At 46.4% G+C, this 132685-nt stretch overlaps 2 protein-coding genes across 9 annotated transcripts; both read right to left on the bottom strand.

Annotated features, from left to right (window-relative positions):
- Positions 1-32632: 32632 nt before the first annotated feature.
- RGS10 (regulator of G protein signaling 10) lies at positions 32633-74591 on the bottom strand. 3 transcript variants are annotated; one of them, XM_030334116.1, is made up of 5 exons: positions 74483-74591; positions 61753-61871; positions 60179-60265; positions 48168-48311; positions 32633-33102 (listed from the first exon to the last, which is right to left on the bottom strand). In XM_030334116.1, exons 1-5 carry the CDS (start codon positions 74529-74531, stop codon positions 32956-32958), a joined length of 546 nt encoding a protein of 181 aa, XP_030189976.1. In that variant the 5' UTR covers positions 74532-74591; the 3' UTR covers positions 32633-32955. The 3 variants fall into 3 exon arrangements, with proteins under 3 accessions (XP_030189976.1, XP_030189977.1, XP_032451032.1); XM_030334117.2 differs by lacking the exon at positions 74483-74591 and adding an exon at positions 68391-68481; XM_032595141.1 differs by lacking the exons at positions 32633-33102; positions 74483-74591 and adding exons at positions 37417-38595; positions 68391-68582.
- A 19090-nt stretch (positions 74592-93681) lies between these two features.
- TIAL1 (TIA1 cytotoxic granule associated RNA binding protein like 1) lies at positions 93682-115304 on the bottom strand. Of its 6 annotated transcripts, XM_030334140.1 has the most exons (13): positions 114867-115296; positions 112063-112124; positions 107867-107963; positions 102776-102925; positions 102491-102545; positions 102250-102337; positions 100279-100354; positions 99009-99117; positions 98600-98695; positions 98415-98499; positions 98057-98180; positions 97575-97714; positions 93682-96746 (listed from the first exon to the last, which is right to left on the bottom strand). In XM_030334140.1, the coding sequence occupies exons 3-13, from the start codon at positions 107876-107878 to the stop codon at positions 96620-96622; spliced, it is 1062 nt and encodes a 353-aa protein (XP_030190000.1). In that variant the 5' UTR covers positions 107879-107963; positions 112063-112124; positions 114867-115296; the 3' UTR covers positions 93682-96619. The 6 variants fall into 6 exon arrangements, 5 of the variants coding, with proteins under 5 accessions (XP_030190000.1, XP_030189998.1, XP_030189999.1 ...); XM_030334138.1 differs by lacking the exon at positions 112063-112124 and having other exon boundaries at positions 114867-115298; XM_030334139.1 differs by lacking the exon at positions 112063-112124 and having other exon boundaries at positions 102776-102874.
- Between the last annotated feature and the right edge of the window lie 17381 nt (positions 115305-132685).

Raw genomic sequence — 132685 nt, 5'->3', positions numbered from 1 at the left:
AAGGTCTGATTAAGCTAAGTATGCACTTCGAGGGCGTGCACTGAAGTTAGTTTCCACACATGTATTATTCCACTGTTTGTACCAAAGTATTTCAAAGTAAACTACACACAAGATAACCCTGGGGGGAGGCAACGCCTCAGACCCCCAATATTACGGAGCTCATCTGAGCGTGGAAGAAACTGAACTTGACTTTTGCCCAAATGTGGAAGTAGAGGTTTTCAAAGCAAATAAATGTTCAGCTACTGGGAGAAAATACACTCAGCAAGGCTAGGGAAAACATTTTGCATTTGAAGTTGGTTTCTTGTGGGCCACCTAGAGTTGGGTCTTGCTTTTTTTTATCCAATCAGACAACCTCTCTCTTTTAACTGGTATGTTCGGACTAATCACATTTAAAATAATTATACAGCAATTGCACCACTAGGTAGTTACCCAACGAATACAAAAATACTAATTCAAAGGAATACATGCATCCTGATGTTTGTAGCAGCATTATCTACAATAGGCAAATTATGGAAGCAGCCCAAGTATCCATTGAATGATGAATGGATAAAGAGGATGTGATACACACACACACACACACACACACACACACTAGAATATTACTCAGCCATCAAAAAAGAACAGAACCTTGCCATTTACAATGGCATGGATGGAGCTGGAGTACATTACGTTAAGCAAAATAAGTCAGAGAAAGACAATTACAATGTGATTTTACTCATATGTGGAATTTAAGAAACAAAACAAATGAGCAAAGGGGAAAAAAGAGAGAGAGCGAGAGAGGCAAACCAAGAAACAGACTCTCACCTGTAGAGAACAGATGGTTACGATGGGGGTGGGGGGTGGGGGGATGGGTTAAATAGGTGATGGGGACTAAGGAACACACTTGTTGTGATGAGCATTGGGTGATGTACAGAAGTTGCATCACTATATTGTACCTGAAACTAATATTACACTGTATGGTAAGTAACTGGAATTTAAGAACATAAAAAATAATTATAAATATGGGTGGATTAAAATCTACCATCTTGTTTGCTATTTTTTTAAAGTTTATTTATTTATTTTTGAGAGAGAGAGAATGAGTGGAGGAGGGAAGAGAGAGAGGGGGACAGAGGATCTGAAGGAGGTTCCATGCTGGCGTCAGAGAGCCTGATGTGGGGCTCGAATTCACGAACTGCGAGATCATGACCTGAGCCGAAGTTGGATGCTTAACCAACTGAGCCACCCAGGTGCCCCACTATTTGTTCTGTTTGTTCTATTTGTTCTATTTGTTCTTTGTTTCTCTTTTCCTCCTTTTCTGCCTTCTCTGGGTGTAAGTGAGCATTTTTTGTGATTTCATTTAACTTCTCTATTGGATTATTTATGCCTCTTGTTAAAGATGGGTAGAGACAGGGTGTGTCTGACCGAGGGGGAGAGGAGCCCCCTCCACTAATGATGGGCCAGGAGGATGGGGAGAGATCTTCCTCTCCTCAAACCTGCCTCCTTCTAATTCATTCTCAAAAAGGCAGCCAAGATAGGGGCACCTGAGTGGCTCGGTCGGCTAAGGTCATGGTCAGCCAAGACATGATCTCATGGTTCGTGGGTTTGAGCCCCTCATCGGGCTCCTCACTGTGTGGAGCCTGCTTGGGATTCTTTCTCTCTCCCTCTCCCTCTCTCTCTCAAAAGAAGTAAATAAACTTAACAACAAAAGACAGCCAAGATAGAAAACTTGCTCCTCTGATGGGTTTTCCCCCTTGTAATGTGACATGAAGAATAAGCCTTCCCCCCACCACCACCTCAAGGGTTTGTCCCCAAGTGGAGGGTGGCCTCCAACAGAGAGAGAGAAGGGGGCAGGGAGCGGGGACACTGCAGACAAATTAGCTAGCAATTTAATTAACAAATTAATGAAGTAGAGGAAAGCTTCCAAGTTTCTGCCCGTCTGCGTAAGGAGTGGGGCCGCTGTGGGGCCCGCTTTGTCAATGCGCCCGTTTCCCCCCATGGCTCTGCACACAGCATGGGAGCCAGGGGAAGGAGCAGCCCAGCATCAACATGTGAACACCCAGTCAAGAGCAAGGAGTCGGGGCAGATGATTCTGATTTTGCATTTGCAAAAGGTCCCCTTCCCAGATAGAGACCCGGGTCCCCCGGGCTCTGAGTGAGGATCGCTCCCCGGGGCCTGCAGGTGGGCACCAATCCGTTACTAGTTACACACCTGAAGCCCGGGAGATCTGGAGGCTTTCATGGAGGGGGTTTGGTGAAAAACCACTGGAGTGCTTGTACTGAAGCCCCCCAGGGGGAGAATGTTCTGAGAAACTCAGGGCCTTGTCTGGATACTAGGTTCTTGAACTGCCCGAGTGGGCAAAAGTGGCCAGATTGGAAAACAAGGCCAATGTTCTGTCGTGACTGTTTGAAAAGTGGGTGGGAAGGGTAGGTCGGCTCTGGGCCCGCTCCCAGCAAAGGGTCCACCTTGACACAGGGCTTGGACCTAGGGTGTGTCCTTGAAGAAGCCCCCGGGAAGGACTGACTCTGCATCTTTGGGTCATGGGAGCATATTCTGGGTCCAGTTTCAAGCTGTGCCTTCCCACCCTGTGGTGTAATTTCTTCTGGGTCCCACCTTCAGAGGGTCTGTTATAGATGCAGGGCCTCCTGGGAGAGGAGGGGAGACTGAGGGACTTGGGACCTTCCACACAAGTCCCCTCTGCAGCATTCAGGTGGTTTTAGAGAACAGGCAGGAGCCCACAGCCCAGAGAGAACCGTGGAGCCCACGGTTTTAGAGAACAGGCAGGGGCACGGGCCCAGACAAGGACAAGTGAGCACAGAAGGGGTCTGAAGTGTGAAACAGATACTTTGTGGATGACACCCCCCAAGCGTTTTTCTTAGTATACTGAAAGAAGGTGAGCTTCAAAGAGGGGCAGAGGGCTATAGACAGAATGCTCATTCCAGAGCACAGGCTAATCATGTCTCCTGCTGCATAAAACACTCTATAGCTCCCCATTACCACCTCTCACCTCTCACTTCCAGGCCTTGCACATGCTGTACCACTGTCAGCTCCTCTTCTCAGCTGACTCCTTTTTTTTTTTTTTAATGTTTATTTATTTTTGAGAGAGAGAGAGACAGAGAGCTGGGGAAGGGGCAGAGAGAGGGAGACACAGAATCCGAAGCAGGCTCCAGGCTCCGAAGTGTCAGCACAGAGCCCGATGCGGGGCTTGAACACACGACCATGAGATCATGACCCGAGCAGAAGTCGGACCCTCAACCGACTGAGCCACCAGGCGCCCCTTGGTTGACTCCTGTTTGTCACTCAGGTCCTCAGTTGGCCACCCCCCTCTGGGTAGTGATACCTTGCCTGTCTGGGCTGGCTGCCCTCCCTACGTGCTCTTACCTATGCAGGGTTGGACTTGGTTGGTAAGCTTCTCTCCTCTATTAGAACATGAGCTCCTTGAGGGACTGTGGTAGGCAGAACAGTGGTCCCTGGAACCTCTGTATGTTATGCTGTATGGACAGGTGGAATTCAAGCTGGGATAGAATTAAGGTTCCCAATCAGCTAACCTTAAAGTAGGGAGGTTGTTCTGCATTACTGGGCGGGGGGGGGGGGGGGTCAATGTCATCACAAGGGCCCTTAAGAGTGGAGGAGGAGGCAGAAGAGTCAGTGTCAGGGTGATATGAGGAGGGCTTGACTGACCATTGCTGGCCTCCAAGATGGAGGAAGGGGCCCCAAGCCATGAAACGTAGATGGCCTTTAGAAGCCACAACAGGCCAGAAAACACATTCTCCTCCAGGGCCCCCAGAAAGGACATAACTGCTGACACCTTGATTTTAGCCCCGTGAGACCCATGCCAGCTTGATCTCCAGAACCAAATGTATATTGTTTCAAGCCACTGAGTTTGTGTAAGAAGCCGTAGGAAACCAACACAGCGACTTGTTCATAGTGTCCCCAGAGTGTAGAGCTGGGACCTAAGAATGAATGCAGGAGGATGGCAGAGGCGCTGTCCCATACGCCATCTTTAACCTCTGTGGCACCAGCAACACCCAACTGCCCCTGGGGGAGCTGTCCTAGGGGACAGTTGCATGGGGCATATGGGACATCAGCATGTCCGGATCACCAGACTCTGTGGTCAAGTCAGGCACGCTCCAGGCTCCAGCCCACATGGTCCCCTGACCAGCTGTCATGGCCCCACCGCAACAATCTCAAGATTGTCCTGGGGGTGCCTGGCCAAAGTGACTCCTCGGGTCCATGAGGGATCCCTGGGTTGGGCCTTCTGGTCTCAAGGCTCCTGAGGGCTGCCAGTGGCATGCAAAAATAGCCCTGCAGATTCTATCTGAAAATCTCTGTCTTTGCACAACTCCCTATGGCTTGGGCCAGAGGAGTTTCTGGTGTCTTGGGCTAACATTGGATCAGTTCCTTTTTCTGAACGCCTGGGGATTTGGGCTCATTCCCAGAGCCCTGGAAGTCCATCATGTGGTGAAGTAGGAGGGAAGAGGAGGAGAAGAGAAGGAGAACTGACCACAGGGCCGATGGGAGACATCTATGGTGCTACTGAGCCCTACCCAAAACTTTGACAAAGACCAAGAGAGCACAGCAGGCGCTTCAAGGTCAGGCTGTTTAACCAGCCCTCCTGAGAATTATTTTCGTTGGCTTGATTATCATGTGATTACATGCAATGAAATTCAACAATTTTAAGTGTACAATTCAATGAGTTTTAACAAGTGTATATAGTCAGAAATCCCTCAGTTAAGATATAGGACATTTCCATCACCCTGAAAAGTTCCCCCGTGTCCCTTTGCAGTCAAGTGCCTCCCATCCCCCCTCCAAATTCCTACCTGCTATCTGGGAGCCAGGAGGATAGATGTGTAGTAGCCCAGATAAAGGAACACAGTCCAGGGGCACCTGGGTGGCTCAGTCGGTTGAGCGTCCGACTTTAGCTCAGGTCACGATCTCGCGGTCCGTGAGTTCGAGCCCCGCATCAGGCTCTGGGCTGATGGCTCAGAGCCTGGAGCCTGCTTCCCATTCTGTGTCTCCCTCTCTCTCTGTCCCTCCCCCATCATATTCTGTTTCTCTCTGTCTCAAAAATAAATAAACGTTAAAAAAAATTTTTTTTAAAGGAACACAGTCCAGTGGGGTCTCCTAATATGAAGCTTATTTTCGTTTACGGTTTTCATTATTATTATTATTAATTTAAAAAATATTTGGGGTCACCTGAATGGCTCAGTCGGTTGAGCATCTGACTGCTGGTTTTGGCTCAGGTCACAATCTCACGGGTGTGTGGGATCGAGCCCCACGTCAGGCTCTGCGCTGACAGCACTGAGCCTGCTTGGGATTCTCTCTGCGCCCTCTGTGCCCCTTCCCCATGCTCACTCTCTCTCTGAAAAGAAATAAATATATATATTTTTTTAGCGATGTACTCTAGGTCAGTAGAGGTCACAGAGCACCGCAAGTGTAGGCAGGTTTCCAAGGGACATTTCCCCACCTGCCAGTCCCACCCAATAGCCTTGCCACCTGTTTTGGACTTCTGGCCTCCAGAATGAGAGATAATAAACGGTGATGTTTTAAGCTACTAAGTTTATGGTAATTTGTTACAGCAGAAGTAGGAAACAAATGCAGTAATTGATATGAATATATTCATTATATTAATAGTGTCTCACACACATATTGTGCTCCACTAATTATCAAGCATTTTACATCCTTGTCTCCCCACTTAGATGATAAATGCCTTAAGGGTGTGAGTCACCTTCTACCCTTGTCTTGCACCCCAACAGCGCCTAACACTGCTCTAGGAACTTAGGAAGTGAGGAGGAAAGGAAGGAAAAGAGTAGTGTTTATCCAGTATACGTTATGTCCCAGACACTATCCTAAGCATTTCATACGCTTTATCTCATTAAATCTTCACGCTCCTTAAAAAAAAAAAGAAAGAAAAAAAAGAAAAAAGAATCTATTTCACAAATTCAACATTTTATAAGTCCTCATGTTTCCCTTGTTTATTTCCCTTTGGCTTTGCGGGTTGTCAGTAAAGTTCCATTTTGAAAACCCCTGCCGGTGTCCTTTAAGCCAAGGAAAACACAGAAACGGGAACCACTTTGCCCATGCTTGGCCAGAGAGAAGAAGGAGCCGGGGGCCGGCATGGGGCTGAGCCTGGGGCTTTGAGCAAAGAGAGCTGGTGCAAGACCGGGCTCTGCAACCTACTGGCTCCAGGACGTTGGGCAGGTCACCTACAGTCCCTACATCTAAATCTCTTCCTCTGTCAAACCCATGCAACAGTCCCTCAATAGTGTTTATTGAACTATTGCATGCCAGGCACTGTCTCTGGCCCTAGAGACACAGCAATGAACCAAAGAAGCCAAAGTCGCAGCATTAAGGGGCTGGCCCTCCAGAGAGGGTATGGGAAATAAATAAGACACATGAATAAACACAAAGTCTGTTTGTCAAAAATGCTAAGGAGAGAACAATAAAGCAGGGAAACAAATGCCTTTTGATAAGTGAACAGATAAATACACTGTGGTACATCCGATATCGTGGAATACTACTCAGCAAGAAAAAGTATCTATACTCACAACCTGGATGGATCTCAAGGGGATTATGCGTCATTCGCAAATTCTAGAGATGGGAGACAGGTTAGAGGTTTCCAGAGCTTAAGGGGGCGTGGTTGTAAAGGGTGGCATGAGAGAGATGTCTGTGATGATGGAATAGTTCTGTACCTTGGTTGTAGTGGTGAATACACAGATCTACACATGGATAACAACGGCGCAAAACTACACACACACATCAGACCAACGTCAATTTCCTGGCTCTGGTATTGTATTATCATGACGTGAGATGCAGCCATTGGGGGAAACTGGGCAGAGGGTACCAGAGACCCCTCTGTACTGTCTTGCCACTCGCTGTGAATCTATAAGCATTTCAAAATTAAAAGTTTTTATTTAATATGTAAGAAAAAGTAAACTAAAGTAGGGAGGAAGTATAGGCACTGTCTCTGTGGGCAGCCAGTGTTGAAATTTTGGCTAGGGCATAACATTATATGACCACTACAGAGGGCAGGTTGGTGGTTTAAGTGAGATATGATGTGAATCCAGAATGCTGCAAATACTGAATGCTAGTGTATTATTATTCTTGTTAGAGAATATAGTGTTGTGTTTGAAAACCTCCATTCATATTGCTGTGGTCACGTTTCTTTTAAAAGTCCCTAACTTTTGGAGATGCATACAGAAACGCTTACAAATGACATGACACACGGTCTGGGATTTCAAAATGAAAAAGAAGACAGAGAAGTGGACGGAGAATGGGTGCACACAGGGTTGGCGATGGCTTGGGGCTGGGCTGGGCTGGGTTGTGAAGATAGTGGTGACCTTCCTTGAATTCTGTCGCAAGGACACAGCAGCCTCCCTTCCCAATCCCAATCCGAGCCCAGCAGAGGTCGTGTCTTCTGCACGCACGTGAGGTCATATGGTTGGCTCCCGGTGTTACTCACATGGACTCCCAGTGGACCCACATCTTTGTGGGGGGTCTGTAGGGGTAGATCTAAAAGGGCCCCTCTTTCTCCTTTTCCAGCTCAGGCCGTTTCTTTGGTTTGTTGTTTGGAACTGTTGTCAGTTCATCGCTGTTTTCTTTCTCAATGATCTGTTCACTAGAAAGCCAGAGCTTGAGAGGAGGCAGGGCAGCGGAACGGTGTTCCAGCAAACTTGTTCTAGCAAACAGAACCTTCCCCACCCCGCAACAAATCCTCATGAGTCATCGAAATGCCAGAAGGAGACAGCCTTTCAATATTTTTGTTGTGTGATCTTGGGGAAAGTGCTTCTTCTGGGTTTTGGTGTCTTTTGCAAAGCACTTTATAGTTTGGCCCCAACTGCAAAGAACTGCTCAGCTCCAGATGGCAGGCAGTCTGGGAGGGCACGCCTGTCTTGGAGCTGGGAAACTGGGCACAGAGGGTGCTGTTGTTTGCTCTGAACTGCATGGTGGGTGATGGTGAAACCACATATGTCTTCCACCATGCCCCACGGAGGGCAGACGGGCAGCCTCGCCCCTGCAACCCCAGGCGCCAAGTCCAGTGATGCGGGCAGGCATCTGCCAGTGTGCCCTCGAGGCAGTCAGAGCCCGACAGCCCCCACATGGAGAGAACCACCTAGTGTCAGACTTGTCTGCCCCCTGACCACCCAGGGGATACTCACAGCACCCCAGCCAGGTATCTTAAGGAAAAGGGGGTTTCCGCTTCCTGCAGCCCTCTAAGGAACAGTGGCCTAGGTGAGAAGTCTTTATTTTCTATAATTTTTTTTATGTTTATTTATTTCTGAGACAGAGAGAGGCAGAGCATGAGCGGGGGAGGGGCAGAGAGAGAGGGAGACACAGAATCGGAAACAGGCTCCAGGCTCCGAGCTGTCGGCACAGAGCCTGACGCGGGGCTCGAACTCACGGACCGCGAGATCATGACCTGAGCCGAAGTCGGACGCTTAACCGACTGAGCCACCCAGGCGCCCTGAGGGGGCTTTATTAATAACGACAATGTTAACGATACTTTGTGGGTCATGTGCTTAGTGCATTTCTTACTCAATTCTCCCAACTACCCAGACTGTTTGGACGTCATTATGATTATTACCTTTATTTCACAGATCGGGACACTGAGGTCTGTAGATGTAAAAGAATCTACCCAAAATCATCTCGCCAGCAAGGAATACAACCAGGACACAAAGCCCAGATCTGTCTGATTCCCTAGGCCTCACTTTTTTTTTTCTTTTCTTCTCTTTTCTTTTTTCTTTTCTCCCCTCTCCCCTCCCTTTTTTTAATTATCCCTTTATCAGTGGAGGACAGTTGTTATTTCTCCTGAAGCTCTCCGGAGATACTCTCTGCATACGGATTCCTATTTTACTCACAATGGGGGCTCTGTAGACACTCTCCACCCGGCTTTTCCCCTTAACAACACACCGTGAAGACAGATCCGTACCAGCACATACAGATTTGCCTCTTCAGTTCTCATCTGCATGGTGTTCTGTACGTATGGGCATACAGATTCTTTCCATCGGCCTCCTATAAATGACCACTTAGGTGGGCTCCAGAGATTTCTGACCCCAACACCACTAATGCCGACGCTCACACCCTGCCCACCTTGCGAATGCCTCTCGTCGAACAACGTGGCCGCATCTTCTCCCTGGGCTGGGTGTCTACAAGTCCTTCCAGTCCCCACTACAGCCTGTGATCCTTCCGTTGGAGAAGGGCTGAGTGCCTGTTCTCAGTCCCTCCTGCTGTGGGAGGAAGGCCCTCCAGGAGGGCGGGAGGGCAGTGAAGCATCCGCTGGTCCCTTTGCCCTCCTCCTCCAGACAGGGCCCTGTGAAGACCAACCCTTCCCCCCCAGAAGACCCGCCTGCTCCCTTGGAAGAAGAAACCCACTTGGCACTTTGTGCCCTCATCATCCTTTCTTACCCTTCCTACCTGGGCCTGAGCTTCTCACTCCCACTTTTTCCTGTTTTGTAACCTCAGGACAACTTTCCTCCCTTATGCTCCCTCTGCAGAGAGCTGATGCTGTCACAGGATGGGGTGGACGGAGACCGGTCAGGGTCAGCACCGCCTCTCCGGGGAGGTGGCCCTCGGATGGCGTGGGGACTCCGTGTTGGCAGGCAGCAGGCCCGGGGCCTGTGACAGGAGCCGCCTGGACATAAAGCCACGGCAGGACAGCAAGGCCACAGTCAGGCTGGTGAGTCACCCCAAACCCAGAAGTGCCCCCTTGTCCTGACCAAATCAAATTCATCGCTGATTGAACTGCACCAAAGCTTCCAGTAGTTTCCCTCTACTCTTACAAGACTTAAGAGAAAAGCAGGAAGGGGAAGAGAAAAGAAGCGTCTTTCTCGGGGTGGCACTAAAGAACGTGGGCCTTGGGGGCAGTGAGAACTGGCTTTGAGTCTGGAGCACAGCAGCGACATGACCTGGGAATTAGTTACCCACTCTAGGCCTCAGTTTTATCAGCTGTGAAATGGGGGCAAGAGTATCCACCTCATGGGGCACCTGGGGGGCTCAGTCCATTAAGCATCTGACTCTTGATCTCAGCTCAGGTCATGATCTCACGGTTTGTGAGTTCAAGCCCTGCATCGGACTCTGAGCTCATGGCTCAGAGCCTGCTTAGAATTCTCTCTCCCTCTCTTTGCCCCTACCCTGCTCATGCTCTGTCTCTCTCTCTCTCTCTCTCTCTCAAAAAATAAATACACTTAAAAAAAAAGTGCCAAATCACACATGAGTGAGCCCACGGTTCTGTCACTGACAGTCATTCGATAAGGTCTGCCAGGAAGGGCTGTGTTTTCCAGTAATACAAAACCAGTCTCGAATCTAAACCTACACAATTAAGTCCTTGGATTTTGTTCATTTCCTCTTAATGTATGTTCAATTCTTTGGGCCCCTTCCATTGTTCTCCAGGTGGTGTACAACATGTTTATTACAAGATCCAGCTTTGGATAAAGAGAGAGAGCAGATCATGGCGTTGCCACGTACTAGCTGTGTGACCTTGGGCAGGTTACTTAATCTCTCTGAGTCTGTTCCTTGTCTGTTAAACTGATCGAACGGCAGCTGTCCCAAATGGCCAACATGACATTTGCTGAGGTAGGAAGCATCAAGCCCCGAGTATCATGCTTGGCAGGGAGGTTTGTCCCAAGAGGAAGAAGTGTTTCTGCAGAAGGGGGACCTCCCAGCCCACTAAGGACACTTTGGGAGTAAGAGAGGCTGGTGTGATGGCCCCCAGGGGCTGGGAAGGGTGGGGCCACCCAGGCTAACTTCTCTTCCAGCTTGCTGGCCGTCAGGTATCTACTACTGCCTCTGAGATCTGAGAGCCCAGCCCCCAGCAGGCCATGATTTTAATCACTCAGCAGTCAGGTAAGTCTCTGTTTCCTCAGTGCTCACAGGGCTCCTGAACCCTGAGGGAGGCTCTTGGTACAATCCCAGACCTGGTGGGGGCTCGGCGAGCCGGGCAGAGCCTGGAGGGCCACTCACCCCCTGCTGTCCCAGTGAGAGGGACTAGGGAGGCAGCCAGACTTGTTTCCCTCTGGGAGGTGCCCAGGAGTGGGGGAGAGGTAGTGATGGGGGGGTGGGTTGTTAACGATACTTTGGGGGTCATGTGGGCTGGAGGCACCCCTGAGCCTCTAAGTGCCCTACACCCTTCCCAGTGGCCTCTTGGGATGAGGAGGGGTGGCTGTGTTCATTCTCCAAACTGCCTCCACCCCCCAGGATACATTCCAGGGTCAACGACTCCAGAGATGCCACCTGCCTCCCCGCCAGCTGCTGGGAGGACCACTGTCAGGAGGGGCAGGACCAGTCCGAGAAAAGCCTCAGTGCCTCCTTCCTTCTCCATCCCACAGTCTGTCCTGCTCTCTTTGTCTCTGTCTGGTCTGTCTCTCTCTCCCATGCTCTCCTCCGGCCCCACCTCCCCTCAGCCCTCCCCTCACTCCTGGGGTTTTCTCTCTCTGAAACGAAGCCCGTTCCCTGTGCGCCAAAACCCCAACCCTCTGAGGTTTCGGGACTCAGGCCAGGCCCCCAGAAGCCGAGCAGGGAATCAGCAGCTCCCCGAGAGCTGTGGCTTTGGCCATCCTTTCATCTGGTCTCTTTAACTCATTTCTTTCTAACACATCCCACATGGAGTGACAAACAGCCAGTGCATCCTCTCCCTCAGGGCCCCTTCCTTCCAAGGCACTTCGTCATCCAAAATTTCTTGTCTCCAGAGCAGGGAGAGATGAAGGAGGCTGACCCCCGCCAGCAGGGTCTGAGGGCAGCGAGCTGGGCTTTCTGGGTGTTTCCCACAGCCCATCCAGTCCACCTCGGTTTGGAATCAGCTGAATTTGCCACACACTGGGCTAGAATGGCATAATATGTGCGGAAGATGCCCGGGGGCCAGGAGGATGGGTTATTGGGAGACCCTCTTCATCTGCAGGAACACATCTGACACCCTGGCCGTCACTGGGACTGGGGACAGAGGGTGGTCCCCAGCAGAACGTGTTGCTGGGCCCTCGGGCCCTGGCTGATGGCACAACAGGGCTCCGATTCAGTCGGTGGGATTGAGTCATGTCCATCATTACCTCTGCACCACCCTGTGGCATCTGGTGCCACCTGGCACAGCAGACCAGTGCCTCGGGCACCTCTCAGCAGCTGGCCAAGCTCTTCCGAGTTCACCCCTTTGCAATTGCCAGGCCTCCAGCTGTCCAGCCCTATTTTGACTGGAAGCAGGTTGGCACAGAGCAAACCCAGTGCCCTCTGCCAACTTCCTCCCCACCTAGCTTTTGACTGCACAGCCATCTTTACGCCCGTCCCACAAAAGGGAGCCCAAACCGGCAACAACAAAGAGGAAAAAACAGCAATAAAATGGGATGGACTCGGTGGGTTTTTACACCAGGTGTTTTGGGGTGGGGGTGGGGTGGGGTTCAGAGAGGTCCTTCTGTGCAGCCCAGCCTGGGCCTGAGACAAGGACTGAGCCTCTGGGCCGAGTTACTGGCCTCGCTACAAAGGCCACCCTTCAGTGGCCTGGGCCTCACCGAGGATGCCAAAAACAACACGAGGGTTTGAGGTTGGAAAGTGTAGTTCAGGGATTTTGCTCATGTTTTTGTAAATGACACACAAGTATTCACCCAAGTGAATGGGAAAACCTTAGGTGATTTAAACATAATGTAGCAAGGAAGGCAGGGCAGTGGTGACGCCCTTGGGCTCTGTTCCTCTGGAGGAAGAGGGACGGGCAGGCTGTGGGCGGTGTTTTCAGAAAAGGCTTTGTCCTCTCAGCAGCTGGTCTCGAAGCTGGGTGTTGGGGCCATTTCTAGAGGGCCGGGAGGGGTCAATGACACCACACCTCTTTGCAACCTAACTGTGGAAATTCTGAAAAGCTGAAGAAGGAAATGAGTTTTAAGAATAATCTTTTTAGGGGCGCCTGGGTGGCTCAGTGGGTTAAGTGTCCGACTTCGGCTCGGGTCATGATCTTGTGGTCTCTGAGTTCAAGCCCCGCGTCGGGCTCTGCGCTGACAGCTCGGAGCCTGGAGCCTGCTTCAGATTCTGTGTCTCCCTCTCTCTTTGCCCCTCCTCCACTCGTGCTTTTTGTCTCTCTCTCTCTCAAAAATAAACATTAAGAAAAATTTTTTAAAACGATATTTTTATCTTCTAAAGAATTGATCTGAACTTCATCTCTGTCCTAAATCTGCTTAATAGGTGTTTCTCTGTTCATTTCCTCCTGTTCTTCACTGACCACTGCCCTGGTCTGAGTTCACCGCTTCCCCGTTTTGTCCTATTTGCCCGTTGCCCAACGGAGGATGTGTTTCTGTCCTACGAATGAACCCCACCCCCACCCCCGGGCCTATGAATTAGACGGGTAGGTAGATAGATGCTAGATAGGCAGCACTATCTATGAGAGAGAGCACCTGTGCCTGGGAGTGCTCAGTGATGTGCTGATACGTGTTTAGCAACAGGTTCTTCGGGGAGGGCGGTGAAAAGCCCTAACACCGGCCATCCCTGGGGTTAAGTATTCCCACCGCAGCCGACTGTACCACCGACGTGATGTCCCGGAAGGCGGCCCTCAGAAGACATGCACGTGATTGGCTCTCACGGGCTGTATTGGCTGCATCCAGACACCACATGGGACATCATTATGGGATGGATACACATGGCCTCTGGGGCCAGAAGTCCCCCTGGTTCCTTCTTCTGTCCACCATAGCCCCCCGGGGGGGGGGGTGGAAGCACTTTCCTCTCGGCTAGTTTTACCCTTTCCCCTCAATTCCTGCTCCACTCTATCCCCCAGCAAGTGCAGACCAGAAGGTCAACAATCCTTATCAGCCTGTGGACCAAAGCCAGCCAGAATAACACGGCCTTTATTTGTTTAAAAACAGAACTATAAACCAAACCAAATAAATTTATTTTTTTCCAGATATGTAAAAAGGAAATATATGCTTGTTATTGAAAGTGAAGAGTGAGGAAAAGGAAATGGGTGGTGGCCACTGAAGGAACAGACTCCCGCCAAAGTGGCCAGGCTGGCGTTGGCATGAGGGGCCCCAGCCCCAGAAGGTCATGGCCTCTCACTATGCAGTTTGTGGTTCATGGGGCCTCAGGAAAGGAGGAGGGAGGCATATCTGGGCTGAAAGAGGTCAACTCGGAGCCTTAGGAAGTGGTAGAAGGAAAGGGAATGTATGTACGTAGGGTCAGGGCTGAGGGACAGGACCCCAGGCATCATCTGAGAGCCACCAAGTACAAGATGGTCGCATCATTTTTTTATTATTATTTTTGAGAGAGAGAGAGAGAGAGAGAGAGAGAGAGCATGCACGCATGAGCAGGGGAGGGGCGGAGAGAGAGATGGAGAGAGAGAATCTCAAGCAGACTCCATCCTCAGCGCGAGCCCGATGAGGGGCTCAAATTCACGACCCCGGGATCACGACCTGAGCTGAAATCAAGAGTCAGACACTCAACCGACTGAGCCACGCAGGCGCCCCAAGGTCACATAATTTATATGACCATTTATATAGTTGAGGCAATCCCACACCCCATCCCATGCAGGGAGGCTGTCTCCCCTGAGTAAGAGCAAGGGGGACACGGGAGTCTGATCAGCTGGCCCCACTGTCCCGCTTGGCGAGGTCATCTTGCCACTGGGTGTGATTCTGCTGTTTAAAGATGTGTATTTTTCACCAGGCCAGGGCCCTCCATCGAGGCCGACCACTCCGCTGGGCACTGGTCCTCAGACCCGGGAATCTGTCCCACCCTGGAGGGAAGCAAGACATGTTGGTCTTCAACCCAGCGCCCTCCCGGGGGGTTTCCACAGGAAATTCTGACCAAGCACGATTTTTTACCTGAGGCTAAGGAGCAGGGAGAGGGGGACGATGAGGCTCCTGGAACCAAAGGAGGGCAGACTTAGGGGTCTATCGGGTCTCGGGAACTTGAGAGAATAAAGCTGCTTCCCTCTGACCCAAAGTCTCCTCAGGCTGACCTCGCCTTGTCCGTAGGAGGCTGGACAACTACTGCTACCAACAGGTCCCCTTGGTGATTCTGGGGTGAATCCCGGGCATTTCCAGGGGTGGCCACCCCCACCCCACCTCACCCTCGCTGAGGTCTTAGCCCCTCCTCACTTTATGGCCTTAAGCCTCTGGTGAAATGGGGCATAAACTTCTCCCCTGGAAAATTTGGGGACCCCCGAACTAGATGTCCAGCCACTTCCCCAACATAGGAGATGCTTGTGGGTAGCATTCAGACCCAGACTTAAATAACATAAATTAACATCCTGGAAAAATCATTTCCTTTCCACGGATTTTTAAGCTTTCCTGTTACCTTACCGGGAAAGCCTGTATGGGTCCGCTAGAACGGCCACCGAGTGCCACAGAGTGGGGGCTTAAACAGCAGAGATTTATTCCCTCACGGTTCTCCAGAGCTGTGGAGGCCAGAAGTCCAACAGGAAGTGTCATCAAGCTCGTTTTCTCCTGAGGCCTCTCTTCCCGACTTGCAGACGGCCATCTTCCCCCTCAGTCCTCACGTGGTCTTCCCTCTCTGTGCCTCTGTGTCCCCATCTCCTCTTTCCGCAGGGACACCAGTCAGACCGGATTAGGTCACTCTCAGGACCTCATTTTCACTTACTCACCTCTTTAAAGGCCCTGTCTCCAAATACGGTCCCACTCTGAGGCCCTGGGGGCTGGGACTTCTACCTATGAACTTGGGGCGGGGGAGCCATAAACATTCAGACCATAGCATTTTGAGAGCATGGTCTTACGAGTCTTGACCCCCCACCCCCACCCCGCTTCCAGGCTGCGACACGCCAGGCAGGTCTCTTAAATTCTGTGGGCTTCTGTCAGTATCTCACAGCAGGTGGTGAGGATTAAGTGAGCTAATATCCATGGAGTGCTTAGCCTGGTTCCAGGCCTGCAGTGAGTCCTTGATTAATATTAGGTATTGGTCATGACCAGAAACAGAACCACGAAACAGCTGAATCCAAGTGTGTGTGTGTTTCTTTTTTAAAGGAAAAAAATCTAGAAACCAACAACCCACACAATTCCAGCACAGGTAAGCAGTCACTCTGTGGAAGGAAGGGAACGTGTGCACAGCTCTCCATGGGCTCTTCCCGGGGCCATGTTGAAATGTAGGTCCCTGGGCCCATCCCAGAACAGGGACTCTGCAGGCAGGGGGGACTTGGGAATCTACTTTAACAAGGGCTCTGGGAAATTCTGATGTGCTCTACGTGTTAGAGTCACTGACCCACAGCCAAGCTTGTCTTCCTGTAGGGCCTGCAGGCCGGTCAGCCTTTAGACAAGCCCATCGTCCCCCCTGCTAGCTTCTGAATGAAACAACCTTTCTCAAGAACGTACATTGTCAGAAGTATTTCCCCATCTGGACTGTAATATGGAGACACAGGGAGTTTTGTTGCTGTTATGTTCTGTTTGTTTGTTTTTAATATTTTTAATGTTTTTATTTATTTTTGAGAGACAGAGAGCGAGCAGGGGAGGGGCAGAGAGAGAGGGAGGAAGACACAGAATCCAAAGCAGGCTCCAGGCTCGAAGCTGTCAGCACAGAGCCCGAGGTGGGGCTCCAACTCACAAGCCGTGAGATCATGACCTGAGCGAAAGCCAGACACCCAACCGACTGAGCCACCCAGGCACCCCCGTTCTGCTGGTTTTTTAAGTCAACTTTTTTTCTTTGGAGATCACTGCAGATTCATAGGCAGTGTTAAGAAAGAATAGAGAGAGATTCCATGTACCCCTCACCCTGTTCCCCCCAATGGTGGCATCTTACAAAACTCTAATACAACACCACAACCAGGATATTGACGCAGATCCAGCATACAGAGGACATCCATCACCACAAGGGTCCCTAATGATGTCATTTTATAACCACCCCCTTACTCATGCCCCCCCCCCGCCTCCTTAATGCCTGGCAGACGCAAAGTAAGTGGCAGAAAGGGAGGCCACTACACAGTGCACGTGCTTGAAACAGAGCTACTGGTCCAGAGGTAGGAGAATGCTGAGGGCTTGGCAGCATGAGCCAAAGGGGCTCATTGTTCTAGAAAAATACTCCAGAGACAAGTCTGTTAAACAAATCAGCACTGATTGAGGGATTGAGGGAAGCTGTAAGGGGGGTGTGCGTGAACTTGACCTCTACAAAGACTCAAAGGGGCAGCGGAAGGGATACAGGAGGGGGCATCAGGGCTGCATGCTCTCTGCCAGCTTCTGTTGGGGAGTTGGGGGCACAGCCCATGGTGGGGGGGGGGGGAGGGTCACGGGATTTCTGCCTCTCGGCGTCTGGACTGACACCAGTCAGCCCCTTCCCACTCTAGACCTCTCTGATACTTCAAGTAAGTTTCGTAGGGTAAATAGCATCTTGGAACCTGTTTTTTCTACAATACAATAAAAAATAGGCCAGTGAACTGGTTCCACCTCTGAAGAAACTGTGTGGTTTCTACAGCCCGAGCTTGAGCAACCCTGGAATATCAGGAAATTCTTTCCTTGTGGAAAGAATGTGGAAAGATGTGGCGCCTTCTCTCTCTTATTCCCTCTTCCATTTCATGCAGAAAGCAGGGCAAATGAGTTGTCTCAAAAAATACATTTTATGGGGGCGCCTGGGTGGCGCAGTCGGTTAAGCGTCCGACTTCAGCCAGGTCACGATCTCGCGGTCCGTGAGTTCGAGCCCCGCGTCGGGCTCTGGGCTGATGGCTCAGAGCCTGGAGCCTGTTTCCGATTCTGTGTCTCCCTCTCTCTCTGCCCCTCCCCCGTTCATGCTCTGTCTCTCTCTGTCCCAAAAAAATAAATAAACGTTGAAAAAAAAAAAAAAAAAAAAAAAAAAAAAAAAAAAAAAAAAAAAAAAATACATTTTATGGTCCCTTTTTCTCATTCCTGTGCACCCTTCCAGCACCCTCGCCTCCGCTGGGACCCACAGAAGGAGGGTCTCGTGGGAGGAGCGGCACACGTCCCCTCTGAAATAAGCTGCCAAGTGGTTCTTCTTTTCTTTTCCATCTAAACTCCAAGTACCTCAGACCCAGCACCTGCCGTCTTCCCTGACGGATCCTTTGAACTCGTTGCACGTTAAACCATGGAAGGTTCCATTTCTCAGTAGCCTTCCCCCACCCCACTGGTGTCGGAGAAACACCCTGTTCCTCTTTTTCTATCTCCCCCCCCCCCACCCCCAGCAACAACAAAATGGAAACACAAGCCTCCACAACGTGCTGGGCTCTCTGTAAACACCCGGGAGAAACCACAGCCCTATCTCCCTTGGTCCTCTGCCTTTCACGTCTCAGCTGAGAACACCATAAACAGTAACCGTGCTGAGGGCACACGGGCGCATCCAGACGGGACAGATGTAATTAGCAGCATCGTTCCTTTGTGTGTGCAGAATAGATAGCAGGATGCCACCACCCACATGATGCTTTGGCAAAAGTACTGTCTCTCATTTTCACAAACAATTCGACGGGCTTTTAAAAAATGCCTACCACAAGCAAAGAAAGGCCTGGAAGAAAAAAAAAAAAAAAAAACAACAACAAACAAAGAAGAACAATTCAGTCTTGCGTTCCAAAGTTATTTGGGAGTTGTCCTGGGGACAGAGAAGCCAAACCAACTTGGTGACTCTTCAGGCCAAAGTTTGGATGGAGAGAGAGCCTGGTGCTCACAGGGCAGGCAGGGGCACAAGAGCCAGATTCACAGTTAGAAGTGAGTTAAAACCCGGGTGTTCCTTGCAGCCATGATATATGCCTCTGAGCCTTACTTTTGCCATCTGCTTAATGGGCACAGCGATACCTGTATGTTATCTCCGGACTTGTAGTGGGGCTCAAAGGAAATCATTTGGAAGAGTGAGTGCTTTATGGGGTGGGCATTGTTGGTCAGGGAGCTCCTAAGACCATCCCGTTGCTAAGGTAAAGCAAGGGAGCAGAGCCTCCCTCACCACACCCTACAACACCAGGCACTAACTCCTCCACGGTGGCAGTGCCACCAGCCTCTCCTCGTGAACTCCAGAGTTAATGAAGTAACCTTTAGAAAACCCAGAACATACACGGCCCAGACTCAGAGCAGAGAAGAAACACAGTCCAATGCGTTTTCCTTCTGTTCCCCCAAAACGCTGAAGGAGCTCAAAATACCAAGTTCCAGGAACTTAATAAAATCCCTTTTTCTCTCCCACCTTCTTTCCTCACCCCTCCTCTCCCCAGTCCCCCACCCCCAGCCCTCCCCAACGATGTTTGGCATCTCCCCCTGCCCCTCCCTCCCTCCCTCTCCACCTTTGTGGGTCGTGTGGCTCAATCCAACCTCTCTGGGCCAGAAAGAACCCCTTCTTCTTTGTGTGTGGGATGGACCCAGCTGGCAAGGATGGGGTTCTTGTGGGCAGCTGGTAAGAGAGGAAGGCTCCCGGGTTAATATTTATTATTCTATTGAAATTGTTTCATTTGATGGTACCCTCAAAGATCTCCAGGGCCCAGACTTAAGAGCCTGTACAAATGTTGAAACAACTCTTGCCACTTGGGATATTTTTTCCTGTCCTAAATCTTTTAAGCTCACTTCCTGCTTTCCCTCAGGGTGAAAATGAAGATGTGATTCCTGTCTTTCTTAAGAAGCATCTTCCAGGGGTGCCTGGGTGGCTCAGTGGGTTAAGCAACCGACTTCGGCTCTGGTCATGATCTCACAATTCGTGAGTTCAAGCTCCGCGTTGGGCTCTGGGCTGACAGCTCGGAGCCTGGAGGCTGTTTCGGATTCTGTGTTTCCCTCTTCGTGCTCTGTCTCTCAGAAATAAATAAACGTTAAAAAAAAAAAAAAAAGCGTCTTCCAGAACATAAATCCATGGCCTCTCGGAGGTGAAAGAGGCTTCAGGGCTCAGCTAGTCCAATTTCAAGTGACGTCTGCACATTGCCAGGCCACGGCCCACAGGTGAGTGCCAGGCCCCTGCGCGAATATCTCCAGAGTCAGGGGACTCTCCTCCTGCCTCCTGAGGCAGAGCAGGTGATGCCTGGCTTCTTCCCAAGCAAACCCCCCTGAAGGGCACTCTGACCTTCGATGCCCGACTCTGCACCTCCCCTCCCCCCATCCTGGCTCCCTATGGGGGCTGGAGGAAGTCGAAAGAGATGACCCGGAAGCATCTACGCGGTGCCTGGTGGATAAGAGGTGCCCCCAAATGTTTGAGCAGATGACAATTTTGAAGGCACACAATTTCACCTCAACCAATCAGAATTCCGATGGCTTCTTCTCAGATTTGCCAAGAAGGGGACAGGAAAGTTGCTGCAGTCAAGGAGCCGCAGCAGGTCGTGGGAGCAGCCCGGCCAGCCACCAGCCACCTTTCTACCGGGGCCACATTGCTTTCCATCTATAAGATGGGGCTACCGTTCCCTACTCCTCCGGCCTCACAGCCTGCTTTTACCTTCAGTGGAGATAATGTAGGTGTATATGGGATATAAATTTATGAAGGAATGAAGAAAGAAAACCGACAAAGACCCCCGATATTTCCATTTAGAATTTTAAATAATTCACTCTGGAAATGTTAATAATTGCATAGAAAAAGAGCTCCCAGGGGCACCTGGGCGGCTCAGTCAGTTAAGCGTCCGGCTTTGACCCAGGTCATGATCTCACGGTTGGTGAGTTCAAGCCCCTCGTCGGGCTCTGTGCTGACAGCTCAGAGCCTGGAGCCTGCTTTGGATTCTGTCTCCCTCTCTCTCTCTGCCCCTCCCTCACTCGTGCTCTCTGTCTCTCTCAAAAATAAACATTGAAAAAAAAAAAGAAAAAAGAAAGAAAAGAGCTCCCAATCCCTCCCCCGAGTACTGAGATTTGGGGGGAATGGCCTTATTTGGTATGGAATGGGAAGGAGAAAACACAGGGTGACATCAGTCAATAGCCCTGAAAACTGTAACACCACTGTTTAAAGCTGTCCGGACACTAAGCTGTGCCTCAAAGACACATTATCTCCATCCCTCTCGTCTTACTCGGCTGGGGGACCTCAAGAGCTGGGCGGGCTTGTCCACCTCTGGGTCCCCTGCTGCCCAGAGCTCAGGAACTGCCACCTGAGATGTGCTTAATCAGTGTGCAGTTCAAGAGAACAAGCGAGTGAGAGGCATTCACAAGGCCATGGAAGTCACTCTGTTGGCCGGAGCAAGACCCAGGCTTTGTTGGCTGACTTTCCTTTTCTGTCTTTTCCCATTTTCTTCTCTGAGAGTGAACTCTGTGTCAGAGATGAACGGGAAGTTTTGTCCTAACACGAGGGTCTCTAGATTATTTAGACCACTGGGGAGTTGCTCCCTTTTTAAACAGATACCTGAAACCTGGATTGGCTCCTCCGGGGTGGGGCTCAGGAGTCTTAGGTGGGGTCAGGAGTTTCCCAGATGTTTCTGAAGCAAAGCCGACTTAAGACAACAGCTCTAGGTTACAAGGCGGTGTTCTCTGTTCACTTAGTTGAGACAAACCTGTGCCATTCACTGGGCCTTCAAACAGCTTAAAATCCTTGCAGAGGAAGTTACCAGGGGCTATAGTCACACCATAGTCCCCAGCTGCCCACTGAGGCATCCGGATGCCACAGCAAACCAACAGGAATGCCCTAGGATATTTTAAATTTTCAAGGGAAATACAGTGACAGTTGATACTGTGAATTAGCTCAAGTCAGTTCACAATTTCAACATTACTTCATGCTACGTTCCTTTTGATGGAGTCCTGTCTTTGCAGAGCTGGGTTTTTGTGGTTGCTGTGACAAAAAAATAAGTACCACACAAAAATCACTGTGGGACAGGGGCCCCTGGGTGGCTCAGTCGGTTAAGCATCCGACTTTCGGCTTCGGCTCAGGTCATGACCTTGTGGTTCCGTGAGTTCGAGCCCCGTGTGGGGCTGTGCACTGGCAGTGTGGAGTCGGCTTGGGATTCTCTCTCTCTCTCTCCGCCCCTCCCCTGCTCACACAGTCTTCTCTGTCTCTCTCAAAATAAATAAACTGAAGAATTTTTGTTAAAAACCATTGTGGGACGAGACATAAGGCTGGTGGCATCGATCTGATTCCATGGTCTGAGAAGCTGTGTGGTGCCCACAGGGGCACACATTCCGTTAGTAAGTATTCTTCGTTATTTTTTAAAAGATTTTTTTAATGTTGGTTTATTTATTTATTTGTTTATTTATTTTTGAGAGAGACAGAGTGTGAGCGGGGGATGGGCAGAGAGAGAGGGAGACACAGAATCCAAAGCAGGCTCCAGGCTCTGAGTTGTCAGCACAGAGTCTGACGCAGGGCTCGAACCCACAAACATGAGATCACAACCTGAGCCAAAGTCAGATGCTCAACTGACTGAGCCACCCAGGCATCCCTAGTATTCTTGGTTATTTTTGAATGAAAAAAAAAATTCTTATCAATTTTTCAATTTATGTTAGGTTTCCTTTTCTGTTTTTTTTTTTTTTTTCTCAACCAGCTACTAAGCTGTTAGAAATACTTGTGAAGTTCTGTGGACCTATTTAATAAATGTAACAATTACATTTTTGTTTGTTTAACCTAGGGATGTTGTGAAAAATTTCCTGAGACCCCAGTGGCATCATGAACTGAGAAAATTCAGAAGCATCTGGACTAACGGGAAAGGTCAGCAGAGGTAATGTTATTTCCTTTTCAGAAGCAAAGGAGCGGCACCTGGGAAGCTCAGTTAAGCCTCTGACTCTTGATTTTACCTCAGGTCATGATCTCACAGTTTGTGAGTTCGAGCCCCACATCAGGCTCTGTGTTGACAGTGTGGAGCCTGCTTGGGATTCTCTCTCTCCCTCTCTCTCCGCCCCACTCTATCCCCTCTCAAAATAAATATATAAACTTAAAAAAAAAAAAGGAAAGGAAATATAAATTAAAGGACACAATGAAGAAACAAGAAACCAAACGAAAACGTAGGGCATTTTACACTATATTTAACCTGGTTTGTTCATTATATAAAATTAAAAAGATTGGGAGAGTGGTCTAAATTGAGAGACATTATAATGCCTGCTCCTTGATTGTCCTGGTTTGAAAAAAAGGACAATTTCCAAGTGTGCTCTAACTTGGAAAGTTTGAATATGGAGTAGGTATTAGATGATATTGGGAATAATAGTCATTTTATTAGATATGATAAATGTTCCTCTTTTAGGTGAACCATCATGTCTAACTCTTTTAAATGTTTGTATTTTTTTATTTTTGAGAGACAGTGAGAGAGACAGAGAGTAAGCAGGGGAGGGGCAGAGAGAGGGAGACCCAGAATCTGAAGCAGGTTCCAGGCTCCGAGCTGTCAGCACAGAGCCAGATGCAGGGCTCGAACTCACAAACCGCGAGATCATGACCTGAGCCGAAGAAGTCGGACGTTCAACCGACTGAGCCACCCAGGCGCCCATCATGTCTAATTTTTCAAAAAACAGTTTGGCAAAAAAAATATGAACAGATCTAGGAAATATGGCAGAGTGCCAATAATTATTAAATACAGACAATAGTTTTATTATAATCATAATTTAACTTTTAAATATTTTGAAATTATTCCTATAAAAAGTCTTTTTTTTTTTTTAAGTAATGATTTAGTGGTAAGCTGAGCAAGACAACCTGTCAGCACTGAAGAAGCAGGGATCTAAAGACATGGACAAGTTCCCTGAAAATCCCTCCCAAATCCCACAAGACTGTACGAGGGCAAAATGGCACCTTGACTGCTAAAGATTTTGCCAAGCGGCTAATTTCCCTCATGGAATAAAATCAGATGAAAGTCTCAAAGAGCTCCGTGCATGAGGAGTCGGGGACGGGGGACGGACAGTCCCCCTCTGCTGAGATGCTGGGAGTGGAGACGTAAAATGGGAAGGTAGAAGGATGACAAGCAGAGTGGGAACCCTGGCTTCCTCAACAACCCCCCCCCCCAGTCCCAGGGTTCAGGTTATTGTTCCTTAAGAAGACGCCCCTTAAAAACTATACTCCGGATGCCGGTGGTAGTCTGTGGCTGGACCCAGTGGTGACTCCAAGTGTGTAAACATTCACATTCACTGAGCTGCCCACCTGAGATTTGTCTCCTTTACCGAACATTAGTTTTATCTCACTTAACGCCCCCTCCCCAAATAGCGCATCCCAGAGAACAGGGTTGGAAAGAGTAAAATTTTAGCCTTTTATCTTAGAAGCTTCAGAAACAATAACTACATTTCAGAACAAACACCAGAGATGAAAGATGGGGATTTAGAGAAAAATGTTAAAATCCAGCGATGGGAGAGGCAGAGACTTAAATATCTCTACCGTTTTAAACCTTTAAGCCTCTGTGCACACAGCCAGTCATTTCTTGATCTCGTTACTATAACTTTTAGTACCAGGCAGCTTATTGCACAAAGTCCTGCAGGTCTTTAAGTAATAAACTCACATTAAAACATTGTTACCAAGTGTTTTTAAAAAATTAGCAGTGGGGCACCTGGGTGTCGCAGTCTGTTAAGCGTCAGAGTCTTGACCTTGGCTCAGGTCGTGATCTCGCAGTTCGTGAGTTCAAGCCCTGCATCTGGCTCTGCACTCACAGTGCAGAGCCTGCTTGGGATTCTGTCTATCCTTTCTGCCTCTCCCCAACTTGTTCTCTCTCTCTTTCTCTCTCTCTCTCTCTCTCTCTGTCTCTCTCTCAAAATAAATAAATAAACTTTTAAACAATTTAAAAATAATTAGCAGTGACTTTAGAAATGAATGAAATGAAGACAACAGTCTCTCACTGATGGCCCGGTGGGATATCTGGGGTCTCTGGAGCCAGCAGAGGTCAAGGTGGCAGGTGAGGGGGACAGGTGGGGGATCAAGAACCAGTGAAAGGAGAAAGAAGACCTCAGAGCAAGCCCAGAACTGCCTCGTCCTCCTGCCTGAACAGCCATGGAACCACGGGGGCTGGGAAGGATACAGCAGCTGCCCCACCATCCTGCCCAGTCCCAGCCTCGGTGTCACTCACACCCGGAAGCCTTGGTCAGGTGGCACAGAGCTCGTAGTGCCAGGACTGCCCCATCCCTGGGCCCATGCTCTCTGAAGCTGATTGGCACAAATACACCTTTACAACTGGACCTGGGCAGGAGCCACCCCAGTGCACTTAGACATCGTGATGCCCAGGGCTTCAGAGGGTCCTGTGCTCCAGGGACCCAGCCACTCACTCCCTCTACAGCTCACCAGCTCCCCCGTGAGCCCGAGCCAGGAACTTCAGGAAGGCTGTCCCGCCAGGTTCCTCCTCTTGGAGGAATCTGGGGTGCCCAGGCTATCCTGCAAAGCACGAGGGCAGGTCCTCCCTGGCATGCCTGCCAAGGGAAAGTCACTGAAGATACGACGGGCTCCCCAAAGGATGTCTGGCCCCAAAGGACCCTTCCCTATCCTTCCGATGCAAAATAATGCCTCCAGAGGAGACTACTGGCTCCCTATTTTCACTGCTTTTTCCTTGTGGGGTGGGCATCCCACTGCTGTCAGTGACCCCTCGCAAACTTCCTTCCCTTAGCTTGGCCACTCGGCTGGCCTAGGAACCTGGCTCTAGGTTAGCAGTGGAGCTATCCCCCGGCCTCGTTACCAAATCCCAGGCCGGCTCAGGTCTCTCCTCACCTTCCTGGCTGCCGTCTGCTGGGGCCTCCTCCTGGGTCCCCACCCTCTCCTGCTTGGGAGACCCACCTACTTCAACCTCAGTCATTTTAAGGACGTTTAGATCCTGCTCCCTGACCCATGGGCCTCCTCTTGCTGCCAAACAGCAGGGGAAACAGCCCCAGCCAAGGAGTTAGAAATCAGCCCAGCCCAGGAATCTGGTACGCCTTCCCTGTGTGACCTTGGATAGACCACACAACCTCTCTGGATCACCAATATTTATTGACCTGCTAGGGACCGGGCACAGTGTTATGCACATTATGTGTCTTATCTCCTTGCATCTTATGTCGGGACCAATGTTATCCCCATCAAACAGGTGCAGACACAGAGCTTGGAAAGATATGTGACTTTCCCAAGATCCCACAGCTAAAAAGTGACAGACCTGGGTTAGAATTTTGATAGTCAAGTTCCGTGACATGACCTTTTGTAAATTTTTTTTTAGTAGGCTCCATGCCCAATGTGGGGCATGAACTCATGACCCTGAGATTGAGAATCCCATTCTCTACGGACTGCGCCAGCCAGGTGTCCCTTCATGACATGATCTGAACCAAAATTCTCATGCTAACCAATTGTAAAAAAAATAATAATAATTAGAGACAAATGAGAGAGTTTCTTCCACTGCTAAGATTCTGGGGAGAGCTACACATTTAGTAAAAATGGGCCTACATTTCACATCTCCGGATCATGGACAGTGACCTCACCCACCTAGAAAGATTCAGAGAAATACTCCCTCCAGGAGCAGCAGGGTCAAACTTCCTGGGGGACCAGGGTCTCCCCTCTACCATCACCAGGATCTGTGAACACAGATATTCACCAAGCAGCCTGCAACACTATATCTCTTCCCCCTTCTTCTTAGGAAGGGGGGTGGGGGGCAGCTTGTGGACCAAAAGCCACATATTTGCAAAGGCATCCTTCCTCTGGAGACCGAGAAGCAGAAGATTCTTTTCCTGGGAACATCTCTATCAAGCAGACATCTGTTACTCTTAGGCGATCTGTATGCCATAACAGTTTAAAAAGCAGAGTTTAAATGCTTAAATAAGAAGAAAACAGTTTGCCCGTGTTGCAAAACAGCATATAAACTGTACTGGAATTAGCACAAGGGAAACATTTATCTTCCCTAGATAATCTTGAAACTGGACTTTTTTGGAGGATGGTGTATAATTATGTTTACTGGCACAGAAAGATGGTCATGATACATTGCTAAAGGAAAAAAAAAACTGGTTGTAAACACAAAACCAGTCTATTTAAAGGAGCATTTTGACTTTACCTCCCCAGCTGGGGTGAAGCCCCCTCTGCATGTCCTAGAGAAGAAAAGAAAGAACGGGTCAGGAGTGGCTGGACGGCGGCCTTTTCCCTGGGAGAACCGAGAAGAAACTCTATTTTCTAGTTGGAATGGCCAAGGATTTCCCTGAGCTGAAATCTGGCCCCACTCGGTAGAGTGAAAGGTGGTGCCCTGTGGGGTCTGAAAGACCTGTGTTCTAATCCTGCCAAGGCCAGCCGTGAACTGTGGCCACCTGGTACAGGATGGGTTCCTCTGCAGATCATTTCCGGAGGGATCCCAGGGAAGTGCTCCACTGTCTGCAGTGGGCCTCACACAAGCCCAACATGTGGGAGACACTCAGGAAATGGTAGGTCTCTCCTGTCCCTCCCGATTCTGCGTTTTTATGACAATCACAAGCGTTGGCCATTGGCAAGGGGCAACAGCAAGGTGCCAGACTATGCATGAAATCAACCAAAATTCAAGACATTGACCCATTTGGCATTCATGCGCTCACACTGGAAACATTTACAGAGGGCCTGCTGTGAGGCTGCTCCGGGCCAGGCACTCCGGGAACACAGTGAAACACGCCGGGTCCTCATCCTTGGGGAGAGGGGGACACACATGGGCAACAGACGAACAGTCGTGTGCCAGGGCTCCCCAGGGACCAGGAATGGACCTAAGGTGGGAGGGGGGGGGCTGCTTAGCGAGGTCCTCGGGAAAGACCTCTCCCGGGAGCTAACATGTGGCCCGAGACCAGGGAAGGAGCCATCCACACCAAGGTCACCGCGTGAGAGGCTGTGGAAAGCAGCATGTGTGCCCTGCTCGCAAATCCGAACCGAGTCCCGGAACGGAGATCCTCGGAGGGACAGAAGGTGAGGTGGGGCTGGGCTCGAATGTTTATTCTGAGGGCAAGGAGAGGCACGGTAGGGGCTTATGCAGGTGAGCGGCACTGACACGGGGAGGTCTGTGCTTCTACAGGATGAATGGTGACACGGTGACACGGTGACACGGTGATGGGCAGGGGAGCGCAGTGAGGAGGTCGGACCATCGGGGAGGCTGGTGTGGGGACTGGAGATGAAGAAGGCAGTGTGGCTGGGCCCCGGGCTGTAGAGATGAGGGGGCGTGGGCACCTTCATGCTAGCTTTTGGAGAAAATCTAGAGAACCAACTGATGAATCAGACAGAGAAGTGCAGGAAGGGGGAGGCGCTTAGGCCACTGCCAGGTGCCCCTACTCGGTGGCTTTGTGGGAATTGGCAAAGCTCCCCCCCCCATCCCCAGACGGATGCAGCACTGTGAATACCCTTCACCCAAGCACCCAGGGAGGGCACGACCCACAAGCCCCTCACTCACAGGCCCCAGGAGGGTGCCCCCTCCCCCCAGGTTTGTGCTCGAGCAACTTTGGACTTGCAAAACTTGCACAGCCTATGGGAATCCGAGCAGAGCCCAGCTCCTCTGCCCAGGGTTTGGGAACCATTTTGGCTGCTCTGCCCGGGGACCAGCCCCTCTTACTGTGCCCGCTGCCTTGTGTGCAACTAATCTTGAGAAGAAACACAAATTTTAAAAAACCTGGACGCTAATGGTATCACAAGCCCATTTAGCACTTAAATAAATGCAAGTTCTAGAACACGTGCAAATGAAGGTAAATAATGAGAGAATGCGGGTCGTGACCGCCTGCATAGCAGTTTACAAAGCTTGTAAACAAAGCGCGCTCCCAAATTCAGAGCTGGGACCTGGCAGTTGGTGCCAATTCATCAGGCCCCGACTCTGTCACACAGGAAGGGACATGTGTCCCCGTGAGCAAAACCACAAGGGGAAACTGCACCAACTAATTCTTCATTTCCCAGAATTCACCTGACACTGAGGGAAAGCTTACGCTCACAAGGACAGAGCAACCGTTCTCATGTTTCTGAAAGAGATCATTTCACCGGCGTGAACGTAACACTGGATGTCCTGATATTTAGGCGGAAGACAAAACAACTGGGTTTGCAACCTTAAAAGATGAACACAAGCAGCCAATCACGTGCCAGTGGCCCTTCTCCAGTCACTTCCTTGTAGCGGGGTTTTTGGGAAAAGACTCCACCTCATCTCGTGACCAGCTGTTCCCTGAAGGCAGGGTTTGCGCCTCATTCTTTCCTCTCCTACGTTCCTGTGTCTCGTATTTGGTCTGGGGCATAGTGGGTGGTCATTAAGTCTCTGTCCAGTCACAGGGTGGGCCTGAAAGGGAGCTGGGGGCAGGGAGCATGTGCCTGTTTGAGTCACGTCATTGGCTTTGGTTTTCCCATCTCTAAACTGGGAGACATAACTGTTCCCCCACTTTTTAAGCTTTGGTGATGAAGCAGTGGGAAAGAAGCAAAGCCCCCGCCCCCCGCCCCCACCCCTGCCTGAGAGGGAGAGCTGCCATTCAGAAGGCAGGGTAGGCAGGACGGGGTGCGGGGGACACACAGACCAGGGTCTACTCTTAGAAAGCCACATAGGTCAGGGGCAAGTGGGTGGCTCAGTCAGTTAAGCGTCTAACTCCTGATTTTGGCTCATGTTCTCATGGTTCGTGAGATCAAACCCCGCATTGGGCTCTGCACTGACAGTGTGGAGCATACGCATACCTGGGATTCCTTCTCTCTCTCTCTTCCCCTCCCTCTCCTTCTCTCTTTTCTCTCTCTCAAAATAAACTTTAACAACAAAAAAAAGAAGGAAAAGAAAGAAAGAAGGAAAAGGAAGGGAAGGAGAGAAGAAAGAGAAAAGAAAAGGAAGAAAGAGAAGGAAAGAGAGAAAGAAAGAAGAATGAGAAGGAAGGGAGAAGGAGGAGAAGGAAGGAAAAAGAAAGAAAAAGAAAGAAAGAAGAAGAGAGAAAAAAGGAGAAAGAAAGGAAAAGAAAGAAAGAAGAAAAAGGACAGCCAGCAGGTTGGAGAGTGGATCTGAAGTATCTCATTAAGGCCTAGAAGTCACTGAGACAATGCTCTCTGCACAAGGGAAATGGAGTTCGGGGCCCAAACCATGGAGTGACCAGAGAATATAAATACGTGAGTGGCCTGTCATAGGCAACAGGGAGCGACGGGTCCTACAGCCAACTGGAGGGGACTCTCATGCTCTGCCTCAGGCATTTGCATTGGAAGATTTAAAACACGTGCCCCATCAGACACACCTATGGCCTGCAGGTTGAGAGTTTGAGACCCCACAGACTGTTGTGTTAAGCATGGTTTGGTTTTGTTCTGATGTCTTGACATCCAGGGCCCTACTGGCCCCGGAGGGATGTCCTTCCCAGAGCTCGCCAATTCCTAGACCTAGCAAACAACCGGGGCTAACTCACCAACCCAGAGCTCATACTCCAACCACCTCCTTTATCAGGTTGTCACAGGGCTCTCACACTCTGGGCCACCTGCTCTCATCACCTAGGCCCAGGTACCAGGCAGCTAGGGACAGCCCCTGGGCCCCAGAGCCTGCGGGGGTTATTCAAACTGGCCAATCCCATGCCTGCTTACCTTGCTTTGCTTTTCCCAAGGAAACCGTAGTAAGTGCCCCGGTCCACAGTTTCCACTTTCTCCCTCTGTCTCCTGACTGGCCCCCGGTGGTTCTCCATGTCACCCTGGCCTGCCCCAGCTCTTAGGACCTGAAACAAACTCTGCAGTGTTCATCATCTCCTGATCTCCTCCCCATACCTGGATAACAACAAAACCTACATTTTATAACGCTTGTGAATGCCACGAGAGCACAAATCCTCGTGGCTGCTCTTCCCCCCACCCAAGCCCCATTGAATCTTGGCATCTAACACAGTCCCTAGCACGTTGCAGACACGGTTGAAATACTCATCAACAAATGGTCAGATAGACGGGGTGAGAGTGAAAGCTGGGCAGAAGCATCTTTCTGGCTACCTGGTTTCCCCGGAAGTTCCGGCTCGCTTGTGCAGGGGCTTCAGGAAGCTGAATGCTGTATGCGCCTCAGTTTTGCAGCTGGCAGAGATGCGGGCAGCCGGGCAGGAGCAAAGCCAGAGGAAGTGGCGTGAGTTCATGCTGGTAGGAGTGATCTGTGGTTAAACGTACGTGGCTCACATCCCACTGGCGCTCAGTTTTCCAGGCAACTCCTACGTGATAGGCTTTTCTTTTGGTAGATAATCTTCTGGCTAACTCGAGCTGTTTCCTTTAGTCAAGCACTTACAAAGAGACCACCACTCTTAAGGGGTTCTGAGCCCAGTGGTAAAAGGGTAAAAAGCCAGAAAGAGGTTCCCAGCCCACCTGCAGTGCCTAGGACCAGCTCTGAAGGGAGCACCGAGCTGGTTGCTCAGCTCTCTGGTGCTCCCCAATTACCTTACATCAGCAACGGTGGGGTGGGGTGGGCTCGCGTCCCTGCACCTTTCTGGTTAAGAAACTGCTCGTTGAGGGGCGCCTGGGTGGCACAGTCGGTTAAGCGTCCGACTTCAGCCAGGTCACGATCTCGCGGTCCGTGAGTAGCCCCGCGTCGGGCTCTGGGCTGATGGCTCGGAGCCTGGAGCCTGTTTCCGATTCTGTGTCTCCCTCTCTCTCTGCCCCTCCCCCGTTCGTGCTCTGTCTCTCTCTGTCCCAAAAAAATAAATAAACGTTGAAAAAAAAAATTAAAAAAAAAAAAGAAACTGCTCGTTGAGGATGGCCTGTCCCTTGGGTGTCTATCTCAGTGTCACTACCTCGTCCCAGGCAGAGAGAAGGCCTGTCTGGGATGTCCCAGGGAAGGCAGAGAACCCCATGTAAGGGGATCAAGCATTTGCTGTTTCTGATGAATGCTGAATGCTCGGACTTCGTTCTCAGCAGTGAATGACTCCCTGAAGGCATCCCTTCCCCAGGCCTGAGATGGAAGGACAGGAAACTTTCCGACCACAGTGAATGGACAATGATATGAGGGAATCTGGGGAAGAGCAGAGAGGTCACACTAGGGGAGGGTCACCATTGCAAACTGGTTCAATCAGAAGAGAACCACTCTATGTCTATTATCCCAGGCAACTGCTAAACTGACTTCCCTTCTCTCTCAAAAGTTTCCTGGTTTGCTTAATAAACTACACAGCCACCCTCGACATCAGGGAATTTTGCAAATGGAAAAGTCTGAGTCGGAAAGCTCACAAGTAACAGTGTCTGGTCGCTCTGTTTGTACAAACATGAGTTTAAGGTTTGGCAAACATGCTGGAGAGGCCTGACAGCAGCAGATGGCAGGAGCAAGTAGCAGAAGGGAACTGTGTCTGACCTTGGGCTTTGTGGGCTCTGCCTGCAAAAGCGGGGGTGGGGGGGGGTGGGAGGGGAACCTCGGCTCACTGGGACAACCCCAGCCAAGCAAGATTTCACTCAAGCTTCTCTACCCAAGAAGAAACTTTCAAAGAGGACTTCTTTCCTCTCGTTGAAGTGTCAAGCCCAGAGTCAACAAGTCCAGCAAGAGGGTAGGCACAGAGAAGCATGGGTTCCAATGTGTCCTCACATGGGCTATGGGAGAACAGAATATCCGTATCCCACCAACTCCATCATCGGGACGGGCCACGGGCCACGAGCCCATTCAACACCACCTTGTGGTGTCACGGGGACCCTGAACAATTTCCCATTTGTCTTTCTTCCTGGTCGAGATCTTGTTTCTGTCAAGATGAACTATTTACCTGTGTGGCATGAAATGTCACGGATTATAGGCAAAACCGGGACAAATCCCCACACAAGGAGCAAGAACCCTCTGAGGATGCTCACATACAGCTCCCCAAATCTGTATAGGCTGTCAGTGATGAATTTTCTTTTCCCAGCACTGAACTCGTTCCCGAGAAGTATTTAACCACAAAGGTACCTGACCACCAACACCCCCGGGGGCCTGAGTTTGTCAGATCAATTCCTTCTTGAGCTGATTTGCCCAAGTGAATCTGTGGACATGCATGACCCTTCCCACAGAGGCCGGGCAATGACTTAAAATGTAAGAGGTGGCTCTAAGTTCACCTGGTGGCCTCGCAGGACGTTTAATCAAGATGCTCAAGGTGTCCGGTGTTTAAGGATTCTTCTGCGCGCGCGCGCGTGTGTGTGTGTGTGTGTGTGTATGTGAACTAAAACTTCAAAGCTATTTGTTTTTTTATGTAAGATTAGCCATCATGCAAAACTTACTGGTCAAGCAGTTAATAAAATACACATATCCCACGGAGGGGTTTTGCGCATTTCAGTCCTTACAGATAACAAAGCAATTATAAACCCTGCATGGTCCTGAGAGCAAGTTCCTTCGCTTCTGAAAGCCAGTCCTGCCAGCTCTTTGGGGACTCATGTGTTATAAATTCTCGAAGCCCTTTTAGCTGCAGTTTGGGCATCGGGCGGATCTTCTTCCTCTTCCTCGGTTCGCTTGTGTTTTAAAAACAAGTCAGACTTCAAGAAGCGGCTGTAGCTGTCATACTTCATGAGGTTGAAGATCTAAGGGGAAAATGAAAAAGAGTCTAAAGGAGGAGGCCAATCGGGCCGCGAATCATCCTATCAAGTGTTTATTTCGTACCTATCGGGTGCCAAAGAAGACACATTCGTACAAGACGCACAAAGCAAGTAAGTCGTGTCCTAGACCAGGAGGATTTCCGGGGTGGTTTCGGGTCATTTTCAAATAGTCTCAATGGACGCTTAAATAACCACAACGAACAAATCTACCCTTATTTTCCACGGAAGTGTAAATGCACACAGCATTGACTCACACCCTTGTAGCAGGAGGTCCGTTAAGAACTTCCACTTTATTTGGATAGGTAACACAGGGATGCCTTTTTTCCAGAAACCTGAGATGCAGAGCACAAACCAGTTTCTGTAGAGACGGTCATATTGTAAAGGCCGCTGTCCTGTCAGGATGATGCCAATATGGCAAGACCCCAGAAGTCTGGAATCCAGGATCTCAAACAAACCTATTATTGTGCCAAGAAGCAAAATGGGGCTTGTTTAATGCAGCAGGGGAGTGAAACCACAGCCCTAGCAAGGAGAGCTCTGGGAACAGGCTCTAATTTAAAAAAGCAACAGCTGGCTGCAGCCTGTGGCCACCTGCACACTCACACAGGCCCAGGAGCCTGTCTCTGGGAAAGAAACAACTCTCAGGACCCCTGATAGAGCCTAAGTCCTCGGATTAGAGTGCTGCCTCCTGCACCCCAGGGCAGAAAGTTGCCCCCTCTTCTTAGCCACGGCCCCTACTCCTGGTATCCCCTCTCCCACCCTCCCACTGATCTTTCCCCATCCTCCACCCTTGCCCTACAAAAAACAGTGGGGAAGAGAGAGAGCAAACACAAAAGCATTTTCCGGCTGTCGAGGAGTACAGTCTCTTCAGAAATCTCCCTCATCATCTCTCTCTCAAACCTTTCAACCAAATTTTCAGGACATTCTGCCGATGAAAAATCAACACATGTACCCTGGTGTCTTCACTGGACTGCATTACCATGGGCTCAACAAGTGGGAAAGTTCCAGAGGCGTCTAGAATGTCGCTCACTGCCAGGCGGGGTTATAAAGTGGGTGGTAAAAACCCTGACATCTTTTAAATTCGACCTCCCCCAACACACACACACACACACACACACACACACACACACACGAACTATTTTGAAAACTAAATGTCTGATGGAGTCTTGGGACTCAGAACATCTGCCTGGAGATGGGAGGAACTGGACCCTTCCACCTTTACACGTTCATCTTTCCAAGATGGCTTCGCTCACAGGAGAAGCGCCTAAATCATTTTTGCTATCCTCAGAGGCCATGATTCGGGCAAGATTTAGGACTTTGTGTTTTCCCCAAAACTCTTACACTATTGCCTGCCCTTCCCTGGGTGTCCCCTCTGGTCTTTGCCTCGGATCTGCAGCTGTTGAGGAAGAGCACGCCTCCCGTAGGTCCCCACCTGGTGCCTCTCCATAGCCGTCACCTATTTTAGAGCGATCTTGCAACCCTGGACTGATTTTGCCAAGGTTTGGAGAAATTACCTCGTTTTAAAACAACAACGACAACAAAATAGCTCCCAGAAAACATAAAAATCATAGCCAGGGCAAGGCAGGGGATGAGGAATGCCGCTATCTATTCGTGGCCTCTCACAAAGGCGCCAAGCAGGTGTTACCATCCCTCACCACCTGCATTATTCAGCTTTTCCAGGCACGGAGCTCCCAGAGGGAACCCTGTCGTGCCCACCTTGCTGGAATTCTGGAATGAGGCCTCAGAGTGACTGGCGAGAACCCCTTCGTGAAGTACCCCTCCTGGCACCCAGCCCTGCACCCCCTCCCACACCAGGTCCGCGGCAGATGGGACCCACCACTGCCAGCAGGATGCGGTTCGACCCAAGTGTCTCGTCTGAAGTCTCTGCGTGTGGGAGGCGAGCATCCTGTTTGCCTGTCGTGCCTCCGAGGCTCACACTTCAAAGAAGAGAAGAAAAAAGGCCAAGGCTGGAGGCACCCAGGGATGGAGGAGGCGGAGGCCAGAGGGCAGGAGGGTCGCTGCAAGCTGAGGGAGTGCTCAGGGGCTGGCAGGACTCAGCCTCCAGGAGAGGCCGCGGGCTCCTGGCACTCCACCGGTGCCCACAAGCTCGAAGGGAGGGGAAGCCGCAAACTATTTAACAGGAGCATAATGGCCACTCCCTGACATGGGCAGGTGTGAAATGCCCCTGAAGGCTTTCGGGTGAGGGCTTCCTCTGCCAAGAGCCTCCGCCTGCCTCCTGGTGCCGCTCCTGGTGCCGTAAAGTCACCAGTGGCGGCTGCAGCCATCAGACCCTGGACGGGTCTGAAAAAGGAAAGGGACGTCGCTCCCAATGACAACATTTTCCTGGGCGTGTGAGCTGCCTAATGGTTCATCACTGCCACCGGCAAATGGGTCCCCTGGGCACTGGCCTAGGAGCGCATGGCAACAGGCTGCTCCCATCACAGGGCCCCCCATGGGAGGTGCTCAGTGAAAATAGCTTGGAGGATAGAGCAAGCACCTAAAATCCCTTCCAGGGGCACCTGGGTGGCTCAGTCAGTGGAGCGTCTCTTGTTTCATCTCAGGTCATGATCTCAAGGTCTTTGAGATCGAGCCCCACGTCGGGCTCCGCATGGCACACAGAGCCTGCTTGGGACTCTCTCTGTCTCTCCCTCTGCCCCTCCCCTGCTCACACTCTCTCTGTCTCTCTCAAAATAAATAAATAAACGTTAAAAAAAAAATCCCTCCCAAGAAAGTAGCCAAAAACAGTGTGCTCAGCTGCTGACCACAGGCCACAGCCTCATTTATCACAGGGCAAATGGCCATGACCGGGGTCCAGTAAATATTCGCCCCGTGCATGGACAGACAGCACCCAACGTGCAACCACAGAGGGCGGGCAAAATCCACCAGGGCGGTACCAACTCTGCCTGGAGCACCTTCCAACCAGCCCCAGGGAGCACGCAGAGTATTCTCTCATATACTCCTCACGAGCCCCTAGGAGGACCTGACTGTAGAGAGAAGGAAAGAGGCCTCAGAGGTTCGGGGCTTTGCCCCAGCGGTCAGGGTACCCATCTGCCGGGGCTGTGACGCAGACCGCGGGGCTGAAACAACAGAACTTTCTCTCCTCACGGTTCTGGAGGCCAGGAGTTTAGACGACTTCTCTAGATGGCCTCAACTTAATGATTTTTTGACTTCACACGCTGGGCAGTGGCCACCACAGCTTGCAGTCATGCCCGGGACCACGAGAGCCGACAGCTCCTATGCCGACAACCATCCTACAGCCGTGCAGCTGTCCCGTTTTCACTTTCGGCACAGTCTTCGATGCACAACATGTGATATCTAATACCGCATTGTAAAATGGGCTTTGTGTTCCATGACTTTGCCCAGCTGGCGGCTCCTGTAAGTGTTCAGAGCACGTTCAAGGGAGGCTGGGCCAAGCTACGAGGTTCGGTACGTTAGATGTACTAAATGCCATCTTCAACTTGCAATATTTTCAACTTACTGTCAGGAGGTACCTCCATATCGAGTCGAGGAAGATCTGTACGTGGCCGTCTCTCCCCTGTGTCCCCACACAGCCTTCTCTCTGTGTGTGGCTGTGTCCCTCGGTCACCCTCTTCTTAGAAGGACACCAGTCATATTGGATTAGGGCCCACCCAATGACCTCATTTCACATTAATTACCTCCCCATCGTTAAACGCAGTCACATTCTGAGGTACTGGGGCTTAGGCCTCCAACGTCGGATTCTGGAGGGGGCCGTAGCCCTTCACAGCCCAAGACAGACGTGGGGGATGCAAACGCTGGCCACCTCAATCGCCAGCCCGCACTCCTAACCACTAGGCTGTCCTGCCACTCACGTGGCAGACCAATAGGACAGTCACTGAAAATGAAGTCTGTAAAGAGTTAAACATGAAAAAAATGTAATAATATGTGAATGTTATGTGACTGAACACTGAATTTTAAAAATTCAATAAAACAAAACACAGTGACCCCAAATATGTTCTTCAAGAGTGAATTTGTGGGGGAGTGGGGGGCACATGGGTGGCTCTGTCAGTTAAGCATCCAACTTTGGCTCAGGTCACGGTCCTCACGGCGCGTGAGTTCAAACCCCACGTCAGGCTCTCCGTCCTCAGCACAAAGCCCACTTCAGATCCTCTGTCTCCCTCTCTCTCTGCCTATCCCCAGCTCGTGCTCTCTCTCTCTCTGTCTCTGTCAAAAAATAAATAAACATTTTTTAAAAAAGAGTATTTGTGGGGGCACCTGACTGGCTCAGTCAGAAGAGCATGTGACTCTTAATCTCAGGGCTATGAGTCCAAGCCCTATGCTGGGTGTAGAGATTACTTTAAAAAAATTAAAAATGTTTAAAAAAAGACATGTATTTGTGTATATAAATGGGAAACAAATATCCCTAAAAGTCAGTGCGGTGGGTTGAATGGTGTACCCCCAAAGTGTACATCCACCTGGAACCTCAGAATGTGACCTTATTTGGAATAAGGTTAGTTGAGGATCTTGAGATGACATCATCATTCAAGGAGTGGTATCTTCATGAGAAGGAAGGACACCACAGAGGGACACAGAGGGAAGAGACCATAGGTCTGAAGACAGAAGCATAGATCTGAGTGATGCTGCTATAAGCCAGGAACACCAAGGAATGCTAGCCCCTGCCAGGAGGAGGCAGGAAAAGATTCCTCCGTAGAACCTTCCAGAGGGGCACAGCCTTGCCGACACCTTGATTTTGGATTTCTGACCTCCTGAACTTAGAAAATAGATTTCTGTTGTTTTAAGTGACTCAGTTCGAGATAGCTTGTTAAGATGGCCCTTGGAAACTAACAGTTGGCTTACTGATTTCAGCTCACTCCTACTTGAGCACGGAAAAGGAGATGGCCCGAGGTGTTCCAGAAGGTTCTACAAAACAAGGACTCTCAGATGGGGAGAACCGGCCTCACCGGGCCTGAACTGACAGCACACCTCAAGTTGTCTACAGGGAAGAGAAAGGAAGAAGGTGGAGACAAATCGAGCAGGGCTGGGGGGAGGGCTCCAGGTAGGCGGACGGCATCAGAGCAGGCTGGACAGCAGACGACGGTCCTCTGAGAGACAGGCGGCCGATATGAAGCAGAAAACTTGAGTTGGCAGCTAAACTGCATTCCGTCCTTTTTTTTTTTTTTTGGCCAAGGCAGCTGTGGCTCAGCAGGTTTCAGGTTTTGGCTGCCCCACTCTGTAAGTGGCATGCCTGGACTGTAACTATTTAGCGTCGTCGTCTTGGGATCCATTCCTGCAGGCGACTGGAGGTGGAACTCTCGGTGATAAAGGCAAGGGAGGCTTCCCACCCGTGGGCATCCTTGCACAGGGTCCAACTACACAGCCACGCCCCCCCCCTCCAGTATCCCAAGGCGATGACTGATTAGGATTTTGCCTTTCGCCACAGAAAATATCCACGCGGTGCTCCAACTGGAGGTTGTGCCGAATCTGCGGCTCCAGGAAAGGACACGTTCCCCGAGGCACCCTCATCTGTGCAGAAAATGGGACGCTTAACTAGGCTTGAAGGCTTCTCAGTGAAGATTACGTCCCTGTGTCGATTAAGTGGGTTTCAAGCCTAATCTTTTAACGCTTCTCAGACGATAGGAACATTAAAAGACCAAAACAAGCATCCTCCCTCCTTTTCAAACCGCTCTGCTGTGTTATTTCAACTGGGTCCTTTAATGCAGCAGAGAGTTTTAGTAATGAGTTTTCATGTTTGCTTCAGGAGCTGGGTTCAAGAAGGTGGCCAGTGCTACGGTCTCTGAGCAGCACTTCTAGAATGTGCTGTCTCCCCCCACACCCAGACCCTCAGACATGCCTTCCTACCTACACGTACAAAGTGTGAAAAAAGCAAGCCCCCTCCCTCCAGCCCTCAAGCCATGAAACGATGCAGATCAGCTGGCGTTGCAGATGCTGTCGGGCAGGGCACACACAGAGATGTCCCACCCCCCAAGTTCAAGACCATCTCCCCATCTTCTGAGTGGGAATGGGGTGAAATCAAGAGAAGGTCTGAGGGCAGCCTGCAGACAGCAGCTCAGGTCAGCCCTCGTCCCAACGTGCCAGGCTGGGCCATGGAAGTTTCTTGTCACCCTGGACAGTGCTTCCTGGACAGGCTGCCAAAGACGGATGCCATGCTGGGCGGGATCAGAACTCCAGAAAGAGGGTGGACATGGACGGAAAAGGAGGGAGGCCTGCCCTCACAGGCCCACGGGGCTGTGCTGTCTCACTGAGCAGGGGACAATTGGTCAAATGCTCAAATCCCAGGCCCAAATGACATGCTTTCTACATGAGGTGAAAGTATTTCACTTTTGCCTTTTGCCATAAGGAAGAGAGTTAAAAGCTATTCTAGCACCCACCCACCTTCTTCCCCTAAATACCTTTTTAAAGTTACTAAAAAAAATTTTTTTTAAATCTCAAAGTATTTAAATACTACCCTTCCGGCCCCTGCCCCGCCCCTCATAAGGCAAACGGCTGTGGTGGACGCAGGGAGCCAACTTTTCTTCCATTTGAATGAAAACCCACGACCTGCCCTCTCTGGCTTTGCACACTGGAAAATGCCGATTTCGGGAGTGGACAAATCTTATTCTTTGGGGGCAGAGGTCAGCTGGCACCCACAAGACGGAGGCGCCCAGAATCCCCGGCTCCAGCCACCACCGCAGACTTGGAGCCGCAGGGGGGTGGGGGAGGGAGCGGACCCCCTATGACCCCGAGGCATGGCGGCCCCTCCCTCACTGCTGGGTCCCCACCAGCCGGTCCACCCCTTCTTCTTGATGTCTAAAAAGGAAGTGTTTCTCTCTACTTGGGTTCTGGGGAAACTCAAAGAAACGACACTGCTAAAAAGGCGCCAGACGCACACGGTTCCTTTCTCTGTCAAGGATGTGGCAGGGAGCACTGACATCTCGATGAAGCCTTTTCTACATTGTTTTTAAACATCAGAGGCTGAGGGCTTCCTTTTCCGTGGAGGAGGCTGCCTCCATTGTGCCTTCCCCAGACAGACTTAGCACCAAGCCTGGGCGAGATTTAAGGAAGAAGAATGAGCAGCCTTGCGACCCCCCCACCCCAAACCTCCATCATGGTCCAAGAAAGCCATGGTCTCAAGTTGCCATGTGGAATGACCTTGGTCCTTCCATCGTCTCCAGTCATGCTCTTCTGTGGAATTCAAACAAGAGGCTTCAGAGCAAGACAGGTATATAAATAAGGTGGCGCTGAGAAACTTACAGGAGCAGAGTTTTGTTTTAAATCACTGACATGGCGCAATGTCAAGTCACTGAGCAGATTTCAAAGCGTTCCATTCTTACACGTTCGGGGAAGGGTCTGGAAGGATCCGAAACATGCAAGAGTTCCCACCAGGGAGTGAGAGGGAAGGCACGCCCTGGGGGGTTTTAGCTTCTTACTTCAGACCCCCTGGGTTACGTGAATTTTCTTTTCTTCTCAGCAGTGAACATGCACAGTTAAAAATAATTTTTAAGATTAACCTGCTCAGCATCGTGAGTGACACGGTAACAGGGTATGCTCACGGCTAGTGCTGGCTCAGTGGGCCCCTGGGCCGGCCTTGCTCCCTGGAGTTCCTAGCCCTGCGGGCGAGCAGGACACATGCGTCCAGCCCACTGAGCTGACAAGACCAGCACAGACGGACGTTGTCATTTCTTGTACAGAGATACGCTTGCTAGGCTGCTGTGACCGGTTTGATCCCTTCATGTTGTAACTGGCTCTGGGTACCTGAGTAACTGAGGTTACTAGGGAGGTTCTAGAATCAGCCAGGCTGGAGGTGCAAAAGAGCACAAGTGAGCCAGGGAGACAAAGTGGGAATGGAGAAGGTGAGAGCCCTGGCAGGTCTTTCAATGCCAAAGGCAGTGTCGCTGTAAAGCAAGTGTGAAAGGAAAATGGCGGCCCAGACCAGGAGGAGCTAAGAACAAATACCACTGTTTTGTGCGAGGCGGGTTCCCATGGGGTGATGGGGAGGTGGGAAGAGTCCGGCTGAGCCAGAAGCCCTGAGCCCAAGCTGTTTCCCCCTCTCCCAGCACTGTGACCTCAGGCTAGTCACATCACCTTCCCATGGAGCAAACTCTCTCACTGGTAAACTGAGGTGCCGGGTGCCACCTTCCCCAAGACTCCTCCAGAGTCAAATGAGAGGTACCCACGAAAGCACTGTGTAAACTGTGTAAACTTAATGTTTTCCCAGAATTCCAGTGTAGAAACCAGACATATACATTATTTGCTGCTTTTTAGTTGGGGACCTGCGGCACGTTGAGGGGAAGGTTGCGTGAACTCTGCTATGGTTCTGGAAGTCACATTATATCAGGATTTCTCCACCTCAGCACCACTGATACCTTGGGCCAGAGAACTCTGTGTCCTATGTGGGGCTGTCCTGTGCACATATTTAGCAGCATCCTGGCCTCTACCCGCTAGGTGCCAATGGAGCCCCCACCCCAGTTGTGACAGCCAGAAAGGTCTCCACACACTACCCAGTATCCCTAGGGGGCAAAATCATCCCCAGTTAAGAACGACTGCATGAAGTTAGAGGCGCCTGGGTGGCTCAGTCGGGTAAGCGTCCAGCTCTTGGTTTCGGCCCAGGTCATGATCTCATGGTTTGTGAGTTTGAGCCCCACGTCGGGCTCCGTGCTGACTGTGTGGAGCCTGCTTGGGATTCTCTCTCCCTCTCTCTGTTGCTCCCATGCGCGCGCGCTCTCTCTCTCTCTCTAAATAAATAAATAAACTTAAAAAAAAAAAAAAGAACTGCCTGAAATTAAAGTTATCTTCATGTGACGTTTTAAAGGACACATGCAGTTAGTAACTTACGAAGTAAGCACTAAGTAAGCACTTCACGGATACGACTGCGTTTCATCCTCACAACTGCCTTATCATAACCTCTGTTTCAAAACAAATGAGGAAACTGAGGCATACAGAGGGATTGCATCTTGCCCAATGTTTCACAGCTACTAAATTCTAAAGTCGAAGAAAAGGCGGACAAAATCAGGTCTAAGGAAATCAGGTGGTGGCTAGCAGCAGCCACTTTTTAACATCAGGTTAAAAAGGTTTATGGACATTGAAGGTTTGTAGACTGCTTCGCTGTGCAGCTCCGAGAGGGAACAGAGCTTGCCAAAACCCCATGTTACAGATGAGGACACAGAGGCCACACTAAGAAAGGGACTCACCGGGGGCCAGACGGAGGCCAGACTGGAACGTGAGCTCCCCCTTCCCCATCCTGGCTAACCCAACATACAGTGACAATGACAGTAAATCTGAGCTCAGCACCCAGGAAGCGATGGGCAGTGGGGGAGGGGAAGACGGCAGGTGTCAGGCCATCGGGGTACAGATGATGAGCCTCGGTGAGGAGGCTGCAGGTTCACAGCTGGTAGAGATGGCCCTGCACCGAGGTACCATCACTCTCTTGCACGGGCTGGTGAGGGACGGGTACAGCTGGAGCCGGGATCACAGCCAAGGTGCCCAGCTTTTAAGAGGCCCAAATCTTATTAGCCTAACTGGCACATTCTATAAATAGTGACCGTTCAAGAGGCAGCTTGGATGGTTGGCTCAGTTGGTTAAGCCTTCAACTTCGGCTCAGTTCATGATCTCACGGTTTGTGGGTTCGAGCCCCATGTCAGCCTCTGTACTGACGGCTAAGAGCCTGGAGCCTGCTTCGGACTCTGTGTCTCCCTCTCCCTCTTCCCCTCCCTGGGCTCATGCGCTGTCTGTCTGTCTCTCTCTCTCAGAAATAAATAAACATAAAAAAAATTTTTTTGAGGGGTGCCTGGGTGGCTCAGTCAGTTAAGCATCCGATCAGCTCAGGTCATGATCTCACAGTTTGTGGGTTTGAGTCCTGCATCGGGCTCTGTGCTAACAGCTTGGAGCCTGGAGCCTGCTTCACATTCTGTGTCTCCCTCTCCCTCTCTGCCCCTCCCCTGCTCACACTCTGTCTCTCTCTCTCTCTCTCTCCAAAAATGATTAAACTTTAAAAATTTTGTAAATAACTGGGGCGCCTGGGTGGCGCAGTCGGTTAAGCGTCCGACTTCAGCCAGGTCACGATCTCGCGGTCCGTGAGTTCGAGCCCCGCGTCGGGCTCTGGGCCGATGGCTCAGAGCCTGGAGCCTGTTTCCGATTCTGTGTCTCCCTCTCTCTCTGCCCCTCCCCCGTTCATGCTCTGTCTCTCTCTGTCCGAAAAATAAATAAAAAACGTTGAAAAAAAAATTAAAAAAAAAAAATTTTGTAAATAATTTTTTTAAATAAATAAATAGTTACCATTCAAAATCCTTGGAAGTAAACTGGTTACCGCAGCCTCGGGGCCTAACCCCTGCCAGTCGCTCCTGACTTACTTCCAGCCACACTGACCTCCTCCAACACACCTAGTGGATCCCCACCCCAGGGCCTTTGTACTTGCTGTTGCCTCTCCTTGGAAGGTCCTGCCACCTTTTCACCTGTCTTCCCCTGACCACTCAGGTCTTAATCACCTCTTCAGGGAGCCCTCCCTGACCACTAGCTCCAAAGTAGGCCCCTCCCAGTCTCTCTTAGCCCATCACCTGTAGTCTTTCCTTCATAGCACCTGTTCTCCTCTGTCTTCACGGTCAGACGGGTGCCGATTTCCTTGCTGCACACACAGTTCCTAACACGGTGCCCGGCACATAGCGGGGCTCTCCCTCAATATTGCAGCATAAGGGAGTGAAGGAAAGAACAAATAACCAGCAAACCAACCACAACTGAACTAGACCTGCTAGTAGTGCATTTTTAAGAGAAAAAAAAAAAAAAGACACTGCAGGAAATAGCACTTCATTGAAAAAAACCAACTCTTTGTAAGGTCGCCTCCTCCTTCCTGCTTCCCACAACTTAAATTTGTCCAACAGCAGCCTTTGATTCTAGGCTGAGGTTCCAAGGAAACAGCCACAGAACTACCCCCATCTCTCCTGGCCTTACCAGCATGTGCTGAGTACACGACTGGGCCATGTTTGCAGAAATGAGTTAAATCAGAGAAGGAGGGGCACCTGGGTGGCTCAGTAGGTTTAATGTCCGACTCCTGGTTCCGGCTCAGGTCATGATCTCACAGTCTGTGAGTTCGAGCCCCATGTCAGGCTCCTCGCTGACGGCATGGAGTCTGCTTGGGATTTCTCTCTCCCTCTGCCCCTCCCTGGTTTGCTCTCTCTCTCTCAAAAAATAAATTAATAAACATTGAAAATAAATAAAATAAATCAGAGAAGGATCTCTCCACTTCCATAGGTTTTCAAAGTAATTGTTTAAAGTTGAATTATTTGAGAAAGAGAGAGAGCACATTCGCGAGCAAGTGGGGGAGGGTAGAGACAAAGACAGAGGGAGAGAATCCCAAGCAGGCTCTGCAGTGCCAGCGCGGAGCACGATGTGGGGCTCGAAACCACAAATCTCGAGATCATGACCTAAGCCGAAGCTGGACATTCAATTGCTTGAGCCACCCACGCGCCCCTCAGAGTAACAGAGTTTTATGCCCCAAACTTCTCTTAAGATCTCAAACTTAAGATATTCAAATGTCTAACCCGTTCTTCACAGAATACGCTGACCACAATTTAAGTTTTGCCTGACGCTCTGGGGTATCAGGATCACTCATGGTGTCACCATCCCGTAGCACAGGGATGCCCCCGGGGCGGTGCGTGGGGCTGAGGGCCCCCGCGCTTGGTGGCTCCAGATATCGCTGTGCTGTGGTTTTGTGCTGACTTTCGCTCTTCTGTCTCCTCCCTGCCTGTCAGCTGTCGCCTCTTGCTGTCCAATCCGCCGTGACCTGAGGACCAGAGCCCGCTAGAACTGTGTGTAAACCAAGAGTAAATAGGACTTGAATGAAGACCCGAGAAGATGCACGGATGTCAGGTCTGCTCAGGGAGGATTTGCCCCCCTTCCAGGTTCCAGCTGCGTCCTAAAGCCCACGCTGCCCTATCAGCACCTCCAGGGCTGGAGTGCTGCTGCCGTGACAAGGGGCTGAGGTTCCCTGGAGTCTTCCTGGTGAACGGGGTGCCCGGGGGCATGAGGCAGGCTGCTCAGACGGCACTGCAATGAAGCCAACAGCGTGGAAGGAAGCCAGAGCCGCTGAGGGGATGGGGGGGGTTAGGTTAGGTGAAATCTTGTGGTTCCGAATGCGCTCCTCCCAGCTTCCAACTCCTTCACTCGGAAAAACAGGGCCTTCCTGGGGGCCTTCTAGGAGCAGAGAACCACAGGCCATGCTGAGCACACATGTTGAGGGTTACCAGCAAGGCCCCTGAGAGGCAGTTTTCTGAAGTGAAACAGAACCCAAAGCCCTTCCCAGGGACTCACTGTGGAATCAGCTCAGAGTCCAAATACTTTGTTTTCACCCCGTTGTACCTTTGGAAGATAGTTAATGCCTCTTTCTCCCTCTCAAATAAATAAAAATTTTTAATGTTTATTTTTGAGAGAGAGAGAGAGAGTGCGCGAGTGAGCACGAGTGGGGGCGGGGCAGAGAGAGAGGGAGACCCAGAATCCAAAGCAGGATTCAGGCTCTGAGCCGTCAGCACGGAGCCCGACGCGGGGCTCGAACTCACAGACTGAGAGATCATGACCTGAGCCGAAGTGGGACGCTTAACCAACTGAGCCACCCAGACGCCCCTCAAATAAATGAATTTTAACAACAGCGTACAAAAATACTTTCTTTACATTAAGAACTCTGAACTGCATTGTGGCACAACAGTTACATGCACGTGCATGTACGTACTTATAGGAAAGAAAAGGAGGGAAAAATCTAGAGATCAGATGTTATTTGTGGGTTTTTTTCCAGGTATGGAATTATGAATTTTTTTCATCTTTATATTTTGATTTCCCAAGCTTCTTTGGTTAAGCATGCATGCCTTTTATAGTTAAGTAAATAAAAGTAACCTTAAAACATCTTTTTGTCACTTAAAAAAATCTGCCTCTGTCCCTTGTGGCTCCTCCCAACGTATGCCCGGTTCGCAGAAGCCCAGCCCCATTTTGAGACATGCTGCAGACCTAACTGTAGGAGGTCTGGGTCCTTGGGAGCCCGAGATCCCACCGTGTGGAGGGACGTCAGCCTGGTGCATTCCTCACTGCTACCTTGGCTCCTGCAGTCCCAGGAAATGGGATTGTCTATTCACACAGCCTCCAATCTGTCTGCATCAGTTGGTCTGTTGGGGCTTTGAGGAGCTGGGAGAGCCCTCCAGGCTGTGAGCCCGCCACAGAGAGTGCGGTCTTTGAAGGCAGGTGGACCAGAATGAATCTGGCCTCCAGCACTTCCTGCTACCTGCAGGACTTTGGAATAACAAACCACTCAGTCTCCCTGAACCTCGCTTTTCGCATCATCAAAATGGGAATAATAATAATACTCACTGGAGATTAACGAGAGAATACATGCCAAGTGGGCATCAGGCACTGACAGGCACCCCTGAACAGTAGATACTGTTAGTACTGACAATACCTAGAACATGGGGCGTTCAGCACAGGTTCTCAACCCTGGCTGTACTTTAAGGTTTATTTATTTATTTTGAGAGAGAGAGAAAGAAAGTGCGGGCAGGGGCAGGGCAGAGAGAGAGAGGGTGAGAGAGAGAATCCCAAGCAGGCTCTGTAAGCACGGAGCCCAATTCCAGGCTTGAACTCATCAACCGTGAGATCATGACCTGAGCCAAAAGCAAGAGTCGGGTGCTCAACCGACTGAGCCACCCAGGTGCCCCTTTAGCTGTACTTTAAAGTACCCTAGGGAGTTTTAAAAGACTCTGAGGTCCAGGTAGGATAGATATCCTTAGACGGCTACAGCCACAAATTGCCTTTTCACTATATACTCTGCTTCCTTTCCCTCCATAAATCCATGTCCGTGGCATCCTTCCCATTGGTTCCAAACCACCACCTCCAGGAAGCCCTCAGCACGGCTCCCACACTCACTGGAATTCCTTCAATGCCAAAATTTGATTCAGGATTCACGCAGAATTTGCACCTGCCACTGTGTCGGTTGGAAAACATTGTCAAACCACTTGTCATATTTGTATTTTCTACCTGTATACTTGTTTCCTAATCTGATGCTGAGGAAAGATGGGGCGTCCTGGGTGCTGGGACATGCTCTGGGCTTGTGCACACTCCAGGCGATCAAAAAAGGGCCAACCAATGCATTGCACAGTTCTTAGATTGCAGTCCCAGGACCTGGAGCATCAGAGACCTTGTTAGGAAGGCAAAGTCTCAGGCCACCTGGGAACCACGAAAGTTGAAGATTACCTCTGGGGGTGGGGCCCAGGGTCTGTTTTAGCAAGCCCTCCAGACGGGCTTGCTCACCTTTGAGGGCTGCTGAATTAAGCTAAAAGCTAATTTCCAACTGTGTGCCAAGGAAGGCCTTCGCCCCCTCAGTAAGGCTAGGGTCAGCAGAAGTTGGATGTTCGTCTGCGTTCCATCATCTACAAGTGTGCAGATAACATTTTATAAGAACAGAGCACCCTCTGAATAGTCACATCTGCAAATTCCCGTCTAAGAAATCTCCGGAGTGTATTTTCATCCCTTTTCCTATTACCACTGGCGTATCTCATAAAGAAAAACCTTGCCAGAAAACTAATTTAGCCCTCAGAGGTCCATTTTTTAAACTCAATTTTTCCTGCTTTAAATGGAATAACGTGCCAAACATTAACCTTTTCATTATAACTCATTATGAACTAGCTTATGGTCTTGGGCCACCAGAAATAGGCGGCAATGTGTAGATATTTGCATAAAAACAGCCTCAGGTCCCCTACCGCTTTGAGTGTTGCTTTCTAGATTTTTCTGTCTGTTCCTACCTTCAGCAGTTACATGCTGCTTCCTCAGTGTGGGCTCCTCAGATAGCTCAACCTCCCTTCTAATCTGGGTTGAGAAGACAGATAACCCTGTTGGTTCAAACTGTGTGTAGACCAAAAATAAGCAGGCCTGAGGGAGGTTCCTACGGATCAGATTCTGAGCCTGGCATTCTAGTCCCCTCTCGTTCACTGACCATGGCCCTTCAGTGTGCCTCAGTTTACCCAGCTGGAGGGGGCAGCTTCTGGGGTGTCTAACATTTAGTTTTAACTGAACTCTTCCAGCCTGGGAATAAATGTCAAATCAAGATGCAGGTAGGAAAGTTAGGTTACCTGGTCCTGGAGTTTCTGGAACATCAGTGGGTGTGGTTCTTCCAGTATCTTCTCATTGAGCCGGGACTGCCCCTCAACGTTGACTTGCGATGAGGCCTTACTGGACAGAAAGGTCATGTAGATCTCTTTTGCCTTTTCCTGCATCTGGAGGAGACACAGGGAGCCTGTTATCTGAGAGCCCAGCCCTTCCCACCTGAGCCCGGTTCTCTACTCTGGCCAGGCCCAGAAGTTGCCGTTGCTGCAAGAGAAGCAGCTTTGTAGCCCCTGGAGGCTCTGGCTGCTGCCTCGGAGCTAAGCTCTACCTGGGAGGGCTCAGGCTTGGCCTAGCCCCTTCCCTCCCTCCTTCCATGCATCTGTACCCACACCTCCTGTCCGGAAATTGCTACACTATCCATTCGGAAATGAAGACAGAAAGAATCCTGGCCCAGAGTGAATGACAATTCTACACCATTCAGGACTGTCCTGTGAAGTCTCCAAATTAAGGACTCAATCATTCATATATTGTTCAACCATAAAAAGAAATGAAGTTCTGATACAGGATACAGCACGGAATAACCTTGGAAACATTATGCCGAGTGAAAGAAGCCAGTGACTAAAGGCCATATACTACACGGTTCCATGTGTATTAAATAGCCAGAACAGGCAAATCCATAGGGACAGAAAGATGAGTGGTTGTCCAGGGCTGGGGGAAGGGGGAGATGGGAAGTGACTGCAAATGGGTAAGAGGTTTCTCTTTAGGGTGATAAAAAAGTTCTGGAACTGGATGGTGGTGACGGCTCTACCACATTGAGAATGTACTTAATGCTGCTGAATGGTATACTTTAAGATGATTAAAACAGCAAAAACGAGGGGTGCCGGGGTGGCGCAGTCGGTTAAGCGTCCGACTTCAGCCAGGTCACGATCTCGCGGTCCGTGGGTTCGAGCCCCGCGTCGGGCTCTGGGCTGATGGCTCGGAGCCTGGAGCCTGTTTCCGATTCTGTGTCTCCCTCTCTCTCTGCCCCTCCCCCGTTCATGCTCTGTCTCTCTCTGTCCCAAAAAAAATAAATAAACGTTGAAAAAAAAAAAATTAAAAAAAAAAAACCAGCAAAAATGAGAGCCCTAAAAAGCGATTAAGTGGTAATATTTATGCTGTGTATATTTTACCACAATTTAAAAGCAAGTTAAACCATGCACACAGATTCCCAATCGGTTATCTAGCACCTACTATGCCCCAGACACATGCTAGGGGTTTTACATCCCTGAGCATCCAGCAGAGTGTCATTTCCTGTTGGAGCCACTTCCATGATGAGGACACAGAGGGGAGGTTATGTGGCTTATTTGAGGAGCCTGCAGGGAGACTGGGGGCTATTTGGCTCCAAAGCCTTGCATCCCCCCAATTCCACGCCTGGTGAGATACATCACCCCCTCCAGGTATACAGTCTGTCACATTCCAGGACACAGATTCTTTGGTACTGGGATGTGGGCATAAGCAAAGGGGAGAATGCTCGCTGCTCACACTGAGAGCAGTCCCGCTGGAAAGCATCAGTCCTAAGTAGATGCAGGCCCTTAAAAGGCTTGTGAGCACAGCTGGACGAGGGGCACCCATCGGCACTCACGTTGCAGTGAAAACCTACGTGGCTGGAGCAAACAAAAACACGGTAAGTGCTCTGTCTTGAAAACAGCAGGGCGTCCCCAGAGGGTTCTATTTTCTCCCAAAGAAAGGAGGCACCTCGCTGGCAGCAAAGATGGGGCTTGGTTCTCTGAACATTACAGCCTGACTAGTACTTCATCCCCCAGAGCTGGAAACAAATGCTTCGGACATGCAGCCACGGAGCCATGATGGGGGCGGGGGAGGAGGGGCCACGGGGGCTTCGTGGGGCCTAAAAAACTGCCATTCTCTCCAGAGAGCCCATCTGGGATCCCACATAGGCTACAGAGTTTGGCTCAGAAAGCCCAGGCTCTGGAAACCTTTGGCCTTATAGAAACCACCAGAAGGCTTCACTGCCTGGTGCTTGAAAGGAGGGGGAAGGCAGTTCTGTAACCTATTTTGGTTCTAGGCACTAGTTGACAAAAGACGCCATGGGGCCGAGGTCTGACCATCCTGTCCTCCAGAAAGAAAGTCTGGACCGTATATGCAGGAAGACTACCCATGTGGGGGCCAACGCCCAAGGCCATGGTGTCATTTCTCGATCAACTATTACTGTGAACAATTAATTGATGCCAAACTCAATGACGCAGCTTAAGTTAACCATGGCTATTCCAAGGGACAGGCCTGGAGATGATCAGAGACGCAGATAGGGCAGCACTTTGGAGTTGCTTGCCTTTCAAAGACCCCCCACTCCACAAAGTCGTGAGCTTCACTCCCACCCCACACTCCGTCAGGGAGGAACATTCTTGGAAAACCACTTCCTGCTTGAACAATACTTTGCGAAAGTACACGAAATTTCAGCTAGTCTGGTGAACTCCATGCAGAGCTCTGGAAATAGAAATCTCTTTGGGTCTCCCCTCCCCCTTGAACATTCACACATACACACACACACACGTTTTCCAGATGAGTCCAGGCTATCCTGGGTCTTCTGCAAAGGAGAAGTGCAATGAGTAGCCTGAGGCTTGGAGGGGTGGGGGGCGGGAGAGGTGGTGGAATTGGGAGAGGAGGCGGGTTGGGGGGCCTGTAGGTATCCAAGCCTCTGGGTGGCTCAGCACCACCCTGAGGTCCCCAGCCACCCCTCCTGAGTCTGTCTGGGAACGATGGGGGGGGCCCCGAGGCACCCAGCCCAGGGCTGACCCGGCCCATGGCTGCCCCCACCTCCGACTGAACACATACAGGGGACCAGCTGCAGTAGCAGAGCTTATCTGGGCCAGGATAGGAAGCGTGACTGAAAAGGGAAACCCTCAGACTGCAGACCACAAGCCAGTCACGGGAAGGCCTGGTGTCCATGCTGAGAATCTTAACAAAAAAGAAGAACCAGGTCTCTCAAGTTATTCTGGTAGATGTTCCATAGCTTTGTTAACCCTATCCTAGCTCCTGTTGGAACAGGAACAGAACATCCACCCCTGGGGAGCTGCCCGGGCCTACGGCTCTGGTTGTGATGGCCAGCTTCTCTTCTCCAGCCTTTACGGCCTCCGCCACAGCACCTGCCCTGCAGACAGCACCCCTGCCCAGCATCTGGCCCTGCCCCACCTGGGCCCCTCTGATGACTCCTGGCATCAACCTGAGGACTGCCTGTGGGCACGTCTATACTCACAGGAGCTTCTCCCGGCCACCCCGAGAGTCTGGGGCCCTTCTTCCTGCCTGGCAATGCATCAGCCATAACAGTGCTCGGGCAGAAGTCAGCAGTCAAACGCCACTCCCCACAAATGCATGGTTAGGAGAAGCAAGTTCGCTTTAACGTCAGCCCCAGAAATCTAGCCAGGAGAAGGACAAGGCAGCAGCACTGCGAAGCTCAGAAGATTGTTGCTTCGTATGTTCTGGCTCCTCGTCCTCATCCATTAAGTGAGCTGAAACTTTTTCCATTGGGAAAATAAAACAAAACCTCCTTCTACTCCACGTGCCCCTGGAGTCGATGACTTCCCCACTCATGACTTCTGGTTGAAACATCTCCAAGGAAGAGCGTGCATTTTGTGTCTCCATTTTCTCTGTGCCGCCCCTCCCTCCTCAACCCACTCAGCCTGGCTTCCTCCCACCTGCCAGCTGGGCCTCCCAGCAGCTCACTGATGGCACCGGTGCCTAAGCCCCTCAGACCTTCTTCTGGTTCGCTCTCTGGCCTCTGGCCACCCTCTCGGGATCCTCTAACACCTTCCTGTTTCTATCTGTCTCCTTTGTAGGCTCCTGTCTCTCTGTTCCCCCATAAATTCCAGGGTTCCCGGACTTCTGCCCTAGGAAGACTGCTTTCCTAACCACATGCTCTCCCAAGATTTCAGCCCACCCTCTCCCCTCAACCTACTGACCATATAGAGCCAACTGACCTCTAGAAACGTGGGGCTGGATGTCCCGCAGACACCTCCAGCTTAACAGCAAGGAATGAAGTGGCCCATCCTGGCCAGCGGGTCCTGCAGTCTCTATTCCCAGAAGCTGGGACCCACGGTCCCCAACACCTGTCACCAAGATCCATTCGCTCTGCCTCATGCACATATCCACCTGGCCCGTTCTCCACTCCCGGGAGATGCAGACGACGGGAGAGGCCACCCGAGAGAAATAAAGGGTCGAGCCACTACCTCCAGTCATAGCAGCTTCAGACAAAGAATGAGGCGAAGAAAATATCAAGCAGATGATTCGAGAATATTTCCGAGAACTGGCTCAGGAAATGGAAAGCAGTTGGAGGGACAGCAGATGACTCTGCAGAAAGCAACAAGAACAAATCTTTACCTGCAGGTGTGGGGAGGGAGTGCCGGCAAGGAAGGTCTGAAAATGGCAGGAACTCGGGGCATCAGGTAACCCAGACGGGAGGGATGAGGAGGACAGCAGAAAGAAGCCACTAAACTCCCAAGTCTCTGAGCCCCCAACCCTGAGCTGTTATCCCCGTCCCTTCTCCATGGGAGGCTAGACTTTTCTCCTCTACAGAAATTGACTCAGGGTGGGTGGGGGTTGGGGGGGTTGCCTGGGTGGCTCAGTCAGTTGAGTGTCTGACTCTTGATATCAGCTCAGGTCTTGATCTCAGGGTTGTGTGTTCAAGCCCCCCCACTGGGCTCCACATCCAGCATGGAACCTACTGGAAGGAAGGAAGGAAGGAAGGAAGGAAGGAAGGAAGGAAGGAAGAAAGAAAAATATTGACTCAGGAAAGCTGCAGAACAGAGGCATGAAGAGGACAAAAATGAGACACCAAACAGTTAAATGGAATTCTACCATAGGCCTACCAGCAAAATCGTCCCAACCCAAGGCACTGGAGATACATATGGTTTGTAAGCATATCAGGCTTGTGGCCACCAGGAAGAGACTACGGGGCCCCAGTCTAGAGAAAATAAAAGTAGAAAAAAATTCTACAGAAGGATGTGGAAATGAAGTTGAAATCTCCAAAAGAGAAGTAGGAACAAAGAGCCAAAGAGATTAAAAAAAAATAGGAGGGAGAAAAAAGATAAAATGAAGGGCTCAGTCCAGGCGGGGGAGAACCATCATTGGGAAAGAGGCCAAAGAAAGTGGAGGGAAAGGAGTCACAAAAGGTAACGATAAACATAATAACACAGCATTCCCCAGAACTGCACACTGCCAGATTAAAAGGCTCCACCAAGTACCCACACGGTAAAGGAACCCCACCCCACCCCACCCCCAAGCCTCTGACTGTACAGTTTTAGGATATTGGTGACGGGAGTGCCTGACTGGCTCAGTTGGTGGAGCATGTGACTCTTGATTTCAGGGTTCTGAGTTTGAGCCCCACGTTGGGTGTGGAGATTACTTAAAAATAAAATCTTAAAGGGGCGCCTGGGTGGCGCAGTCGGTTAAGCGTCCGACTTCAGCCAGGTCACGATCTCGCGGTCCGTGAGTTCGAGCCCCGCGTCAGGCTCTGGGCTGACGGCTCAGAGCCTGGAGCCTGTTTCCGATTCTGTGTCTCCCTCTCTCTCTGCCCCTCCCCCGTTCATGCTCTGTCTCTCTCTGTCCCAAAAATAAATAAACGTTGAAAAAAAAATAAATAAATAAAATAAAATCTTAAAAAAAAAAAAAAAAAAGAATATCAGTGATGAAAAGAGCCTATACTATTCCCGAGGAGAGAAAAGCAAAAGAAACCAAACAGGTTACATATAAAATTCTAACTCCTGACAAAAACGGAAGACAAAGGGACAGTGTTTTTGAAGTTCTGAGGGACTTTCAACCTAGAATTCAATGCTGTGTTCTATCACATTATCAGTGAATGGGGAAAGTAGAAAAAAATTCACTCAACCGGATCTATAAATGTCCACCTGTCACGTCCCCTGTCTCAAGATGCTACTGCTGGCCGTGCTGCACCAGCATGAGGGAGTGACTCAGGATGGAGGAGGGTCTGGGTCCCCAAAGCAGGCAAGGGGCCAGGGGATGCTGGTGGCGGCTGAGGAAGACCCGGGGATGCCTGGGTGGGAGCTGTGGTCAGAAGAGGATGGCCCTGGGTGAACTCCAGCTGCAGAGATAAACCAAGAGGCCCGAGCCCATGCAACACTGTTGAGAAGCGTTTCAGAGGGCTACTGGAGATTATGATGTTTTTCACGTTTATTTATTTTTGAGAGAGAGAGAGAGAGAGAGTGAGAGCATGAACAGGGGAGGGGCAGAGAGGGGAGGGACAGAACCCGAAGCAGGCTCCAGGCTCTAGGCTCTGAGCTGTCAGCACAGAGCCCCACGCAGGGCTCAAACCCACGAACCGTGAGATCATGACCTGAGCCCTTCGGCTCAGCAGCAGGCAAGAAAGAATAGTCTTAACCGTGAAAATACAGTCAACAGTGATGTGAGTAAGTGAAAGCTTAGCTATAGCAAGAGGAAGCTGGTAGATAGCATCTAAAAGTGCTGAGTTAGCTCAGAAGGAACAGGGGCGCAGGGCAGGCCAATGCCAGACCTAAACCACACCGGGAGCAGCTGAGCTCCGGTCAGACCAGCCTGGACCCAGCCAAGTTCATGCTGAAAGGCACAGCCCGAACCACAGGGAGAATGAAATCTGAGGGGGTACTGTGGGGTAAAGGGAATCAGCCCATCTTACTCCTGAAGGAACATGGGTCACTTTTGAATTTTTATTTAGTTTTTTTTTTAAGTCTGTTTATTTATTTTGAGAGAGAGAGAGAGGAAGCAAGCGCAGGGGAGGGGAGAGAGAGAGAGAGGGAGAAAGAGAATCCCAAGCAGGCTCCGTGCTGTCAGCTCGGAGCCCAACTTGGGGCTTGATCCCATGAATCATGAGACCATGACCTGAGCTGAAACCAAGAGTCGAATGCTCAACCGCCCAAGCCAGCCAGGCGTCCCCACTTTTGGATTTTTAAATATTTTTTTTTTATTTTTTTAATGTGTATTTATTTTTGAGAGAAAGAGAGAGACAGAGCATGAACAGCGGAGGGGCAGAGAGAGAGGGAGATACAGAAGCTGAAGCAGGCTCCAGGCTCTGAGCTGTCAGCACAGAGCCTGATGCGGGGCTCAAACTCACGAGCCGTGAGATCATGCCCTGAGCCGAAGTTGGACGCCCAACCGACGGAGCCACCCAGGCGCCCCCAATAATTTCTTTTTTAATAAAGAATATGGCATTTAGCCTTTTAGAAAAACCTTCACTGGTACTTTAAATAAGAAGCTCAAACACTCTGAACCCTGGATCAAATTTTAGTGTTAAATAATATACGATAAAAATCATAAATACCATAGACCCCTCTCCCCATAACTCTGTAATTCTAAAACACTGTAAAAATGCAAGGTATCATTATACTTAATTGCCAGTGCAAGTTGCTCTTGGAGCAATGGCTTTTATAAATCTGTACAAACCGCCATATCCATCTCAATCTCTGTCAGTGAACAAGCCCAGTATGCACATGCTGCCAGATGAATGAATGAGTGAAGGAATGAATGAAGGAAGGAACGAATTCAGGGATACCCAAAGAATGAACACTTGGTTGGAGCTTTTCCTGAAGTTTTATAACTCATAAATGCTGCCTGTTTTTTTTTAAATTTCTTTTAAATGTTCATTTATTTTTGAGAGAGAGAGAAAGACACAGAGTGTGAGCAGGAGAGGGTCAGAGAGAGAGGGAGACACAGAATCCGAAACAGGCTCCAGGCTCTGAGCTGTCAGCACAGAGCCCGACGCGGGGCTCGAACTCATGAACTGCAAGATCATGACCCGAGCCAAAATTGGATGCTTAACCGACTGAGCCACCCAGGCGCCCCAGTGCTGCTCAGTTTTAGAAGACAGACCCATCTCTCATGATAATTCATGGGGAAGAGGCACTTGATAGAAAAATTTCAAGCCATAAAGACATTGGGAAGGGAGAGAAGTGCTTTAAACGCTGCCTGAGTATGAACACCCCAAAAGGTACAACCACCCCAGGAACCCCAAGGAGGGCAGGGGTGTGGGGCGTCACCCTCCCAACTTCCTAAAGCCCAGCATCCCTGCCACACATGCACAGTGTCAAGACCGTCCCGATCTAAGGGGCCTGCCAGGAGGCGAAGCACAGGCCAGGGAAGACAGAGGGAGCACAGCACTATTCCACTGTTTGGAGTTCTGAGAACACATGTCCGTCCCTAAGGCTGTAACTGCAGTGTGAGGGGAGGGGAGGGGGGTGGGCTCCCATCCCTGGTGGGTCCTCAGGTGCCAGCTGACCTGAGTGGGGAGAACCAGAAGTCCACACTGCACCAGGCTGCTCTGGGTACTTGGAGACAGTGGGGAGAAAACAGACAACCATCTCAGACCCACAGAGCCTGCATGATAGAGGGACGAGAAGACAGTATCGAAAGGAAATAAAGAAATAAAGATGCCAAATAAGTTGGTAACTGCTCTGGAGAGTTCTAGCTGGATAATCCTAGTAAAAGCATGAAAAAACAAGCCAGCACGGGTCCTATTTAAAATAATGGGGCAGGGGCACCTGGGCGGCTCAGTCACTTGAACGTCCAATTCTTGATTTCGGCTCAGGTCACGATCCTAGGGGCATGAGATCAAGCCCCACATTGGGCTGAACGTGGAGCCTATTTGGGATTCTCCCTCCCTCTCTTTCTCTCTCCTCCTGCCCCTCACTCCAACTTGTGCTCTCTCTCAAAATAAATACACATTAAAAATAAATAAATAAAATAACAGAGGCAAAGTAAGATTCACATCCATCCTGCCACCACCTTGGCTCACTGTAGAGTTACCCCCTCCACAGACTCCCCGCTGGACCAGACGTGACAAGTCTTGTGAAATTCGCTTGGGCCCACTTCCCACCCTCCACTTTTTAAAATTAGTGATTTAGAGTTGACTCCTGGTTTTACTTCCCCTGTAGCCAGACGCACTAGAGAATACCCAGGCCCTGCAGTCGGAGACCTGGGTCTGCACCAAGCTGGGCAGCCTCGGCAACTTCTGTGTAACCTCCCAAACCACAGCCCACACATCTGGAAGGATGGGGCCAGTCATGAGGCTCAGTGTGATAACCCAGACTGACGACTGAGCCACACGGGCCTCACCGATGCTTCCTCTCTCCCTCCCTCCCTCCCTCCCTCCCTTCCTTCCTTCCCAACACCATCTGCATTCACTGCCCCAGACCAATCGCCAGGCACGTTCCAGGCTTAAGGACACTAAACCTCCAAGGGGTTTTAGGCTGGGCACCAGGAGAGGGAGTGCGGCGAGGGGCTCCCAGATTCTGGAAGCTCTGTCCATAGGGTGTGGATGTGCAACCCGACACCGGGGCTTTCCAGTGTCCACCTTGGCCCCAGGCTCTCCAGGTGTGGGCTCCCCTCCCTCCCCAGCCTCACACACAGCAGAACCACCCTGCCCCTCAAGCACCACTGTCCCGCCACCCATTCTTCCTTCACCCTTCTAGCCAGGCATTCCTCCTCACATGCTGGCCCCTCTTCCAGGAACACTACCCCCACCAAAGTCCACTTCGGTGTTACCTTCCCCACCGACCCCCACCTGTGTTCCCACAGAACCCACACTTCCCATTTCTCTGCTCAGCACACTTGGCAAGGCTTATTTAACAAGTTGCTTCGCCAATCGATGCCTGTTCCCTAAAGTAGCTCATCTGTCTTGTCCCTGGGTGTCTCTTCACAAGGCCTGGCCCTGAGCGGGCATTCCACAAAGATCAGGTCAACTCAGCTGAACCAAAGGACAGACCAGCCCGGTGTGCAGGGAGAGCGGCTTGGGGGACCTCAGAATGCTGGTCCAAGTCCCAGCTCAGCTGCAGGGGGATCTCAGCCTCCCGATGAGGACAACGTGGCAGGGGGGCCGGGGGAGAGGGCTGGCTGATCTGTAGGCCCCCCTCACCCTCAACACACAAAGAATATGGCAGAAAAAATGAACATCACCTGTTTGCCTGCTTGACTGTCACCCCGGGTTTTAGACTGAGGCTGGGCAAATCAATTACACGGTGCAGCATTTATGAACAGTGGTACCTGGGCCCTGTCCTGGATATGGGGCCAAAGGGAAACTGAGTGCTTCTGCCTCCAGGGTGGCATCCTAGCTTTCCAAGGCAGGCCAGGCCATCTGCTCCCTTTTCCCCAGAGGCCATTCAACACCCGGGAGGCTCAGACAAAGTCATCCAAGGAGAAGAAGAAGCTTGAAAGAAGCAAATGCCAAGAGTCCTTCCTGGGAAGGCTTTCTAGGCTGACCTAAGAAATTTGAGCTAAAGAGAACAAATCTTAGCATCCGTCCTTGCCCCCACTGAGAGGAAAGCAGCGGAAAGAAGGCCCCTTTGCTCCATCTTGGGAGAAGTGTGTCTGAGTCAGGAAAAGGCTTTGAATAAACCAATGATGAACACTTTCCAAGTTGTCGTCTACAAACACATAACGGCTGCCGGCCTCGTGGAGCCCGGCTTTTGGAGACAGAGGCTCAAGACCGGTAGCCCACAGGCTGCATCTGCCCAGGGATGTGTTTCGTTTGGCAGGCAAGGTTTTCCATCTTTTGAAAATCAGTTCCAACATTTATAGAATCGAGTGGTTTCATAAGAATCCGAACGCCCAATTTCTCTGGAAAACCAGGCCGTACCAGGCTGAAGAAGGTAGAAGGGGCCTCAGGAAGAAAGGCCCGCCCCTCAGGGTTCTGGGGGCAAGGGTGGGCAAGTGAAAACGTAGGTGGGCAGAACTCGAAGCATGGGGAAGCCCAGAGAGCCACAGACCCCCAAGCGCTCACTGCCAAAGTCAGCTACACTCAGCCGCAGCCGCTGGAGGCAATGCTGGCTGCCCACAGTGGCCCCAGTCCCCACTACTCCCTATAGCCTCACACCAAAAGCCTTGCGAATGCATGTTCCTCACCAGCCCCTGTAGGCATTTAGCTGGGAGCCTCTTAGACATACACAGGCACAGGCTTCACAAACACACCCGATCCACAGGCCTCCTTCCCCGTAATCTCCTTCACCTCCCCTCGCACTCAACCTTCAAGGACAGAAAATCCAGTGACGTCAGAATTAAAGGCGACCTCCTGCAAAGAGCACACATATACCCAGGAGGACAGTCAGAAACTTTCTCTGTGGGACCCCTGCCAATGGCAGGATGTTTTGTAAAGATATGTTGAATAATTGACAATCTATCTGATTCGAGTAGCACTTTTATTGCCACACATCTGCTTATCGTTTTACTACATCCGTACAAAATGCCAACACGTCAAACTCTGGGGAAGCATCCTCGTAACTTATTCATGAAGAAAAAAATCGTGTGCGATGATGAACTTGAAACGACATAAATTGCCATTTTTGCTTTAAATATTTGTCCATCTGAACTACTCCATTTAAAAATTAACACACTTTTTAAAACTATTAATATTTGATCCACCCAAGAGACCTAATCTGAAGCTTCAGTCTTTCCCCAAATCCAATATAGATCTGATTTCTTTAGGCAATTTCTTTTCTTTTTAAACAATTTTTTAATGTTTATTATTTTTGAGAGAGAGAGCATGTTGTACGCGCATGTGTGCACTCGAGTGGGGCAGGGGCAGAGAGAGAGGCAGAATCCGAAGCAGGCTCCAGGCTCTGAGCTGTCAGCACAGAGCCCAACACGGGGCTCGAACTCACGGATTGTGAGATCATGACTTGAGCTGAAGTCGGACACTTAACCGACTGAGCCACCCAGGCAGGCACCCCTCTTTAGGCAATTTCAAAGCCTATTGGCAAGGCAGCTGAACTATTTTTTTTTTATTCTTTTTTAACGTTTATTCATTTTTGAGAGACAGAGGGAAACAGAGCGCAAGCAGGGGAGGGGCAGAGAGAGAGGGAGACACAGAATCTGAAACAGACTCCAGGCTCTGAACTATCAGCACAGAGCCCGACGCACGGTTTGAACCCATGAACCGTGAGATCATGACCTGAGCCAAAGACGAACGCTTAACTGACTGAGCCACCCAGGCACCCCAAGGCAGCTGAACTTTATAAGGAGAGAAAAAATTATCAAGAATGTGATTACAGACTGGAAGAAATACCTGCTTCTTATCCTGTGTTTTCTTAAAATCTTCACACGCTAGCCAAAATAAAACATTTTCTTCACTGAATTCCTTTTTTAAAAATTCCTGTGGATAAAAAGAAGGAACAACATCAAGCAGTATTCCACTTTAACAACAAACAAACAAACAAACAAGCAAACAAATAATGTGTTTCTCTCCAAGGACTGGTTTGGCAAAATTCAACAAATGACTATGGTGCAGTCACCCTGCGAAAAACTCCATCCTGAAAAACAAAGTGCATGTTTAATGTTAAAGCTAGAATTTCATACGCATTTGAACTTAATGACTTTGACATTGTGAGGAAGAGTAAAAATGAGGCAAGAATCTACTCACTAAGGCTAAGCTGGCAATAAATTACCAAAGAGTAAATTAAAGTGGGAGATATATTAGTTCCTTCCAGACAGTGTTTAAACAAAGTACATTCCTCTAAAATCAGCCCCATTTTTTTAAACAAAAGGAAAGAAAACCTATTAAGCATGTCTGCAAATGCCACAATGAAAACGATTTTAAGTTGGAGGTGAGTTTTCGTTTGGCAGACGCTGGGGAGTTAGCAGTACACCCTGTTATCCCACTGTGCGCAGGAAAGCGTCCTCCGTGAGATCCAGAAAGGGCTCGCAATGGCCTGGTGTCCGGGAATGGCAGTAGACCAGCCGTCACCCCTCCCTCGGCACCAAATCAGGGACCGACAGCATCAGGGCTTGCCCTGACCTGGCCCAAGACTTAAAGACAGGAGTTGGTGGGGGGCGCCTGGGTGGCGCAGTCGGTTAAGCGTCTGACTTCAGCCAGGTCACGATCTCGCGGTCCGTGAGTTCGAGCCCCGCGTCAGGCTCTGGGCTGATGGCTCGGAGCCTGGAGCCTGTTTCCGATTCTGTGTCTCCCTCTCTCTCTGCCCCTCCCCCGTTCATGCTCTGTCTCTCTCTGTCCCAAAAATAAATTAAAAAATGTTGAAAAAAAATTAAAAAAAAAAGACAGTAGTTGGTGGGACTCAGGCAGATACCGGGCATTCTCAGAAGTCACACGCGGTTCTTCTGACACCTGGGGTTTCTGCGAGCCAGAGCAGCTCTTTGTCGGCAGGACTGACACTTCCCATCCATCCGCCCTCCTCTCTGGGTTCAACCTCACTTTTCTAGCTGTTGTCCACCCCTCTCACTCTATTAATAATGAGTCCTGGGAATCCCCAATGCACAAGGGAACAAACCTTCACATCAGAGAGACCCAGATCACCCCCTCCCCGGTGTCACAGATCTGGAAATTCTTTGTAGATTCTGCCAGCGAGCATGGTACCTCGTCCCCATCACCCCTACCCGCTCCCATCCAGCCAGATGAAAACCAGAAACAGTCTGTGTATGCCCCTCAGTTCTGTTCCATGGCCATCCAGGAAAGCCATCTCGGCCATGACAACTGAGAAGTCCTTATTCTCAGTGTTAAACAGTGTTTAACATTTTCAGTGTTGAAAAAAAAAAAAAAAACAACAACATCCTGTGTTTCCCCCACAGACATCTAAACTTCTTCGTGGGTTGCATCAATCCCGGTCAACAATGAAAAAGGCAAACCCTAAATCTTTTCACGCCTTCTGGGTCTTCAAGCAGATTCTCCAGGGAGGCTGCCCATTTGGCTGTGCTCTTGGGGTTCTGGTGGCTGCTGCTGGGACTCCCATCACTGCTGTGGATGTCTGCAAAGCAAAGTTCAGGATGTGTTTGTGGCTCAAAGATACTTTCATTTTAAAATATCTGCATATAATGGTCATCAAAATCATCATCATCATCAACATCATCATCATCAAATATATATTATGTGCCAGGATAATTATATTCTAGGCACTTAACCCAGGGAAATCATTCCAGTCCTGATAGTGACCTTATGAAGTAGGCACTGCCATTTTCTCCATGTTACAGGTTAGGGAAACTGAGGCTCAGAGCAATGACAAAAGGGCCTTGCCATTTTCTACCACTCTCCACCCATCCTTCCTCCATCCACATGACCACTGGCCAACCCTCAGGCAGCCCTCAAGTCTCATTCAAGCCATCTCCCCAGGGACCCCGACTCAATGGCTACTCCTTCCCCATTACACTTTGTGCACAGTCTTGTAATTATCGTGCTGTGTTGTGATTATTTGTATGACTGACTCAATCATCTGAAAGCTTCTGTATATCTTTACCTTGAATCTGCAACATGTGGCTCATTGCCTGACACATAAATAAAAGTATGTACCAGGGCTGGGATGGAGTGGGAAAAGGGAGCACTGGCTGCAGGTGCAAAATTTCAGGGGGTTGCCCCCCCCCAGAAAAAAACCTCAGGCATGAACATAAATGGTATTTTCATGCATGATTTTGAAAAATCAAAATTAATGGAAAGAATTCCATCACGAGCAAAATATCAAAATTTTAAATAAAGACAGGATCGGTATTACTGATTTTTCGTTTTGCCTCAGGCTCCAATATGGCTCAGCATCACACTGTTCCTCTGTGTGTAGACTGAATGAATGAATGACTGCACCTGCACATCTGATGCATTCTCTTCCTCAAGACACCTGCAAAGTCCCTTGACTGAAGGAAAGGGGACAGGGGACCTCCAGCTAACACACTGAGGCTACTCGCCTGAGAGGAAGTGACAGCACAAACATGCCTCATTCTCCAGAGTTTGGCCCCTTCCTGGAGTCAAGGAAAAAACCATGGAATGCCACTTCGGATGGGCCCAGGTTCCAAACCCAGTTAGGCCAATTCAAACTGTGTGGTAAGGGGCAACATTCTGTGTGGAAGGTAAAGATAATCCTCCTATCTCTCCCATTATCCAAGGACTAAAAGAGGAAGCACACCAGCCATCTAGAAGCTCACGCTGCACTCTCAACAAACGTTAGTTCCTCTCTCCTCTTCCCTAAAATAATGATCTATCAAGTGAACTATTTTTATACCTAATATTTTTTTTCTCCATTGCCTTTTTGTTTTCAAAGTAGAAACATGTTTCTATAAAGAAAAGTTTGAACGTAGGAGAAAATAAGCTTTTAACTAAAATATCGGCAAAGCAAACCATTCGAAAAGGATAAATGAAAAAAAGTCTTATGAATATTAATTGCTGCAAATAGCCAGGATGCCATACAGTTTAAAATGTTTTTGCTTTTGTTACTGTTTTTTTTTTAATGTTTATTTATTTATTTTGAGAAAGAGAGAGACAGAGAGCGCACAAGCAGGGGAGGGACAGAGAGAGAGGGAGACACATCTGAAGCAGGCCCCAGGTTCCAAGTTGTCAGCACAGAGCCTGAGGCGGGGCTCGAACTCACGGAGCTGTGAAATCATGACCTGAACGGAAGCTGGATGCTTAACCAACTGAGCCACCCAGGTGCCCCTCAAATGTTTTTGGAGGGAAGTCATATCATGATACATTGTACTTAATAGTAACTCAACTTCCATGATCTTCATGTTCTATTGGGGATCAACACACGTGTTAATTTCTCAAGCAGCTGAGACCGTCTCCCAGCATCTGGGAAAACTACCTGGATTTATTTTATTTATTTATTTTTAAAGTTTATTTTTATTTATTTTAAGAGAGAGAGAGCAAACAGGGGAAGGTGGGGGGGGGGGGCGGTGGACAGACCCCAAGCAGGCTCCTCACTGTCCGTGCAGAGCCTGATGCAGGGCTTGAACTCACAAACTGTGAGATCATAACCTGAGCCGAAATCAAGAGTCAGATGCTTAACGACTAAGCCACCCAGGCGCCCAACCACCTGGATTTTAGACATTCACTGGCTGACTCCGGCTGAACAAAACAGAAGCCAGAAACCCCAGCTGGGCGCTGTGTTTCAATACGCATTGGTGATGGAGCACATAAGAGAATTATTTGGGACAAATCTATCCCTCTAATCGCGAAGCAAACTCACTCGAACACATCACAAATGGACCCGACGCTTCTCTAAAGTGAATCTTCAGTTCGTGGATATTAAATTAGTCCCCTGCTCTCTTTGCAAATGCTAGAATGGCAAGCTTCTAAACACCGAGTTTCTTCCCCACAAAGTATAAATCAAGTTAAAAGGCCATTATTATAAGAAAGTTCTGCAAGAGGGTTCATTCTGCCAAGCATTTCACCAATTTACGGTCCTGTCCTTGAATACAGCTTGACAATTTACTCCATTTCCTCAGCAGACCTTCTCTTAAGTAAATAAATGCAGAGACACAAGTGGGCTATTCCGGGAACAGTCTTAGGCAGCCACAAATTCCTCTCCGTGTCGCAGAACACCTACTTTGCCCATAAGTTTTCAACCTAGGTCTGAAAGGATTCCAAGACTCCTGGCATTCTTTTCAATAATAAACCAAACCACCCTTGGGCTTTCGCTGCCACACTGTCTTGAAAATAAATACACTTGGTGGATTCTCATGTAGCCAAAAGAGTTAACCAGATTGTCTGGTTAACTGAGAGAGAGGATATCTGGCCCCACCATGAGATAATTGTACCTCCCCTACCCTTTATTTCATACTCTAATCATTTGGCATGTTAGGCTTCTGTGCCAGCTTTCACTTGAACAAAAAGTCTTAGAATTCAATGCCCACTAGTCTGGTCTAGTCCCCTTATTTTCCTTACTGGGAAATAAAGGTTCAGGGGGTAAAATGAACTAGAACTCCTTGATGGAACCAGTATTGGGACTTACGTGTGAAGGCGACTGTCCCTATAAGGACCACCTCCACAGAACCCCAGACTGCTCCAGAACCCGGAGACTTTGAAAAATAAATAGCCCTTCCTCTCAGTTCTCTGTGGGGCTACCACCTCCGTGCCACCAAAAGTAAAGGAATACATCTCCCACGACACTGTTACAGAAGGGCACGGAATTTCCAGAGCTGGCTCAGAAAGGACACCAAGATATAGCTCACTACTCTCCTTGGCCGTGGTTACTAGTGTCTGGGTTTGCTGCTGTGGTTACTAGTGTCTGGGTTTGCTGCCCTGGACAGAGACAAAATCCGGGGCACCCGGGGAGCTCAGTCAGTTAAGTGTCAGACTTCAGCTCAGGTCATGATCTCAAGATTCGTGGGTTCGAGCCCCACATGGGCTCTGTGCTGACAGCTCGGAGCCTGGAGCCTGCTTCGGATTCTGTGCATCTCCCTCTCTCTCTCTCTCTCTGCCCCTCCCCAACTCGTGCTGTCTCCCTCTCTGTCTCTCTGTCTCTCTCTCAAAAATAAACATACACTATGAAAACCAATTTGACAATAAATTATATTTTAAAAAAACAACAAAAAAGAAACAAATAATAAACATGCATTAAAAAACAAACAAACAAACAAACAAACAAGTTCCTTCTTGCCTTTCTGCCCACCTTCTGCCCCAACCACCCTGACCATAGGAATCTTCTACCCACACTCTGTCTGCCATGTTTTCTCACTTTCCCCAGAAATATTGGTTTGAATTTTTCCAAGACTTCCTGATTATCTTTCAAAAGCCTGATGGAGGCTTCTGGCTACGCCTGTTTTTCTTAATCCTTCTTGATTGGTAGCAACATGCATAGATAGCTCTGGAGAGAGCAGCATTTGCACACTCCATTCATTTAATGATGTATCTCTTTTCCAAGTCATTATCCTGACCTCCAGCGAGACTGAGCAGAGGCCCGCCCTATTTGGTACTACTCTAGAGATTGCCCCTTAACTCAGGGTATTTCTACTCAGGGTCCCCTGCTCAGGAGACTTTCGCTACTTCCCAATGCACATATGTAAAGGCGTCCTAAGATAAGTTCACCTTCAATGTTACAATCAGTCCAATAATTATAAGAAAAAGAAATAACCTCTCTCCATAGCAAGCAGGTTTACATCTGAACTTAAGAATAAAACAAAATCAAGAGTTCCCAGCTTCTCAACTCCCGGCACTTGGAGCCATAAAGGTGTAATATTCCCCCTTTGCTTTTTCATTGACAAAAGTTGCCGGTTGGGGTGGATTACACAAGAAAGTAAGCTTGGAATGCACAGGTGGGAAAAAACAGTCAAACATATTTTTCTAGCAGCTTTAAGATCACTCAAGCTAGTAACGAATTATTGCTGATAACATTTGTTTGTTTCAATTTTGTCCAGATCTGTTTATCTTTTCTTATTGTTTTTAGTTCACCTATAAAATATTTTCGCAATGGAAAAAAATTTTTTTTAATCTTTTAACCTTATTTATTTTTAGAAAGAGAGACAGAGAGCAAGAAGGGGAGGGACAGAGAGAGGGAGAGAGAGAGAATCCCAAATAGGCTCCAGGCCGTCAGTGTGGGGCTTGAACTCACAAACCGTGAGATCATGACCTGAGCTGAAATCAAGGGTCAGACACTTTACTGACTGGGCCACCCAGGAACCCCTGGAAAAAAATTTTTTTAATCTCCTGGGCTCTTCAAAGCACTTCAGATCGGGGCGCCTGGGTGGTTCAGTCAGTTAAGCATCCGGCTCCCACTCAGGTCACGATCTCACAATTCGTGGGTTCAAGCCCCGCATCAGGCTCTCTGCAGACAGCTCAGAGCCTGAAGCCTGCTTTGGATTCTGTATCTCCCTCTCTCTCTGCCCCTCCCCTGCTCGCTCTCTGTCTCTTAAAAAAAAAAGAAAAGTTAAAGCATTTTAAATCAAATTTTTGTAGGCATAATACTTATTTCTCAATAAACTTATCTTCACACTAATGTATCATCAGCTAATAACAACAGTGAACACTTATAAATTGCTTATAGGGCGCTGGGTACTGTTCCAAGCTTTTTCTGTGAGTTAAATCATCCACTTCTCACAAGGACCCTGTGGTGTGATTAATATTATCCCCACTTCACAGATGAGGAAACACAGATGAAGTGTGGTAACTTGCAAGGGTCACCCAGCTAGGAAAGGGGCGGGGGGTGGGGGTGTCAGGGTCCAAGCACGACCTTCACCATGAGACTCGAGGGCCATTTTTAGTTTTGACATCTGCCGGTCCTCACACTCACCAAGGCCAGAACATAGCAGCCTTGAAGAGAAAGATACCATCTGCACCGTGGGGAAAGCCTGAGAAAACTGAGAAGGAATTCTACGTAGACAAAAACCCACACGAGACCGGGCCAGCATCATCTAACACTCAAACACAGTGTCCATACACTCTCCATTTACATTTATGCGGTTCTCTGTGGTTTCTGGCTTCAGTAAAAGCCAGTATTTCAAAGATACAGATGGCGGAGGCTGGTTGCTTGCAGCGTATTTCGTAATGCATTATTTATAGATGCTATGATGTCATATCTATCAGGGGCTTTCGCCAGACATTAACTCCTTGGAAATCCATACTCAAAAGGCATCCGTAACACTCATCGAAACTGAATGCTTGCAGCCTGGATTCCTGCTATTAGTCTGCAGGAAGGTCTGGGTAATTATCCTGCCTAGACAGTTTTCCCCAGTCAAATAATGTTCTAATAAAATCTCAATACCAACTTCCTCAAAGCAGAGTCAACGTCCAACATCAAAGAGTCTATCCTAAGTACCCCCCAAAACTTACAGCATCATTAAAGAAAACAAGCCAAATATTCAAGCCTAGGAAGAGGCAGAAATGTTCACTCCAAAATTCTAAAGTGGTTTGGTACAACACACACACACACACACACACACACGCACACTCACACGCCATACTCCCATAAATATTCAAGGAAAGTGCACCCCCAAGAAGCTTATTTAAAACTTCATATCAACTATGCCACATCAAACATATTACATTAAAAAAAAAAAAGACTTTTTCTTTTTTCCAAACTTAGAAGCAGAGAATCAGTTTGTTACAACTGGTGATCTATGTAAGGCTCCACAGAAACTGGGTCATGGAAACACTCTATCTAAATATTACTTAAGTGTTTTTCGGCTCCAGTATCTAACTTCTGAGAATAACTATCCTTCAAGCATGCAATTCCCTTGGTGCGGAGGTCTGCATGAATGGCAATTAGCAGAATATAATAACAAAAATGAAAAAGCTTAAAAATAATCCTACTAATAGCAAGCATCAAAGACCAGAGAGGGTGAGAGGGCTGCAGAGGGTTGGCTGGGCTCAGAAAAGGCATCATGGCATTTTTCACGTGAAGCCAGAGACCTCAGAGAAAGCTGACTGCTCAGGCAGTGCCTCCAAAGGTCACCTGTGCACCTGTGCCTGCACTCCTCGCTCCCCCCAGCCCCTGCCCTGCCCCGCTGTCACCCGGGCAACACACAAGCTGAGGTCATCACCAAAGGAGGTGGGGGTCACTCCTTACGTTCCATGCTCCAGGGTCCACTTGAGGAGCTTCACACAGCCCAAAAACCCACTGCCTTCTCAGAGACGCTTCGTGGGAGACAGGCCAGGGGGCTGCGGGTCTCCTGAACACCCTTGGGTCTGGAGGAAAAACAAGCCTCCACATCCTCTTTTGAGTGGACTAAACAACAGATGGCCACTGGTTTCCAGTTTCTACCAGAGGGAAGGAAATAAGAACGCCAGACTGTTATTTGTAGACTCCCTAGAATCTTCACTTTCTAGGCAAAGACCCAGAAAAAATAAAATTACCCAGGAGCCCTATCCTGGGGGTGAAAATGAAGACCCTGTCATTATTTTCTTCACTTCCCAGAAGCCCCTGTGCTTCCCCTGGGGGCCTGACAGTCATGCATAAATGTGCCCTCACTCCCCCGCCGCCCCCCCGCCCCTGCTGCCCCCGGCCCCTATCGAGAGGCAAGTAAATGACATCCCCCCCTCCAGGATCAGAGAGACTGTGCATTTCTTGAGTAAGAACTGCGTCGTCCTCAGGGTCAGCAGTGCCTGGCGTTCATGGTCATGTTTACATTGATGAACGTTTTCTGATAGATTGGGGGCGAGACAGTGAGGATGACAGCTGTAAAAATAGCTGCTTGACTGAGCACTTACTATATCCTGTCTCAACTTCCCAGTGACCCGTAGAAGTCGGGCTCATCTTTGGCCCATTTTACAGAGAAGGAAACAGAGGCACAACAAGGTTCAATAAACCGGCTCCAAGGAGCAAGCGAAGAAGGAGACGAGGTAGGATTCAACCCTAAGTTGGCATCAGAGCCTGGAAAGGGAAGGGCAGTGACAGACGCAAGAAGTAAAAGGCGGGGCCCTCTTTCTCACGGAACTTAAAATTAATTGAGAAGGTGAGACCAGGAGTTCCCAGATGGCCGTCTGCCCACAATGCCACAGGCTGGCACGGAGTTTATTTCACCGGTTCGTGAAGAAATGAGAAGAAGGATAAGGAAATATTTACCAAGTGAGCTGTCTTGATGCAGTAAGGACAGCCCTGGGTTATTCTTAGGAAAGAGATCATTATATTTATTTACATGGTACAAAATTCAAGAGGCCGAAGAGGGAGCACAGTAGAACAGGGCTTCCTCTCAGCTCTGTCCCTTGCGTATCCAGGGCCTCTCCCTAGATGCAACAACTTCTAGAAGATTCCTGAGTATCAGGACATTTCTTTTTAAAGTTTATTTATGTATGTAAGTATGCATGCATGTATGTATGTATGTATGTATTATGAGAGAGACAAAGAGAGTGTGAGCATGTATGTATGTATGTATGTATGTATGTATGTATTATGAGAGAGACAAAGAGAGTGTGAGCAGGGGAGGGGCAGAGAGAGAGAGAGGAGATGGAGAATCCCAAGCAGGCCCCATGCAATCAGTGCACACAGCCCAACGCAGGGCTCGAATCTATGAACCGTGAGATCATGACCTGAACCAAAATCAAGAGTCGGATGCTCACCGGACTGAGTCACCCAGGCGTCCCCAGGACATTTCTTTACACAAGATTATATCTTTACTATTCAGGGTGTTAAAATGCCCTTTTGTTCATGGGATGATAAAGATGACTGATGATGGCTTTGTTTATAATGTCCTGACTGGAGAAAGGAAGAAAGGGAAAAAAGGAAGAAGGGAGACAGGAAAGAAAATTCAGCAGCTCCCCATTACATATATATATATATATATATATATATATATATATACACATACATACATATCTCAGCTCTAAATATATATTTTTTTAATGTTTACTTATTTTTGAGAGAGAGAGAGAGAGAGAGACAGAGTGTGAGCAGGTGAGGGGTAGAGAGAGGGAGACACAGGATCCGAAGCAGGCTCCAGGCTTCAAACTGTCAGCACAGAGCCCGATGCAGGGCTCGAACTCATGAACTATAAGATCATGACCTGAGCCCAATGCTTAACCGATGGAGCCACCCAGGTGCCCCACCCCAAATATATTTGAACAAAATGACCAAGTGGATCCTGAGCGAGGCCATGCAGATAGCTCCGGACTTGGGTCAGGGAGCTGAGTTCTCTGGTCTGTCCCCTCCTAAATGGGCTGCTCCTGTCAAGTCCCTGCCCCTTGGTGGCCTCCACAGCTGTCCAGGAAAAGACAAAGTGGACAGGCTGCATTTCGGGGGCAGAGAGGGAGGGAGGCATGAGGCTAGAGAGAGCGGCAGGGAGCAGGGAGACCCAGCTTTGGGAGAAGACTTAGGACAGAGGACACCCTCGGGAAGCAAAGGGGCAGAAGTGGGAATGCCCAGCCGCCCAAGGGCACAGCAAGAACGGGGAAACGGGGCCAGGAGAGAAGGCGGGCCAGATGAGGGGTCCCCGAGCACCGCGCAGAGGGGGCAGCACAGCTGACCCACGGGCACTCGGCAAGGCCTGGAGGGATGCGAACTGGCTTAGAAGGGAAATGAGTCCCCAGGAGCCCGCGTGGGGCTGTTTCCTCCCAGTGGACGCCTCCTGACAGCTCTTATCAGGGAGCTGCTGCTGTCGCCTGCCCAGGCCCCCTCCGCCCCCACCGTCCCTCCCGGGGCCTGCTGCAGCGGAGAGCTATCTGAGGGAAGCAGAAGATACCAAGGAGAGTAAATTTAGTACAATTTAAACAGCAAGCTTCCGAGCCCAGCGCCTGAGGCGGAGGGCATTACTCAAGCCCAGCGGGGGAAGTGGCTCAGTTCATCCAGGAAGTCCCAGGAAGTGGCCCCCCCAGGCACCTGCTTAGGTTCCCCAAATGCCTAACAGTGACAAAAGGAGACATCCGTCCCACACAAAGTCAATGAAGGCATAAAAAAAAAAAAAAAAAAAAAAAAAAAAAGAGCATCATTAGCACCTGACCCCCACCGTCTACAGGCTGCTCTTTGCGGCATTCAGAGCTGGCGCCGACCACGTGGCTGACCACACTGGTTTAAATCAACACCCCTTCCGCGGCCCAGCCCCGCCACTCTGTCCCTGCGTTGCTCTCCCTGAACCCACAGTCCTGGGCCAGTGATGTTCTGCAGGGAAAGTTTCCCTGGGGGGCCAAGATTGCCCGGCTGCTGGGTTGTTAAAACAAAGACGTTAAATTGCGATGCTGACTGTCACCTCTAAGTGAAAACTTAAGCCCAGCAATAAATCTGAAACTGGTCCCAAGGGTTTAATGGGATCATGTACAACAGGCCCCCCGCCCTGGGGAGGGCCATGGTCTGCCTGGCAGGGTGGGGATTCCCTCAACGGGTCACCCCTCAATCTGCTGGCAGACGGAAGGCTGTGGCTTTGGCTTTGCTTTTCAGGTGAGTAGCGTCATCAACAGCATAAGTGGTTGTGAGGGGCAAAGGGTGGTCAGAGTCCCTCAAGGGGTCCTTGCACTTCAGTGGCATCAGAATCACTGGGGGCACTTGTTGAAAATGCAGCCTCCTCGCCCTCCCACCTTGGGTTCCCAAGACTGAACCAGTGGGCCCAGGGTGTGGCCTGGGAAGCTGCATTTTATCGATGCCCTCCCCACCCCCAGGTGGCTCACGAACACACTTCGAGAAATCTCAGAAAGCAGAATAAGGAACAGCATTTTGAGCCTAGGAATTAGGGGTTAGGAACTCCAAATCCTCAGCTTGAAGAGCCTGTCTCCAATACGGTTTTGCTGAAAAGCAGGAAAAGTCTCCAGTAGAAGGTTCTGGGAGGCAGGAGTGTAGCCGGGTCCATATCAGGGGTCTGCAGGAGTGGATCCAGCACTTGTGGGGCTGGAAGCTTATACAATTTGGAGAGCCACTTTAGGAAAAACAATTCAAAATGACCAAATAAAAATGTTGCACAGGGTCTCATGGATCACTTGGCTGGCTTCCCGGTACATCCACCCCAGGCCCACAGTCCCCCCTTCTCACTTGACTCCTTCTTTTCTCACTGCTGGATGGTGATGCCCAAATGGCAGGGCCTCATTTGCCCTTTCCCATCAGTGGGGCATACTTTCAACCTAAACATCCTAAGGACATTGGGCTCTTAGAGGTCAGGCATCAAATACCCATCCATGATGCTTAGCTACTAATCTTTGTATTTGTGACCGAACCCTATTTCATAAGGCTGAAAAGTTGCCGCCCTAAAAGAGGTACACTCCACTGGTATCCCTAACACTGCCCCAGTCTTTCTGGAGTGAACCTACACACATATAACACCCTCTCTCCAAAACCATGTATGCCCCCAAATGAGAGCAAAGCAATGAATAACTCAGGCAGAGAAGTTCAGAGCAGCTCTGTTTATCATAGGAAAGGGGGAAGCTAACCATTATTATTCATTTATTACGTGCCAGGCAATGCACTGGGGACTTCATATGTTTTAGTGTGTTTGATCCCACAACTCTATGAAACCCACTTTACAGGCGGGAAAACAGACACAGAGGTGTGCTAGTAAACCAGCTCTCCTGCGGGGGGAGGGCAAGCTTGATTTTTAACATTTGTCGATTTCCATGGTATAAATACCCACCAACAGTCAATTTCAAGCTATCCATGACTTAGCAGACAGTTCTCAGATTTCCCGATAATTTAGCAATTGGCTCAGAGGTCAAGTAACTTGCCCAAGATCACTAAATGATAGAGTCAGGGCAGGAACCAGGAGTTTAACTCCAGAGTCCAGGCTCTGACTACCACTCCCCAGGCCTGTGAATACTCAACAACAGGGATCGGCTGAAATGAACCCCCACAAAGGAATCCTTTGACCCTCAGACAACACGGCAAGATTTACGTGACCACTAACACTAATACAAGCTCTTTACCATGACCCTATGAAGTCCTACTTTTTAAGGGTTGTCCTGACTATGAATGCAATGATTTGCATAATGGACGGGAAACCAGCTCCATGTAAGTGCTCAAAGAGGGATAGCTATTTTATTCCCATTTTGCAGATCCTCATCTGCACAGACACAAAGTTTCCACAGCAGTGGAGGTGGGATTTGGTCCCAGCCTGTCTGGTCCCAGTTCATCCTCTTACCTGCAATGTCCCTCATAAAATATGATAGTGAGAAGAGGGCACGGACCAACCAGCACAGACTCTTAGCACCATGAAGAAGTCAGTTTGGGAGTGGAACACTGCAGAAAAGCCTCCCAACTCCAGAATCAGGCAAACCTGGGTGTCAGATTCTCCATCGCCTCCTAAGTGTGACTTGGGGCGAGTTACCTAATGACTCTTGGCTTCCGTTCCCTCCTCTGGAACGTGGCCAATACCAGGAGACAGTACCTGTCTCATGAGGTCGTCCTACGGGTGGAGAGACAACACAGAACTGGGTGAACTGAGACCCGGGCCCACATGACGAGCTCAGAGGGGCACAGCTACTACTCTGCACAAAAACGGTAAGATGGTTGGAATCAAAGGCATGGTCCCGTCTCCACCGTGGATTCTTTGCCCTATCAAATTGCTCCGAATTGTGGCTCAGGCTGGGCCGTTGGGACAGCCAAGCCCAGTGCACGGTAATGTCAGCGCTCCCCGGCGCCAACTACAGATGTGCATTCTCCACCCTGCTGTTCACCCTCCTCGGCGCGCCCACATTTGGGCTCCGCAGCGCAGAACTGAAGGCGCCGGGCAGCCCAGGCCCCGCTGCCAGTCCGGTGCCCCGGGGTCCGGTCGTGCCTCCTCTGGGCGCCGCGCGGGCATCATTCGCAACGACGCCCGCAGCGGACAGAGAGGCAGAGAACTCCAGGGAGAAGGGCCCCGCGCGACGTTCTGCTTTCGGATCTAGAGCCCACACTCCCTCCAAAGTTTGGGGTGTTTGGGATCTCCTTTCTCCTCGCAGACCATCACTAAAAAGAAAACTGCTGTTGTTCCCCCTTTTGTCCAAACTTCCTCCCCGCAGCGCCTCTCAGGGGGTGGAGGTGGGGGGGGGGGGAACTTTGCGCTCCCGCAGCGGCGGCTGCCGCAGGGACGCTGAAAGGAGCGAGGAGAAGTGGCGCGGTCCGCGGCGACTCTCGTCGGGTGGCATCGCCAAGCCGCGCCCGAACACAGGAGGGAGGGAAGGATGCCCGGGACCCCGGGCGGGCAGCGGCGGCCGGGGCGGCTCCTCGGGGGCCCCGAACCCCAGCCCGCCGGCCCGGGAGCCGCTTACCTGACGGCGGCCGCTTCCTGCTGAGCCGGCTCACGGCGCGGTTAAACATCGCCGCGGTCGCCCGGGGAGGAAGGAGGAGCGGCCGGGCGGCACGGCGGCTGAGCCTGAGGACGGAGGGGAGGTGGAGGCCGAGGAGGAGGAGGAGCCGGCTCGGCACCGCCCCGGCGCGCCCGCCCCCGCCCCGCCGCCCTCCTCCCAGCCAGGCGCCGCGTGGCGCGCTCGGTGCGCCCTGCCCGCCCGCCCCGGTGGGGGCCCCGCGGTCCCGCCTCGGGGTCCCGGGAGGGCCAGGGCGGCCCCCGGGCGATCAAACGCCGGGACCCGACCCCATGCGCGGGGTGGGGCTCACTGCCCCGAAGGGAGCCCGCGCCGCCCGTGGCTTAGGAGCTCTGTCCTGGCGCCCGTGCGCCTCGGGGCCCCCCGCCGCCCAGCGGAGCTCGCCGAGGAGGTCGCCCCGGGCCCCGCCCCGCCCGCCTCGCGACTCCGCGTCCAAACCGGTCTCCCGCCCTCTTCCTGCAGCCGCGGGAAACGGGCACGGCGCCGCGGGCGCACAGCGCTCCGCGGCTCCGCGCGCCTTGGCCGGGCGGTAGTCGGGGGTCCCCTCTCGCTACACGGACCCGGAAGCCTCGGCTTCACGGTTCTGCAAAACCCGGGCGCGGCCCACGGCCTTCGCCTTCTCGCCCCCGGGATCCAGGATCCCCGAGGGCCCGGGCCTGCCCGCCCCGCGACTCCGCGGGTGCCGGGCCCTCCCACGGCCGCGAAGCCGGTGGCGCGTCGCCAGGGTCCCGGCCGCCGGGCCGCGCGCGCAGCGAGCCCAGCCGAGCTGCGCTGCGGGGGCGCCGGAACTTGGGCGCCTTCTGCCCGTGGCCTGGAGGTTCCAGGAGCGGGCCTCGGCGGAATTCTGCAGGAACCCTCCGGGTTCCAGCGCCGCGTGATGCCTCTGCCCCCACAGCGCGGCCGGCCGGGGACACATCTCTAACTTTGGGGACACGTGCTGCAGCTTCCGGCAGGGCCTTTCGCTCAGAGCTCGGGATCACTCCGGTCCACGCTGCGCTCCGGTTCCGATTTCTCCTCTCCCACCACCAATCACCTGCTCAGCACCACCCCCCCCCCCCCCCCCCCCCCCCCCCCGCTCTATCTATTGTCTCCTTCCCCTGCAAAACAGCCCCAAAGGGAGTGTCGTTAGCCTCATTTTCTTGAGCGTTCCGTTTGCGAAGCACTGTCTTTCTGGCGAGTCTTATTTTTCTCCTTGTGTATCTGGCTTTGTCTCCAAATTGGTCTTTATTTTTAGCTGTGCTAATTGCTATTTTTCTAAACCGCTCCCCAGTCGCCGGGCCCTGCCACCCGTCCGTTTGCAGTGTTTTCACTAGCTGGCACTTTTCTTTTGTATCTTCTATTCTGAGCTGCCCGGTGCGCTCATTTTTCCTCCCGCCTTCTACCCACCCGTTCGGTCCCAGTTCTACCCCATCCCGGGCCTCCTGTGGTTGTTTTCTCATGTCTGTCCTCACTCTTGAAGCCTCTCAAAGCCACTTTCTTCGGAGTGTTTCTGAGCACCCCCTGTCCCCGGCTGCCAGGAGAGATCGTGAAGACGACTTGGGTTTTGAGCTGCGCTGGAGGATGGAGGAGATTATGGTGACCAGGAACCAGCTCAGAACCAGCAGAAGAGCTTATTATAAAAACCCGCCTCCTCCTGTTGTTGGCCTCCTCTGGGGCTGCCCGCCCCTCAGGCTTCCAGACCCTGGTAACATACTTCAAGCCCAGGAACGCCTGGGGGGGCTCAGTGGGTTCTGTGGGATCATGATCTCATGGTCTGTGAGTTCCAGCCCCGAGTGGGGCTCTGTGCTCACCGCTGGGATCCTGGAGCCTGGTTCGGATTCTGTGTCTCCCTCTCTCTCTGCCCCTCCCCCATTCAGGCTCTCTCTCTCTCTGTCTCAAAAATAAGTAAACATTTAAAAAAAAAACAAAAAACAAAAAACATACTTCAAGCCCAGGCAGCCACTTCCCTCTTTGTAAGAGCAGGACTTTTGAACTCTGGCAGAATCCTGGATCTGAACGAGGCGGCTGTATTCTCACAGCAGTGACAAGGGCATTTGTGCAGCACATGTCCCCCAGAAAACTGCTCTGGAGGCCAAATTACAGGTAACATAACAGGTCATTGTAACACAGGAAATACGGAGACGGGCACAATGGGTGAGCATAGCTAAATATGCCAGGTGCCAGGCCCAGCCCCACAGTGTCCTGAAATGCCCTGGTGTGGCGTAGGACATGCTCATGAATGCCTCCTGAGCTACGAGGGCAGCCAGGCCTTCCTGAGATAAGGGGAAAATAGCACAGCTTCAAATCTCTTTCCCTGTCCTGTTGGCGAATCAAATGATGAGTACAAAAATAAAGACCACGGGACCATGGGGGTGCCTGGGTGGCCGAGTCGGTTAAGGCACGGACTCTTGGTTTCAGCTCAGGTCATGATCTCATAGTTTGTGAGATCGAGCCCTATGTGGCACTGTGCGTCAGCACGGAGCCCTATTGGGATGTTCTCTTTCTCCCTCTTTCTCTGTCCCTCCCCCCTCTCATGCTCACTTGTTCTCTGTCTCAAAATAAATAAATAAACTTAAAAAAAAAAAAAAAGACCATGGTCAATGTTTAATGTACACACTTTAAAACTTCTCTTTGGGGACATGAAAAGACTGTCTTAGTGAAGTTGCTTTAAATATCTGTTTTAATCGAGGCACCTGGGTGGCTCAGTCGGTTAAGCGTCCGACTTCGGCTCAGGTCACAATCTCGCGGTCCGTGAGTTCGAGCCCCGCGTCGGGCTCTGTGCTGACAGCTCAGAGCCTGGAGCCTGCTTCTGGTTCTGTGTCTCCCTCTCTCTCTGCCCCTCCCCCGTTCATGCTCTGTCTCTCTCTGTCTCAAATATAAATAAACGTTAAAAATTAAAAAATAAATAAATAAATATCTGTTTTAAGTGTCTAAAGATCCAAAAGCCAGTTTTCAAGGTGCACATACTGTATAGAAGACCAAGAATACAAGTATAGAGCCTCATGATTCCTAAAGCTTACCAAAAGAAAACACACACACACATACACACACACGATGAAGTTCTGCCCGCGGTCTGCATGTGGGCTGAAGGGGCCCACCATCCAGACAGCATCACTCACTGTCTGTAGCTCATCTCAAGGCTTCTCAAATCTGGCCAAGAAGAGGACAAGAGGTTTGGCCCCTCCCTACCCCCACTGGTCCCACCTTTGGTTGAATCCTCATTTGGCCAGGCACGGAGAAGAGCCTAGGATCAGAGTGATCATTGACTTCAGAGTTCAATGTAATTTCTTGTTCTACTCAGAAACTTAAAAAAAGTAGTAAGCTGTGAGTGTATTGTAGCATCTCGTCTATTTTACTAGATAGATTATATTTTAGAGTCTCTCATAAAGAGTATATACTAGGCCATATGAGGCAGGTGAGGTACATAGTATGATAAATAGATTAGTACCCCACTTGGAGTCAAGAGACCTGGGTACCAGTCCTGGGCATGTTGCCAACCAGCTGTGTGTCTTCAAACACAGCCTCATGGGATTGGACAAGGGAAGGATGCCACCTACATTCTAAGGGTGTGGCGTTCGCTAGCAATAAACAAGAAAGCACCTGGCAAAGTGCCCAGCGCATGTAGGCACAAGAATTTACTGGAATCTGAATTACTCTTGCTCCCCCTTACAGTGCTGCTTTAGTAAACTTTAGCCTATACACAGTGAAAAGTGGCATTTTCTAAAGAAATTATGGGGAATCCGCAGGGTTAGTAACAGTGTCATGCAAGTGACAGGCACAGAGAATGGAGGAAAGTAAATTGTTACAACCTCTCTGGAAGGCAAGAGAGGCAGATGTGTTAAGATGCATATTTGGCAACATGTACAAAAGCTTTCAAAATGTTTATGCCCACGGGACCAGTGAATAATTCTACAACTGATAATTTATGCCAAAGAAAGACTAAGAGGTGCAAAGATTATGTGTACAGTTGAACATCCTCTTTTTTTTTTTTTTTATCAATGCTATTTGTAGTGCCCTAAATGCTCATTAACAGAGTGACTAAGTTACAGTACATTCGTACATTCCTATGACGGGATATTTAACAGTTGTAAGTACTGGTTTTTTGGCTTTTGGTTTTTTTTTTTTTTTTTCATTGAAAAAAATCAGGATACAAATATAGAGAAAATTTTCAGCAGGGAAGAGGAGGAAATACAGTCCAGTTATGGATAGAAAGCTTGCAGAAAACTATGCCAAAATGTTACTAGCATTTAAAAAAAAATTTGTTTTAATGGTTATATTTATTTTTGAGACAGAGAGAGACAGAGCATGAGCGGGGGAGGGGCAGAGAGAGAGAGGGAGACACAGAATCAGAAGCAGGCTCCAGGCCCTGAGCTGTCAGCACAGACCCAACGCGGGGCTCAAACTCATCAACCGTGAGATCATGACCTGACCTGAACTCGGACGCTCAACCGACTGAGCCACCCAGGCACCCCGAAAATGTTACTAGCATTTATCTCTAGATAGGCTAAGTGGTGGTTTTAATTTTCACGTTACATTTTCTAGTTTTGCAAAATTTCTGCAGTGTATATGCTTTCAAATCAGGGAGAAAAATCAGCAGTTGGAAACTGGTCCAAATCGCTATGGGGTTGAATCTACCAGTGTTTAAACCCACATTTTTACAGTGTCAGTGTTGCTGTCTTTAAACTCTGCATTCCCCACGGAGGAGCAAGCAGACGCCAACGGCCTTTCCCATGTTTGATCTCCCTTGCATTTCAAGTCACACGTTCATGGCATATCACAGCCAGAGGGATCCTTGGAGGTCAGGGTATTTACCCTGCAGATCAGGAAACTGAAGCCCAGAGAGCCTCAGCGAGGATGTGGTGCTACGTCTCCTGAGAGATTGGAGCCTGTTCCCCCCTACGCCCCTCTTGGGCCACTCTCCTGGTTTTCCTTCTGCCACATTTGCTGCTCCCACGGCCCCCTCCCCTCCTTCTTACAAGTGGGCACCGTACCCTTAGTCTTTGGATCTCTTCTCTTGCACACTTACTCCCTTGATCATCCCACTGAGTCTCATGGCTTTTAATACCATTTTTGTTTTAAATAGACTTTTTTAAGAGTAGTTTTAGGTTGACAGCAAAACTGAACAGGACATACAGAAGAGTTCCCATATATGTCTTGACCCTCCATGTGCACAGCCCCCCCTTATCAACCTCCCCCTACCAGAGTGATACATCTGTCACCACTGATGAACCTACGCAATGCATCATAATCACCCAAGTCCACAGGAAATTCCATTTTCTAAAAAGTTTATTTAGGGGCACCTGGGTGGCGCAGTCAGTTAAGCGTCCGACTTCAGCCAGGTCACCATCTCGCGGTCCGGGAGTTCGAGCCCCGCGTCGGGCTCTGGGCTGATGGCTCAGAGCCTGGAGCCTGTTTCCGATTCTGTGTCTCCCTCTCTCTCTGCCCCTCCCCCGTTCATGCTCTGTCTCTCTCTGTCCCAAAAATAAATAAACGTTGAAAAAAAAAAAAGTTTATTTAATCTCTATATCCAACATGGGGCTCAAACTCATGACCCGAGGTCAAGAGTTGCATGCTCTTCTGACTGAGCCAGCCAGGCGCCCCAAATCCCATTTTTATACCACAGAACTCCCACACTGGCCTGGACTTGCCTCCGTGGCATCTTCCCTTGGATGCCTAGTGAGACCTCTCGAACTGAGCGTGTCCAGAATGGACCTTCCCCTTCCAGCCCACACCTGCTCCACCCTACAGCCTTCTCATCTCAATTCAGGGCAACTTCATCCTTCCAGTTACTCAGACCCACTATGTGGGAGTCATGTCTGATTCCACCTCCCAAAGACACCGGGAAGTCTATGCTTTCACCCTTTCCATCTCCATGGAAGCGCCTTGTCCGGGGCAGGACCGCTGTGGGATCGGAGCAGCGGCTGCCACAGGGCTCCCTGCCTCCGCCTCCCTGTCGTCTGTTACAAACCCAGCAACCAGAGGGATCACTGAAACAAAGGAAGTCTCACGACGTTGACCCTCTGCTCAAACTGCACTGGGGCCCCTCCTGTTGCCCCAAGAGAAAGCCCAAGACCTTATTAAGACCGACAAGGCCCCACGTGACCAAGACCTCCATTCCTTCCTGACCTCCTTTCCAGGTCTCCCTGGCTGCCTCCTGACTCCTCTGCTCCCACCTGACCTCCTCCGTATCCCTCAAAGGCCTCTGCATACTCCCACCGCATGACCTTTGCATTGGCTGTTTTCTTCTGTCTGGAATACACCGCCCTGGGTATGTGCGTGGCACACACCCCCTCAGTTTCCTCATGTCCAGATGTTGCCTCATCAGTGTTTAAAATGGCAACTCCACCCCCTGTACTTCCACACCCCCTTTCCTCCATCCCTGCCATGGGTTTCTGCAAGGTGTGTATCACCTTCTAGCATACCACGGGTTTTTTTTTTTTTTTTTTGGGAGGCAGAGTTTTATTTTTTATTTTTATTTTATTCTATTGTATTGGGGGGGAGGGGCAAGGGGAGAGGGAGAGAGAGAGAATCTGAAGCAGGGTCCACATTCAGCACAGAGCCCAACACAGGGCTCAATCCCATGACCCTGGGATCACAGACTGAGCTGAAATCACGAGTCGGACGCTCAACCGACTGAGCCACCCAGGTGCCCCTGGTGTACTACGTTTTACTTATTATGTTTGCTGTCTGTTTCTCCGTACAGCACACAATAAGCCTTTCACACAATAAGCACTCAACGAAACATGTTAATGAACCAAGAGAATCCTGATCTCCTCCCTCCCAAAATTCCACTAAGGTGACAGAAAAGCCATTGAAAACAGGAAGCTATATTTTTATAGTAAGGTATAAACTCACCTGGACAAGGTGCATGGGAAAGGAGGCTATAAGGGAAGAGAGATTTCGGTCAATCTGATAGCAGATGGAAATGCAGAAACTGTTAACTCAGAAATTCCATTTCTTAAGCATCTGCCCAAGAGAAATGGAAACAAATGTCCACACGAAAACTTGTGTATGAATGTTCATAGCAACACTATTGATAACAGCCCCAAAGTGGAAGCAACCCAAATGTGCATCGACTGACAAATGCACAAGCAAAGGTACTTCGGCTCAGGTCACAATCTCGCAGTCCGTGAGTTCGAGCCCCGCAGCGGGCTCTGTGCTGACAGCTCAGAGCCTGGAGCCTGCTTTGGACTCTGTGTCTCCCTCTCTCTCTGCTCCTCCCCAGCTCACACTCTGTCTCTCTCTCCCTCAAAAGTAAATATTAAAAAAAAATAAAAATAAAAAGGGAATGATGTCCTGATGCATGCTACAACATGGATGAAACTTGAGAATGTTACATTGGGTGAAAGAACCATCAAAGAATAGCACACATTTCATAAATCCTAAGTGGGTACGATCCCATTTATATAAAGTCCAAAATAGGCAAATCAGTGGAGACAGAAAGCAGATTAGTGATTACCTAAACCCAAGGCAAGGAGAGAGTAGGCAGGGACTGTTGATAAGTACAAGCTTGCTTTTGGGGATGATGAGTGTGAGCTGGGGAGGAGCAGAGAGAGAGGGAGACGCAGAATCCGAAGCAGGCTCCAGGCTCTGAGCTGTCAGCACAGGGCCTGATGTGGGGCTTGAACCCACGAACCGGGAGATCATGACCTGAGCCGAAGGCGGATGCTTCACCAACTGAGCCACCCAGGCGCCTCTTAAGTATATGTTTAAATAGGTGAAGTCTGTGGTATACAAATTATATTTCAATAAAATGTTTAATCTTTTTTTAATTTATGAAGACAAAAAGAAGGGTCACATACAACGGTTCAGAACTCAAACCACCACTGGCCTTCTTGGAAAGCTACTGGAAGATGTGCTGCAACAAAAATGGGTAAATGCAAAAACAGAGGAAAACAGGCTCCTGGGATCAAGGGACCCAACATGAGAGAGTGGCAAAATCCCTGTTGGTGTATCGGGTATGCAGCAGAGCAAGGCAACCAGTCTAGATGGAAGCATCACAGTGAAGACTCCAGGAGCCTCATTTGATGAGTTTGAATGTTTAGAAATAGTATTGAGATGCATATGGTAAACCTGCTGCTGGATTTGGTTAAAATTAGTGGCAAGTATATTGAAAACTAAGCAAAGAAACATCAGGCAATTATTAACTCCAGAGAAAAAAACCAAAAAGCACAAAAGAGAAAAATCAATAAACACTATTCTCTGAAGACTTTTATATATTTGGGGGAGGGAAATGAAGAGAATAAAAAGTAAGATGGCTAAATCCTCATCTACCCTAAGGGGAAGTCAGTAGAAAACTCTAAGGTTTTTGTATTAAAAAACAGCATCACTGTATATTGTTCATAACATATGGAGGTAAAGTATCACAAGAAACCATTCAAAAAAGGGTAGCCTCTGAGGACTAAGCCTGGGAAGGGATGATGAAGGGGAGTGCTATTTTTCATTGGCTGTTAGTACCATTTGACTTTTTAAACTCATACATATACATCATTTTAATGAAAATAAAATCAGCTTTAAAAAGTTCTAGCAATCACCACCTGCCTCATACATAAGGAAAGAGGTAAGGCTTGGTGATATCAGGGTGCCTGGGTGGCTCAGTCAGTTAAGCATCTGACTCTTGATTTCAGATCAGGTCATGATCTCATGGTTCATGAGTTTGAGCCCCACATCAGGCTCCACATTGACAGTGCAGAGCCTGCTTGGGATTCTCTCTCTCTCTCTCTCTCTCTCTCTCTCTCTCACATACACACACACACACACACACACACACACACACACTGTCTCAAAATTAACAAATAAACTTAAAATACAAAGACTTGGTGATATCACTAATAATGGTAACAGCTAGATTTCACTGAGCACTTACTACGTGCTCAGCACCATTCTAAGTGCTGTTTGAAATACTGCTTACATTTGATGACCCCTTGGAGGGGTCTTAATTCTAGACTGCCTCTAAGGGTGGTTAGATCACCAACTGCAAGTACAAGTGTGGCTCTTTGTGGATAAAAAGCACACATATTTTCATTTGATAATGTTCACACATATTTTCATTCGATCTTCACTAACATGGTGATATGGGAGCTTATTGATGTAGAAACCATCTCTGAGAGGTCTGGAGAACTGCTCAATGTCACGGGTACAAGTGAAAAAGCAGGGCTAGACTACATGTCTCTTGGCTCCCAGTACTCTCCATGACTGCCTCCCATCCCCTAAAAAATGATTTTAAAAGATCCCTGTTCCAGGTGTCCACTTTGTAACACTGTCCCCTCCTGTTATTTTTAAATATTAAGGGAAAAAGAGCTTGGCATTTCCAAAATTCTTAACCTGGACCTTCAAATCTAGATTCAAAAAACGTCCTCTGAGGGGCACCTGGGTGGCTCAGTCAGTTAAGCCTCCGACTTCTGCTCCGGTCATGATCTTGAGATTTGCGGGGTCGAGCCCCGCATCGGGCTCTGTGCTGACAGCTCGGAGCCTGGAGCCTGCTTCGGATTCTGGGTCTCCCTCTCTCTGCCCCTCCACCCACCCTCTCTCTCTCAAAAATAAACATTAAAAAACAAAAACAAAAATAAAACATCCTCTGAAAAGCAAAACAACCCCCCCCCCCCGCCAGAAGCGCATGGGTACACACACACTCACACATACATATAAGGCATGACCATACATAATACTATTCTGGGGTTTCCTGAACAATCGCACTGCGACACACATCTACGGAGGCAACTGGGTCACTGCCACTGTTGAGACCCTTCCAAAAACTTCCCCTTTGCAGTGTCACATTCTCCTGGATATAGTGAACAATAGCTTGTGGACCTAACTGGTCTGGGGAAACCGCCAAATGCTATTTGATGAAAATCAGAAGAACGCGGCGAGTGATACGGCGGCGAGGTGTTAGCGTGGGGACAGAAGACACAGTTGTAGAATCGCTGGGCCAACTGACCGGTATGGCTTATAAACCAAGCCCAAGAGTGACTTCAAAAGAATCAGCATTTGGGAAGAGAATTACAGTTGATTCCTTTTAAAGACAAAACCACATATTTCACATCTTGGATATATAAAATCAGGCATGGTTAAAGGAGAATGACTTTATAAAAGCAAAAAGTTACATTAGTAAAGTTTATGGCCATTATGTAATACACCCACAAATGTTCCTTATTAAACTTAATTTAAAAAATGGACACTTTATGAACTAATCAACCCCATAAGATAGAGTTCAGTAAAAATCATATTAAAAATCATTTTCAACCCAAGCCTAATTGATATGAAAAATGCAAAAGTTTTAATGATTTTTATTAAGTCTTCTGGTTATTCATTATGCTTATAATCTCTAAAACTCTTGAAAATGCTTTTTAAAATCATAAAACCCACCCAAGATACTGTTAGAAAGCAATCTAAAAGATGTTAAAATGTTTCCATTTGATTTCCAAGTACCTTTTGATCAGCCATCGAATTTCACCTAAAAGCTATTTTATGCCTGCTTTACATGTGATTGTAGAAAATACGTCAGAAAAGGTAGTAAACACATAAGAAAATCATCTGCCAAAAACACGGGGACTGCAGATCTATGTCGTTGTTTCATAAATTTTAGCCACATGGAAACTTCCCTGAATCACCTCTTCCTAGATATACAGTGGCCAAGTTCTCTGGAAATGTTGACCATGTTCTTAGGTGCACAAGTTTGGTATTTTTATCAGTGTTAAAGCACATTACATGTGAATTTTTGCACCCTAAAGAAAAAAAAAAGCTGAAATAATATACAAAGCCATAATTCAGATTTAAAAAAAAATTTTTTTAAGTTTATTTATTTTGAGAGAGAGTTTGTGTGAGTGGGGGAGGGGCAGTGAGAGGGAGAGAGAGATTCCCAAGCAGGCTCTGTGCTGATAGCACAGAACTCAATGCAGGGCTCAATCTCAAGAACCATTAGATCATGACCTGATTTGAAACCAAGAGTCGGATGCTCAACCAACTGAGCCACCCAGGCGCCCCTATAACTCAGATTTGGGGAATATACTTAGGGTGGAAAAATACATGTGTCTATATGTGTATAGGTGTGTATACACAAATGAACACATATAGATACGTGTATATATATGTATGTATATGCATATATATGTATACATACTTAAATGAGGTTGTAAGCAAGCTGAGAAACAAGTTGGCACAGCAGCAAATGCATTTTTTAAAGTTTATTTATTTTTTTAGTAATTTTTTTTTTTTAGTAATTTTCCCACCCAAAGTGGGAATCAAACTCACAACCCTGAGATCAAGAGTTGCATGCTCTTCTGACTGGGCCAGCCAGGCGCCCCACAGCTAAATGCATTTTAGAGACAACCTATACAGCTTACATCTTTCAAGAGTAGGCATCAATTCCACACAGAGATCTGACAATCGTCAGATCCCAAGTTTAAGCCCAAAGATCTTTCCATAAAGAGGAGTTACCTGTATAGGGAGGCAATACCACAAATTTCTGGTTATCAGTATCATTAGATGATCTCTATTGATAAAGACAGAAGATTCCATTAATGGCACTTAGTTTTATATGCTTCCAGTCACAGATACCAAAACACTTTCTTTAATAACTAAATCCCACACATTTACAAAACAGGCTATAAAGTGCCATTTTGGATCCAGTCCATATTTTGAAGAGATTTATAGATACAGGTAAAATTTGTTGCCAGGCACTACTTACAACCTTCAGCAATCTTTTCCAGCTGAGGCCAAGTCTGTTCTCAGCCACCACTATCCTCAACCTTTTTTAGTCATGGTCACCAGAAAGTTTTTTCACCCTTAACATAAACAGCGGTAAATCCTCCCAGTGCAAACATACCACTCTTGACTTTATAGGCTAAATGGAGACTGAGCAGTTGAGGAATAAAGGCCGTTATCTGCTACATTTTTGCAGGCATTTAGAACTTTGTAGTATTGGATCCACCTTATTTCTTCATGTCTAATGTTTTTATGCATTTAGATTAAAAATACCAGTAGATTAAAAGTCAAGAGGATATCCACTCATAAGTTGGGAGACTAGCTGAGGTCTTAACTCTCCTAATGTCAAATACCTAAGTTCTGTCATCTAAAATGGACACTTCACAAGCAAAGATAGGGAAGAGTAGCGTTTTTCAAGAGGAAAGGGATCTAAGAACACTCACCTAACAAAAGGAAAGCTGAGTAAGTTTGCATGGGGAACCTGAAAAGTAAACAGTATCTAGACAGAAGCAGCAATGGCTCTTCTACTTTATTAACTACTTTTAAATGTGATCTATAAAATCTAAAAATCGTATACTTTACTCTGGCGTAAATACACAACACAAAATTCACCATCGTGGCCATTTTTAAATGTACAGTTCAATATAGTTATTATTTACATTCACATTGTCGTGAAACAGATCTCCAGAACATTTTCATCCTGCAAATCGTTAACTATGCCTGTGAAACAATCTCCTTTCCCCCTTTGCTTCCGCCCCTGGTAACCACCATTCAATTTTGTTTCTATGAATTTGACTACCTGAGAAACTTCATATAAGTGGAATCATTCAGGTTTTTTTGTCTGTTTGTTTTTTTGGTGACTGGCTTATTTCATTTAGCTAATGTCTTCAAGGTTCACCCAGGTTGTAGCAGGTGCCAGCATTTCCTTGCACTTAAGCCTGAATAATATTCCACTGTCTGTATATCCATTTTGTCTCTCCATTCATCCACTGATGGGCATTTAAGTGGCTTTTACCTCTTGGCTGTTGTGAACAGTCCTGCTGTGAACATAGGTATACAAGTATCTCTTTGAAAATCTGCTTCCAATTCTTTTGGATATACACCCAGAAGTGAATTGCTGGATCTTATGGGAATTCTATTTTTAATTTTTTGATGAAGTTCCATGCTATTTTTCACCGCGGCTGTACCATTTTACATCCCCACCAACGGTGCACGAGGGTTCTAATTTCTCTACAGCCGCACCAACACCTGTTAGGTTTTTTCCCCCTTTAAATATATATAGACAGTTTTTACATCCATGGTAAAGTTTTCGATTTAAGTTACTGAATGTTGAAAAAAACTGGAAATAACTGTCCAAAACTTTTCAAGTATTTCAAAATGTATGTAGTTGACTAACTCATTGCTCCCACATCTTTTAAACATTTTAACTTCAAGGTCTTTTTTCTTAATTTTAGATTTCTACTTATTCTTTCCTTAGAACACCCTGCCTCATTCTAGTCCATCGGGAAGATGAAGAAGGACCATTCAATAGTCAACTCAGTAACGGCTGACAGTGACAGAGAAGGGGAGGAGAGGGCACCGGTGTGACAGAGGTGGAGGGGACGGATGAATCTGTACCCAGACTGGCCTCTCCTGGAGATTTCCTTTCCAACCACTGCCACAGCACCTTCAGGGACACCAGTAGGAGCTCTTAGGAAGCAGCGGACTTGCCTGTTCCCCAGGATCGCTAAGAACTGCGGCTCCTGTCCCTGGTGGTCACCACCCAGGCTCCCGGAGGAAGCTCTCAGGGGCCTACACTAGACTTCGGGACATATCCAAGAGACATGGTGGGAGGTGCAGGAACTAGGTCTTGGAAAACAGAATGGCCAGTACTGCTCCCTTTATCAATACATTTGCCTGATTCTAACAGATACAGTTAGACCACTGCTCCAAATTTGTACACAGGAATCTACTTCCCTTCTGTCCCAGGTCCTGCTTTATTACTTGCCATTAAGCCCTTTAAATAACAGTTTGCAAATTTGCCTCACATAAACCCATTTATTCACCCAACAACTGTTAATTAAGCACCTGACACCAGGCCACGAGTGCTAAACAAAAGACAAAATGCCTACCCCTGTGGAATTTATAATCTAGAATATCATTAAGCAAATAATCACATAAATACGTGCCTAGCGTCTCAAGGATCATAAAGAAAAATACAGGGATAATGAAAGCACAACTGAGGGACAGTTAAATTACACGTAGGTGCGTAGGGCTGAGGCGCCGTCAGAGACTTCTGAGAACAATGACTGGCCGATGGAAACAGCCAGGTAGGCAGTGGCAGAAGAGCCTTCTAGGTCAAGAAGGCATATGCAAAGGCCCTGAGGTGGGAGGGCTCAGTGAATAACGGAAATGAAAGGTAGCAGGGGTGACTGGAGCTTGCTAACAGAGAGAGGGGGGTGGAGAGAGGCTGGACGGGCAGGTAGACGCCTGGTTGTAAAGAGCTGTAAAGAGACTGCAAAGCTCTTGGGATTTTATGCTAAGTGCAATGGGAAGTTATTGAGGCATTTTCAGGCTACATGTTAGTAGGTGTTTTTTAAATAATAATGCGACGGTTACAGAATAATCTCTAAGATTTTTTTTGCAGTAAATAAAGAAAGGTGCGGTACAGGGTACGCAACATGCTATCGTTTCTAGGGAAAAGGAAGAATAAACGATATGTAAGTGTGTATCTCTGGAAAAATACAGGGCACCAGTAACACTACAGGCGCCTCTTGAGATGGGAACTAGATGGCTAGGAGAGAGTGGGAGGAACGGTTTTTACTGTGTATCTTTTTGCATCTTTGAATTATGTACCACGCCTAAAAATTACCTACGGAGCAGTAAATTAAATTAAAAATTAAAAAAGTCACTCTGGCTATTGTGCCGAAAAGACTACAAGGGTTAAAACTTAGGAAAGATACCAGAACAGTTAAAAGGAAAAAGACTGATGCTATCTACCATTGGCAACGTGAGGAGTAAGTGCAATTTTCACATGCTGCAACTGATGCAACCATTTCGGGAAACTGTGGGGCAGCACCTCCTGAAACTCGCCAGACACACATGGCACAACGCTGAATTCCATCCCCAGGAATCTACTCAACAGAAACAAGTATGTGTGTCTCCCCAAGACAGGTATAAAAATTCATTACAGCACTAAACATTAATCCCAAATGGAAAGCCAAGTGTTTTAATGAAGAGTAGAAGGGATAAATTGTGGCACAAACACTACAGCACTGAAAAACGCGGCTGCATGCAGCAGCTCACAGCATTAAGATTGAAATCCGATACAAAAGGATACATACTGCTTAATTCCGGGCTTATATAGTTTGACAATAAGCAAAGTCATCTATGGTCACACAGACCAGGCTACCAGTTATGTGCGGGGGAGAGTGGAGCTAGCCAGAAGGGCAAGCAGGCTTCTTGGCTCTGGCAACGTCGTTGCCCAATTTCGGTGACACTCGACTGTTCGCTTGGTGAGAGTTCGGAGCTCTCCGGTGGGATGTTCTGATACATACGTATGTCTAGGAGGTAGAAAGCTCCTGCAGACGAGCAGAGGGAAGACGGCAGCTGGGCTGGGGGAAGAACAGGGAGTGGGTGAAGAGAAGACCTATAAATGACAGGCTTTTGTTGTTTCCGCTTTTGCATTTTGTCACCCATCTAGTTAAGTCTAACAAAATCATCGGCAAATTCAATGTCAACACAAAGCATTTGCTTGAAAGAGGCAATAAATTGGAGTAAGGTTATAAATACCTGTGGGTAAACGCAAGCAATTTCCAGGTATGAGGACTTAAAACCTTTGACAGCACAGCTACATTCAGGGCACATTTAAAACCCAGCCAAAAACCAAGAACATAGAATATAAGGTCTTCGATAAACATTTACTCTTCAGGATAGAAGGGCAAACCAAATTTTAAATGAAACGCTAGTTTAATCGTGCACTCACTCGGTGGACACCATGCCATCAAGGGCCAACGCTATTCAGATGGCTTGTGTTCCTGCACGAGTCTTTCGTAACTTGTTTTCTCATCCTGTTTTTTTTTTTTTTTTTAATTTTTTTTCAACGTTTATTTATTTTTGGGACAGAGAGAGACAGAGCATGAACGGGGGAGAGTCAGAGAGAGAGGGAGACACAGAATCGGAAACAGGCTCCAGGCTCTGAGCCATCAGCCCAGAGCCTGACGCGGGGCTCGAACTCACGGAGCGCGAGATCGTGACCTGGCTGAAGTCAGACGCTTAACCGACTGCGCCACCCAGGCGCCCCTCTCATCCTGTTTTTAAACGACTAAGAAATTGCCTCGTGCTCTAACCAGTTTGATCAGTCGGTCCGCGGCAGCACACCGGACTTTCGAAGTCTGTGTGCTATATATATACTTGCCACTTTCAGAATCTCAACTGTGTCACTTCCTATGGTTATTTCCAGGTTGTCTGTTCTACCCAGATGCTGCCTGTCCAGGAGCCCAGTTCTGCCCTGCTGGTTGCCTCTCTTCCTAAAAGTAATCCTCCCTAAATTATCTGGCACCACGGCCCAGTTACCATTCTTGGAAGAGTGCTACGCTGGGGCAGCTATGGTTCCTGCCTGGTGCACCCAAGTACATTACCATCGGGAATACATCCTAATCACCTGGAAAGATGCTTGGCAAGCTATACTGGGTAGTGATTACAGAGATCACGGACTCCCAAAAAACTAGTTTTTCAGGAAAATACGTGACCATGGCCATTAGGGTTTTCTTTCCTAGACAAGAGTTAGAAGGGGAAAGAAGGAACCCATGCCAATTAACTTTCAGATTACATTCATCCACCACCGTGGAGCCGCAGAATCTGCATTTTGACAAGCTCCCAGTTGATTCCGATCAAGTTCTACTCCAGTGGAACACCAGCTGGCGTCTGGTTTTAAGAGGGAGACTAGAACACGTTTACCTCCACTTCCTCAATCGCACTCACGGCATTCCACACTGACTTAACATCTACCACGTGCCAAGCACTGTTCCGTAAGCCCCAGGGCTCGGGTAGTTACCAACAGAAAATCCCTGCCCCCGTGGAGCTTACATTCTAATGGAGGACAACAGACAGAACCAAAGATACAAAAATGGCAATCTGGAAATGGAAGTTACCTATTTTTAAAAATAAAAGATTCCCAGTTGTAATACTAAGTGTGGGTTTTTAGTCCCATTTTACTAAAAATGCTCAAAGGCAGTATTTCAACACCACAGCGTGTGCCCAACATTCTAATAGACACGTAGATACATCAAGAAATACACATGTATTTAGGGACCTGAAAAATGATCAGGACCCATAAAATAAGACAAAGTGTTGGTAATATTTTATTTTTGAAAACCTGGTAAGTCTCTTAAGTCTTCCTGGTAAAATGTGCATATGGTCTTAAACGATTTAAGTATCAACACTGAAGCCCTGATCACAATGGTTTGCTCCTGCCCAGGGCTGTCCATTCCCACGTCAATACTCTTCCCAATCAAGGACCTCTGCCCCCTTTATTATCCTAGTCACCACTCCTGTCCCAGTCCAAATCCTCAGTAAACAGATAACCAAGTATGAGCCATGCCATATGCTAAAAATATGTGTGACCATATGCTAAAAATATAACCTAGCCAAAGGAAACTAATTGTTTTTACAAGTTTAGTCTGTTTCAAAAAGAAGCAAACTAAGATTAGACGGGCATTCTCAATTTTGTTTAGCTGTGTGAAGATTTATGAATTAGCTTTATTTCTATGAGCAAAAGTAATCATATAAAGCCACATATGAAACAATTCAACTCACAACCCTTTAACCAGTAAAATGAACTGTGAAAATCTAAAATGTACACACTGTTAGTATCAACTTTCAGAACAAGGTCAGCTGCATATGGCTACATTATTTCATGCATTGTGTCCAGATGGTTTTGGACTTTTCTTCACTGGTATACCAAAACCCAAGGAAGAAAGATTGGAGAAACACATAGAGGAGGGAAAACCAAAACCAAAACCAAAAAAAAAACTCACAGCTGGGCAAGTTATGATACCAGCTGGCTGTTTATATCAAAACCTGAGTTACCTCAAAATGCAATTTCCTGGGGCGCTTGGGTGGCTCAGTCAGTTAAGTGTCTGGCTCATGGCTCAGGTCATGATCCTGAGGTTCGTGAGTTCAAGCCCCATGTCAGGCTCTGTGCCGACAGCTTAGAACCTGGAACCTGCTTCAGATTCTGTCTCCCTCTCTGTCCCTCCCCCATTGACTCTCTCTCTCTCTCTCTCTCTCAAAAATAAACAAACATTTAAAAAACAATAAAAGCAATTTCCCAGTATCCTGATAACTAGGTTCTCTGCAAATACTGGCCAGTTCACCAGCACAAAGCAAAGTCCCAACAGGAGATGTGCAGGTGAGCGGAGCCCAGGTGCAGGATCAAGTGGACGGCTGTCCCACATGCCATTACTTTCCGACAAGCAGCTACCCTGCCTTCCCCAAACAGCCAGCCCAGAGCACTCCAGTCACATTTGTCTGGCAGACTTTCCAGCTGACCGCAAAATATTAGATGGATATCACTTTCCCAGAGGAACAACTCAGAGAAACAATGGTTAGTGAATTACAAGAATACAATTTGGAAAAGTTAAAATTCAGCATCTGCAGTAGAGCTGGGAACACTGAGGAAACCATTTCATACATACCTTTTGTCAGCCATTACCCTCATTGACATTGTTTAAAAACCAAACTGTGAATGCCATGTGGATTAAGCTCCCTTCCCTCGAATAAAATCCTTACCAGATCAAAAAGCCAATTCCCATTACTGCCTCCACTCTTTTGCCCAAGATTACCAAAAAAACCCAACTACACATACTGCCCCCTTCATTTCCTAGATATAAATTGAACTTCCTTCGCATTTAGGCAATTCTAAAACCAGTCATTCTTGCCCCAAATGAGATGTTTACACAAAGTACCTTGTGAATTATTTTCTAGCCTATCTGCATTAATTGTCAAAATAGACCCGATTTAAGTAGACTAGAGCCCGGGTTTATCATACTAACCTGTACTAATTAACCACAATCTGGAATAACACATTTTTTTGAAGTCGTAATTATTCACATAATTTTCTTGTTTCAAAATAGAATAGATGGCAATCTAATTCATAGTAACCTATTTGGACACGGTAAGTAGGACGCTTCACTACTACACATAGAATTCGTTATTTAACAAAACCTGCTCGTTTGGGCCACTTAAGAGAAGGCTTATATAAGCTAAAGTCTAAATCATTTTTGCATCTTTCCAATGCATACTAAAAAGATGTAAAATGTATTCAGTGGAAGCCCAAATGCTGATTTTTAACTAAGAGGTAAGATTTAATTTGAGCATACTTGCTGGAAAAGTGTCTATAGACATTTTTTTTTCCCCCATTTTTTTCTGTTTGTTGAGTGCAACCTTTACTCGTGGTAAAACAATGGTTTCCATTGTCTGGGGATTCTAAATTAATGGAACTTTATTAATATTCAGTAGAGCACACATTTTTAGAAAAATGCAAATTTCTATTACTCCATATCCAGAAATTAAATTTTAATTCAACAAAGCTAATGGGACTTTTGACACTTACACGGAACACAGAAATAGATCCTGAATATATGTGTATTCCATACACCTTACTAATAACTTAAAACAAAATTTCTTATTTCATGGCAGCCTGGAAGGAATAATTAAGTAATAAACGACAATAAGAAAAGCCACTTATCATAGAGTCTAGTCTTTATTGAAAGACTTACTTCAACTGTGGTTTACAGCTTTGGCTTATGTTGGCCAGTCATTTTAGCCTCTCACTGCCAGCAACATAAAAATCACGTGGGAATGGCATGGGGGAAGTGCTAGGAGAGAGCTTATTAGAGCAAAGAAGATGGCAGTCAGAAACACATCACCAAAATAAATCTCAGAATCATTAATAAACATTTTCTTGCACGCCAAAGAATCTCTGCATTTTAATGAACATGGAAAAGGCAACGATTCTTAGGCTTAAACTGATCAAGATAGCACTGACTTCACTTTGTTATAAAATAGACTTGAGTCTGTGTTAGCTTGACAGTTGTGTTTTAAAATGGTGCGTTTCATTTGGATAAGTAGCTTTGTATTTTAAAAACCATTTAATATGAAATAACTTCCATTAAGTGAACTGATCATGAAATCTTTCTCTCTTTTGGACTGAGACGAAGGACACTTCAGTAATATGTTTACTATGGCGATGTAACTAGTCTGGGTAATTTTATTAAATCAGAATATACAACCAGGAAACACTGCAGCTACATGGGAGCTGCTATTGCAAAAAGGTATTTAATTTACTGGCAGACCAAAAAAGGCGAACTGAGAATATTGGTATATAAAAAAAAGTCTTTAGTTGTTCAAGTTTCACATATATTCAAGAAACTTTAAACTAGGAAGCATAATTGATATAATGTGAGTGTTCTCCTTATAAAATATAAAGTAACTTTTCCATAACATCCCCCAAGGACACTAGCCATAAACAAATAATAAGGGTAGATTTTATACAGAAGAGTGTCACAGGACTCCTGTGGTTAACACTAAAGTGCCGTAACAAATCTGGCCCAACGATGAGCTTCAGACCCTGCAAATATTCACGTTCAATACATTTGACTGTTCTCCTAAATGGGGGAAGAAGAAAAATAATACCAAAAGTATTGTGGTCACCAATTTATAAAACCATTGTTATTTTAAAGCTAATTGTAAGACTTCAAAAGTTTAAAAAATAGTCATTTGTGGGTATTAATTGCATCTTACCACGTAACTGGTAAGGGTTTTCTCATCTTGGTGCCCAGGCCTCAAAGCAGCATTTCAAACACACTGCCTAAACATTTGCACCCTCTAGCTGTCAGAAGTCAAATACATACGATTTTACCTTGGGATAGAACTTTGAGGCTGATTTTATCCACATAGTCTGAAAAACACCCCAGAAGCAAACTTCAGTCTTCCATATCTACCTAACTGGTTCGTTTACAAGCTCTGCACACATACAACTCAGCCTCTGCTCAGGCTTGTCATCCCATGCACACGACCCACAAGGAAAACAAGTTAAATAAAAATAAAAGTCACAACTCTGTGTACTACTTAAGCTGAATATCCAATTATAAATTGGTACATCAAACTGTCTAAATAAGATGTTTTAGCAATCTTGTTAAAAAAATTCTTGGGCAAAATATATCTAGTTTTAAAAAACACCCCAAGATTTTTTAAAAACACTTGTACTATACAACTTATAGAAACCTTGAAATAGGTTTACAAGGTTTTAATCAAGGTATTTACATACCAAGTGATGTAAAGAAAAAGAAAAAAAAAAAGAAATCTAATTTCCAATGACATTTTAAAATGTACTAATGCATCAAAGATCAAAGATTTGTATGAAATTAAAATTAAGGCCTTTTCTGTATAGTAATTTGTATAATTTTAATTTTACATAGTAGCCAACCTTGGAAGTGTCAGTCTTAAACATTCTTATCAATCCATTGCATTCAATGCAGTGGAGAGTGTGAAGTGTTACTTCAAATAATTACATTGCTGCTACTTCTATGTTGAAGCATGCTTTTTAAACACTGTAGTTATTCAAATATTTACAATGTATATCATTTTAACTTCATGTAAAAGCACAAGTATGACTGTCTGATTTTAATACAAACACCATACTTGGAATTTCCCCCCAAAATGAAATGTAATTTACTACAATTTTAATAATCAACACTTTTTAAAGTTTTAAAAATATGTCTTAAATGTGGACCACCAACATTTGCTCAAGTAACTCAGATAATGCTGTTCCTTATTTAGCTTGAAAATTTCTTTATCAGTCTGGCTTCGGTTTCTTTAGGCATAAAGTATTTCCTCCAAAGCGACTCCAAAATCATGCAATTTCTTCCAATTTCACACTTTTTTCCTGCTGACTTCAAATGTGGTCCACCTCAAGGGAGGGGAGGGGAGTATCAAGGTTCAGGATGAACTTATGTGTGATTCCCAGTTTTTCACGATCCTCCCTTTTTTTGCTCTTTTAAAAACACAGTGAGTTAAAATACTGAACAGCAAGATAAAAATGGAATAGTATCTAAGAATCAAAACGTATTACCCATTTCTCCTATTATATCAAAATTTGTAGTCAGAATTGTCTTTATTGACTTTATTTTAGTTTTTGTACACAAAGAAAAATCATGTTCATATCCATCATGAACAAAAACTTAAAAAGGCAGAACTAGAAGACATGTGTCCTTCACCAAAGCAAAGCTGTGCTAAAGGTTCCAAACATTTCAATTTTTAAAATAAATATTTTCATTTTCCGATGTCTACTTTCATGTCTTCAGAGTGTCACAGGAAACTGAAGCTATCATGAATTACAATTTTGTTTAGAGTCCCAGCTCACTGTGTTTGGTAACTTGCCATACCATATCCAGCTTGGTTAGGAGGAGGTATTACAGGGGGAGGAGCTTGTCCTTGGGGAGGCTGAGCACCAAATCCACCCATCCAAGCAGCAGAAGGTGATTGACTTGGGGGAAACAAAAACAAAAACATCTTGAGCAAACAAAAGAAAAACTTATCTATACATTTATACAAAAGTCAAGCAGAGCCTAATCACAGAATAGACAACAGGAAATCAACACACCTACAACAAAGAGCAAAGAAAAAGTGACACGCATCCACGTATATAGAATACATATCCCAGGATTAGTCTTAAACTTTTGTTAAGATAATCACAACTTAACACAGTAACTTCTCTGAAGAATATCTCAAAACTGGTATTTATAAACTGACAGATCATCTACCTATCCTGTACTACAAACATGGGACATCAATTTAAGAAATTTAAAAAACACAAGTTCATGTCGGAAAGAGAAGAAGGAACCAGTCAAAAAAAGATCTGGGCTGGCCTGGGAAAAGGTGCAAAGGACCAACCTACTCTACGAACAAACAGGGGACAAAAAGGAAACTACTTTGTATCACATAAACCTCTTAAGACTTCTCACACAAGCCAACAGACATAAATCATTAAATTTCTGAATACATCTAGGCAAAGACCTTTCCACGCAAAAATTAACAAGGAGATAAAATAGATTAGAAACGTCAGTGAAGTTCTACCAACTGCTGATAGAGATGGTAGGACACACCAAATGTTACCCCAACCTTCCCTCTCACCTACACAATAAAAAGCAAATGTTTAGCACCATAATCACTACTCGTAAGGTTCCTATAAGGCTTATAATGTCAAACAGTCTGATGAATTTACTTTAAATAGATTCTCCCTAGAAAAAGACACTTTTTATCTCTTTTGTCAAAACCGGATCTGTTTCTACACTGGAAAAACCCAACAACTCACTCTACTCCGAATCCTTGCTGGTTCCATGGTTGCCCGTATACTCCGTAAGGCGGGACTTGCCACCCATTTGCCATATACTGTCCGTACTGCTGTGGGTTTCCATAAACCTGGCTCCACTGGCCCCACTGGCTATAGTCGACCTAGGAAAAAGCAGAGCACTGTTTCAGGGGCTAAGTAAGAAACACAGGATTTGAAGAAAGTGGGAGACAAGGAAGAGAAAAACTAAGTAAGCACCCTTATGTGAATAGGACTCTGTTATTTATCATTGTCTAAGTTTATTGGGGTGGTGACACCTGTGGAAAGAAAGTATTAAGATTCAGTTAATACCGCAAAATAATCACTTTCGAAAAAGCATTAATAAAATCAACTGAAAGCAGCTATAGGCTTTTATTTTCTGTTTGTTTATTTTACAGAGTTTCTAAAGCTTTTATGTAGATATGTAAGACGGAAACCTTAAAGAGTGCTGTGAAAAATCGAATTACCTGTTGGAAGTTTTTAGTCATATCAGGAGATTCTTTACCCCAATAGCATTTAACAACATGTCCTTCAATAGTAGTGCCATTCACCGAAACAATGGCGTGGGCCGCACTTTCATGGGTTGAAAATCTAAAAGAGGAGGATATGAGGTTTTTGTCTTTTTTTTAAAGAACTTATTTAACACAGTAAATAACAGAAAGTCATTAGTTCCTATCTGTCAACACTTGGTGTAGACAGAACTTGAAATAAGTTCTACATTGCAAAGAAGTACTAAAGTAACAAACACTGATGCCTGAGGAGATCAAAGCATGTAACTGAAAGGAACGGGTCAAACAGAAGAGTACCCTGTAGGTAGGATTTTACCTGACAAACGAATAGCCTTTCTCTGGAAAAACTCTTATTTCCATAATTTGTCCAAATGGCGAAAAAGTCTGTCTCATAAGCTGATCTGAGAAACAAAAACACACAAATAAAATACTTAAGGCTCAGGACCCCGGTATGATGATGCAGCCCCGCAGAGAAGGGGAGGCGACAATCACACACTGTACCTGTTAACCCAGAGGCAATTCCCCCACAGTACACAGTACAATTTTTTGGACTTGACTGGTTTACTACATCTTCAAATCTCAACTGCTTAGTGTTATCTATATGCAGAAAGGAAACAAAAATGTTGATTGTACATGGAGTATAAAACGGATTACGACACACTGTTAAGATACGCCTCACTGGGCGAGAAAATACAATTTTTTTTCTTGACACTATGATTTGATCTATAACATCAACTGGTTCACTGCTCCAAATATACTAATTACCAAAGCCCAGTCACTATCAGAAAATTAAATTCAAGATGAAATGAGGCTTACAGTACTAATTTAAATTTTAAGAAATGAAGACCACGCTAATTCATGATTTTGTGACATATCCGTAATCTTAACATACGTAGTAGACAAATCTTACTTTCTTGTGTACTTTTAGGTGCAGGTGGTTTACGTGTGGCCCAGTTGGTTCTGATCTGACGACCACCCAACCACTGACCTCCCATATGCACAATTGCATTTTCTGCATCCTATAGAGAAAGAACAGAAAGAAAGAGTAATTACAGACACAGAAAACTGTGGTATATAAGACTCAGTAAGATGAAATAAAATGCTGGCACTGCTGGATCCAATAAATCTTTTCAGTAAATGAATTCGCTAAGCATGCTAAGTATACAAACCTGAACTAATATCACAAAACAATGATCTGAACTTGGGTGAATACATAAAAACTATCTTTATTCACAGCTTTCAAATTACAGCATTTTTCAGCATTAAGGGAGCATAATTGAAGCATCATAATTCAATTACACGAGGAAAAATCATAATCGCACGGACTACCAAAACAGGAGAAAGCAGGAATCCCACAACACAGAGCTGTTCACAAATATCTTAATTTAGTGGTTGATCTGAAATGTAACTTCTACCGAAGAATATACAGAAACTCTAATACTATGGTCTAAATTACCTACCCCCAAAAAATCTACATTCTAGTAACAACAGATTATGGCTGTGACACAAGCCTGAAAACTCGTTTTCAAACAGAAGATTTCTGCATTATGATCCAGAATGCTGCCAATAAAGCTGAGTTTAATTATCACAACTAATGTGAATATGAATCTAAGAAAGAATGCAACTCCTATTCTCTGTCTTGCTGCTTCAGCCACTTTGATAAAACGTAGGTAATTTAAGTTGCTGAAACGTCTAAAATGTTAATACCAAAGCCTGCTTTATTATTTGATCTTACACTTAGTGCAAATGCTTAGATATTTTGGTAACTCTTTCTTAAAGAATTTAGTTTTCTTTTCCATAATCTGCTATAGTCATTAATATCCTAGCTACAAAAGGATGAATAATTTAAAAGTTAAAATGAAGATTTTCATGGTTCAGACTGTATATAATTGAACTTCCCTCCAAATTCTGAGATGAGCTCATATGTCCTAGTCTTGAGCCTGACTTCCAACACGTCTTACCTTTACCAATACATAAATGCAACTGCAGTAATACTCTTCCTTAAAATCAGTCTATCTTTTTCCAGTATTTATTTCCAAGAAAAAAATTATTCTCTACTACTAAAACATACAAAATTACACCAAAAAAACCTATGGCAGTCAACATCTAAAAATATTCAAGATTCAGAATAATTAACGACTAAATTTTTTATTAAATTTACATTAAGTTGAAAAACATACCAGTTTGTTATAAAAAGATACAAAACCATAGCCTTTGGATTTTCCAGTTGCCATGTCTTTAACTACTCGGGCATCCCTGTGAAAAGAAGCACAGCTAAATGAGGGAAGTAAGAGTCATCCTCAAAATAAAAACTAAAAGGAACCACACACACTGTATTGTGAGCATTTTTTTAAATAAAATTCCAGTTAGCCCTAATTAACTACTGCCATTCCTGAACTCTCCCTAACGCTTCTTTACCTGTTAGAAAAAAGCAGTAAGACAAAAACATGTAATAAACATGCAACCTAATCAAATAGCCTGCACTTTCTAAACTAAATGCTCAAATTTGAAGATTAATAGGAACAATAGTTTCCTTTTCTAATATTCTATTGGCTAGTGTCCTCTAAGGTTTACTGGCTCTATAAATTACTGTAACAATGCTAACTACTTTACCATGCAATCTCTAAATAGTTAAATGTCTTCTGCCTAGTGATACAAAATATATGAAATATTAAAAAATTGAAAAAGAGGTAAAAATAGGAATTAAAAAGGCATACATGGCCTGTTAACAGATTTCTTTATTTTTCTTGGTCAATTCTCTATCATCATTTTGGAGTTTGGGCAGCTGTAAATTTTGAAAAATTGACATTTTCAGAAATTTAAGAAAGGAGAATAAAAAACTAACAACAATGCTAAGCACACCAGTACGAAAACAACAAATTTACACAGAAATTTTAGTGAGTAAGTTAAAATGATTGGAAATATAGAACTCCACTGAATATAGAATGTTAAAATGTAAATACTAAAATATGTATATATAAATAATGTATAATAAGAATAAATAGAAATGAGAAAAAAATCTACAACTGAGTTCCAGTGTGCACAGTTCCTTGCAGTTAGCCTTCAAGATCCTGTCCATTCTTATGAGCAATTCTGCAAAATAACCAGAATGCTATTACTTTTAATTGTGACTTGGACTTTAGAAAAACTGCAGGTCTCAGGTATAAATAAAGATTGAAAAACAGCAACCTGTATTATTTTTTATACTGATTTTTAAAACAGTACTACTTACCACATTTAAAGATTAAAAAGCAAAGCAAATATCAAAATAGAAAATTAAGAATTAAATCTTTCTTTCAAATAAATCTATAGAACAACAAATTGTATACAGAAAAGTATTGTTGTTCTGAGTTGAAACACATTCCTGTAAAGTAGTACTACAAAGTTTAATTTAAATCTACAGGAAGTACATAAACATTACACGAATTTTAATCAGAAAGATAAATTGTGATAAACATTTTATAAAACTTATAAAGCCACTTTTAATTTTCCAATATATTTGATCATGTAACACATAGTGAAATTTGAGCGTTAACTTTGCTAAAAATCAAACCACATTTGGGCCCTAACTAGCAGAATCAAATACCACTAACAAAGAAACATCTACTAATTAATCCCACATTTATGGCTCAGACAATGAAACATTTTAATATTGTAACAGTACTACTTTTGAGTTAAAATATCAAAACACATTTATCATTATAATTAAACATGTACATTTCCAATTCAACCACAATATACCCAAGGATTTACCTACTTTTCCCAATTTATAATTCCTTCTATAAAAATTTAATACACAGCATACATCACATTCACTTTTGGTTAACCACCAAACTTTAAAAACATTTGACAGAAAGTTGGACTTTATAATAGGCTTTACCACCCAAACATCTGCTTCAAAGATAACAAACAGAATCACTTAAAATTTTTTAACATATTATACACAGGATTAGATGAAAACAAGACCCCAAAACACTGAAATGACATTAACATTTTCAACAACATCTACTAATCAAAAAAACAAAACAAATCAACCAACAAACAAAAAAAAATCACACTAACTAGGGAAAGAAAATCTTAGTTCCGGTACAAGTTAATCATATACAATTGTGCCTATCACTACTGAATATAGTATTGATTGTGATACTTACGATATTTTACCAAAGGGGGCAAATGCTGATTTGATATCTTCTGTTGTAATTTCTGGACTCAAATCCCCAACAAACACGTGGAAGTGATCTGAAATCAAAGCATTTGGTAATCAACTACTTAAAGTCAGCTCCTAAGCCTTTTTCAGGTAACACTAAGGGAAGAGAAACCCTATTTAAGCTGGTAGCGCTGCAGGGATAATTTGAGAACTCTTCCACAGTGAAATGCAGCAGAAGTACTTACTGGAAGTATCTTTTTTCTGGCTACTTGGTGTTGTTGCCCAGTTTACTTTGACCTCCTAAAAATAAAGATTATATTTAATACAATTATTAGGCACGTCATTATGAATTATAACACTTACCACTTATTAAATCATTGATAACTTTTGTAAAAACACTAGGCTGAATAAAGCAAAACCATCACTCAGCACAGCTGAATATTTGTTTAAAAACTCGCTAAAAAAGAATACAAGCTAATTTGCCATGCAAATATACACACTTGTGAGGTGCCATCATTCTGTTATCTTACCTTTCCCAAAATTTTTCTCCCATTCATAGCAGCTAATGCAGCAGCTGCATCTCTGTGTTCATAAAATTCCACAAAGCAATATGGGTCATTGCTTGTATGCTGCAAAACAGAAAATCCAACAGAAGAGTTGACCCTTCTGCTATCGGGTTGCTGAGAAGAAAATCCAGGAAAAAACATTACTGACAGCTAGGAATGTACACGGTGAGATTGCATCAGCTTATGAAAGCCTAACACTTATAAAAATAAGATTTATAGCTACACCTGACTTTGCACCTCAGAATACTGTTGTACGCAAACAGAACCAACTGAGCGCTATAGAATCAGGACTATCTCTGTTAAATCAAAATACAGAATGCTGGTGGAATACGTTAAATATAAAACAGAAGTTTATATCAGACCAAACAAAACCTTAAGTTTAGATCTGAGATAAGGACCACTCCTCACCACTGCTCTTCTCTCTCCCAACATTATTTCCAAAAGGATGAATTCTATTTATGTATCATAATCCTTCATAAACTATATCCATGCCAAAAAAAAAAAATATGTATATATATATAAATGAACCAACTTTACAAACTTTATTCCTGATTGAAACTAGGATTTGTAGTACTACATACGAGGAGATGAGATTATGTATTTCTTTTCTGGATAAGGAATGAGAATAAAAACAGAAAAATTTCACATTTATAACCAGCTATTGAAATGAACTCCCCATCTTTCAAAATATCCTAATGAACAGGAGACTCTATTTAGTCTTCAAAGACCAGAAAAATATACTAGTAATCAAGAAAAGAATTTCTGAAAATATGTCTTAATAAGATATGCCAAGACAAAGCTACAATTTTTAATCACAGAAAATAAGAAATCTTTATTAAATATGTTCTACAACATTATGCTTGAAAGTAGTTGGCAAATAGACATTTATAAAGGCAATGAGAAAGTATTACCTGAGTTATAGCAACTTTATAACCTAACAACCAAAACGGAAATGAATTTTATAAAACTGCAACCTGCACTGAAGAGCCGCAAAACTGTACAAACACGTTTCTGCATGAGGCTAAAGCATTCATCACTGTTCAATGTAAAATGCCCTAAAAGATTAATACTATTTAAAACATGGAATTCTAGTTGCACTTACAAGGGGTACAAAATACCAGATAAAATAAAGATCTTTTCAACAACCACTGTTTTTCATTCCAGGAAAGTTTTAGAAGAAAAATCCAAAATAAGACGTCTAAAACAATAGTGGCGAAGCAACCAGAAGGCATTTCCTTGAGGGAAAAAAAGTGTGATCATTAATACTGACAAGAAAACTATGGGCTCTCATACAAAATCCTATTGTCGTAGCCATGTGAACTCTGTTCTTAAGAGGTACAGAAAGGAAATGGGGAAAAGATTCCAAAGAAAAACATGCATTTAAATTCCTCTTATAAAAGAGTTAACATTTACCGGTAATATTCATTTGTAGAGATTATTTAAAGGTAAACAGCAAGCTAAAACTATGCTATTCAATTTTTCATTTTACTCCCATCTCTTCTGCCCTGATGGTCTTTAAAGAAAACACTGGTAATTGTAGCAAAACGTACAGGGGTCCAATGGTAGATCCATAACCACAGGCTTTAGTAAATTAGCCTACTTCTGCAGACTGACTTCAAGCTTATCTACCTAGTAGCAGGCCAACCCCATTCAATGTATGAACTATGCATGTGTACACACACACACACACACACACACACACACCACACTGCCTTTCATCTAAGATACCACTGATCTGTCACAACCCAACTGTCAGAGATGTTAAAATTTTTTAGCCTTAGAATCACTAACATTACATTACAGTATATGGAGAAACCTAGAATCTAAGATAAACACTATCTAAAGTAAAAGACCATAAAACTAAAGGAAAAGGATTTTTCATATACTAAAATGGAATCTACGAAAAGAAAAATAAACGCCTACATAGTCAGTAGTACAATTCATGCTCTTTGGAAACTTCCCACCTATGCCACCAAGGGATACTCTAAAAAAAATCAACTATGTCCTTACCTTAATTAGTATTGTCACCAATTTTTGTTGGATGACATAAATGTCAAGACAGAGAAATAATGAGATTTTACAACTATCTACAAGTCTGAATGTAGGAGTAGTAGAATATGGATGAATTATAAAAAGCCATTTCAAATCCCTCTCCCCTCAAATGGCTGATTGTGCACACAGGTTTTAAAAAGAGTACTATTAAATATTTATCAAATGTTTCTCCAAAATCTGCTAGTGACTCTTTCCACTTTCTCATACCCCATTCTCTCCTGAACCCACTCCAGTCAGCTTCCTACCCAACCAGGCCAATGAAACTTTGTGCTGAGCCCACCAGCGACCCTTCTGCCACCTCTATGATCCTTTTTCTGTCCTCATCTTGACTTTCAAGCAGAACTCAAAACAGCTAACGACTCTTTCTCCCTTAAATATTCTAGTTTAGGTTCCACATAGCCTCTTGGTTTTCTGGTTTTCTCACTTGGAGGATCTTTCAGAAGGTAGTTTTCCCCCTTCACTCAAACTCTGAACATCACCCTAAATGCGGAGATGCTCCAAGCACTTGGACCTGAGCCACCCTACTCTTCTCTTATCAGCAAGTACTCTCTGCAGATCCAGCAACTAGATCTCATCTAGTCCCACAGGTTCAAATACCACTGCAAGCTCGTATCATCAGCCCTGGTCTTTCACTTTCTCCAACTACCTACATATAAAGTCCATTTATTTGTCTAACATGCACACCTTCAATTTAACACTGCCAAAACAGAACTCCTGATTCCCACCACTCCCCTCACCCATCCTGTGCCTCCCTTGACCATGCCCATTTGAGCAAATAAAAACATTACCATCCACACAACTGCAAACAAGAATCTTAGTGTCTTTCTTCATGTCTTCCTTCCCCATATGTCCCCGCCACCAATCCAGTCCTATTGATTCCACCTCCAGTTATATTCCAAACTTACCTATTTCTATTTCTACACCTACCACTTTACAGACAAGCCCCCATCATCTCTTACCTAGGTGAGTAAAATAAACCCAGCTGGTTTCCCTCCTTCCATTCCTGTCCCCTACAATCCATTCTCCACGACAGTCATTCTCCAAATAATTTTAAAAATGCAAATCAGGGGGCCCCTGGGTGGCTCACTCGGTTAAGCATCCGACTTCAGGTGTTATCTTGTGGTTCGTGGGTTCACGCCTTGCATTAGGCTCTGTGCTGACAGCTGAGCCTGAAGCCTGCTTCGAATTCTGTGTCTCCCTCTCTCTCTGCCTCTCCTACCCTCATGCTCTCTCTCTTTCAAAAATAAACAAACATTAAAAAAAATGCCAATCAGAGTAATTCCTTACCCTTCTTAAGACTCCACCATAATCAGAATAAAATCCAAACTGTGTGCCACGGCCTGGAATGCCCCAGGTGGCTTCAAACACTGCCTGCCTGCCTCTTTACTCTCATTTACCACCACTTCCCTCCACTCCCCAGGCTCCAGCCATCCTGGTCTTTGGTTCCATGAACTCACCAAGCTCATTACCAGCTCAAAGCCTTTGTATCTGCCATTCCTTCTGCCTCCGGCTCTTAACATAGATGGCACATTCTCGTTATTCTCATCTCAGATCAAAGACGTGACCTCTTCCCTCACCACCTACCCTATATTAGCACCAAACCTCCAATCCCCATACAGACCTGTTTTATTCTCTTCATAGCTCTTATCCCTAAATGCAATTATCTTGCTTACTTGCTTTGTTAATATTCTCAATGTATATGAACTCATGGGAGTCGCCTTTGTCTGGCTCTCCACTGTATCCCCAGCACAAAGTAAATTTCTGATGAATAAAAGGATGAATGAATGAAGGAAAAAATAATCAAACACAAGAAGGAAAGAAGAGACACCAGAACAGAATGATGATTATTATTAGTTAAGAAAGAAGACCAAAAGGCCCATTTGCTTTACTGGTTTTTCAGAGTTCCCCTTGCAGGGCATACACGAACTCCTGGGCACAGCTTCTGGCCCTGCCGAACACTCCTGCCTCATCTCCTGGCATTTTTTCTGACCAATCTCCTTTGGAAGGCCAACCATGCTAGGGTTTCTACCTTCCCGCTTCCTATCAAAGTACTCCTGTTCCCTCTGTCCACCAGGCTGGATTGATGTTCTTCTCTCACCCAGAATCCCTTCCTCTGCTATCCTTCAGTTTCAGCCCGGACATGGACTCCTCCCAGAAAGCCTCCCCTCACCCCAGACATTACCGGACCTCGGTGCTCCCACAGCACTTGAAGCTGCCTACTTCCACAGCATTTATCATCCTCTGTCATTAGTGCCTGTTAACTCCTCTGTCTCCCTCATTAGGTGGTAAGATTCTATGGGGCTAAGAACTGTCTCATTCATCACTGTATCTCTAGCACTTACCGGAATGGCTGGTACGTAGTACACAGTCTAAAAAGTGTGTGGGTGAATAACAAAAGGAAGACAAGAACAAACTGAAACACAAATCTTTGGGCACTGCTACACAGTCTTAACCAGGAAAGTATGAAAAGAAAGTCTTCTTTGCAAAAAGGGAAAGAGAATTCTTGCCCTAACAGTTTAATTCCAATCTGGGCAAAGCTACTCAGTTATTAGTATTTATTAAAGATGCTCAAGATGCGTGGTGCCGCAGCATACACGTGAGGGGCTAACGTGCTCCCACATACACCGGTTCCTAACCTTTACGTGTGTGTTTCCTGAATCCGTAACATTCCTACTGGAAGCGTATGCAATGTCACCTAGTTTTTCAACACTCTGAGATAAGCTCTAACAACTTTTACAAGCGGAATCACTTGATGACAACTATATCCTGAAGAATGACCATGTGAGAGGAACAGCACACAAACTTTGTCCTCTCAAATAAAACTCCTTTCTAAACTTAGTCTGTCAGCCAAGTCAAAGCAATGTAAGTCAACACAACAAACGTGACCCTCTCCATCAGAATAAGTGAGGCTTAAAACAGTATTTTTAAATGATACTAATCAACTCATGTATTTCAAAACGGTAAACATCATGCTGTCAGCACATGGAACTGGGAAGATCTTACCTCTGTTATCATTTTACAGCTTTTACAGGGTCCAATCTGACTGAATAACTGAAGTATAAGGACTTCTGTCACATCTCTGGAGAGGTTACCTACGTATCTGTTCAAGAAGAAAAGAGTACATTATCAGCAATTTCCTTTCAGCTCTGGCTCTAATGCATTATCATTTAACTCAACACCTTTTATTTCATTTTAACTTCCTGTCTTCAATAACATTTTTCCAATTAAGCCTGATCCTATGAAAGTAAGACTAACCCTTATTTAGGAAAGCAGCAATTGTTCTCAGGCACTAAATTAGGCCAGTAAAGCACCACTTCACACGTTTATAAAAAAGAAACCAGTGTTACTTTGCATACCCCCAAAGCCTATTATTCTGTAACCTATGTATCATTTTTCTCATTTTATTTGTTAGAAGAAAAATAATAAAAATTTAAACCAGGCTCAAAATAACTACAATTTCTGGATGTAAAACACAGTTCAAAATGTGTGTGTGTGTGTGTGTGTGTGTGTGTCTCTCTCTCTCTCTCTCTCTCTCTCTCTCTCTTTCACACACACACAAAATACCAAAAATACTGATTGATTATAACACCTGATCATAAAGAGATATGAAACTTAAGGTGAGTTTATCTAAGAACCCCAACTAAAGCAATTACACAAACAAAGAACAAAATAAAGGTTAGAGCAAAACAGAGATTGGAGGGCTTTGTTCTGTCTTGCTAAATAAGATTTATTGATATGTCTTCACTGTTTTATTGTAGGAAAGCAGGGCAAAATCGTAAAATTTCCTAATCTAAAATACATCAGAAGCAATAAAATACATCTTTATATAGATAACAAAGCAAATATAAGATTTCTTCAGAAATTTGGAGAAAATTAAGACAAATCTAGGTAAACTTATACTATTTAAAGACTTGGGATTATTTGTTAAAATTACAAATTGAATATATGTATTTTTTATAAGAAATTCTGAATACAGATAAACTCAAAAGAAAGGACCACCACCACCCAGAAATGACCACCGGGTTTCTCTTGTCCCATGGATTTATATTAATTTAGTTAATAAACTGCCAAACTTGTAAGTGTTTCTGGTACTTGGTGTATAATTCCTAAAACTCACATCTGTTATGAACAATCTCATAAACCCAACAATACTTATAAAATTTAACATAGTTTCTCCTGGAAATTAAAAAGACATAAGTTTTATTTTCCTAACAATAATATATAACATCTGGAAACTGAGTACTGAGACCAAAATAAGCCTTGCATCTATGGTTACCATATTAAATACATAACTGCTTTAAGCTGGAACATTTTGAAAAGGAAAAATAAACTGAGAAATGTAAAGTGTAAAAAAATTATCTGATTAAGAATGAATAGCAAGAGCGCCGGCCGAGGTAGCTCAGTCAGTTAAGTGTCCGACTTTTGATTTCAGCTCAGGTCATGATCTCACAGTTCATGGGTTCGAGCCTGTGTTGGGCTCTGTGCGGACAGCAAGGAGCCTCCTTGGGATTCTCTCTCTTTCTCTCTCTGCCCCTTCCCTCCTCTCTCTCTCCCTCTCAAAATAAATAACATTAAAAAATAATAATAATAATGAGTAGCAATTCAATGAGTTCAGCTAAGAATTTTCATTGCAGTGGGTACTTACATGCTCTAAAACTGAAACACAAGTCCAATGTGACTTAAACAGAAAAATTAAACCAGGGACAAACTGGTTTAGGTCTACTATGCCATCTTTTTCTTATAATTAAAGTAGAGCAGACCCATCGGTAGGCCATGGAGTGACATACTTTTTCCAGCAGTAGCAAAAGGTTATAGGATTATAAGCTCGTCAGACAACTGCCTATTCATTTTTAACTCATAGGGGTTTGTGAGCCTGTATCCAGGGAATTATTCCTTTTTGTACAAGGTAGAACTATCTATAAAGAAAATGAACAAGTGACCGTGGTCTCCTAAATGTTATATTCATTTAACCTAAAGTGCTAGCTAGTTCGTTTCTAAGAGAATACAAGAGGAAAGGATAAAACTGATTTTCACATACTGACACTAATAACGAAGTTAATAGAATCACCATTTTAATATAATAAAATTTAAATAACTTAAACGGTTTTAAATTTGCGTTGCTGTTTATACATTGATTTGTTAAGAAAAAACTGCATGGGCATTAATTACCTTCCACACCTAACAGTCACAATTAAAGCTGTTACTGCTTAATAGGATTTTTATTCCACATCAACATCTTTCGAGTGAGTTATACATTTTGAAGAATTCTAGGGGCACATTTAGATACAGCAATTTACATTTCAAGCACTGATGCCAAAGAGCAAAATGGTAATCTAAGTTTAGAATGTCATGAAATACAGTAATTCAGTGTTCAGGTTTCCTACTTTTTAAATATCTCCACTAAAAGTTCAATGGTAAAGCAGCAAACTAAATTCCAAACACTAATATAAAAAAGGACTTCCATGACAACACATAGAACACCTTAATTTACCAGGATAAGAAGGATGTAATTCATCACATAATTTCACCTAAATTTCACCCAAATCTCAGACTGCCTTCTCCTTTACTCGAGTTCTATAATTCATTCATTTGCAGATGCCTTCATCCTTCCTAATACTCAATAGGGAAACTTCCTATAGCTTTTAAAATACTGTAGTACACAGCTTAAGTACCTTGCATTATCGTAAAATTTTTCCCAAAATAAATACTAACAAAAATACTTAAGACAGATGTTCAACACCTGACCTGGAAAGAAAATCATCTCTTGGTAATACACTGAAATGGTATCTTTTCTCTTTCTAAATTATAGCTTCTACACTTCATTTTCTTTCTGTTCTGGTTAAGAAGTAGTCAGTGTATTCTAAAGTTCCAAGTGTTTAAATACATACATAATTTTTACTTGAAGAACTTACAAAATAACAGAAAAAGACAAACGGCTCAAATTCTTGTATTGAGAGGTCAATACAAAGAGTAAACACTTAGAAAATTCCAAAACAATTTTTTACTCATGAAAAAAAAAAAAAAAAAAAGGCATACCTTAGATCTATTTTGTCTTCTACGAACAGGAACTGTAGGCACTAAAGCACTAAAAATGGAAAATGATGCTTTTATCCCTAACATAAGGGTTAAAATCCAATTTGAGACCAGAGACTTGGCAGTTCCACTGCAGGCAAAAGTTCACATTGCCAAACTACTTCCTATGTCCAACTGGGCAGAATTTTAAGTTAAGATCATGCCTTTTCAGAAGACTAATCAAACTTCAACACTGAACATGTTCTCACTCTGAAGAGTTACCAAGGTTGAAATTAATTACATGCACTTTTACACAGGCTACCATGGCTAAATTTCCACGAAAGTAACATTTTTGCTTTTGTTCTTGGCAAGTTCCTATATGAGAAGATTTTATAACAATATCCTTCAATGGGCCTCTAATGAACGGATCAATTTGTCAGTATTGCATTTGAGGAAGAGGCACAGGGGAGGAAAGGTGCAGGGCAGGGAGGGTGGGGGGTTGTCCAAGTGAACTGACCACTACATAAGGGATAGCAACACACATACACACACATTTTAAAGAAACAGAGAATATGATTAGGTCGAACAAGGTGCTTAATTACAGTCACGATATAGCCAAATCCATTGTATAGCTAGTCAAATTTATAACAGGATCTAATAGTTTCTTCTGCTATTGCCCTCAGATGTGCAGATTATACTCTAAATCACTGCTCTATTTCCTCCTTTTTTGACAGCCTCTAACAAAAAGAAAGAACAGCCTTAAAGGATGGCATTGCATAACATGGTGTAATCCCAGATCCACAATTCCAACTCATTTTGGTGCATCAGATAAATGAAAAAAGTTAATTAAACTATAATAGAACACCATTATAATTTAATGTTGTATTATATATTCAGATATACCATGGATCAAATCACTGCACTCAAAAGCTACCCACAACACAAGCCTGAAACGTGGGTCCAACACCAAATTACACAGCATGATCTCATTTGTTTTTTTAGATCACAAGTTATCCCATACATATAACCCCAAGATAAATGTCAAATAAGAACAAAGAACATCAGAAAACAGACCTTTAAAGGATAAATAAACTTTAGGCTGAACATCATCAAAGCAATTCTATACCACTTTAAATACCATCAAATAAATTAGTAATACTGTAGGTAATGAATATTTAAAGACCTACCTAGGCTATAAACACCATATTGTTTTCTGATGATAGAACCATATGTCTTAGCTTGTGTGTGTCTGCAGGAAAAAAACCTCACTAGTAACACACAGGCATTTTAAGGAAACAGTTTAAGATAAGTTTTGTTAAGAGTACATTCTTTTAAAACATACTAGCCACTTGAAAACCTAACCCACAGATCACAATGTAAAATAAAAGAAGGATCTCCATAAATAAACAAAAAGAAATCCTACTAGATGTCAACCTCTAAAAGTCACGTTCAAAGTTTCCGTCATGTTACATACACCTAAAACACTTTGAGGGGAATTATGTAAAATGAACGCTTAGGAAAAAATAATATGCATTATTTTTATTAAAATCTGATTTAAAAAAATCCCAATTCTGAAACCTTTGCTTTTATCTCAAAATTCTACATATGAAGGTTTTTTTTTAACATATGAAGGTTTTAAAAAAAGATATAAAAATCAACAGACCACACCATGTATGACAGTCATGTCTGCTCATAATTTTACATCCCTCAGGACTTAAAAAAAACAAACTTAATACTAATTTAATGAAAAGAAGTATAATCATTGTAAAATATTTGAGTACCTCTTGTGTTCCGGGCAGTGAACTAAGTGCTGCAGGGGTAAGACCTAGGAAGATGTAGCAGTCCTTGTCTAAAAAAAAAAAACCCTTCCCATAGAGAAGAGTGGGAGAAGAAAAAAGGAAGACAGAATAGTAAACATGTACTAGCATACAAGTACAACTAAGCTCAAGAGGTTTCTTTACTCACATGTACACATGTCACATATTCTTAGACAACTGTAAACAAAGATGACTTAAGTGTGTTTCAGAGAAAGAAGAGGATATTGGAGAAAGTAGAGGTAAAAAATAAGTGACAAAGTTAGCTCGTTAGTCAACTGAAGAAGGGTCCAAGGTCTGAGGGAGACGAAAATGCAAATGCAGAGATAGTTATGGGAATTAAAGGTAGTGAAATGGCATATTATTTAGCCTGACAAAATCAGGAATTCCTCTTCACAAGGAACAGATAGATACAGTTAATGAGAAATGTGCTATGAGAATTTACCAATTATTCAGTAGCTATTATGATGCAGTGATGACATTTCAGATGTTTAGATTCAATGTAACTTGTATCTTTGTTAAATACATGCTGGCTGGGCACTAAATCCAGCTTTCCCAGATGCTTCCATCAAAGCACACATGGCTAAATATCCAGCCTTGGCTTCAATAGATTTTAAAGGGCAAATTTCAAATTGTCCCAATTCTCTCTTTTCTGGGAAAAAAAAGGTTGGAAGTGGGAGACAGCACAAAACATAAATATAAAAATTCTCCTAAGCAGGCTTTTCACTGAAGCATTCGATGGGCTAAAGTTGGCTGTGAACTCTCAAAACAGGATGGCAAATACTTTGGTGAGACATTAGAAAAATAAGACTACAAAGAGTGCAAGCCCACCCCCCCTCAGGTCCCCCCCCAAAAAAACGAAACAACAAAACCCAAACCAGTATCAACATCGTACATAGATATCTATCTTCTTTACTATCTTCTCTACTTTGGTAGAAGAGATGAGAAGCTAGTCAGACTTCCTAAGTACCCATCCACCTTCATCTATTCCCCAAAAAGTAATTTCCCCAACAGACAGCAGAGCCAAGTGGACTATGATCATATCAATACTAGGCAGAGGCAAAAGAAAACAAAGCAGTGATCTGACTCCTTGTACTGGAGGTAGGTGTGCTGAGTTTCCAGAGGCTAGGAAAACCGAAGGTGCCCAACTGAAACGCTGATTTAGAAATTACTCAGACTTTTTAAAAAATGTAGAAAAAAGAAAGGAGTGCCACACTATCCGGAAAGGAATGCAAATGCTGAGTCATCACTCTTCATTAGGAAAGAAATGAAAACTGGAACAAGCAGTTGGAAGATGAAATTCATTCATTAGATCGGGCTTCAGGTAAACAAGCAACAGCAAGATAGAAGAAAAAGCGCTCAGAAGACACACATCGAATAATGGGTAGACATCATTTTATCCAATTCTGAAGGTCTCAAAGCACAAAACAGATTAGGAGGAGGCAACACCAAAAGAGCAAAAGCAGTTTAACAACTGGTTGTCAGTGTAGCGTAGGTAGCGCTCAAAGTAAACTTCCAAGAAGGGAAAGATGCTCCGGTGGCAAGAGGCATCCCTTTTGCACTTCAAAAGTAGCGGGCGCTTTTCGAGTGTCTCTGACAGCGTGGGCGGGGGCACGTGGGGCAGAAAAAGAGAAGGGACTTGAGTGGAGGAAGAGTGTCCAGCTCCCTCGGAGAGCTTAGCTTGGGAGAAGAGCTGGGAGCGATGTAGCCGGGGACGTGCAGGGCGAGAGTGGTAATTCCTCGGGGCCCGCCGGGCACGAGGCTGCGGTCCCACCCCCGGTCCCACCCCCACCCAGGCCCTGCCCCCGTGGGGACCGGCAGCTCCCGGCCCAGTCCAGGGCCCCCACAGCAGAGGGGGACCAGGAGCCCTACCTGGCCTGACAGCCCCTGCCGTGCAGAAACCCGGCCTAGGAAGCGCGTGCAAAGAAGGGCGCGAGAGGAAAAGGTCGAAACAAACCCCAGACCCCAGGAAGCGACTGTTTGGGGGAAGGGAGGACTTCCTTCCCAAGGAAAAGGGGACAGAGGAGGAATGCACTTCGCGTCCGCGCCACCCCGGAATCCACCCCAGGAGCCGCCGCGAATCCCAGCTTCGGCCCGGCTCTCCTGCTCCCTCCCTCAGCGTCTCCCGCGGTGCCCGGGCCTCTCGGCGTCTGGCAACCCCCGTCTCGGGTACTCACAGAGTCCGGGGCTGCCCGTCGTCTTCCATCATGGTGGGTGCGACGGAGCGATCCCGGGACAAGGGGGAGGGCAGGGCTGGGGAGGGGAGGGGGTGGGGAGGAAGGGGAGGGGGGCTCCGGGCACCGGCTGGGGACAGAGGAGAAGGCACCAAACCCTGCTCTCGGGCTCTCTCCCCCCAGCCCGCTCCGGACACTGCGCTCCAACCAGGAGGAGCAGGAGGAGGAGGAGGATGAACAAAATGGCCACCGCCACCAGCCAGGCAGGAAACGGGGCAGAGCGCAGGCGCGGCCCGCCAGGTCACCGCTCAGGCCAGCCGCGACGGCCTGTAAATGGGATAACTGAGTGGGGAGAAAAACGGGCCGCTAAGGAAACCCTGTGCCCAGTCCCGACGAATCACGTCGTCGCTGTGCGCCTGCTGGCCGGCTGAAGCCCAGCCAGCTCAAAAACAGATCGAGTGAAAAGGGAACCGCCGTGAAGCTGAAGGTTCTGGGAATTGTGGTCCTGGAGAAAGAGGGAAGCACTTCTCCAGAGGACTTCTGGGAATTGTAGTCCACAGGAGACGGACACCGCCCGCAGCGCCCTGGGTCGCGGGGAAGAGACTTCTGGGTAGTGTAGTCGTAAGTGAGGACGTGCGGCGACCAGGAAGTCGGCGTGCTGGAAGGAGAGGGAGAGAATAAAAAGCGTCGTTGACAGGCGGGGAAACGGGATGGAAAAAATGCTGACCGGGAAGTAAACTACAAGTCCCAGAGTGCCTCGTGCTGGAGGCTGGCCTAGGACTGCTCTAAGCATGTTAAGGCCCTTCAGTTGGCTCAGCTTGCGCGACTGCTCCGCCTTCGTCCAGCCTGAGAGCGGTTTCTTCAACTGCGTGTGAAGCAGTGCTTTGGCTCCGCGTGGTGTGTGAGCCGGCAGGCCCTTCTAGCCGTGCTCTACTCAGCAAAACAGCCGATCGGTCGACATCAACTGCCGACCCGCGCGACGGGCTGGAGGAGCCGGGGTGGACCTCGGGTCCGAGCTGAGCTGGGAGCCGCGCTCGCTGGGTCCCCTCGGGCTTCCCGTGGTCCGGTAGTGTCTTTTCGGCATGTTTTCCCGCAAATAGGTATTCCTAGCCTAGGTAGGCTGTTTGTAGATTGCTTTGTAAGTTTACAAGGTTTCCCCATCCTTTATCTCATCGGATAAGAGGGTAAGAAGAGCAGTCCTCCATTAAAATGACTCATCGAGCCAGTGTAAAGTACAGTGATAATGCCCTCCAACCCCTTATTTAATTCTTGGAGTTGAAAGAAATATTTGGGCAGAGACGTGCACAGACTTAAGGTGGTGTTTGCAGATACCGATCATGTACACAGAAAATGAAGTCTTGCTTGAGGATAGAGGGAAACTGCCTCTAGCCCTGTAGAATTTTTCCCCCCAAAACAGTTCATGGGTGCGCTTCCATCCTCTCCCCCCAGCATCTTAAGGAGAATGTTTGTATCAGCTGTTAGTGAAGGGTGGTAGTAAAGATTTATTTTTCAGCCTGTTGCCCGAGCCTAAGGGTCGCAGTTAAACAGTGCCTTAAGAGTTGGCTCTGCCAGCTGTACTGAGGAGGAGGGGGATTTGAACCTGGAGGGCTTCATAGAAAGAGGAAGGAAGTTGAGCCCCTTAACATTCAGTGGGAATGGGATGCCTGGGTGACTCAGTTGGTTGAGTGGCCCACTCGATTTTGGCTCAGGTCATGATCCTGAGGTCATGGGATCAAGCCCGGGCCTGCCTGGGATTCTCTCCCTTTGCTCCTCTCCTTCGCTTGTGCGGTCTGTCTCTCTTAAAAAAAAAAGTGGGAATAGCAAAAAGGCACAGAGGCCAGGATCTAAGGTTAAGGTATATATGAAGTATTTAGGGAGGGAGAAGAGGGGAAAGCATGGAGTAGGGGTCTTGAGAGCTTAGGGAGGTGGGCTTTATGGAATTGTGGTGTTCAAGATTTGTACCAGGCTGAGGAGTTGACCTTTGTCTTTCTGGAAATAAGGAGTTATTCAAGGGTTTTTGTTTTTATTGGACCTAGGTATAGGACTGGATTTATCATAATCCAATTAATCATTGATCCATGCCTAGCCCACTGTATTAGTTTCCTATTGTGGCTGTAGCAAACTGAGTGCCTTAAAATAATAGGAATTTATTATCTTACAAGTCTGGAGGTCAGAAGTCCAAAATCAGTTCCAACAGGCTAAAATCAAGGTATTGGTAGAGTTGGTTCTTTCTGAAGTCTAGGGGAGAATGGGTTCCTTACTTTTCCCATCTTACAGAGGTTGCCTACCTTCCTTGACTTTTGGCCTTATACACCATCTTCAAAGAGCATGGCAACGTCTTTCCTTTCTGACCTCTGCTTCTGTCCTTACACCTCTTTCTGACTGATCTTCCTGCCTCCCTCTTTCACTCACAAGGACCCTTTGTAATTACACTGAGACAGGGTAATCTCCCCATCTCAACACCTTTAATCACATCAGCAAAGCCCCTTTTCCCATAACACGTGTGTTGATTTGGGGGATTAGGACCTAGAAGTCTTGGGTAGGCCATTATTCAGCTTACCACACATAACCTACTTTTATTAATTTAGTTACTTTTAACCATCTAACAATAGCTGAGAACTCTCCACCCTAAAAGGAAGTTATAAGGACAGCAGTTTACAACTAAATGTAGTTCCGGAGACACTAACTCATCCTCTTTACCCCCCAAACCAGGTTAACATAGTCATGAATCTTTTTTTTTTTTTTTTTTTTTTTTAATTTTTTTTTCAACTTTTATTTATTTTTGGGACAGAGAGAGACAGAGCACGAACGGGGGAGGGGCAGAGAGAGAGGGAGACACAGAATCGGAAACAGGCTCCAGGCTCTGAGCCATCAGCCCAGAGCCCGACGCGGGGCTCGAACTCCCAGACCGCGAGATCGTGACCTGGCTGAAGTCGGATGCTTAACCGACTGCGCCACCCAGGCGCCCCAACATAGTCATGAATCTTTACCATTTCTTGTTTTCCTTTTTTATAAACTTTTATCCCATATATGTATTTATATGGAATACATATATATATATATATATAAAGTGGGTATATACAATGTATTTTTAATTGTTTAAAATGTAATTGCCCCCCCCCCCGCCCAAAAAGGATGTGCGCACTACACACCTATTAGAATGGCTAAAATCCAGAACACTGACAACACCAAATGCTGGTAAGGATGCAGAGCAACAGACACATTTGTTGCTGGTGGGAGTACAAAATGGTACAACCACCTTGGAAGACATTTTGGCAGTTTTTTACAAAATGAAACCATAGCTTCTAGGTATTTACCCAAATAAGTTGAAAACGTATGTCCGCACAAAAACCTGCACGTGAATATCTATAGCAGTTTTATTCATAATTACAAAATATTGGAAGCAACTAAGGTGTCTTGCAATAAGGGAATGGGTAAACTGTAGTCTATCCACACGATGGAATATTATTCAGTGAAAGAAAAAAAATGAGCTATCAAGCCCCCCCAAAAAACCCATGGGGCAATCTTAAATGCGTATCGCCAAGTGAGAGAAGCCAGTCCGAAAGGGCTACGTACTGTATGATTCCAACTATGTGCCATTCTGGAAAAGGCATAAATATGGACACTAAAAAGATGAATGGTTGCCAGGGGCAGAGAAGGAGGGGCAACAAACGGGTGGAACACAGGGCATTTTTTTTTAAACTTTTTTTTTTTAACGTTTATTCATCCTTGAGACAGAGAGAGACAGAGCATGAATGGGGGAGGGTCAGAGAGAGGGAGACACAGAATCTGAAACAGCTCCAGGCTCCAAGCTGTCAGCACAGAGACTGACATGGGGCTCGAACTCACAGACCGTGAGATCATGATCTGAGCTGAAGTCGGCCGCTCAACCGACTGAGCCACCCAGGCGCCCCTGAGCATGGGGCATTTTTAACGGTGGCAACACTATTCTGATACTGTTTGGTGGATCCCATAGAACTGTCCAAGGCAGAGTGAATCCTAACGTAAACTACGGGGACTTGAGTAAATAATAGTGTTCGTCAGTTGCAACAACTGTACCACATAAACACAAGATGGTAATAATGATGAGAGACTATGCCCTGGTTGGTGGGAGGGTGTATTGGAACTTCGTGCTTTCTGCACCGTTTTTCTATAAACCTGAAACTCTAAAAACATGAAGTCTGTTACAAAGGGAAAAATAGGCCTTTGTATCCTTTCGAGGCCTTTTTTGCCTAGTATAATGTGTAAGATTCAGTTGTATCTTATGTATTTGGCTTTCATTTTCACTATCGTATGGTTTCTAGTGTGTGAATCTACCACAGTTTGTCTGATTTTTCATGGAAATGGACATTTGGATTACCTTTGGGTTTTTAGTATTATGGACAGCGCTGCGATGAACATACCTTACCTGTATGTGTCTCCTATTACAGATGTGCAAGAGCTTTCTTTGATCTGTTTGGGTTTATACCTAAAGTAGAATTGTCCTGTCACAGGGGTATGTGAATATTCAGCTTTCAAAGACAACGTCAAATATCTTTTCTGAAGGAGCTGTACTGACTTGCACTCCCATTACCATTGTGTAGGAGGTCTTAGGCCTGGATCCACATTCTCTTTAACACTTGGTTTTGTCAGACATTTTACATTTTTATCAATCTAAGTGTGAGCTCAATTCGGTCTTAATTTGCACTCACCTAATCAATAAGATTGAACATCTCTCCATATTTTATTAGCCACATGTGTTTCCTCTTCTGAATAATGCCTGTTGATATCTTTTGCCTGTTTTTCTATGAGGTTATATGTGCTTTTCTCGTTGACTTTTTTGAATTCTCATGGTAATTTTTTCTCAGTTACTTATACTGCAAAATCTTCTCCCAGTTTGTAAGTTGTTTCTTTCTCTTTATAAATCCCTTTAATGAACCAAAGGTCTTAATTTTAATTTTTTTAATGTTTATTTTATTTTTGAGAGAGAGACCAAGCATGAGCAGGAGAGGGGCAGAGAGAGAGGGAGACACAGGATCCGAAGCAGGCTCCAAGCTCCGAGCTGTCAGCACAGAGCCCAGCACGGGGCTCAAACTCACGGACTGCGAGATCATAACCTGAGCCAAAGTCGGACACTTAACCAACTGAGCCACCCAGGTACCCCATAAGAGGTCTTCATTTTAAAGTGGTCAGATGCGGGGCGCCTGGGTGGCGCAGTCGGTTAAGCGTCCGACTTCAGCCAGGTCACGATCTCGCGGTCCGGGAGTTCGAGCCCCGCGTCGGGCTCTGGGCTGATGGCTCAGAGCCTGGAGCCTGTTTCCGATTCTGTGTCTCCCTCTCTCTCTGCCCCTCCCCCGTTCATGCTCTGTCTCTCTCTGTCCCAAAAAATAAATAAACGTTGAAAAAAAAAAATTTTTTTAAAAAATAAAAAATAAAAAATAAAGTGGTCAGATGCACTGTGTGTGTGTGTGTGTGTGTCTTTTAAGAAATATTTCCTTACTTTAAGCCTAAATTTTAGACTCTAAAAAATACCAGTGGAGTCTACTAAAACTTTTTAAACTTTGTATTTTAACACTTAAGTCATTAATCCCCCTGGAATTAAATTTTATACACATGTAGGGTAGGACTCCAATTGCATATTTTTCCATATGAATAACCATTATTTTTAAACTGTATTTACCAAACAGCTTCCTAACCATTTTCAGTTGCTCAGACATGCTCCCTCTTGTCATTGTGCAGTTTGGGTCCTCTTAAGAAGACACCAAAACAGGATTAGATGTGCAAGAGATGCACTGAGGGAAACATGTGAAAGATGGACGGAGAAGGGAACTCGTTCTCCTTGTGAAAGGAGAGAAGGAAGGGAGGAAGGAAGGAAGGGAGAGAAGGAAAGAAGGAGGGAAGGGAGGGAGGGAGGAAGGAAAGAAGGAAGGCTGGCTTGCAATTGCCTCGGACACTGCATGACTCTTAAGAAAGTCTTGGCTAGGCAGCTGGGGAGCCCCAGAACAAAGAATGCCCCTTAGAAAAATCCCATGTCGAGCAGAAATGACCCAGCTTCAGGAATTCCACAATCTCAGTCACTGGCTGAAAGCAGCGCTGGGAGACAGACAGCATGGCTTCTGCATGAATGCCACGGTGGATGTAAAGTTACTAGTTTCTGTCCTGGTCGCAGAAGACCTGGAGGCTGTCCACTGACTCCACTTGTTGCGGCGGGTGCTCTCGGAGGAAAGTCTCCATAGGGCATATATGTGCTGGTTTGTTTCTGGGCTCTCTATTCCACTGGCCAACTTCACTATGCCTGTGCCAGTACAAAAATAGATCCTCCTAATAAGTTCTAATCCTTGTGGGGTTAGTCTCCTTCTTCCCGCTCTTCTTTAGAAGTGTCCTTGTTACTCTTGGCCCTTTACTCTTCCAAATGTCTTCAAAGCTTTTAAGCAGAGGATCAATATCAGATCTATACTGTAGCAGGGTCACGCCAGCAGGTGTGTGGGTTGTTATAGGGATGGAAAATTTCAGGTGGACAGAGCTCCTAGGACGTAATTTCAATAATCCAGGTAAGAGATAAGGAGGTATAGATTGAGTGGATTTAGGCAGTAACAGTGAGAAAAGACAGAAGGTGATGGATACAATCTAATAGGGAGACAGAAGGGTGGGAGAAAGGGAAAACTGAGATAATTCCCATGTTAATGGCTTGGCTGTCTGCCCAGATTGGGAGCCTTTCACTGAGTCAGGAAATACAGGAGGAAGAACAGGTTTCAGGGAAAGTTAGTTTGGTTTTGTATCTGCAGATGGGGCATGTATTTAAAGCTGCTCAGTGTACAAATGGATGTAGAAGTCTGGAGCTCATGTAGAGGCCCAGACTGGCTTTGGGAATAACCAATCTACAGTGTATTTGAAGTCTCAGAATGAGACTTCATACTGGGGAAAGTGAGGGAATAAGAAGGCTAAAAGCTTGGGAAGACCCTAACATATAAAGGGAGAAGTCTGGTGAGGGTGCCTGGGTGGCTAATTTGGTTAAGCGTCCTGCTTTGGCTCGGGTCCTGATCTCATGGCTCATGGGTTCGAGCCCCACGTTGGGCCCTGTATGGAGCCTGCTTGTGATTCTCTGCCTCCTTCTCTGCCCCACCCTGGCGCGCTCTCTCTCTCTCTCTCTCTCTCTCTCTCTCTCAAAGATAAATAAACACTAAAAGAGAGAGAGACAGAGACAGAGAAGTCAGAGGAGGAGGAACTAGCTAAAAAATAAATGATGAGGAATAATTAAAAGGAAAAGCTACTATCCAGAACCCCTTAGGATGGCTACTAGCAAAAACCAAACAGCAAATAACAAGAGTTGGCAAGAAAGTAGAAAAACCGGAACCCTGGTACACCGTTGATGTGAATGTTAAATGATGCAAGTGCTGTGTGAAAAAGTATGGAAGTTCTTCAAAATTAAAAATAGAATTACCACATGGTCCAGCAATTCCACTTTTGAATATATATCTGAAGGAATTGAAATTGGGTCTTGAAGAGATATTTGTACACCCATGTTCATAGCAACACTATTCATAACAGCCAAAAGATGAAAGTGACTATCCATTGATGGATGAATGGGTAAACAAAATGTGGTTTTATATTCAATGGAATGTTATTTAGCCTTAAAAAGAAGCAAACTTTTGACACGTGCTACAATGTGGAGCAATCTTGAGGACATCATGCTAAGTAGAATAAGCCAGTCACAAAGGACAAATATTGAATGATTCCACTTACATTCAGAGACATAAAGTAAAATGGTGGTTGCTAGGGTGGGGAAGTGGGGAGTTGGGGGTAACTTTAATGGGCAGAATTTCAGTGTGGGGTGATGACCAAGTTCTGGAGACAGTTGGTGGTGATGGCTGCACCATGATGTGAAGGTATTTCATGCCACCAAACTATACCCTTAAAAGTGGTTAAAATGGTAAACTTTAGGGGCGCCTGGGTGGCTCAGTCGGTTGAGCAACCAACTTCGGCTCAGGTCATGATCTCATGGTTTGTGAGTTCGAGCCCCGTGTCGGGCTCTGTGCTGACAGCTCAGAGCCTGGAGCCTGCTTCAGATTCTGTGTCTCCCTCTCTCTCTCTGCCCCTCCCCCACTCATGCTCTGTCTCTGTCTCAGAAATAAATAAACATTAAAAAATTTTTTTAAATGGTAAACTTTATGTTATAGGGATTTGACCACAATCTTTTAAAAGGCTCTGTGAAAGATTTCTTCAAGAAGAATGAATGTATTGAACACCTAATTTGTGTGATCTTCTTGAATGGAGAGCAAACAATGAGGGAGTATTGGAGAAGATGTTAATAATAAGTACGTGGAAAACCCAACAAACAGACAAGGCGTTTATCAACTCCTTAAAAAGACAGCTGTATAGGAAAGGAAAACTAGTTGCATTCTATTATTGGCTTAGCTGTGCAGAGCTGTGCTTTACATGGCCATAATAACAAAAATGTTGAATACTGATTTAACTTAAATTTTAATACGGCACATATAATATGGCACACATTGGTTTGTGTGGCAGATGAGGAGTAAAACAGATAAATTCTTCTGTGTTGGGAAGTCAACAGATAATACCTAAAATTGGGAAACCAGGAAGTAGGAATACAGTCCAGCTATTTAAAGACAAGGAGATAAACAATAAAAATTCAGTTAAGTGGTGCCTGGGTGGCTCAGTCGGTTGGGCGTCCAACTTCGGCTCGGGTCATGATCTCTCGGTTTGAGAGTTTGAGCCCCATGTCGGGCTCTGTGCTGACAGCTCAGAGCCTGGAGCCTGCTTCAGATTCTCTCTCTCTCTCTCTCTCTCTCTCTCTCTCTCTCTCTCTCAAAAATAAATAAACATTAAAAAAAAAGATTTTAAAAAATATTAAAAAAAATTTCAGTTAAGAGTTGAAAGTGGATGGTTCCAGGAGGGGAATTTCTGGATTTCCTAGTAAGCCTTATAGAGTTCTTTGATTCTTTAAACTATATAGATCTAATTTAAAAAATAAAAATTAGGGGCACCTGGGTGGCTTAGTCCATTGAACATCCGACTTTGGCTCAGGTCATGATCACACAATACATGGGTTCAAGCCCTGCATCGGGCTGTGTGCTGACAGCTCAGAGCCAAGCCTGTTTCAGATTCTGTGTCTCCCTCTCTCTCTGCCCTGCCCCGTTCATGCTCTGTCTCTCTCTCTCAAAAATAAGTAAACATTGAAAAAAAAATTTAAATAAATTTAAAAAATAAAAATTAATCTTAAAAAAAAAAAGAAAAGAATTGATATGGAAACCAATCCTCCCCTTCCTAATTCTGGACTTCAGGCCTGTGAGTACCCTGTAGATGACAAAAGGCCCCACTTCTCATAAAACCAGGCAACTAAAACAAATGGTAAAAGGCCAAGCTGAATTCAAAATTGTCCAAGTGAGGAACTAGAGACGTGGAAAGTACAGCCCACAGCAATCTCAGCCCCTAGTGCCATCAGAGGCTGCAGTGTGTGAAGTCATCTCGAATCAATTTAGAAAAATCACAAACCTGTGATCTACATGAAAAGGAAGAGGTCCTCAAATCTGTGGTCCGTGACTTTGAGGACCAGGAATCTGTTAAGTCTTCCAGAAGTCTGGACGTACTTGTCTACATAGCCCTCCACCTCCCTGATCTCACTGTCTGCTAGACCAGGGTTCTACTCTGGACACAGTCATCAGTCAGGAGACTCTGCCTTAATTCTTCACCCCCTTGTCCTTCACCCCAAATACCTAACCTTATATTCTTCTATTTGGTCCTTTTCACTGGCTGTCAAGGATTGCCAGAGAAAAAGTGGATAACCTTGCCAATGGGCACCTTTACAGACTTACAGTTTCTGATCTCAATTGGGCCCTTAAGTCCGCTTAGCATTCCTTTTGTCCCTCCATTTCTTCTCTGTCAAATATGTATAACACAGCACCACAGGATTGCCATAAAAAGTCAATGGAATTACACACGGAAAGCATTTGGCCCAGGGCCTGAGACAGGGTGCTGAATAAAAATTATTTTATATGCAAATTATTCCCAAGTCTTTCTCCATTTCCTGAGCTCCATACTTGAATTTTGAATAATCTCATGGGCTCTTTACCCCACTCAAAATTCCACTCTGGCATTCCCTATCTTGATGAATGATGTCATCCCTGCAAGCTAGAAACCTCAACCGTGTACTTTACCATTTCTCTTACTCTCTACATTCCTTTGATCCCAGAGTCCCCTGTCCATTCCTTTTCCCCTCTGACTTATTTAAATCTGTCCCTCTCCATCTTTTCTTTATCACTTTGGTCTATAACTTGCACTGATTATTGGAATTCCTTTCCTTCCTCGTTCTTCATGCCATCATTCTCTCTCCCTTCTAGTACACTACCCATTTTGTCATTAATCTTTCTTTTTTTTTTTAATTGGACTTTAAATGTACAGAATTGGATTTATCACAATCCTTGGTTTTCAACACGCTGTCATCATTGGTCCATGTGTAGCCCTTCTTAATTTTATTCATATTTTAATGAACTAACGAGCAGCCATGATCTCACCAGCTAACCTGGGAACTAGTACATTGATAATAACATAGGCACTTACAGGCTTCTTCTATTTCTCATTCCCCTACCTTCTCCCCACAGATGTTAAGTCCTATCCTAAAGTTTGAGTTTACCATTATCTTTATTTTCTAAATTAGAATTTTAATGCATGTATGTGTATATATATTGTTTAGTTTTCCTTCTTATAACTATGGAAGAGCATATAATGCCATATGTAGTCTTGCTGTTTTCATTCCTTCATATTTATTACCTTGGCTAAAATTTTTTAAAAGACCTGACAATACCGAGTGGTAGATAGGATAGGAGCAACTGAAACTCATCTATTGCCGGTGAAAATGCAAAATGGTATAACCACTTATGGAAAACAGTTACTTTGGAAAACCATTTTGGCTATTAATTACACAGTTAAACATATTCTTACTATATGATTTAGCTATCCTACTCCAAATCAGTAACCCAATTGAAATGAAAACTTGTATCTGCACAAAACCCATACAGGAATGTTTACAGCACCTTTAGTCATATTCACTTTGTGAAATATCTTGTGATGGTTATGTGTCAACTTGACTAGACTATGGTACCCAACTGTTTGGTCTAACATTAGCCCAGATGTTGCTGTGGAAGTATTTTATAGAGGTGATTAACATTTACAGTCAGTTGGCTTTAAGTAATGATTACCCTTGATAATGTGGGTGGGCCTCACCAGATCAGTTGCTTACGAGCAAAAACTGAGGTTTCCTAAAGAAAGACTTCTGCCTTGAAACTGTAACATAGAGGTCCTGCCTGAGTCTCCAAGCCTACTGGCCAGCCCTACAGATACTGGACTCACCTGCCCGCCTCTCCCATCACATGAGCTAATTCCCTTTCTCTAGATACAGGTGATAGGGATCTAGATAGATATAGATGCATGTACACATGTGTATGTATATCCTATGGAACTTGTTTCTCTGGAGAACCCTGACTGATACCCATCCCAAATGTCCTTAAACTTCTGAATGGATACACAAACTGGTGCATGATACAATGGAATAATGCTTAGCAATGAAGAAGAATTAGCTGGGCAGGCAACAACAAGAAGGAACCTCAAATGCATCTCGCTAAATGAAATACACCAGGTTCAAAAAGCCATATGCTATATGACTCCATCTGTATGAAATTCTGAAAAAGGCAAAACTATAGGAAGGAAAAGCAGATCAGTGGTTGCCAGAGGCTAAGAAGGGCTGGTGGACGAGTTCAGGGAGATTTTGAGGTGTGATTGAATTATTTTATAGCTTGATTCTGTGATGACTAAATTATACCTTCATAAAAATGTGCTAAAGAATGAATAGGAGGCAATCATGTAAAGAAAATTATTCTATTGAAAAGAAACTATATGGCAACATGAAATTGCCTGCTTAACTACATTAAAGATACATAGAGATTGAGAATAATTCTACAATATAGAATGTTATCTTTTTTTATTACATTTTTTTATTTTAATTCCAGTATAGTTAACATAGAGTGTTATATTTGTTTTGGGTGTACAATATAGTAGTTATCTTTTTTTTTTAATGTTTATTTTTGAAGAGAGAGCGCACGCACGCACAAATGGGGGAGGGGCAGAGAAAGAGAGGGAGACACAGAATCTGAAGCAGGCCCTAGGCTCCAAGCTGTCAGCACAGAGCCTGACCCATGAACGGTGAGATCATGACCTGAACTAAAGTCAGACACCCAACCGACTGAGCCACCCAGGTGCTCCCAATATAGTAGTTATCTTAAAAAATGATGTCCAGGGGCGCCTGGGTGGCGCAGTCGGTTGAGCGTCCGACTTCAGCCAGGTCACGATCTCGCGGTCCGTGAGTTCGAGCCCCGCGTCGGGCTCTGGGCTGATGGCTCAGAGCCTGGAGCCTGTTTCTGATTCTGTGTCTCCATCTCTCTCTGCCCCTCCCCCGTTCATGCTCTGTCTCTCTCTGTCCCAAAAATAAATAAAACGTTGAAAAAAAAAATGATGTCCATTAAATTTAATTATGTATCCTACATAAAGTAAATATGCTTTGATTTTGTAATGTAAACACTGTTATTTAAGAAATCTATACAAAGAAACACCAGTAAACTAAGACTGATAAAAACAACAAAAATCCCTGTTGTTGTGTGTGATTATAGTTGATTTTTTAATGCTGTATAACGTTTCCTGGTGTGACCATTGCAATTTATTTATTCCTCTTGTAATGTGCATTTTATGCTACCATGTATAGTGTTGATATGAATATTAAATGAAGAATTATTTAATAAAATATTTGTCCTTTTCCTGAAAATCTTTTATTTCTGTTGCCTACAAAATAAAACTTAATAGGGACCTCTGTGGCTACATCAGTAGATTGCTCTGGGTCCTGGCTTCTGTCTGGGTTTAGCCAAAGGGGGTACCGGCTAGGCTTGCCAGGTATAATTTGAGTTTCAGATAAGCAACAATACTTTTTTAGCTAAATATTTCTCATGTAATCTGGCAACCCTTGTACTGGCAGGAAGGGGAAAAGAGAAAGAGAATTGCATTTATCCCCCCAAATTTCCCACCTGCTGGGTCACTGCAGTGGGCTGGCTATATTCCCCAAATCATAACTCTTTGGCCGCCCTCATCACACAGCTCACCAGGTTCTAGTAATCGGTCCTTCCTCTTGCTTCGTCAGGCCTAAGGGTGGTAGTTAATAGCTCCTAGCTATTATTAGTACCAGGATACTATACCAATGTCTCCTTGCTATTAGTAAATCCTGCCCACACTTTTGTAAGTAGATCCTGATTCAGTTCTTTTCAATTCTGCACTTTGAGTATGTTGTCTGTGCCCTGCTGGATGTAGACAAGACTGTTCCTAGCTTTTTGAGACCGAATACACAGATCTTTCCCTTTTTTGGCACTCCCTCAGCAATTTGTGTATAACTCCTGGAAGAAATCGGCGTATGGGACCTCTCTCTCGGGCCAAACACACCAGATCCAGTTACGCCCCTCTGATTCTTTCTTCCCTGCTAGCTGGTCACTGTTATCTCCTTTGGGGTCGAGAAAAAAACTTCCTTTCCTCTCTGCACTTAAAAAAAAATTTTTTTTTAAACTTCAAATTTTATTTTTATTTTAAAAGAATGTATCTTTTTATGTTTATTGATTTTTGAGAGAGAGAGAGAGAGAGAGAGCATGAGCAGGGGAGGGGCAGAGAGACAAGGGGACAGAGGATCCAAAGCAGGCTCTGTGCTGACAGCAGAGAGCTCTATGTGGGGCTTGAACTCACAAACTGTGAGGCCATGACATGAGCCAAAGTTGGACACTTAATTGACTGAACCACCCAGGTGCCCCCTAATTTTATTTGAGAGAGAGCGCACCCGTGAGCAGGGGAGGGGGCAGAGAGAGAGAGAATCTTAAGCAGGCTCAACAAAGCGGGGGGGGGGGGGGAGGGGGAGAGAGAGAGAGAGAGAGAGAGAGAGAGAGAGGATCTTAAGCAGGCTCAACAAAGCGGGGGGGGGGGGGGGGGGAGAGAGAGAGAGAGAGAGAGAGAGAGAGAGAGAGGATCTTAAGCAGGCTCCACACTCAGCATGGAGCCCAACCCCACAATGCTGGGATCATGACCTGAGCTGAAATCAAGAGCCAGTTGCTTAACCAACTGAGCCACCCAGGCACCCTCTCTTTGCACCTTTGGTATGAGTTCTGTACTCTGAGCTCTCCAGGGCTCCAGTCTCTAAGATCTCAAGAAACCTTTTCTGTCTGAATAAACCCAGATCTTGCAATGCAAAGGTGTGGCTTTCAAGGCCACTCTCTTGGTTAAAAGTTGGAAAAATCCACTCAGAAACCCTATGAACTTCTATGACCTTCTAGGCCTTCAATGCCAGGCCCTGACACATTCTCCCCCCTGAGATGAGAAATGTTACTCTCTTTATGGATGATGGCCACAGGGCAGTAAGAAAATACCAGTTACCTCCAAATGTTATGCCAGGTTGGGGCACCTGGGTGGCTCAGTCATTTGTGCATCCAACTTCGGCTCAGGTCATGATCTCACGGCTCGTGAGTTCGAGCCCTGTGTCGGGCTCTGTGCTGACAGCTGGGAGCCTGGAGCCTGCTTCAGATTCTGTGTCTCCCTCTCTCTCTGCCACTCCCCCACTTGTGCTCTCTCAAAAATGAATAAATGTAAAAAAAAACTAAAACAAAAACAAAAAACACAAATGTTATGCCAGGGCAATGTACCAAGTATAGTGATAGCTCAGCGCCATTGTGCTTAAGAAAGATTTTTTTTTTTTTAATTTTTTTTTTTCAACGTTTATTTATTTTTTGGGGGACAGAGAGAGACAGAGCATGAACGGGGGAGGGGCAGAGAGAGAGGGAGACACAGAATCGGAAACAGGCTCCAGGCTCTGAGCCATCAGCCCAGAGCCCGACGCGGGGCTCGAACTCACGGACCGCGAGATCGTGACCTGGCTGAAGTCGGACGCTCAACCGACTGCGCCACGCAGGCGCCCCAAGAAAGATTTTTAAAGAGGTAATAGAGAAACCTGGCTGACTGAGTTGATGGAGCCTGTGAATCTTGATCTCAGGGTCGTGGGTTCTAGCCCCACACTGGGTGTAGAGACAACTTAAAAACACAATCTTAAAAGAAAAGAGTTAATAATACAAATAGTTACCCCTTATTGAACATTGCATCTGGGCTGAGCACTGTGCCCACACTACCAGTTTTCAACGAGCCTGCAACGCGGTGAAGTTGCGTTTCCGCTCGCAGCCTCTACCTTGCGCCCTGGGATGCCAGGGCTGGGGGTCGGCAAGCCACATTTCTCTTTTGTCCGCTGTCCCAAAGGGGGCCTTGGAGGGAGTTTGGAAGGGGCAGGAAGAGAGACTTGTTCCTTCCTATTTGCTTGCTGATCCCTCTGAAGCAGCAAACGGTTCCGGTTTCCGACGTTGTTCGCATTCCCAGCATAGCCAGGGCGGGCCCAGCTCCATGAGACCCCTCCTCCAAGATCCCGAGGTAGCAGTCGTGGCTACACCACCCCCCACCCCCCCCCCACCCCCCCCCCCCCCCCGCCCCCGGCCACAATCTCGTGGTCCATTTTTACACCAGTGACACCTGATGGATCCTATCTCCTGAAATCCAGGCCTTCGAGGAGTCCCCTCCAGCGGGACTCAGGCTAGGTCAGGGAATCTGCTTGGGCTGATGGGAGCAGACAGGAAGCAGAGGGTGGATGAGCATGTGTGCCCTGAGATGACCTCTCGCGGACTGTTGCTGCCACTGTCCCATGAGGGAGTCCGGGGTGGCTTCCTTGAGGGTGAAGGACACAGAGTGAGCGAGGCCAACCCACACAGATGTCCCAGCCTACCTTCCAGCACAAGACTGCAGCAGGAAGGAGTCCAGGTGGGACCAGTGGAAAAACTGTCAACCCCAGGATCGGTAAGTCTCTAAGCTTCGGGGTGATTTGTTGAGCAGCAACAGGTGACTGAAGCAGGACCGCCTGGGGGGCCCCCCGTCAGTTAAGCATCTGACTCTTGATTTCACTTCAGGTGATGGTCTCACGGTTTGTGAGTTCGAGCCCCGCATTGGGCTCTGTGCTGATAGCGCAGAACCTACTTGGGATTCTCTCTCTGCCCCTCCCCTGCTCTCACTCTCCCTCTATCAAAATAAATAATCTTGTTTAAAAAGTATGAAAAAAAATTAAAAAAATGTTTTAAAATAGACGACTAAAGCAGTTCTGGTAATCCAAGCCTCTTCCCTCCACCAAAGGGATGGTCACTCCCCTTCTGCAGTTATTCCCTGTGACCTCTAAATAACCTGCCTTATTCTTTTGGCCCTCTCACACACATTTAACAATTTCCTTGTGTTCTGTCTGTGATCTCCACTAGTGTTAATTACTGTTTTCCTGCCTGGACCCCAAATGATACAGTACTATTCTACCCATTTTACAGATGAGAAAACTGAGGTTCAGGGAAATTAAGAAATAGGCTACTCGCGGCCCCAGCCTGACTCCAGAGCCCTTGCAATACTTCCTGTTAATACTATTCATCTACAGCGATCGATGATTGTACTGCATAATAAACAGATTGTTTTAGATTATTGCGATGACAATTGAAGTTGGTGTCACTGTTCAAACATCCGGAAGGCTCCAGCTGGTGAGCCAGCAGAGGGAGCTCTGTCTCTAAGGACCCAGCCAGCTGCCCACAGACCCAGCAGGGAAGATGGGGGACATCCCTGTCGCAGTCACAAGGTTTGAAGGAGCACCTCACCATAGGAAGCTATAGGCTCCTTGAGGGGAAGGGACAAGAAGCAATGTGTCAGTTACAAAGCCCCAAGAACTGTGTCGATGTAAATTCTACAGTATTAAACTGGGGCTACCAGAGGACTGTCCTCCAGGAGAAGGAGTTCAGGGTCCTTCCTGTTCTCGCTCCTGTGCCTGATTCCACACCAGAGTTCAGGGGACTTTCTCTGGGGGCGGCTGCATTTACCAGTGACAGAGTAACTGAGTGAAAGGGACTTTGTCCTGGTCCCCATGTGACTCTTTCTTAAGTCTCTTCCTGCAAAATAACAGGAGTAAACAAAGGACAGGACTGCTCCCTCCCAGGAGCCTCTGCCTGTCCAGTCTCTCCTCCCTGCTCCCTCCTCTCCAGACCTGCACCAGCTCTGTGCTTGACTCTGGGGGTCTCCTCGCTCTCGCTCTCTGGGAATGTTCTCCCTGATGGCGATGTGTCCTTTGAACAGAGCCTTTCCTCCCATCACAGTGGCAAAATCTGTCACTCAAGTCTGAGCTCTGGAGTAATAAATTCTAGACCCCAAAACCTGTAAGCAGGCCTCACAGCCCAACCAACCTGGGAAAAGGGGGCAGCACTGGGCCAGCCCAGCTTATCTACTCTCCCCGCACCGAGGTCTGCAGTGAGCAATGACTGAGTCCTTGGCCTCCCAGCTACCTGTCATTGCCTCCTGTTTTGGAACCAGGTCTAGGTAGAATAGGGTATTCTCGGCTTCCCCTAGACAAAATGTCATTTAAAAACATGATGCCACATGTAACACCTAGTAAGGAAATTTATCTTCTCACAATGCTGGAGGCTAGATGTCTGAGACCAAGGTATCAGCAGAATTGGTTTCTTCTGAACCTCACTCCTTGGCTTGCAGATAGCTTCTCCCTGTGTTTTCACATGGTCTTTCCCTGGGTGTACATGTGTCCTAATCTCCTCTCTCATAAGGATATCACAACCCACCCTAACGACCCCATTGAACTTAATCACTTCTTTAAAGATCCTATCCCCAAATCCAGTCACATTCTAAGGCACTGGGGCTGAGGATTTCTTCAACACATGTGCTTTGTGGGAGGG

The sequence above is a fragment of the Lynx canadensis genome, chromosome D2 (assembly GCF_007474595.2).
Source record: "Lynx canadensis isolate LIC74 chromosome D2, mLynCan4.pri.v2, whole genome shotgun sequence".
In the NCBI taxonomy this organism is placed as follows: Eukaryota; Metazoa; Chordata; class Mammalia; order Carnivora; family Felidae; genus Lynx; species Lynx canadensis.
The sequence above is the reverse complement of the archived record's forward strand: the minus strand, read 5'-3'. Positions and strand labels throughout refer to the sequence as shown.

What these genes read in the sequence shown, in the direction of transcription:
- RGS10 (XM_032595141.1), bottom strand. An exon ending in AAACACAGGATAAGAAGCAG is followed by an intron (nt 48,312 to 60,178) that starts GTATTTCTTCCA and finishes TGTCTCCTCCAG; the next exon opens with ATGCAGGAAAAGGCAAAAGA. An exon ending in TCCAGAAACTCCAGGACCAG is followed by an intron (nt 38,596 to 48,167) that starts GTAACCTAACTT and finishes TTTTCTGCACAG; the next exon opens with ATGAGGGTGCCTCGGGGAAC.
- TIAL1 (XM_030334138.1), bottom strand. Translation starts at nt 114,898, where the DNA reads ATGATGGAAGACGACGGGCAGCCCCGGACTCT. An exon ending in ACCTAAAAGTACACAAGAAA is followed by an intron (nt 98,696 to 99,008) that starts GTAAGATTTGTC and finishes TTCTGCATATAG; the next exon opens with ATAACACTAAGCAGTTGAGA. An exon ending in TGACTAAAAACTTCCAACAG is followed by an intron (nt 97,715 to 98,056) that starts GTAATTCGATTT and finishes GCTTTTTCCTAG; the next exon opens with GTCGACTATAGCCAGTGGGG.